The sequence below is a fragment of the Crocodylus siamensis genome, chromosome 3, assembly GCF_052110815.1.
Source record: "Crocodylus siamensis isolate JL-2025a chromosome 3, ASM5211081v1, whole genome shotgun sequence".
Classification (NCBI taxonomy): Eukaryota; Metazoa; Chordata; order Crocodylia; family Crocodylidae; genus Crocodylus; species Crocodylus siamensis.
The window spans coordinates 120,779,477-120,923,655 of record NC_143397.1 but is presented as its reverse complement, the minus strand read 5'-3'; the positions used below and the strand labels follow the sequence as shown (position 1 = coordinate 120,923,655).

Here is a 144,179-nt window from a genome sequence, read left to right as displayed (position 1 = left end):
AGGTAGCCCTCCAGGCAGTGGTGGAGGTTGTGGGGCAGCCTAGGCTTCCCCCCCACCATGTTGTCATAGCACATGGTACCATACCAGGTGCACTGGTTCACTCGAGGTACCAGGAGAATCATCATCAGTGCATAGTGAGTTGGACACCCCTCAGCCAGTACAAACAGCTCATTGTGCACCACCCAGGGCACACACAGTAGGGGCATGCTTGGGGCTCACGGGTGGCATGGAGAAGCCCTGGGGTGCTTCCTCAGAGAAGACCCCTGCAGGATTGATGGGGGCATGGCCAGCTTCTTGTCCCAGTTGTCCAAGAGCCATGCATGCCTTGAGCCCAGGTACCACACACTAGGCAGCAGCACAGAAGGGTGGGTGCCCTGCAGGGGGAGAGAAGGGGTGCAGGGTTTGAAGCCATGGTAGCAAGTCCTGCCAGCAGCCTAGCCTGTCCCACCCTGGGAAGTGGGTAGGGCAGGAAGGCTGCCTGCAGCCTGCGGACCTGACCCAGGAGGACAAGTGGTGGATAGAGGACCTACTGTTCTGGGCTGAACTCCTGGCCCTGGAGCAGGAGTGGATCCAGGTCCTGCAGAAGAAAAATGCCATCCTGGGCTGTGCATGGATGATGACCATTGGACCCTAGACACCATTCCAGGCCTGGTGGTCTTGTGTGTGCCTCCCACTGCCTTCCCCCCATCCCTAGCCCCGCAGGCCCCCTGGCAGCCTCCTGCTGCCCCACAGCAGGTCCTCATCTGGGCCTGGAAGGTGGTCCTCCAACACCTCCCACCACCTGGAATCCCTGGGCCAGGTCTGCTGCTACCTGCCTGGCCCCAGCCCCACCCCTCACCCTGGCTCCACTGGATGCTGGCCCTGCTGGGCGGGCCTGGACTCTGCTAGCTGGATGGGGAGCTTCTCACACCACAGGACAGGGCCAGCCCATCCATGCCTGTGAAACCTGTGGCCTCAGGGGGCCCCATAGCCAAGGGGCCCCATGTGGTTTGCTTCCTCCCCAGCAGGGGAGTGAAAGTTGCAGTTTTTAAAACTCAGCACCCATTTTCAGTGCCAAGTTTAAAACTGCGACTTTCACACTTGCTTCCCTGGCTGCTGGAAGCAGGATCCTTCCTTCACCAATGGGGCTGGGGGGGGGCAGGTATGGGGTCTTGCCTGAAGAGCCCTGTCGCAGCTGCAGGCGGGTAGCACCATGCCTGCAGGGGAGGGGGCCAAGCCGGGCTGGGAGAGCCCTGCATTACCTGCTCCCCACCAACTGATTTCCCAGTTGGTTTAAAAGAAGGTATCATTTTGGACCCAAGAGTTCTATATTTTTGTATTTCTTCTACGTTTAGTCCATGATTTTTTGTATTTAGGAGGTTGATGAAGTGAAGTTCATAGGCTTGCCTGTGAAAAGTGTTTTGTGAATTCCCTTTGAGGATTAATACTGAGAAACTGGACAGAGTGGTTTTCTTGTGAGAATTGTGCCTCCACCGGTAATTGGGTATTCTGGTCTTTAACAGATTTCCGGTGTGCATTCATTCTGGTGAACAGTTGTTTGGTGTCTCCTACATATTTTCAATCAGGGCATTTGATGCACTGGATGAGATATATAATATTTCTGGAGGTACAGCTGTAAGTTGCAGGAATGGTGATGGTTCTGTTCTGGGATCTAATAATTGCGGGGGTGGTGGTATATAAGGAGAAGTGGTGGGCTCATGCCTCCAGCCCAGCAGGGGCCACCAAGCGTCCTCTGCCAGCACTAGGAGGGAAAGGAGCCCCTCCCTCCCCCCCTGAAGCCCAGCTCCCATGGGGGGAGGGGGCCTCCAATTTTGTGCTTGCCCAGGGCCCCAGTACACCTTAATCTACCTCTGCACTTGCCACTCCTCCCCTGCCCCACCGCTGATGTCTTTGCATCAGGAAGCCCTAAAGCTATGCCTTGCAGGGAGCCCCCCCAAAATTGTTGTCCATTCCTGCCACAGGAGCACTGGTCACCATCACCCTGGATGAGCCCCCCACCTGCCACAATTGCCATGGCCCCCAGACCGATGAAGGAACAGCCTGAGGTTGGGATGCTGGCTCCCTGCCTTGGGCTCTGCCTCCTAGGTGCCCCCACCCCATGGCCTCCCACTCCATGACACCAAAAAACCCACTTTGTATATAGTTTTCAAACTGGGAAAACTGTTTTTTTATTGCTGGTGGGTGGTGGAGGGGCTCTGTTTGTTGAGGGGGGAAGGGGGCTCTGTGTGTTGGGGAGGGAGGGGGGAGAGAGAGAGGGGTTGTGAACTGTGAGAGGAATAAAGATGTATTCTTTGTATCTGTGCCTGGAATGAGAGTGGTGCTGGGAGTGGGTAGGGGGTATGTGGGCAGCAGAGCAGGCAGGCTAGAGGGGGAAGTGCTCCAGAAGGTGGTCTGCTAAAGCCTCCCACACCCAGTGCCCTGGCCCCCACTGGTGGGTGCATGGCTCTTCTGGGGCCACAGTGGGGGGGACCCACCACTGCTGTTCCTCCACAAATGGTACTCCCATGGCAAAGCCACCTATGTGTGCCACACCTCCTCTCCCCAGGCATCCCGTAAGAACTGTCCCCAGGCCTCGCAAGTACTCTGCAGAACACAGGCTGCAACAATGACCTGGGGGAGGTTCTCCTTGGCAAGTTCATGTTGAACAGTGAGGGAGTGCCAGCAACCCCTGAGACAGCCAAAGGTGCACTCGACCAAGGAATGGGCCCATCCCAGGAAACAAATAATATGGGTCTGGTGGGGTTCCAGGTGGCTGGTGTAGGGCCTCATGAGCCAGAGCAGGAGCAGGTATGCAGGGTCTCTGATGAGCAGGGGTGTGATAATGATAGCACCAAGCTGCAGGTCCACCACCCTTGGCGCGTAGTGCCTGCTATCCACTAGCACAGCCAGGCTGGAGTTCCTGAAGATGTGGGCATCATGTGTGCTGCCCACACAGCCAGCACTCATGTGTGAACATCCCCTGGTGGTCTATGATGGCCTGCAGGACCATGGAATTTAACTCCCTGAAGCTGTAATAGGGACAGTCCCATCCCGGGCCCTAATACACTGGGGAATCCCAGTTCATGCAACCCTGGCACCACCACCTGGGGGTTTTGGACATGGAGAACAGTGACCACCAGCACATCCTGAGGGGTGCTGCACACCTCCAGGTCAGCCTGCCTGGCAGTGGCCTTGCCCACACCAAACAGGTGACCCACATACTGGAGGCTGGAAGGCATGGCAGCTTGAGCAGCACCAGGGCCTGACAGTTATCAGCAGGGAGGGGTGGCTGCATGCCAGTATCCTGGCACCAGGTGGGGCTGAAGTTGATGGAGCAGGTCCCCCAGGGTGGCCCATGTCAGTTAAAAGGCATCCACTGACTTCCTGCCATCCCAGGTATGTTGCACCAGGTGGTGCCACCAGTGCCAACTAGCATGGTGTGGTGGGCCCAAAAGCAGTGGGGCTGGAGGCCCAGGAGGGTGAAGGCAGCCTCAGTGGTAGCATCCTGCATACCCTTGTTGGTGTCCGTGGTGGCAGCAGCTCCATGGCAGTGATGGGGGCCCTGGGAGGGCATGTTGCAAGCAGGCAGGTAGTTGCTGCATGTGAGGGAGCTAGGCGGGGTGAGATGGCTGTGGGCCAGCCATTGGTCAATGCAGCAGGTCAGCAGGGTGACTATGGTGGCCAGCAGGATCCTGGGACCTTGTTCCTTGGTGCCAGATACTGGGGCAGCCATAGTGCAGAGAGGCACAGTGGGCACTAACAAAGTTTCTGTGTGCTTTCTCTGCATATGCTGTACTGCTCCTTTGACTACAGGGACTGGCTGCCCAGAAAGCACAAATGGGGCTGGGTTTTAAAGATGGGTGCCAGGTGCTGACACGTGAGGCTGGCTTCAAAGATAGCTGCCTAGTGCTGGCAGCTGGGAGCCAAGACTGGAATTGCCCCTGATGGCCACAGGGGCACGTAGCAGGGCAAATATACTGCCAGGTCTCTGCACGTGTAGACACCAAGCAAGAATCACTTACTGTGCAATAAATCTAGGCTTGCATAAATGCGCGTTTAGGCATGCCTAGTGTAAATAAAAGATTCATATTGATTGGATAAATCTTGGGTCAGTAACATTTTGTTATTAATTTTAAATACTAAACAAAATGTCTAAACTATGCTTCCATAGTTTCTCTGCTCTTGCTCTCTAAAAATTTGAGATTTAAACTTGGATTACTACTATTTTGGGGCACTGCATAGCTTAAAATATGTATCAGAACTGTTGTTGCAGTACCAGAAGTTGTCAAGTGAAAAACAGGGGTGGACAGAAGTAGTTGATTAAGCTATACCAAGTCACTAATAAGCAGCAGGTGACCCCGTCTAGTGTTTGCCTAGTTGTTACCATGTTCAGGGGTATTCTGCAAATTATCTGCTTTTTTAAGGTAGTAGACAGATTATTTTTACCTCCTTAGGAAGCACAGTTGTAAAAATCTTTATAGTTCCTCTCCACCCCAGTTCCTCCCCAGTCTTTCAGCACAGAGGGGATAAACATCAAATTTCACAGCTGTGCTAACACTAGACCCAGGCCATTTTTAGTACAGATTAAATGCAAATGTAAAACAGTAAAACAACACTAAAAGTCTGATTTAAATTGACAAAAAGTCAAGGCAATCACAGTGAGAGGGAATAAGGAATAAAAAGAAAGAATCCCCACCCATCCTTTAAAAAATCTGCATGAGGTCTGTGATTCTTTGGGACAGACTACTATATCACTGGAACCATTAGGACACAAATAAAAGGACCCCTTTTAGCATAATTCATTGTGATTCAGCTTCATGACTTCCATTAATATTAAATTGTGAAGCTAAATCCTAACATATCAGACCAAGAATTTACTCATTTCTATGCAAAGTTCGAACAAAATCCTTTGGAGTTTTCATAGTATACATATTAGGCATATGATATAATACAGAGCATGGAATAATATGAATAGTTAAACAACCTTATAGAAAGCACTCACTATGTATTCATAGAGGCTTCTCAAATATAAATAGATCTTGCTCATTGTTTATATTGGGAAGAGAAGTGGATGAGGAAGTTCAACTAGTTCAAGTCTATTTTTGGAAATAAAAGCTGTGCTTTTTTAGATCTTATATCTACATAACAGTGGGAGCACATGACTAGCACTGGTTGGAAAAATCTGATAAAAATTATAATCTGCTAAAACAAAAATGACAATTTTTGATAATTGTTTCTATTTTATAATCAGTGTAATTATGGTTTTTAATGACAAAATGTTGTTTCGTATATATTAGCTGTTTATGCTTTAGCATTTAGTGGGGAAACTATGTAATTCCTGGTTTGTTGTCCTCTGCATTTCTAAAGACAGATAGACAGACAGACAGACTTTTGTTTTAGACTTTCACTTTTTCGACTTTATTTTATTTTAAAAATGAAAAAGGTAAAAATGGCACATAAAGTATATATGGCCCCAAAAAGGGCTGGGCATGAAAGCATTTATTAATGAAACTTACATCATAATCAGAATATTGAAACCTTTTCCTCTCCACAACTTTCTTCACATGATCACACTTTATGGAGTAGCTGGCCATCTTCCACTATAGAGATTGCCCTCCCAATAGTCAAGCATGACACTAATTTGTCTATGTTCTGTTGTAAAGAGAACGAAAGAGATGCCTGGACCAGGAGCCCAATGAGATAGAGAGTGTCACCAGACTTGGTCTCTGTGAGTCAGTTTCTGGGAATCTTCAGTGTCACCATCTTGGCCTGGCCCAGCAGGAAATTGGTAGGCAGGTCATACTCCCCTGGCATGTAATGAAAAAGATGTACACAGTTTCTAATAAATCTAAATTGAGCAAGACTAAGAGGGTGTTAAGGGTGGCAAAGTATGGTCATAGATGAGGCAGTCCAGGAAAGCGTGGAAGACTGTTTCTTCCACCTCATCTTTGCAGACCACACTGCTAAGTCCAGGTGGCACACAGCGTGCCAGTGGCCAGAGAGCACCATGTAGTAGTCATGACTGGAGGTCACTAGGTTGCTTGATGATGGGCATCTTGTATAGGGTGGGCTAGGCGATGTTGATGTCTTTTGTCACTAGTGCTGCCAGGTGCTGCCTCAAGGTTTGTCAGGATGGGCAGTGAAGATGTGCATTTGTCCACATGTGGCACCTAGATTGCCTAGATGTACAGCACTTTTTTAGTCAGGATGCCAAAGTAGATTCCACTACTGCTCTTGCTGGGCATGGAGAGAGTCAGCAGAGTACCAGCACCTCTGCTTTTATCACTGTCTATGGTTGGGTTGACAGGCAATGATAGTGATGTTGTGTTTAGCCAACTGCCATCAGAGACAACTTATCATATATAGAGGCGGTCCCCCAGGGCAGCAACAGCATCTTCTGGGAAGGCAGCCTTTACTTCAGGTAAGAGGTATGAGGTAAACCAGACAGAGAGCAGCCCCTGGTGGGTAGATAATACCTCAGCCAGGAGACAAATGGTTAGGGCTGGTTTGAGGGGGGGTGAACCAGTTTGGTGACTGAAGCCAGTGGGAGGGCCAGGTCTGTATGGTGATGCTGCTGTGCATGGAGCAGTGGCATGATGGGTAGAGTGTGGTGTAGAGCATTTCAGAGATGGGGCAGCCCTGCTGGACACATCTGCATGCTGGGAATGCACTGCACAGTGCTTCATTCATCTTTAGAAGACTAGAGAAGTCCCGGTGCTGAAGCCAAATGGTACAGCTAAATAAGGACCTGAATCCAAAGGCCACCAGAGTCTGGAATGATAACTTGTAGTTATTTTGATTTAAGTCTTTCTCTTGATCCAGGGGGACAAAAACAGTGTTCAAGCTTAAGAGCACTGTAGTAGGGCTGTGTGGAGCTTTGGGTGGTGATTTGATTCAGGGGAGGTTTGGCCCGATTCAGTGGTTGAATCTGCCAATCTGAATCAAATCAGGGGACCAATTAAAAGGTCCAAATCGATTCAAACCTCTCTAAATCTTTGGAAAAGAATCGGAGAGCTGTGATGATTTTGGCAGTCCCCAGTGGCTGCAGCAGGGAGCTGGAGCCAAACTTGGAGCTGGTAAGCAAGGGGGTGGGGGGGGGGATGAAGGGGAGGTGGAGGGGACCATGGGGGACCCCTGTCAACCCCCATCCCCTGCCTGCTCCCGCAGCCCCTCCCAAGCTCTACCTTCTCCCCTCCGCCCCCCAGATAGCTGCCGGCCCCAGCCCCTGGCCTTTTAAAGAAAAGCCCCAGTGCTCACCAGGTGCTGCTGGGTGGGGGGTGATCCCCACTGCCTCCCACTGCCCCATACTATGTGAGGGGCTCTGCATGATCCCCCCAACACCCCACACTCCCCCAGCCCCACCATGGCTGCCCCACTCACCATGGCTCTGGCCCTTCAAGAAAAAAAAACACAGAGAAAAACCCTGGGACTCACTGCTCCTGCAGTGGCCTTGGGGATTCAGGGGCTTTTGCAGAGCCCCCCACATGGTGCGGGGCAGCTGGGATCGTCCCCTGTCAGCAGGAATGGTGAGTTTGGGGTTTTTCTTGTTTATTTTTTTTCTTAAAGGGCCGGAGCCACAGCAGGCGGGGCAGCCATGGTAGGGACTCGAGAAGCAGGTGGGGGTTGAGGGGTTCATGCAGTGCAGTGCAGTGTAGGGCTCATACTGCCCACATGCAGTGTAGGGCACTAGGGGGCAGTGGGGATCACCCCCCGCCCAGCAGCACCCAGTGGGTTGCGGCTTTTTTTTCTCTCAAGTGCTGGGAGCTGGGACTGGGTGGGGCAGCCATTGCCAGGCTGGCAGGGCTGGGCCTAGCTAATTTGGAGATTCCGCTGAATCGATTCGGGACAGTGATTCAAATCTCCAAATCGAATCATTGTCCTCCAAATCAGCCAAATCCAAATCTGAATCTGAAGTGAATACTAGACACTTTGCACAGGCCTACTGTACAGCTGTTAGCAGCTCATGCAGCAGGAACAGCATGCCCTGGGTTGTTCTGCCAGGTTTGCAGTAGCTCTGTTCTGGGTCCATGACTGAAGCCATGACCATTTTGAATTAGTTGATCAGGGTCTTGGCTAGAATTTAGTAATTGGTATACAGGGGTGATACTGGTCACTGATTTTTAATGCCCACAAGATCCCTCTTCCTAGGTAGCAGTCTGAGGACTGTTCACCAGCTGCTGTCTGATACAATCTCATCTTCAAAGTTGTCCTGGAAGAGGCACAGGAGCATCAGGATGAAAATGGAGCTTATGATATATAAAATCACCATGTCAAGTTTCATGAGTGAAGACTTTTGTTAAGGTTGTTAGCTGACTAGAGTCCCCTGTTTTATATTGTTGGGTTTCATCAGACACTTAGTATCTAGAATAGGAAGCCAGAGTCTGAAGTATGAGACTCTGTTATCATAAGAGGATTGACCTTTCTGAAGGCCTGAGAAGAAAAAGGCCCTATACTTGTCTATCAATACCAGGTGGTTTCAGAATTTTCTGACTGGGCTCAGATACTGTATCTTTGCTTAGGTATTCTATCCTTACAGCTATGGCCCTTTTCCCCAAGGCAACAAACTAATTTTGACTTTGAACCCAAAGTCAGTCCAGAAGAATTTTTCATATTGATTTTGTTAAAAGAAAAAGTGAGAAGAAAAAATAGCATTTAGCTAACTTTAAAAAACAGTCTTATGTGGCATGGTAATGTGTAATGCAACTATATACAATGGGCAGAGAATAATACATATTGAATGAAAGTTTAGGTCAATATAAAATCAATAGATAGGAATTAATAGTAGGAGATAGTTGAACACAGGTCTCCCACTTTTCAGTGAGTGATCTAACTATTAGAATATTACTGGCATGTAGAAAGTGGATGACCACAACCTTTTTCCCTCTTGGTTGCATTTGAAAAAGAAAGTAGGTACAATTGCATATTATGGCAGTTCCAATTCTGTTGGCAGGTGGTAGGAATGCTCTAGACATATCTATTAAATCAGGCCTCTCAGGGCATATAGGCACTGCTTTGCCTTCTTTCTGGATAGCAGAAAGACTTAGGTACCTAGATTGGCATTGTATTAGCTAATAAGCTACATAATTCACTCATATAAGTGACTTACATAGCTATGCAGAATTTTAGATTATGTTGCCAGTTGGCTGCTCATGACTGGGGAACAAATGCAAACGGGGACTCTTATACAGGTACCTATAACTGCATAAGTCCCCTACATGTCTGGGCAACTAGTGGTTGCTAGCTACATAAAGGCTCTAGACAGCTACAGTAATTCTAATAGGCACCGGTAGCTGTGTAGAACCCTAGATGACCAAAAAAATTAAGTAGTCATGATAGCCCCACTATCAAACTTAGCCCCAAGCACAGGTGAGGCTACTGAGTGCTGCAGCTGCCTCTCTTCCTCTGGGGCCAATATAAGGAGGGGCCAATGGTCCTGGCTAGTTATAATGAAAAGTTAGACAGGATAGAGCTGAGCCAGGCTGCAGAATCATGACTGAGGGGACCCATGAGAGAAAGTAGCTAGAATTAGGTTTAGGATACTAGGCTAGCATTAGGAATCAGAGGAAGGGGCATCAATAAAGGTATTGGGTTATAGCATGCCTTACTGTCTTACTGTGGAGAGGGAGTGGCAAGCCCCCAGCTTTTGCTTCCAGCTTCACTAGCAGAGTGTGTCTATGTTTCCCCAGTCCTACCTGAGGTTATCTTGGGATGGTTCAGGCTGTAAGAGGCACCCATAGATATTACTGTGGACAAAGCACCCCCAAGGTTCAGAGGGTCTGTGTGTCCTGTGGTGCACAGAGCCCAAACAGAGACTAGTGCCTGGGTGATGACAGTATGACCCTAGGCTTACTGGTGTTCTCCAGGTAAAAGGACAGCCGGCTGTAGGCACCCCATGGGAGACACTTGAAGTAAGATTTTTGGGCCTGGCACAGTGAGGTGGGTGGCTCTGCATAGTAGCACCCCCTACTGTACTGCTAGTTCTTAAAGGGATTGAATACCCACACCTGTATACAGTGATACCAACCTAATGTCACCACCCTGTGGTACGTCTGCAACCTGCTCCATCCCTGCTAGCCCACTCCCTCACAGTCCTGGATATGGTTAACACCCCCTGGTCATCCTCACCTTGGAGTCCTTCTAGTGGGTGGCCAGTCAGGCCATTGGGATGGGCCCAGGCATGGTTACTACAATATCTAAGTTTGGTCTCAGTCCAGCTTCTTTGAATTTCAGGGTCTTCTCTTCCAATGGGCTCCTGAGTAAGTCTCTCCAGGCCAGGGCTTGTGTTCTGTGATCTCTGCCACAGAAGTGGTGATGTGGCCAGCTTGCATCAGGAGGTGGATAGTAATTGGTTGCCTGCCCCCCCAGCACATCCTCTGCATTGGTTGGGGACAACAACTGAAACTGATGCATGTATACCAGAGGCAACCAAGCAACCAGTCCCAAATTCATACTCTGCAGCAAAACTGGCAGTCCCTAAACAATGCTAGATATGAGTTTGGGGTTTTTCTGCAAAGGTGGTGGCACATTCATCACAGTAGACTTTACATGACTCAGTTTCCAAGTGGAGACAACCTGGATTTACCATATTGATGCCTTTAAACAAAATGACAGCTAATATTGAAAGCTACTTCAACTGATTATAAGACTAGGAATATGCTATCTGGCTACAATGTGCTAATAGCCCTAATTAGCTGCTTCTGGGCCTCATCCTCAGCAGGAGATCTGACAATCAAGTTAATCTGAAACTGCAGAGATTGTTTTAGATCAAAATGATATGTACAGTCTCTTACTCTGGAATTTTCCAATTTATTTTTGCCAAATGTTGTGGAAAATGCATGCGCAGCCACCAATTCTCTCCCAGGTTTGTACTCAGTTGGCAAATGTACATTTGTCACTGAAAAAAAATTCTCTGTATTCTAGGGAAAGGGATTGTTTTAGGAATGACAATTAGCAACAACAAGAGTCAGTTTCAGCCAATGCAGGCTTTACCTAAATAACATGATTTTTTTTTTACACCTAGAGACAAAGATCAAATTTGTCATTCAATTGTTGTTAGCACCAATGATACCTAAGTCACTGGCCTCTAGTTTTGACTATCAATTTGTCTAGACAATGTATTTTTATAATTCCTGACATAGGACCATAGGAGTGGCATCTCTATAAGGACTTTGTCACATATTATACTTGTGATGTGTTAACTGCGCTTAAAACAAGTGTCCCGTGTATTCAAACAGTAAAATGTGATAAGTGAAATTGTATGATAGCAAAGTTAAGACTTTTCAGGATAGGATTATCTCCAGATTATATTGAAAAATACATGTTCACGGTCATCTGACCACTCCACAGAGATAATTCCAGCACAGCTTGCTGGTTGTTGGTCCCAGCTTCCACACTGCATTGGAGTCTTGAACCAGCTCTGGTGTGGCATTGGGGATGGGACTGACAATGAGATAATTTTTCAGACCTAGCCCCAACACCCTACTCGAGAACCAGCTCTGTGTGGTTCAGCACTGTGGCACATGTTACACTTAGGGCATGTCTACACATCACCATATGGCGACACTGCTGTGGCGCCATGCTTTAGTGCTTCCTTTTGGAAGTACTAAAACATGGTGTAGTAACTGCCCGTACTGCGCTATACGCACAGCGTACAGTTAGATTTTGCCACTACTTTGCTGTTACAATGCACTAGAATGGGGGAGTGTGCCACTACAGTGAAGTAGCTGCCAATCATGTGATCACTACGTCACCGTAGAGCATTGTGTGTTGTACAGTAGTGTAATGCATCAATATAGCGACATAGGGCAATATGTAGATGTGCCCTTAGAGATCACAGTAAACATTACAGTGTGACTGCTCAGAACACATTTTAACTTTTAATATATCATGGTAATGCTTACTATGATCTAAACAAAACATGTGAAGTTTACAGTGCAACAAGGTGCCCCTTTAAAAGGTTTCTTAAACTCATTTTTCAGATTTGCATTTATTGCCCATTGGATGTTGTTTGTCAGTAGCTTTCCAAGGTCAAAGTTTGGGTAGCTAGATCTGGCATAAGTTTTCCTACATAGTTCACCATTCTAAGAAAGCTTTGTACCCCTCACCACTTATGAGGGTGGTGAGTGATGGCTTCAAGTTTACTATGACTTTCCTAAGTATTTTACTTTCTTAGCTTCTCTCCCAGGGATGACATTTTCATTATATGAGATTTGGCTTTGGTTTTGGTGTATCTTAGCATCTGTGGTTCTTTCCAAATCTGTCTAGAGCCTCTAGGCTTTTTCCAGATCAAAGCATCACCCACTAAACCTTAACAATCATCTACCTAGACCTCCATAGAATAAAAGCTGTGTTGTGTTTTTTAGTAACATAAATCCACTCCTGAACACAATTCAGATAGCAATCTGAGGAATAGTGTCCCCAATATGGAGTTTTGACTGTGTGCAAATGGGTGCTCTTATCTTCTAAAGACCCATCTGCTAACCCTGTTGATGATTAAACTTAGGAAAGTACTTGGTATCAGACATCTCTTCCAGCAATACTACCCTTATAGGTGGTGGGAAGTGTTCTTTTTATTTTTTGATTTAATTCATTTGGAACTACTGCTGTTTTTGCAGTGACCCTTGAGTGTACTTGCTCTGTCATTTCTAGTTGCTGTGTGATCCCTAGAGCAATGAGCTTCTAGCTCCTCTGACTTTGGACAAAAGAAATTTTCCTGGGGACATGAATCATGGCATGGTCAGGATCTTTCAGATGTATTCTGAGCTGTGACATTCTTTATTCACTAGTATATTTTTGCAATTGATTTGGGTCCCAGCCTTCCATGAAGAACATCATCTGGATGTGACCAAGGACTTGAATGCTTTTAACTCAACAATGGGCATCTATCCTCCATTCTATTTTGTATCTTTCCCTTTGTGTTATTTATCTATATATTTCATTTGTATATGCCTTTAGCGGGGATAAGATTACATCTGTAGGTATTACCTGCTTAAATTCTATTGCCTGTGGCTTTTCTCTCACTACTGATATCACAGTTTCTGGCACCACTTTTGCAAAGTGTGCAGATGAAAATTAATAAATCTTCCATTTGATTTCATGCTGACAAACCAACCATCTTCTGCTGTGACTTCATCCATTTGCCTGTGATGAATTCTTCTCAGCAGTTGTCAACTTTGTCTGTTCTGTGCATGCTCTAGTGACAAAGTCACATAATGTATTGCAGTTCTTGTATTTCTCCTCCCCACCTCTGCCCTCCAAAAAACAATGCTAGTCATTGTTTTGGACTCTGTCACGGACTGTACAGCTCCATGTGCTGTTCATTTGTGGACTCCAGCTCTGAGCTCCAGGTGCCTTTTTTGCCATAAACCCTTTTTTCTTTTCTTTTGGATTCTCTCTAATACCCAGTATCAGAGCACAGTCCACCATCTATAAACTTCAGTCTAGATTGGGTGACTTCTTTTGCTTGGAAAATTCAAATTTGTTTGTCAGGAATCAATTCTGGGTCCTTCAGTAGTGTCTCAACATGTATCTAAATGTCTCAATATAGTGACACGAGAAGATACCCTGATCTGGCTGTGAACATGGTATCTTACATATCAGAGAGCATGTCTATAAGTGTATTAATGCACCATAATTACAGCGCATTACGTTTAGGACTCAGGGGGACTGCAGCTGTGGAGGGAAGCACTGGGCCCCTGTGTAGCTTGTGGTAGCCAGAACCAGAGGGGTTACTATTATGAGCAATAAATATATGCTCTTGGAGACATCCAGACAATTGTCTAGCAGTTAAGATTAGCTAATGCAAAGCTTGCAAATTTGCAACCTGCAAGTAGAATTTGTCTGTCACAATTTAACCAAAGTGTTGAATCTAACTGTTTGCACTGATCATGGGACTGACTAGGCCCCCAAAATAAGCAGAACTACAAGATTAGGTGATCCAGTGGATTTTTTAAAGGTCAGCCATAACAAGATCTGACCACCTAATATAATTAGCACATTCCAAGGAATAAGAAACCAAGGGGTTGAGCTTGGGCAAAGTAATGCTAATTTCAGACCTCATAGTAATGTGGTGTAATTTGTTTATTGGGTGAACCCAAGTTCTGGCTGTAACCTTTCATAATAATTGCTAATGCCTTTTAATCCCATAGGGTAACAGCTATAGAGCAAGATTGTGAGTGGCTCTAAAGCCAACAGATTAGCATAAGATAAGGCATAAAGGAATGCACATGTCAAGTGACCATTTTGTAGGACAGGACAGAACAGCTATCACTGTACCACGCCCGGATCCCGGATTCCCAATGTGAGTGAGGACCAGGTCCTGACCAAGGGACCTTCCCAGTGACCCCTTGGACAGTGTTGATTGGGGACGTCTGACTTCACTGGAACAACTTGGCGTGCACCTGGCATAGAGGGACTGCCAATAAGTTGCCAACCCCATGTGGGAACTCTTTGTCATTCTATCTGTTATCATTCACTATTAACTCTTTATTACTGTACTATCTGTTTATCACATTAACCTTTCTGTTAACTGTAGTATGCTAAGCTATAAGGAAATTTGTCTTTACTTCACTCCTGACTTCCCTCCTCGATCCCAAACCCAGCAGCCTAACGGCTGATACACTCACAGCGCCTAGCTGGCCTGTGATAGTAGCTCAGGCAGGTAGGCAGGCTCCAGGGGGAAAAAAAAAAGATCAGACTCAACACTTTTCTTGGGCAGAGCAGCTTTCCTGGGCTGCTGTCAGGTTGCCTGCAGGGCTTCCTGCAGAGCTGTGGAGCTGTGTGGAGCCTGGTGCTTTTCTCTGTGGCTGTAAGGGCAGCAAACTGCACTCAAAGTCATTTAAGGTGTATTATGCTGCTGAATTTCCTACAGTGGCTGAAATTAATGTGCAATACACTGCTAAGGTGTACAAACACTGACACAATTAAAGCAGTGCAAAAGCATTTAGCCCACTTTAAAGTGTTGTGCACATGCGCCTCTTGTTTCATCTACACAGCCTGTAATAACAGATAGTAATTCTACTGTACATTAGCACAGCTTTTGCCATGACATGCTAATTCACAGTAGAATTAGTCTATTATGCTTTTAGTGCCTTGTGTAGACGTGCCCAGAAACAACATTCAGGGAACCAGTGCTGTGCCAAAATATCTGAGCAAGCCCTGCATGTGTTACTGTAGAACCAGGAGCAGAATGGTTATGTTAGTGTGGCACTTTGCAGAGTTACTATATTTCCTTATATGCCACATACCCTCAGATAACACATAAGCCTTGTTTTGGGAAGCCAGAACAAAGATTCATGCCCCTACCCCATACCCCACAGAGTCTTCCATGTCATAGCATGGGGTCATTATGGCTTAATTCTTCTGGGTCCATGCAAGAAAGACAGAGTTCAGTTCTCAGTGTCACTCACCCTCTCCTTCCGGCTCTAAAGCTCAAGCTTAACCTTGTTATAGGTGCTGCTGAATTGGCAGCAGCTTTTGGCAGAGCATTCCTTGTAACAAAGGTCCTGACTAATGCCTAACCTGTAGCTGGTTTTTTGGAGCACTATGCTGTGAAGAAGCATTAATGCAGATTCAAAATCACTCTGGGTAAGAGGGACTGAGAATCTGCATTTCCAGCTTCTGGGATAAGTAACCTAACCACTAAGATACTGGGCAAAAGAATGGGTGGAGCCTTCTTCTTTGACATCACACATTCATCATAGATTTTTGGCCAGTTACAATTCTGTGAGTTAGGCTCAAGTATGTACAGAACTGTATACCTGTCCAGCCGAAGTACAGCCTCCTTTCCATGCTCAGTAGTTATGTGTGTGCTTCTGTGGCAGTTGTGCAGCTGGTAAAGTACTGTTTGGATGTGCAAAATGAAATAGGATACTACCCTCAATGCTTGAGAAGCAGCTATTGTCAGACACAAAGTTACTTCAAGACTGCCTTCCTTGTTGTTAGCGCCCATTATTGGAGAAACAGACTGAAGCATTAATTAGTCCATCTTCTGTCATCCTTTGTATTTCCAAAGAGTTTCAAATCTGGTTTGGCTTTTAGCTAGTCTCTTCTTTCACTCTAGGTATTTTCTTAGTTCATTTTATTCCTGGTGCCATATGTTATTCACTCACATCTCAAAAGTCTGACACAGGTGCACTTCATTTTAAATTCTGTCACATCAGTGTTGTGTCATGAGCCTAGGCACAACACAACAACTAGCTTCAATTGGCTCTTGTGAGAAACTCTTAAAGGTAGAACATCAGCCATCTACTAGTTCACATTATATTGACACATAGATGGTCAATAATCATACTGACATAGGTATTTTTATATTCTCTTGTGTTCTTTCAGTTCAGATATCTGCATATAATTTGTAGTTTTAAACTGGATAATTTTACTACAGAAAGCTTAATTAAAATAGCATCTTTAGCATTTTTACTAAACATTTTTCAAAGGCACCATCAACTATCAGCTTTCTGCAAGTTTTTTTTTTTCTCCCAGGGAACAGAGAGACTATGAAGCAAGAATATACCATACTGTCTACAGTTATTATCAACTCAAAGATAAAGAGCTCACTGGCCAAGTTTGCAGACAACACTAAGTTATGGGGAAGTGTGGTTACACTTGAAGATAGGCCACAAATAAAGGTAGACCTAGACAGGCTGGCTAGTTGGACAAACTGGAACCAGATGAAGTTCAACATTGAGACATGTAAAGTGCTCCACCTGGGGACAAACAATCTCCTACACACCTCTAGGCTTGGTGGCACCAAACTGTCCAGCACCACAAATGAAAGGGACCTGGGGTAAACATAGACCACAGTATGAATATGAGCCATCAGTGTGATGCTGTAGCCAGAAGGGCAAACAATACTCTGACATGCATCAATCGATGCATCTCAAGGAAAATGAAGGAAGTGATTCTTTGCTTTACTCAGTATTGGTGAGATAGCAGCTGGAGTACTGCATCCAGTTCTGGGCACTGCACTTTCACAAGGATGTGAAAAAGCTTGAGAGTCCAAAGGGCAACCCGTATGATCAGAGACAGCAAGCCATACAAGGAAAGGCTGAGGGACCTGGGACTCTTCAATCTAAAAGAGAGGAGGCTGACAGGGGACTTGGTAGGAGCTTACATCAAAGGAGTACATCAAGGGCTTGGTGAACAAGTGTTCACCAGAGCACCCATGGGGAAAACCAGGAGTAATGGCCATAAACTCCTGGAGGACCGTTTCAGGCTCAACATTAGGGGAAAAAAAACTTCTTCACAGTTAGGGTGTCCAGACTGTGAAATAATCTCCCTCCAGAGGTGGTGCAATCACCTACCCTGGAAATCTTCAAAAGGAGGCTGGACAATTACCTTCCTGGGGTCACCTGACCCCAGTTGTCTTTCCTACCTAGTGTGTGTGTGTGGTGGGGGGGCTGGACCCAATGATCTTCCCAGGTCCCTTTCAGCCTTACAATATATTAATCTATGAATCTATGAAAAAACTCTAATATGTGTAAGGGTGCTATAAAATCCCATTAGGATGTCATTCTGTTTAAGGTAGCACATCCAGACCCATTACAGTTTCCCAAGGAATTATATTAGAATCTAATCCAGTATGAGGTATTGCTTCTAAATTTGTTAGTAATCAGAGGCATGCTAGGAGGAAGTCTATGGGTACACTGAAATAGCTTTTCTCCCAATGTTCTTTTTTACATATGACAACTTGAAAAGCAGCATTAAAGGTTAATGTTCAAATTTGTCATGCACTCCATGGCTTCTGTTGACATAGAATAAATCAAGGCAGTTGCTTTAGAGAAGGATCTTAGTGAACACCAGATGTTCTATGGTTTGGATATTTTCTTCCTAGTCCCATATGGTCTGTCCTGCATTTTACATTTGTGCAGTCAGTCACTGCAATGACCAGGAGATACTATAAAGTGGTTTGCTGTGGTTCATAACTGTAATTCAGAGGTATCAAGCATATCACCTGTGGGCCAGATCTGGTCTGCAAAGTCCTGTCATCTGGCCTGCAAGTGCTGCCCGTAGGTCAGAGAAGGCCTACACATGGTATGGTATGGGCCAGACCAGCACAAGAGGCAGAGTCAGAGACACATGTAACATGAAGGGTCCACTCCACCCACTCCAGGAATAGATCATATATGTAGGCACGTGTGGCACAGATCCAAGAGCAACTGGAATGGGTATTATGTGAAGTGCAACCTGGCCAGGACATCCCAGATTGGCTGGAGTGGTGCTGTGCTACATGCGGTGCCTACTCTTGGACACATGCCACTCCCCACAGAGTCAGATGAGGTTGACCCCCCTGCTTGTAACAACATAGCAAAGTCCAGGGGTTGATTTGTAGAGTTCCTGATCAGGTCTTGAATTTTGACTTTGCTGTCTTTTCATAACCTCCACTCTGTCTTGTGGTGACAGTCTTAAGGTTTGGGGAGCTTTACTAACCAGAAAGGGTTAAAGGTACACTTAAGGCAGCACATGCAGAAGTTTTGGAGCTCTTTCTAGATAGTAGGGTGTGTGTGAAATGGGCTGTATTTGAGTCAGATTTGGATTTGGCCTGAAGTGGAGACAGAGATTTGATTCATTGATTTGGATCACTGTCCCAATTTGATTTGGCTGAATCCAAATCTGAAGACTCAATGCTGATTCAGAGAATCAGCGATTCAGCCATAGACACAGCTTTAAATGCTTTTTCTACATACCTCGAGGTACCAGGTGTGACTCGTGAATGTTGTGATGGTGGGGCAGATGGAGCATCCCACAGGAGTGTGGGGGCCCCCTCTGCATGTTTGGCGGTGAACCCAGAAGTCAACTGGAAGCACTTCCGGTTCACCGCCAAGTGCGCAGGGGCCTTCCCCGCTACCCCTTGGCTCAGCGATTAACCATGGGGAGACCCCAGGTGCCCCCCCCCAGATCCAGGATGCACCAGTCACCAAGCTGGGTGGGCATGGGGGGCCCACAGGGCACTTTCCAGTGGACCCAGAAGTGGACCAGAAGTGCTTTTGGTCTACTTCCAGGTCCGGTGACGAGCGCACGGGGGAGCCCCCCACACTTCTGGGGGACACTCCATCCGCTCCAGCATTGCAGTATTCATGAGCTGCCTGCTACCTAGAGGTATGTAGAAGAGTTATGTAGAAAAAACTTTTAAAGCTGTGGCTATGTGCAAATCACCAAATCTTTCTGAACCTCTCCAAGCTGATTTGGAGGTTTTCTGATTCAATTCCGAGAGATTAAAGGGTGTTCTGATTCAATTTGGATTCAGAGATTCAGCCACTGAAAAGAGCTGAATCTCTGCCAAACTGAATCAGCAACCGAATCTTCGCACAGCCCTGCTAGATAGACAAATATGGATTCATTATTATATGATGACCCTATTTTGTTATTATTACTTCTCTTTAGTGTGATGATGGTAAGATATATGGCAGAATGAGATACTAGATTATCAGTAATGATTTCAGCTTCCCAGGGATTCTCCTAGTAGTATTCAACTTCACATCAACAGGTTTCATATATGTGCTACCTGCCCATGCAGACATGCAATATTCAGTTCCTGAGAGGAAAGGAGCCCCCAGGGCAAGGGAGGTGGGATGGATGTCGATATAAGATAAGTGGTTTCTCTTCAGTTGGTCCTGGTTTAATTGTGGATTGTTGTTCTGATCTATTTTCTTGGCAGGACTCTGTCTGATGTTAGTATCAGAAGCCACAATTCAGAATCATTTTGAGAGAGTTTGGGAAGTCTTGGTTGGATTTGCAGAACAGTGACAGACAGTCAGGTACTGTTTTTCTTCCCAATGGAAAAAAAGAACAAAGTAAGCAAGCTCTTGAGAGAATTAATAGAAAATATTTTAATTACATTAAGCCATTTAAAAGATAAAGAAGTAGACAATTGAGGAGAAAGTTAATTTCTGTTCTCCAATAAATAGGCACAAAGATGTAACATTTTAATGGCTCTCTTACTGCAGATCTCAGACCCCCCTGCTATTTCTCCTCCCTCGCCCCGCCAGTGTATCCAGGGTGCCAACTCTGCTTGTTACACCACTGTTCCTGTGATCAGATTCTAGGGATCTATGACACTTATTGCACTTCGTTAGGATTGGAAGGATATTTAGAAACATGATCAAAAAATAACTATATGTAAGGGAACATAATGAAGCAACTGAATTGTTTCTGCTGTCCATAGAAACACACCTATGATATCAGCTGAGATTTTATATGGGTGCAATTTTCAAAAGCATCTAGATGACCAGTATTGCTCAAGAGGAGCACAGCCATGCATACACAGTCCCAACTCAGGACTATCCAACTAGGAGGAGTTTCTGTTAGCAATGCTCAGGGCACTGTGCAGGAGTTGCTCTCTTCTGGAGCACATCACCATTAGGTAATCATATAACTCCATTCTATAGTGCATACTCACTTAATAGGCTTTGCCAGCCATGCCCCTCTTACATATTGTAATCTTCATTTTTCAGGGTCAGATTCTGGCCCTGTTACTCCCACATTCTGTTGCCCTGTGAAGTCTCATTGATTTCAAAGGAATCATTTGTAGTGTAGGTGCTACCCTGTATGAATACAAGTATTGGAGCTTGATCTTCAGAGTTTCATTTTCCTAGGGCTTAGGTCTGCATAACTTTCTGTGAGTTTTTCTTCACTGACATTTTGTGTCATCCTCTCTTCCTTTCCTTCATGCTTACAACCGCTTGTGGAGAGTGTAACAGGGCCCCTACCCCACTACTAAAGAGGGTGGGGATCTCCCCTTTTCCTTGAGCCAAACTGACAGGTGGAGAAACATGAAACAAAATGGCCACCCAGCTCAGGAGAAACAGTGCCTGATGAACCTGGAATGGAAGTGGTGGGTCAGCTGACCCAGGAAGAGCTTTATAAGCCCAAGCCCCAAGACAGAGAAAGGTAATCTGGCTGTAGGAGCCACAGGGAAGAGAGCTCCTGACAGAAGAGCCCAGGGGCAGAATCTGGGGACTGTAAAGGGAGGACTTGGAGTGGTAGCCAGGGTGGAGAAAACCTTGGAGTCCACACTGCGAGCAAGATGAGTACCCCAAACATTTTGTTTTCTGTTTTGCAAACACCATTATAGGGTAAAGCTGACCCCAGAGGAAGCATAATAATTTTTTTTGAAGTTGAAGCAGGCATGCATGGTTTTGATTCCTTTCTTTTTGTTTCTGGTGGACCAAACTGTGGCTATAGGGGAAGTGGAGGCCATTGATAGGGATGCCTGGGAAGGCCCCAGATTCGAGGTGCAGGTTGCTTGTAAGACAGAGACTAAAGGCATAAGCCCAGAACCCTAGATGGGGAGTAAACTCAAAACTTTGGAAGATGATACCCATGGCTGCAGAGGCCTTCATAGAGGCTGCATCAGGGCCAAGAGACCCGAGGTGACAAGAACACAACTAAACCGAGCCAAGTGCTTGTAGTCTTGGGCAGTGGGCCCCAACATGAAAGGCTCAGTCAAAGTGGTGGGACGAGGCAAGAGGGGCTGTGGCCCAGACTAGGGTCCACTTCCCAAAGCCCTATTTGTCTTTAAAGGAGCCTCTCTTGTCTATTCATTACATCAAGGAGTGGCAAGTAGGATTGCAAGGCAGGGAAGACCCTAGAGGACCAAGAATGGCTATCAGGGAGAGGCCCAGAAAGATAAAAGTGTCATTCTGGTACCCATAGGTGCCATACACACCCGTGGGTGCATTACAGAGATCCAAAAGGCTTTTGCACCTTTTTTGCTATGTAATAGGCCTGAATAGAAAAAGGCACAACTGAGCTTAGAATCAATGTATGCTGAATTTATTATAAAAACATCTACACATTTATGGTCCAGTACAATCTTCAGATTAAAACTTGTCTATTTCATCGCTTTCCAAAAGCTTCAACCACCAGTCAGCAGATTTAGGTTTTAGATAAAAGTCACCTAATTGCATTCCTCAGTTTGAGAAAAATAAACTTGTACAAAAAAAATCATCTGTCCTGACTACAAAGTGAGTTTACAACAGAACTTTAGGATAGAAAAAATACTGGGCAGCATCCTGAATAGTTTTGTTATTATAATATTTATATAAACTCCATTTTAAGAGAATAAGGACTGTTTGCCTGTTTCATACACTTTTAACACAAATTCCATAGATGATAAGAGAGACTGCACATGTATGGTGGAAGCAATCTTTTAAAGGCCGTGACTCAAAACTACAAGAGCAAAAAGAAAAAAAGACCCTTTAAAAGGGAACTAGCTCATTAATGAATACTGATAATGAAATAATAAGCAATTACAAGTGAAAGGTGTCAAGATGGATTAGGCGTATTGATAATAAGATATATGGCTTTTCATTAGTAGGAGGTTGGTTCACTTTCCCATAGGTCAGCAGAGGCTGACCTCTTGATGACTAAGCAACATGCTTGTATCATCTTTTAATTTCACAAAAAGTAAACAAATTGATAAACAATAAACATTGCACAATTAGCTGCCTCAGGAGACAGGTCAAGGGCTGAACAGGCAAGGAGTCTGGTTCATTTATGGCACCAAGGGTGGTGAAGTGACTTCTGTGCCTGATTAAATGGCATTATAGTTCTTCTGAGATACTCAGGCTGCTTGCATATATTTTAAAAAATTGCTTTACCAGAAGAAGTACTGTGTTACTTTGATCCGGCTGCACATCAGCTGTATAGATGGATTTTTGGCACTTATATCTAAAACTGATTCCATCTGATATTACTATATTTCACAGTGTACAAGCTGAGTTTTGAAGCCCAATTTTTGAGACCTAAAAATCTAACTCAACTTATACACTGTGCCACATCAAAAAATTAGGGACAGGGTTGGGCTCAGCTGGGTGTGGCACTCAGCTGGAGCAGCCTCATCCCCTGCAAGTGTGGCTGCACCAGCTGAGCACTGAGTCTGGCCCTGTCTGTTGTGAGCAGTCTTGCCAAATGCCTAGCACTGCTTGTAGGGGACAGGGCTGGGTTTGGTGCTTGGCTGGCACACCCTCATCCCCTGCAAATGGCACTGGCGGTGATGCTTACAGGGGATGGGGCTACACCAGCCAAGCACCAAGCCCAGTCCCATCCCCATCCCTGTTCCCGTCCCTGTCTTGTGTGCAGTGCTGGGCTCGATGCCACTTGCAGGGGCCAGGGCCAAAGCTAGAGCTGGGGCTTGGCTGGTGTGGCCCCACCCCCAGTGAGTAGCTCTGGCAGTGCTGCTCACAGGGGGTGGGGTCTGGTTTGAACACTATGGCTATAAAAATCCTTCTCTTTCAGACTGGAAAGTCAGGAGTGTGCTGACTTTAAAGTAAAGTGCCATTTTGTTTTGTTGGGTTTTTTTAATGTTTGCAAGCAACAACCTTGAATAGACTTTTCTGATGCAATTTACCATGAACAGCTATCATCTCTCTATATGGAAGGCAACATATTTCAATTAAAATGTTGAAAAGATATAAAAATATTTGGTTCCTTTGATACAGAGATAAATACCTTTATAGCTTAACACTTCCTACATGCTTAAATGTACTGAAGACAAAAGGAATTTGCTATGGAAAGTTCAAGATTAAACAACAGCTGGCTAAATTACCTTATTGGAACACAGTACTCCATAACTATAACTATATAACTATTACAGCTTAGCTGCTGCATGTCCTCTGTTTTTTTTTAAAAAAAAAGAAAGTTAAAAAAAATCTCAAAACCACATTGCTGAATCATAAGTGCTGATGAAATAAGTAAATTTGCTATGTTTAGTTTATGGACTGCTCTAGAACTAATATTGGCATATCCTCCAAGTTGCACATGAAAAGAGTATACAGTCCAAACCTGTGCAGTAATCAGTTACTAGAGACCACAGGGGTATGAGTAAGAGTTGAATGGGGTGATCAGAGCTGGACCCTCGGTATAGTGACTGGAGAACTAATTCCAATTAGGAAAACTGCATATAATCTATCATATTGGCTGTAGAAAATCCATGGATTATTTTATAGTAACTTTACTCTGTATGACATCTAAGTTTTAGCCTTTTAGTTGTGCTCTTAGCTATTGAACTCCAGATCTTTCAGTCACGTGTCAAAATAAATACTGTCTGACAGTTAAATAATACCTTTATCATCCCTGTTGCTCACTGACTTCATAGAAGCATACCTTTAGTCTTCACAAGAAAAAAGAAGGCTGTGATCTCAATATTTCAACACTTTTATTTACCTTATCTGTAATATAATTAATAGATGACTGCATAAAGATCAAGGTGCCTATCAAAGAAAATGAGACAGCTTCATATGAAACTTGCTCTTTTGAATCAGTCTAGGGCTCTATCAAAGTATGTGTGATAATTTCATGTAAATCCTGGTGTTCTGAATCTGTATCTTTTAACCTGTACATACCATTTTTAACACACTACATTTCAAAGACATTCAAAGCTGATCTAATTTGTATTACAGAATTACATTATAATCTGCAAGCGGCACATCATACTGATTTCTTAAAATTAATGTGGAAGCTCATTATAAAGACATCTACAAAGGTCTCATGTAGTCATTCTCAAAAATACTGTGACTTAAAACAACCACATTTTGTATTTAAAGCATACCTTTTCAGGCAGTCAGATCCTGTCTCTGAAGTCTATGTTTTGAAATTGTGTACTTTAAGCACAAAATCAAGATCAAAATATCCTGTGGCACTCAGGGTTGCAATCTGTAAAATCTGCAACCTTACACTTTTGAAATATTAAAAAAAACAAACCCAAAACTTTTTGCTGTTTAATTTTTGAAATGGTAACTGGCAATATTGATAACATAATGGAAATCATTACAGTAGCAGTGGGTGTGAGAAATAGACAAGCTATTTATAATGATTATAAGGCTAGAACTTTAAGAAATAGAGTGTGGGGGAGAAGCAAATAGCACAAATAGGCATTGCCATGCCATGTTAACCTACAATTATTTAAGGCATGTGAGCAGCATGTGAGCAGATACAAAGTCAGAATAGGTTACCAGAAAATAACAGCTTTTATTGGTCTGCAGACACTTCCCAGAACATCATGAGGTGAGCTGGGTATGTAGTCCTCCAAGACTTGACTGAATATTGCTATGAACAGCTAAGTCATAGAGAACAATCTTGCTCTACATCTGCCGTTGATGAGACAGCTCAAATCAGGTGCTTTTACTTTTTACCTGGGTAATAGCAATGCTTATCCCCCTTTCTCTCTATATGGCCTCCCAGGGGAGGAGAACTCTGCCTGTCCAGCTGTGAGTACTGATCACATCTTCTTTATGAAGATTTCTCATTTGAGTATGAGGAGACACAACCATGCATCTGTGTGGCTTCCATTAGTCCAAACTGTGTCCCCAGATGCGTACTCAGCTCTAATCAATCCAAAATTGGATGGCTATATTGTTAATTTGCTTCCATGTGGATTTAAGAGGTTGAACAGGGGTAAGTCCCTTCACCAAGGATAACTAAAGAAAAAAGAAATAGTATTCTGAGCTAACGCAGAACCTACCATATTTATTCAGATATAAGATGACCCCCCCCAATACTTAGATTCTATATATGGAAAATGTATAAATTTGTTATAATTGTCCAGGTAGAGGTTTGCCTTGAATTTGTCCCCCTCCCACTACTACAGCAGAGAAAATAAATCTGGGGGATTTAGGTGGCCCCCTTGCCCTCTGCCCCCCACCCCCCAAACTTCTTCCCCTTGTAATTCCTTCCCCCAGCCCCCCTTACTGTCAGACCCTGCTCTCCCTGAGCACATGGAAGTGACGGAGACGGAAAAGGATCTTGGAGTCGTCATTGACTCCACGATGAACATGGGCCGACAGTGTGGGGAGGCAGTCAAGAAGGCCAATCGTACCCTGTCATGCATCCACAGATGCATCTCGAGCAGGTCCAGGGAGGTGATCCTCCCCCTCTATGCGGCACTGGTCAGGCCGCAGCTGGAGTACTGCGTCCAGTTCTGGGCGCCACACTTCAAGAGGGACGTGGACAATATGGAAAGAGTTCAGAGGAGGGCCACTCGTATGATCAGGGGTCAGCAGGGCAGGCCTTATGAGGAGAGGCTACGGGACCTGAACCTGTTTAGCCTCCACAAGAGAAGGCTAAGGGGGGACCTTGTGGCCTGCTACAAACTGGTCAGGGGGGATCAGCAGGTATTGGGGGAGTCCCTGTTCCCCCGTGCGCTGCCAGGAGTGACCAGGAATAACGGTCACAAACTGGCGGAGGGTAAGTTTAGATTAGATATTAGGAGGCGCTACTTCACAGTCAGGGTGGCTAGGGCCTGGAACCAGCTTCCAGGGGAAGTGGTGCAGGCTCCTAGCCTGGGGATTTTTAAAAGGAAGTTAGATGAGCACCTTGCCGGGGTCATCTGACCCCGGTGCTCTTTCCTGCTAAGGCAGGGGGTCGGACTAGATGATCTACCTAGGTCCCTTCCGACTCTAGCTACTATGAAACTATGAAACTATGAAGGGCAATTTAAAAAAACAACAACTTTGAAATAAACATACCATAGAGGCAAAATATTATAGATACACATAGACTTAGTTCATTTAGAATTGATGTGTCTTACCATTTTTGAAGCTGCTAAAAGTTTTAGCACACTGTAAACACATTTTTAAGCAATACCTTTGTGCTTACTTATTTACAGTACAAACCAAGCATGATATTAATGCAAAGCCAAAGGCTCATGATTTACTTTATAGGTCATTGGGATGGGCCCCACCAGAGTCAACAGCATTTCAAGCCATGGTAACCCCACAGCTCAGCACTGTTCAGTGTGTGCACGTACTCCAGATACTGCCCCCCCATAAATAATCCATATGCTAATTAGCTCCCGTTCACGACTGGGACTGGATATTTTTGTCAGAAGTCTTGGGATGTTTCAAAATGTAAATGTAGATGAGGCACAGGGCAACCAGGCCCACTTTACCTCATAGAGGGTAGACCACACTAATCGTGTGCCAGGCTGCAGTGGGGAAAGGGGGGGACAACAGAGGGTTTCTGGGTAAACTCTTTGGGGCCTTGTTTAGTGATGTTTGCCAGACACTTAATGCAGGTGAAGAAACAGGAATAATTGGAAATGGGAAAGAAAGGCACAACTCAGCTGTGGGGGTGAAGAAGTAAAAATATATTCAGTGCAGTGGCTCACCATGACTAGAAAAAGATTTGGCACAGAAGGGGACTGAGAGCAATGGACACTCTCATATATCTCATTCAAATGGGCTGCATTAATTTATCCTTGTAGTAGTTCTTGTTAATATGTTTGTGTAATACAAGCCATGTGTTGTACATTGGTTGCATTTAATTAGCTTTAGGTTTGGTTTCTATGGTGCTTTTGGAAGTAGTTTAATGACACAAAAAATATTGCACATACACAAAAGTCTTAAGTCTTAATTGCTGCAAGGCCACTCACCTCTTTAATAGTCAGCAAATTATACCCCTGTAATTCTGTAACTCCAGAATCTCCAAGATATTCCCTAACTCATGACCAAGATATGTGTTCTGAAATTGGTCCTGTCTATGGACAAAGAGAATTCTTCAGTCTTTAAGAATCATTACATCAAGCAGTTACTGCTGTATTTGGGAAACTGGGGCAGTAGAGAAGTTACCAATGATCTTCAAATGTGAGTCCACAGAGAAGATGTGCATTGTTTTTCAGGAGAAAGGCAACAGCAACACAAATGCCATTGCTTCTGCTCATTATGATTGACCCAAGACAAGTTTTCCGCATTCTGTACAAGTTGATGGCCAATACAGCATTCCCAACATGTGTTCATTATGGCACATTAAATCCTCTGGAGGAGCTGGAGCAGGGGTTGAGTTGCCCCTGAGATGTGGGGAGTTCTGGTCCTTCCCTCTGCAGCAGTGGTGTTCCCTGGGGCTGCCTGGGTGGGCTGCTAGCAGGTTGGGTCCTTCCCCATCTTGGAGGCAGTGCCTGGCCTAATCCAATTCTTCCCTGACCCTGAGCTGAAGCAGCACCTGATCCGCTAGCAGCCCACATGGATGGCCCTGGGGGGTGCTGCCAACATGGAGGGAAGGACCAGGGTCCCCTGCAGCCCAAGGACTGCTCAGCCTGTTGGCGGCTTACCCCTGGCCGCAAAAGAGGTGGGCACTGGGCAGGCTCCATGGAAAAAAAGAAAACGGATCATGTCCCTTACAGCTTATGCCTTCAGCAGGTACCTGCTGAAGGGAAAAGCGGTGAGCAGCCTGATCTTTTTTTCTGCAGAGCCTGCCCACCTCTACTGCAGGCAGGGAGCAAGCTGACATCTTCATCATTGCAATTTGCCAAGTTGCAAACTAAACTACATCCAGATATAGTTCAGTTTGCAATGATGCAAAGTCATTTAAAACCCCCCAAAGTCTTGCATGTGTACACTGTGATGCCATGAAACCACACAAAGTGATATTTTTGTTACATGTAGATGTTAATAGCATCACCTGTGCAAGCACCCTTACTTTGTAGTTTGCTGTGCCTATGCCTTCCCTGGCTAGAATCCTGGAATCCAGAAACATTCCTTTCATGGATATGCATGTGGCTATAACAAACCTTTGAGCATGCCATAGATAACACTTGCACTTGCCTTACAAATGTAAACTGTCCCTATGGATTACAGTAGGGGTACTCACCCTCTGGCCCATGGACCAGATCTCGCCTGTAGCCCCATGTCATTTGGATTGTGGGGATCCCTACAGGTCTGGAAATTTGGCAGCAGGAGAGCAGTTCTATCATTCTCCTCCTGACAAATCTCCAGACCCATGGAGAGCCCAGGACCCTGCATGCTGGATCTTGTTCCTGATCCTAGTGTGCAGGGCTGAGTAGGGGCAGTGCTGGGCCCATGGGGCCCAATTCCAGTGTGCAGGGGAGGCAGAAGGGCACACCAGGCTCCTGGGACCCAATTCTAGTGCACAGGAAGGGGATGTGGTGGCACTGGGGCCCTGGGAACCAATACCAGCATGCAGAGGACAGGACAGGGTGGTGCTGGGACCCCAGGGCTCAATCCCAGCATGTACGACAGAGAGGTGATGGTGCCAGAACCCCAGGCAATCCTAGCATGTGGGGCAGGGAGGGGGTGGTGCTGGCCCGAAGGCTGGATCTGGCCTGCAGACAGGTCCCTCACCACTCAGCTGTTCCTCAAGGCCAAAAAGTTGAGAGAAAAGTCTGTTGATCAGCACAAAGAGGCTAGTTGTCCTGCTACTCAATAATAGCTTATTTTTTCCTAAGCCCAGGTGTTCTGATTCTTACTTATTCTGGGTAGAAAGACATTAGGTATAGAGCATCCATTAGTAGGGGATCAGGGATGAGGCCTGCATAGAGTACGAAACTAGGACCATGCTTTCATATATCTTTTGTTCTGCATATTGTGGCAGATACGAGATACGTTATTTCTTCATTGACTTTGGGTGCATTTTAAACCTCTTTTCATATGTTTTTCTCTTCTAATGTAATGTTCAAATGCTAACTTAAAGTCAGTTCAAGCTTAGCTCAGATAACAGGGGGTAGAATCTGGCTCATTTATTTTAATAGGACCTGTCTACATGCTGAGGCCAAAGTTTGGCCTTAAATTTTTAAGAAGGCATTACTAACAATGGAGAATGTAAAACATGAAAATTAAAAACCATAAAAGCTCTTCTTTAATGGAAAGAGCCTGTTAATAGCTCATTTTCTTTGCACTAAAACATAATAATACCAATAAATATATTAACTATGCATTAAAAGTAGAGTAAGTTAACCTGTTAAAGAAACAAACTTGTTAAAAAGAAACCATTTTCTGTGCTCCATGCCAAAACCCATTTAATAATACCATTGAGACCTTTTAGCCGAATGTGAGTTAAGAGAATGATTCCACTAAATGAATGCATTTCTGAATGTTATGAATTTTGTTGACTTCTTTTAAAAGCTGTGAAAAAAACCCCTCAGAGCAACAACCTCTACTCAACCAGGAACAAAAGCAAAAGACACCCCCCCCCAAAATCACATACACACACACACACACACACACACACACACACACACACACACACAATACATGACATGATTCCTGCTAAAAACAACTACTAATATTGAAGCTACTATTAATTTTTGAGTGCAAACTTAGTTTTCTCCAGGAAATAACATAAAGCCAATATGGATTATGGCTATATTAAAATAAAAAGCAGAGCTACATCTGGCTGTCACATCCCAGGAAACCAAAGCCTACTTTATTTGGTCAGTCTGAGTTTTAGGAATTTTTAAAAAACATACTGCATCTTTTATGATTGCCATAATGCACAAACATGTTTTGTACCACATCACTTTAAAAAATGGAATAATTAGGGAATATCTGAAATGAAAGATGGATTTCACATAAAGTATATACTGTACTTGTTTTATATTAAAATACAACAACACAGTTAAAATAACAGGAAATTAATATTGCAAGTAACACACAAATTGAGACTGATTCTTAAAATTACTAGTAATTGTTTCCTATAAAAGAATAAGTATCTTAAAAAGAATTAATTCAGAGGAACAGTAACAGGAATATAAAAAGGCAGCCATCAAAACATTCCATTTTTTATCCTGATGTCATCTTAGCTCTTTTCCGGTAAGCTGTTGGAGAAGAATAAAGGAAAACATATTTAATATGTTGTGACATTCTTTACAGAACACTTTTAATACAAGTTTGTATTGCATTTGTAGTATTGTATCATATGTATGGTATTAAAAAAGGAATATATAGTCAGCATGACTTTCATGTAAGCTCATGTGTGACTGTCTTTTCGTTTATTTAAAATGGCTATCCAAGACAAAAATTAGTATTAAGGGCAAAATTGTTCATCCTGTTTATAGCATCAAGCTTGAAAGTGCACGCTGGACTCTCAAACACTGAAATCAGTCACACTGTTAACTTAAAAAACTGAAATTCAAAGAAAAGGTGGGGGGGAGAAACATTAGGTAATGTTTCAGAATTTATTTTTAAAAAATCTTCCAATTTTTTAATTTCTTCCTCCCTTCCAATTTTTTATTTATTTATATTTTTGCTACTGAGTGTATTGAAATTCATTTTATTAAAAGATATCACTTTCCCCTTTTCCTTGTTCTACTCTGTTTAGAAATATTCTTGGTGTGTAAGAGTTAAAGGGAAAGGAAAGAAAGAAAGAAAAGAAGAAAACAAAGAAAAGGAATCAGTTCTCCAGGTGAAGAAGAAAGGGAGAGGGGTCAGATCGCCTCTACTTTTTTCCACCATAGACTCAGCCCCTGACCTCAGCAGCCTATCTTCTCCTGGATCCACCAGATAGGGGAGGATCTCCCTCAGCTTAGTGATCATGCAGAAGAAAGAATGTGTGGCACAGAAAGAAACCATGACTACTCTTCTAATGCAATGCTTGGTTCCAGGAAAACTTTTGGGGGTACCAGCCTTTTACTACTACCAGCTAACACTGGGGATTTTCTAGAGTAAGTGTTTAAGTTTTACTGTAGCGGTAAAAGTTCAGTGTTCAATCCTTGTTCAGAACTGTTGATGGGGAGAGTTGAGGTTATCACAACTGTGTATAATAAAATGTTTTTTATCTTTGTCCCTCTCTCTTTTTTAAAAGCAGAGGTGTTGCATTAGAAGATCATGGTAAAAGAATGTTATTTAGTTTGAGCAATTAAAAGTCAAGTGCTCTAAGAATTACAAGTTTCCAGATTTATGGCTGCTTGTTCAGTGTTAATTTGCCCAGCTCCCCTTGTGCAAATTAATTATGACAACCTTTAATTACATAATTGTATATTATTTTGCCACTGCACCCCTATCTCATTCTGTGCACAGAATGATGCAGTACTGTAGTACTGAGCCAGAGGGCTCAACAGAAACACCTACAAGATTTCCATATGATACACATGGTGTTGCTTTCTTTTGAGTCTTGTCTGGCCCTATAACTGTGTTGTTGTACAAGTCCCTGTCCCAGTATGTGATTGCTCTGGATTGGCTACAATAAACAGTACATTCAGATAATCTGGCTGATGTTTCTTCTCTCATCCCTAAACACAACAGATGGACCCACATGAAGGCAGAATTAGCATTATGTGGGGAACCATAAGTCTGGCATTTCCTAAATTTGAGTGCTGGGCTTGCAAAACTAAATAATATTTTTTTAAAGAGCTTGCACATAATATAGAAACATCCTGATAATCATCATTAAGCTATGTAAATAATTCTGATGCTAGTTATGTGAATTTTTACAGAAATATCAGCGTTTTAAGAATGATTCCCTTCTGCAATTTTAGGGTTAGGGTCTGACACAATTTTGAATAATAAAATTGAAAAGCCCCTAAGATTAAACATTCCTGCATTGATATTTTATAATCTCTTAAAAAAAACCCCTAGAACAATAAAAACCTAAAGAAAATGGGTTAAAGTACAAGGCAGTCGAGGGGAAAGAGACTAAATGGTGGGGGTCTACTACAGACCTCCCAACCAAGGGGGAAGAGCTTGACCAGGAATTCTTAGGTCAGCTCACTGAGGTAGTGAAGTCTAAGGATGTGGCAGTCATGGGGGACATGAACTTCCCCGACATCTGCTGGGAAGAGCAGTCAGCCAGGTCTGAATGCTCATGTAGGTTCTTGGCCAGTGTGCAGGACCTCCATCTAACCCAGGAGGTGCACACCCCCACCAGGGGAGATGCTTTGTTGGACCTAGTGCTGGCCACGGGTGATGACCTGGTGAAGGGGCTGTGGGTGCTTGACCACCTGGGCAACAGTGATCATTGCCTGCTGGAATTCACCATCCAGTGCAAGGTGGCAAAGGCCTGCAGTAAGGCAGCAGCCCTAGATTTCAGGAGGGGCAAACTTCAATGAACTAAGGAGGATAGTTGGGGAAGCGCTGAGGTCCCAGAGGGGAGGGGAGCCAGGTGTCCAAGGAGAGTGGTCTCTCCTTAAGGAGACGATCCTCCAAGCCCAAAGGAAGGTAATCCCAATGAGGATCAAAGGGAGCAGGAGGGCACACAAGCCTCCGTGGCTCACCAAGAGCATCCCGGAATGTCTCCTTGCTAAAAGGGTGGTGTATACCCAATGGAAAGAAGGGAACATCACCAGGGACGACTATACTACAGTTGCTCGGAGATGTAGGGGCGCAGTCAGGAAGGCCAAGGCAGAGATGGAATTAGGGCTAGCTTCCCAGATTAAGGACAATAAGAAGTCCTTCTTTAAATACATAGGGGGTAAAAAGAAAGTTCCAGGTAATGTGGGGCCCCTGCAGAACACGTTGGGAAATTTGGTCGTCACATCAGATGACAAAGCTAACATGTTTAACGTTTTCTTTGCCTCCATCTTCCTAAGTAGAGACTAGAACAGTCACCTCCCTGCTGGGCCCCCATTGGGCCCCAGGGGAGGCACACCTGGGCCAAAGGTTAGTGAGGAACTAGTTAGGGAACTTCTGGAGTGACTGGACATATTCAAGTCAGCTGGTCCGGACGATCTCCACCCTAGAGTTCTAAAGGAATTGGCCGAGGTCATTGCAGGACCCTTGCCACAGCTTTACGAGCACTCGTGGTGCTCTGGTGTGGTGCTGGAGGACTGGAAGAGGGCCAATGTGATTCCCATCTTCAAGAAGGGGAAGAAGGAGGACCTGGGAAATTATAGGCCAGTTAGTCTTACCTCAATCCTAGGCAAGCTGTTTGAGAAAATTATGCTGGCACACATCCGCAAGGGGCCAGCTGGGGACTGCATGTTAGGGGCAACCAACACGGGTTCATCAGTGGCAGGTCCTGTCAGACCAACCTGGTGGCCTTTTACGATCAGATCACCAAATCATTAGATGCAGGGGTAGCAGTGGACATAGTCTTCCTGGACTTCTGGAAGGCTTTCGACACTGTCTTTCATCCCGTTCTCATTAAGAAACTCGGGGGCTGTGGTGTCGACACCACACAGTCTAATGGGTCGCCAACTGGCTGGAGGGCCGCATCCAGAGGGTGGTAGTGGATGGATCCTTCTCAACCTGGAAGGACGTGGGCAGTGGGGTTCCGCAGGGCTCAGTCCTCGGGCCTGCACTGTTCAACATCTTCATCAGTGATTTGGACGAGGGGGTAAAAAGCACCCTGTTCAAATTGGCTGATGACACTAAGATGTGGGGGGATGTGGGCATGCTAGAAGGCAGAAATAGGCTACAATTGGACCTAGACAGGTTGCAAGGGTGGGCGGATGAGAATAGGATGGGATTCAACACAGACAAGTGCAAAGTGATGCACCTGGGGAGGAACAACCGGCACTATACCTACAGGTTGGGGAGCTCCCCTCTTGTCAGCATAGAGGTGGAAAAGGATCTTGGAGTCATCATTGAGTCCAAGATGAATATGGGCTGGCAGTGTGGGGAGGCAGTCAGGAAGGCCAACCGTACCTTGTCATGCATGCACAGATGCATCTCGAGCAGGTCCAAGGAGGTGATCCTCCCCCTCTATGCAGCACTGGTCAGGCCACAGCTGGAGTACTGCATCCAGTTCTGGGTGCCACACTTCAAGAGGGATGTGGACAGCATGGAGAGGGTCCAGAGGAGGGCCACTCGCATGATCAGGGGACAGCAGGGCAGGCCCTATGAGGAGAGGCTGAGGGACCTGAACCTGTTCAGTCTCCACAAGAGAAGGCTGAGGGGGGATCTAGTGGCCTGTTATAAACTAGTCAGGGGGGACCAGCAGGCATTGGGGGAGTCACTGTTCCCCCGAGCACTGCCAGGAGTGACCAGGAATAACGGTCACAAGCTGGCAGAGGGTAGATTCAGGCTAGATATCAGGAGGCGCTACTTCACAGTCAGGGCGGCTAGGGTCTGGAAGCAACTTCCAAGAGAAGTGGTGCAGGCTCCTACCCTGGGGGTCTTTAAGAGGAGGCTAGATGAACACCTTGCTGGGGTCGTTTGACCCCAGTACTCTTTCCTGCCATGGCAGGGGGTCAGACTAGATGATCTACTCAGGTCCCTTCTGACCCTAGTAACTATGAAACTATGAAATGTTATTTAGAGTAATTATCATTATTTTTATGATAATAAGTATTTTTAATTTATTTTTAACAACTTAAATCCATGCCAGGAAAGATCTCCAAAAAAACCCCTGTCATGGCTAGAAATATCACTTAGTAATTCTAAGTACAGTTAGTTTTGACTTTATGAATGATTTCAATGGAAACATTTTTTGTGTAAAAGAAAATTATTTGAAAACATTAAAATCAAAAGACCATGAGATTTCTAAATTAGAATGTTAAAAAAGAGTTTTCTCTGAGTATTCAGCTGAAAATTTGTGATTTTTTAAAATGATTTTGGCTTTTGTTTTCCAGTGAAGTCATTTTCAATTACTTTTTATACACAAAAGAAATCAACATATTTTACTTCTCTCAGAATTAATATATATTTTTGTGGTGGGCTTGCCAGGCTTCACCTAGCTTTCTGGGCTTAAGAGACTGCAAATACGGTTGGTAGGGTTAAACCCACCAGTCAGAGAACAGCAGAGAAAGAGCCAGGAGAAGAGTCCGCTCCCCTCTACTCCAGAGTGGGGTGGGGGGCAGGAGTGGACCTAATTGGGAACTGCAGCTCTAGCCTCCTGATTGGTTCATTTTCAATCTGGCGGTGGAGCCCAGAAGGGGATATAAGCAGCTGCATGCCAAGCATGCATCACAGTCAGTGACGAATGAAGAGGGAAGGGGTCCCAGGGCCAAGAAGATCTGGAAGAACTCCCCAGTGGGTGTATCTGGGTGCCCAGAAGACCCCAAAAGATTCTGCTGCTGAATAGAAGTGGTGGATGGTGCAGGCATCGCTGCTCAAAGTGTCTGCAAGGGACCGGGACCCTGGGAGCTACAGCTTGGCAGCTCGGGTCTCCAACCCCAGCACAAGGTCAGGCTGCGGTGCAGGCATCACTGTAGAGAGGATCCGTGAGGGACCAGGATGCCGGGAGCTGCAGCACGGTGGCTCAAGGCCAGGCTGTGGAACAGGTGTTGCGGTATGGAGGGACCGTGAGGGACTTAAGAACTTAGGCTGTATGCTGTATACACCCATTCAAATGACTTGGGAGAATTCTCCTGGATTTGTTCTCCTGGTACAAAAACTTACGTAGGAACTCCCAAATGGCCATTTGAATACTGAGCCCCTGAAGACTAGAGAGTTTGCAGTGCTAATGCTGAGCAGCCAGTAGAGGGAGAGCAAAGCACCCTGGGATGCTAGAGGATTGTGCTGTAGCTTCAGTCAAAACAATAAGTTGTATCAACATTTGCTTTCCCAGGAGAAAGTCTGGCAGTGACTTAACCCTGATTGTTCCCAGGTTATATTTCTCCTGGACTGACCATTTTTTGCTCTGGGATTAGAGTTTTGAACATCTGTATATTCATGGTTTCTCCTGGGACAGCAATGACTATCCCTGGAGAAACTGAATGTCTGTATGTGGCCTTAGATACCTAAATGTGAATGCAAGTGAAAAAAAAATGACCCCCTGTTACTTCAACGTATAACCAGAGCAGCATACATAGAAAAACCTTTAATATGGTATATACCATTCAGCATTCAAACAAAAAATGTTAAAACAATAGATCACACAAGCAATAGAAATACTTTTTACTTTATATTTTTTCCTAGAGATAATAGTAGTGTTTAATGAATTTATGCTTATTATGTTAAAAAAATGTTATTTGCAGACAATGATACATAATAAATTAGCATATTTTACATATTTGTTGTTTTATATATTGAATTTTATATTGTTACAGCTTGCTTTTTTTCTGCTTTCCTTGGTGAATAAAGAGGTTCTTATTTACAGAACAGACTAGTAAATATTATAATTTCATAATAACTATTACTAAAGAAGTAAATATAGCTTGCTAAAAGAAATATTAGTATGTTTAACCTAACTTTAAGTGCAGTATGTATTTTCTATTCCCACGTTAATTGTATATTAACATCTTATATAGTTCATGCTACTGCATATATGTGCTATTCCTACTATTACCATAATCAAGGAAGGGAAAAGATCTCATGGTAGAATTTATCTCTACCTACCATATGCCCTGATACAAGCTTCTCATAGATTTTGGGGTCTATCTGTGGATACTCTGGAAAACTGTAAGGTTGGATCCTGAAAACATTCATACATGTTTTTAACTTTGTACATGTGGTCTGATTCAATAAAACACTGAAACACCTTGTTAACTTTAAACAAATCATCCATGCATTCTTATTCAACAAAGCATTTGAAACAGGATAAATTGTAAGTGCCTTTCTGAAATGGGGACACAAGTAGTTGTACTAAAGCTAAAAGTTAAGCAAGTAAATGTTTGTGGTATCTATGCCTAAAATAGATAGCTACATCAATTAGTCTTTATTACAGGGAGAAGGAAAAGTCAAGAAAGAAAGTATTAGTGAATAGAAATGATGATTATTAGGAAAAAGTCTAAAGCAAAGTTTGTGTGTGCGTGTGTGTATGTCTGTGTGTGTATGTATTTATACACAAGCATGTGAGCATGAAATTAAGAGAACAACAATACAAACAGGACATAAGTGCATAGTTCAATACTGTATAAAATGCAGCTATAACAGATTGTAATAAATAGGCAAAGGAAGAATTTTATGATGTCATGGCCTTCACTTAAAATTGTAAAAATAAGTTATTCATATTTTTTTACATAAAAGTTTACACAAAATGATTTTTTAAATAGTGAAATCTGGGTATTAAATCAGCAATGACTTTTAGATTTCAGCAGTCATTGTTATATTTCTTAAAGATTATGGCTGCATATCAAATTCAAAGAACTAGGAAGAAACAGGAATATTACATCATATAGTTACACAGACAGAAAAGACATGCAATATAATATGCAGGCATGGATAACAGCAGTGCAGTGCCCTAGCAATCATTTCCTTGTTTAAAAAAATTAAATACAATAAAAGATGACTAAAAGCAATAAGTTGATACTAATTTTAGATCTATACCCTAGAAAGAACACATTTTTTATGTTTAGTTTTATTAATTTTACAAGTGTATTCTAATACTTGAGATTAATTTCCTCTGTCTCCCTCTATTAACATCAAAAAAGTTATTTATACTGTTAAAACATTACTTTAGCTCTTTCATTCTATTGCAAAATGTTACTGGAATAATATATACTGAAATGTTAAAATATGAATAGCAGACATTCAAAAACAGGTCAGTCTATTAATTATGATAACACAAGCACGTTTTTTGGAAAAAAAAATCTAGATAAAACGATAAAGTTTGAGGAAGCCAAACCCCCAAGCTTAGTTTGATTACAATAAGTTTTTCATGTGAATGGCTGTTCTATTTTGTTCAAAATAGAGATATGGAATATATGACAATACAGATGAAGGACATTTGGATCAGATTAAGACTATATTGGCTTGCAAAATGGGATTTGGCCTGAAAGACAATAAAGACTGTGTGATTCAAAATTAGCAGAAAGCACCCTTTTAGCATTATGTAACTGTTACAGATAATACTCCTTTTTTGTCTTGGGAGGAATGAATAGCTCTTTCCATATTCCTTGTTTAAATATTGGTAACCTCTCTGAAGCAGTTAGGATCTTTTCAGTGCACATCTTCTCTATATAGAGATTAGCCAGAAAAATCCCTTCAGGGCATGGGAAATCTGGGTTCTAGACCCTCCTCAACCTGAGGGGATTTAAACTGACATCTCCTCCTTCCCAAGAAAAGCTCTCTTACTCAGCAAGCTATGGGTTAAGTGGGCTGAGAACTACTCTCTTATAGAAGCTTGGCCACTGTGTGAGAAGGAATACAAAATTTATGGAGCCAGAAAGAGGGAGCCTGACTTTGCACTGTCCTAGAAGGCAAAGGTTTCTTGCCTTTTTTGTTCCCGGTTCAAGGGAGGGAAAGCTATCTTATTGCTAACCATCCTTTTTATCCAGTGACTATTAAATGTAGAAAGAACACTGGTGTCGCGTCTGAGGACCGGTGCACCCTTGACCTGCGAGCCTGGGTCGGCACGACCGGCTGGACGCAGGTGGGGTAAGGTAATTAGGTAGATGGGTAAGCGAGAGGAGTCAGGAAGTTTAACGCATCTTGGTTATACAGAAAGTTTATTTTTACTTACACTACAGGAGATTGTAGCGTAGGGAGGAAGTTGTGGTTGCGCAGTGTAGAAAGAGAAGTTGAGCTGTTCAGTTCAGCTTGCAGATGTTTTCACTGCACAGATTACAAACTGCGTGGTGCAGATTTTAAGGAAAGCATACAGGTAACTTTGATCTGAAGATTTCCATGAGCTCTTGGTGAGAACGAACGAGCCGGCAGAACAGATACACCTGAAAACTTTTACCGTAGGTGGGAAGAGGTCAGCGGCTGGCCAAATCACTGACTATGTCACTTGAGCATGCGTGAAGGTCTCCGCAGAAGGCGGAAATCTTTCCAAAGTTATAGTTTACTGGGTAGCCTATTACAACACACCAGGCTTGAATAATTATAGGACTGCCAATCATGACTGTGAACAGACTCTGTGTGTTCTTAAGTTTCATGCGAGATTGACTGTGCATGTGTTTTACATTCAAGCGGGGGGTGGGGGGTGGATACGGAACTATAATGACGAAATATGTTATGTTAGCCTTTTGACCTTTTTGCCATTGGCATCTGAAACCAAAGACTTTTCTTTGACAGCTGGGAGCAAAAGAAGGGCCCTGGGCTTGGTTCCCCTCCCTTCCAGGGCAATACTCATCTGGTTGAGCTAGGCTTCCTCTCCTGGCCCTGCATGTCTTCTCTTTTTGGCTGCCCACTGGGACTGGAGGATTCTCTGGGCAGCACTTAGTCCATAATATGGTAGGTAGGACACATTACTAGGAGGTAGATATAAATAGAAATTTGCTCCAGCTGATATGTGCCTAGAACTTGGGTCTCCCTCTTCCTGGGTGAGTGCCCTAACTAGTACATTATTGAGTAAAAGGTGAGAGTGTCATTTGCCTCCATTTTTAGTGATTTATACAGGACTATATGCCTTTGCAATGGAAGATGGCTCTATACCCCATCCAAAGTGCCCAAAAATGCATCTTACCCAACTGAAAGTAGAGTTGTATTTGGACCTTTATGTTTAAAGGTGCATTAAACAGAATCATAACATCTAATAAACAGTAACTTTTCTCCTGGAATTTCAGTAAAAAGAAACTGTCTCTATAGGATGTCTGTAGCCAAAAATGTCCATCAGGAACTTCCTGTCAGTTTCTTTTCCTCCAGTATCTCATCTATATTTTGATTTTCACCTTCTTTAGGACCTTACCTTCAGTTAAGTATTAGGAGCAATGTCTAAGATCTCTAAGGTGCCCAAGAGAGAAGCTACAACCAACCACTGGACATTAGGAAGACCAGGTTCTTTGGGTGAATCTGATACATTTTATTAGACTGACTTAAACAGTTGGAAAACAAGCTTCAAGCAAGCCTTTGAGTTCAAAGCCCCTTCGTCAGGCTAAGGAAGTTTCTGCAGTTGGTGTGTGCTCTTCCTGGATGGGATGAAAAGCAAAGACCCCAGAGGCTGGGCTGGTATGCATACAAGACAGGTAGTAAGGGAAAATGTAGACTGAGGAGTCAATGGGTGAGAGACAGGCTGGGGGTGGGAAGAAGGGGGATGAATAGTGGAGATGCCTGGGTAGTCAGATGTCAGGCAGGTTATAATGTGTCATAAATCCAGTGTCTATATTTAGTCCATGATTTTTAGTGTCCAGGAGGTTGATGAAGTGCAGTGCATAGGTTTGTCTTTGGGAGGTGTTTTGTAAGTTTCCTCTGAGGATCAGGACTGAGAGACTGGAGAGAGAGTGGTTTTCTTGTGAGAAATGTGCCCCCACAGGTAACTGGGCATTCCTGTCTTGGATAGATTTCCGGTGTGTATTCGCTCTGGTGCGCAGTTGTTGTTTGGCTTCTCCTACGTATTTTCCATCAGGGCGTTTGGTGCATTGGATGAGATATATTACATTTCCGGAGGTGCAGCTGTAAGATCTGGGGATGCTGATCGCTCTGTTGTGGAGTGTAGTGATTGTAGGGGTGGTGGAGATGTGTTGGCAGGTTTTGCATTTCTTGTCATGGCACGGTCTGAATCCATTTGGTGTGTTCATTAGGAACTTGAAAATAAAGGAGGCTCATCAAAAATGGTGCAAAAAGCAGCATGTTAGTTGCAAGCTGAAAACTTGCACTTATAAAAGGGAAGGAGAGTGCATGTTCATAACTACCATGGTTATCAAACTACCCCAATTATTATCAGTTCATTTGGCACATCTCTCCATATAACATTACTTTGGAAAAGGTTTCTATATTTTTGCATAGGCATCATGTAAAAGAAACCATTTTATAGCTCCAGGAGGTGCAGAGGGGGTCAAAGGAAAATAATCTGTTTTTATTTTGCTGTAGAAATTAATTCTAATTTCTGTAGCAATTTATAACAAATTCCTGGACATTAAAAATGCCAAAGTCAAAGTTAAAACTCTGTGCATTAGTAGTTTTGGAATGAAAATTAAAATGTGCTGCCACATTTTCAGTCCAAGTCATTATGTTTTATGACTTAGGTTAACATTGCGCTATAAAATATAGTAAATAACTGTTAAAAGCAGTCATTTGCTCAGGAATATTATGAGTTTAATTTTTGGATTGGTTGAACCTTCCATTAATATTTTTCCCCTGAATACATGGAAACTTTCTGCATTTTACTGCTTTACTTTTAACAGGGGTTCCACCATACTGACCGTGGAGAGTCAGCATTAAAAGTTTGTGCATAAGCTTTAGACCTCAAATGAGCCAACAACTACTGTGTTCAATACAGCTGCTTCTGTTGAAGAAAGCTGCAGGAAATAAGTACATTTTTCTGTTTTGAACTATTGGCTCATAGAAATATCTCTGCTTGTCCAAAAATTGCTCCATGATAGAGGTCTGCCTCATTCAGTGTCTGAATTCTAGCTCATCAGTGTAATGCAAAATCAACCTCTGCACAATACAACTAGTTTAAGCAGGCTAAGTCTAATGTCTCTTAAATGCAGAGCTCCCCACATCTTCCTTAGCAAACAAACATAACAGTAATCATAATTAACAAACAATATTAACATAATGAAGAATTTCAAATATTTATAACTAAATATATCAGCTAGACCATTGCTAGCTGGTTAATACATTTCAGAAGTGCTATGTGCTGCTGTGTGGACTTGCAGATCTCTTGAAACATCACTGTGTTGTCAAGGGGTAGAAAATCCATTCATTCTGGTTTTGCCAGGCCCTCCTTAGAAGTATCTGTGGATAATTTCATTTTGCTCTTGCTGTCATAGATCTAAGGACGGCAGTATCATTAACTAGCTCCTTTGGTTTCTTGCATTCTTTCTTCTTGGATTTGGCAGACATGTCCATGGGACACCTTTGCACAGATTCCTTTCAGGTAGCTGGTTTTGGCAGCTACATTAGACAAAAAATTCCCTATGCAATTCACCATCCCAAAGAATCTTTGAACTCCATCCTTTCCTTTCAGGGCAGACAACTCTGTGTTGGTGATGGCCCCAGCCCTATCATGGCCTCTTTGTACCCTTCATGGCATCACCTTCTTGGCCACACATGTTATTTCAATTACAAAGATATTTTACCTGTTTTGTTCCAGCTTTTTCCAAAGCTGATCTCAGCCTTTCATCCTTCTCTTCTACTTTTTTACCCAGAGAAAATCTCTTGTGCATGAACCTTACTATCCTTTGTATCATCAACAGTTTCTTGAACTTCCTTGTGAAACATTGTAAGTGTAGAACTCTAATGTCTCTTAAATGTAGAGCTCCCCACATCTTCCTTAGCCTAAGGTAGAGCAGTATGTCTCAAAGTGGAAATTAATAAGTACAAATATGGGCTGTTTTCATAAAGGCATATGCCAGAACTCTACTGATCCATCAAGAGTTGGATGATATATGGCAAAAGCCATGTCTCCCAGAGTGTCTCCCTTTGAGGACAGTGGAAGATGTTTCCTTTTTACACATTCATTTAGTTCTTTTGTGTCTGTTCATAAGAGTAGGATATCCCCCCCCTTTTTTTTTACAGTGACTAGTGGATGTACCCACCCTGTTTGTTTTTCTACATACTGTAAAATTCTCAGAGCAACAAGTTTCTCTAGACTCAACCTTACAGTGACATGAGCTTGCCAAACCATACAAATAGCAGGATGGGTGGTATTTTTCAGCTCGTAGAAGCACAAGAAATTATGATTGGAAGGAACTGCAAGAGGTCATCTAGTCCAACCCCCTGTGCAAAGCAGGATCATCCCACCCAAGCTTTGCCTAGCCAGGTATTAAAAACCTCCAAGGATGGAGATTTCACAACCTGTCTGGGTAACTTGTTCCAGTGTTTTACTACCCTCCTAGCGTGAAAATTTATCATAACATCTAACCTAAACTTCCCTTGCTACAATTTGAAACCATTGCTCCTTATTTTGTCATTTGCCAGCACTAAGCTCCATCCTCTTTGGAACCACCTTTCAGGTAGCTGAAGGCTTCTTTTAAATCCTGCCTCAGTCTTCTCTTCTCTAGACTAAATAAGCCCAGTTCTCTAAGCCTTTCCTCAAAAGTCATGGGCCCCAGCCATCTCACCACTTTCATTGTCCTCTGCTGGACTCCCTCCAATTTTTTCACATCCTTTCAGTAGTGGGGGGCCCAAAACTGGACACAGTACTTGAGTTGTGGCCTCACCAGTGCTGAATAGAGGGGAATCATCACTTCCCTTGACCTACTGGTAACATACTTACCAATGCAGTCCAGTATGCCATTAATCTTCTTCAGCAACAAGGGCACACTGTTGGCTCATATTCAGCTTATTGTCCACTGTTGCCCCTAGGCTCTTTTAGGCAGAGTGGCTGCCCAGCCAGTCTGCCCTCCACCTGTACTGGGGCATGGGATTGTTCCGTCCTAAGTGCAGGACTTTGCACTTGTCCTTACTGAACCTCATGAGATTCCTTTTGGTCTAATCCTCCAATCTGTCTAGGTCTCTTTGAATCTTAGCCCTACCCTCCAGTGTATCTGTTATTCCCCACAGCTTGGTGCCATCTGCAAACTTGCTGAGGGTGCAGTCTCTGCCATCTTCTAGGTCATTGATGAAAATGTTGAAGAAAACTGGCCCCAGGACTGACCCCCTGGGGCACTCCACTTGATACTGGCTGCCAACTAGACATTGAGCCATTGAGGACTACACTCTGACCCCAATGACCATCCAGTTTTCTATTCACTTTACAGTCCATTCATCCAACCTGTACTTCCTTAGCTTGCCTGCAAGCATGTTGTAGGAGACCATATCAAAAGCCTTGATAAATTCAAAGTATACCACATCTTCTAGTTGCTCCACATCCACAAAGCCAGTCACCTCACCACAGAAGGCATTCAGTTGGGTCAGACATGGCTTGCCCTTGGTGAATCCATGTTGATTGTTCCTAATCACCACAGATCCTAGTTTTCTCTGATGAGAAATCCAAAATTCTCTGATTTAGAAAACAAACCCCAATACACATAATATATAGTGTTGTTTTGTTTTAATCATGGAAAAATGTGGATTTGGAGGGGTCTTTAAATCAGAGAATTTTAGATTACTTTTTTTATTCAGAGAAAACTAGGATCCCTTCTAATCACCTTCTTTTCCACCAAGTGCTTAGAAATGGATTCCCCGAGGACCTGCTCCGTGATTTTTCCAGGAACTGAGGTGAAGCTACCAGTCTGTAGTTCCTTGGATCCTCCTTTTTACCTTTCTTAAATATGGGCACTATATTTGCTCTTTCCTAATCATCCAGGACCTCTCCCACTCATCATGAGTTTTCAAAGATGATGGCCAGTGGTTCTGCAATCACATCAGCCAACTCCCTCAGGTGCATTCTGTCTGGCCGCATGGACATCCAGCTTTTCTAAATAGTCCTTAACCTGTTCTTTCACCACTGTTGGCTGCTTATCTGCTCCCCAGACTGTGGTGCCAGGTGCAGTAGTCTGGGAGCTGACCTTGCCTGAGAATACTGAAGTTAAAAAAGCATTGAGCAATTCAACCTTTTTCTGCATCCTCTGTCACTAGGTTGCCTTCCATATTCAGTAATGGACCCACATTTTCCCTGATACTCCTCTTGTTACTGACATACATGTAGACACCCTTCTTGTTTCCCTTCATGTCCCTTGGTAGCTGCAACTCCAATTGCATTTTTGCCTTTCTGACTTCATCCCTGCATACCCAGGCACTAGTCTTATACTTCTCCCTAGTTGTTTCTCCAAGTTTTCACTTCTTATAAGCTTTCTTTTTGTGATTTAGTTTATTGAAGAGTTCCCTGATTAGGTAAGCTGGTCATCTGCCATACTTGCTAGTCTTCTTGTACATCGGGATGGTTCGTTCCCAAAGTCTTAGTAAAGTTTCTTTAAAGTACAGCCAGCTATTTTGGACTCCTCAGACTGGCTTCCCAGGGGATCCTGCCCACGAGTTCCCTGAGTCAGTTGAAATCTACTTTTCTGAAGTCCAGGGTCCTTACTCTGCTGCTCTCCTTCCTTTCTTTCCTCAGGATTTCACACTCAATCATCTTGTGATTGTCACTGCCCAAGTTGCCATTTACTATTATATCCCCCACCAATTCTTCCCTGTTTGTGAGCAGCAGGTCAAGAAGAACATGGCCCCTAGCTGGCCACTACAGCACTTGGACCAGGGAGTTGTCCTCAACAAGCTCCAAAAACTTTCCGGCTTGTCTGCAAACTGCTCTATTGTCCTCCCAGCAGATAGCAGGGTGATCGGGAAAAGGTAGCCAGGGTCTGTGGTTGGGAAACTTCTGCTGGCTGTTTGAAGAAAGCTTCTTCCACAACATCCCCACAACAGCACCCTTGTCGCTGTCCCCTCTGACCCTAACAGAGACTTTTACCAGGCCTATCTCCAATTTCATACTAGAGCTCTGAGCAATCATATGCTTCTTTTACATAAAGTGCACCTCCTCCTCATTGCAGTACTCTGTCAAAATCTTTCTCTATCACCAGAATTTTAGTGTTCAAAATCTTCCTTAGCTGTTGTGGTCCCCTGTTCTTCTCTTGAGTAAACCCTTTTAATGAGACCCAGGGCTTGACTTGTTTTTAACACCAGAATGGGTGCAAAGATTTGTGCTCCCCCTGTGATGTAATAGGAAGCCAGAGGCTCTTGTTACTTAAGGAGATGCTACAACAGGCTTAGCTAGCTGGGTTGAACTGGCAGCTGAGTGAGGGCTAGCTTCTGAGAAGCAAGCAGGCCAGTAATAGTCAGGATAGAATCTACTCCCAGGGGAGAGACTATCCTGGGAGCTTACTGTGTAGGGCCAGTAGCTGGGCAAAGACCAGCTAGTTGCTAGAAGATAAGCAGCTAAGGGGTAGACATTTAGTCAACCCAAAAAAAGCAGATATGATCAGCTGAGCTAACCTATAGCAGAGAAAGTAATGTTGGGTCACCAGGCCAAAATGGAAACCACTGTGGGTGGCTGGAGAGTAATCTAATGGGAAGAGGTTGGAGGCACCATGAAACCATTGGAGGCAAGTGCCTGAAACCAGGCAGTCATTCTGGCTCTGTAGGCTGCATAGAAGGGAGCTCCTGAACAAGATGGATATAGGATACTGACTGATGGACCCAAGTCATCCTAGAGAGCTACAAGGGACAGGCTAAGGGGGAGCTTATAGGTTGCAGGGAAATAGTGATCTAATGTGAGGAGGATTTTGTTGTACAGTCATTGTACTTATGTTTGTTATGATTGTTTCCTGGAGGACTGGGTTGTGGCTACAGGTTAGGTGTGGAGGACACAGAGACATGCTTGGTAGGGCATTAAGTAGCAGGCAACCTAGCTAGGCATCTGGGATGCAGAGGGCTGAGAGGCAGGTGTGAAGTGCTGGGCAAGATTGGGAGGGCTAAGGCCAGGGTCAAGCAGCCTAGCCTGGGGTCAGGGACCCAGAGGGGTGTGAGCTGGTGCATAATGAGGCTGGGAGAGAGAAGGCCAGTGGAGGCAGTATGTCCTGGAGTCAGAAGACTGGTGTAGCAAAAACAGTCCAGCCTAGGGCCAGGAACCCAGAAGGCTGGAGGCTGGGATATGGTTACAGTAGCCATGTGAGGGCCACAGGCCCAGAGAGGAGAAGGCTGAGGTCAGAGCAGGCTTAAGCCAAGGGAGCCTAAGCCTGAGGAGGGATTAGGGCCAGGGGCCCAGAGAAAACAGAGCCTTGTCAGGACCAGAGGCTTGGCAAGGTGACTGGAGTGTGATGGATGGGCCGAAGGGCCCCGTGGACAACTTAACCTGGGCATTTTCTAGGGCTGCCTTATTTGGCATAGCACGTGCAGCTCCATGTTCTTTTCCTTTATGGACTCCAAATTTGAGCTCTAAAATGCCTTTCTGATGTGGACCTGCTGTTTTGTATGGATTTTTTGTATAGATTTTTTTTTCTTCTCATGCATGCAGTGTCAGCACAGTTTCTACCATTTATAAACTTCAGGATGGCCAGATAACTTCTTGGCAAATTCAAGTTGTTTTGGAGTAATCCAGTAATCTCTGGGCCTGCCTCCACTATGGCAATAATGTGTCTGGCCACAGTGTTCCCAAGCATATCCCAGTAATACATGCCTGAAACTGAGAAGATGCTCAGTAAAATCTCTTGATCTTTGGCTTGGTCAAGAGCTGGGGATGGCCTCACTGGCATATTTCTGGTGTAGAAAAGCTTTCTGAGGATCATGATCCCAGTCATGACCTGGTATATTACCAGGAAGACAGTTGGCCTACAAGCTGGACACTGCAGTTGTCTAGTGAAATCCACCCTCTTGACAGTTTCACTGCTAATGCCAATCTTGCAGAGTAGCTGCTGGGGGCTTCTGTCACGCCAAAGTCTGGAGAGCAGTATCTTCCCAAAGGGGATATGGTTCCAGTGTACACCAGCTAACAGACTGTGCCAAGATGGGGGACATGCAGATTGCAACATTCCCCACCCCTGAGTAGATGTGACTGAAAACCAAAGAAGGCACCATTAGAACTCTGTTGGATCCCTTGAAAATGCTTCAGAACCAAGGTGTCTGAAACAAACATTTTAGGCTTAATGAATTAATGTTTTTTTTATAAAACTTTATTTTGCAGGGCAATTTCTAGCTGACTGACAGTAATGTTTAGCCAATTGTAAAATCAGGGCTGTTCATTTTGTTCTTGGGCACACAGGACCACTGGAGTTTATTTGTCCACATAGGCCATGTCCACCCTGCAATTAGAAGTAGGATAGCATCACTTGTAGATATATCTGATGTGGCTTGATTACAGTTAACTTGGGTGTCAAGAGCCATGAAGCTGCAGCAACACAGGTTTCAGTGTGGGCTTAAGTAGCCTGACCAGGACCCAAGTATGCCTGACCAGGACTCAAGTGTCTGTGCTATGATACATAGGTAAGAACACCCCATTCACACAAGTGAAATTTAACGTTCTGCAGAGGGCCTGGACGTAGACTATGGATCACTTAAATTCCACTCACATTCTCAAAATAAGGCCTGAATGGGTGTTAAATACTACATGTAATCGTAGCATGATTATAAAGTGATTATTTGTTACATAAGCTCTTGTGTTACAGAAGACAACAGGTCAACCTGCACATCAGCTCTGTCTATTTATTGGCCTATTTACAATTTCAATAAAAGTTCTTATCCTTTAAGAATATTTCTTCTTTTATGTGTATAAATTGCCTTTTAAAACATGACATGTATTTGTACTACCTTTGCTCTCTCCTCCGTACTTTCAGGCCAGTGCCTACAGTGCTGCATTTGATGCTCTTTGAACCAACCTATAACATGCTGGCGTGATTTAAACTCAGCTTCAGCTCTTCTATGTTCAAAGTGAATAAGTGCTTCCCTTTCTACCCAGAAGACAAATGAATCCTTGCAAACTATATTTGCCTTTGATGTTTGACCTCTATAACTTAGTTACAGTATCTCTTATAAGAAATATAAACATACACAGATCATCACAATTTCTATATAGCTGATATGTAAACCTTAAACTGACAACATAACTGTTACAAGAAATTAAGGGCCCTGCTACATATTCAAATTAAAGCTGGATAGAAACTTGGAATTACAGTTGTTACACATCTTCAAATACTAACTTCAAGCACTAATTCAATTCGGATTCATCCCGAATCAGGGACAGTGATTTGATTTGTCGATTCATATCACTGTCTCTGATTTGACCTGGCCAAATCCAAATCTGAAGATTTGATGCTAATTCAGAGAATCAGCGATTTGCCCATAGACACAGCTTTAAAAGTTTTTTTTCTACATATCTTGAGGTAGCAGACACAGCTTGTGATTGCTGTGATGCTGGGGCAGATGAAGCATCACACAGGAGCAGGGGGAGAGGGGTGCGTGCTCGGCAGTGAACCCAGAAGTGGACCAAAAGTACTTCTGGTTCACTTCTGGGTCCTCTGAGAAATGCAGTGGGGGGATTCCCATGCCATCCTGGCTTGGTAATCAGCCATGAGAGGACCCTGGGTGCCCCCCACAGACCCAGGAGGCACTAGTTGCTGAGCCTGGGGGGTGATGGGAGGCCCTCCAGCATGTTCCCTGGTGGACCCAGAAGTGGACCGGAAATACTTCTGGCCCACTTCCAGGTCTGCTGCCAAGCATGCTGGGGAGCCCCCTGTGCTTCTGTGGGACAATCCATGTGCCCCAGCATCGCAACATTCATGAGCCACCTGCTACCTAGAGGTACGTAGAAAAAACATTTAAAGCTATGTCTATGTCCAAATCACCAAATCTTTCCAGTCTCTCTGAATCTCTCTCAGAGGGTTCTTATTCAATTTGGAGAGATTAATGGGTCCTCTAATTTCATATGGATTTGGAGACTTAACCACCGAATTGGCCGAATCTCCACTGAATCAAATTGGGGACCGAAGCTTCACACAGCCCTAATAATTACTGTGCACATGTGGCTAGTCTAAATTTATTGTATGATTAACCAGTTAATTGCATAATATATGTAATGTGTGGCAAGAGCCTAAGTGTATGTAATTGACTGATCTGGGTTAAAGTGATACTATGTTAATATTGTAGGGCCAATACAACTATGAAGCTTGAGATCAGGGTTCTGATCCAACCAAAAGGTATCAGGGAAAGGTAAGGAATGGAGTTTCCTGCTCTAGCTTGGAAATCATAATCTATTCCATTAAACAGATATCTAGGTGGACTCAGGCACTTACATGTAATCCTAGGCTATCCTGCTCAAGTCCCTGAAAAATGGATGTTTGCATTACAAAAGTAGGTGTATTAACATTTTTTCAGGGACAGAAGCAGGGTGGAATGTGATCCTTACTTAGGCACCAAAATTCACTTAGGCATGTGGCCCCACATGTTCTTGATGTCAGCAACTTGGACAGACCAACTGCAGAATGTTGAGATTAGTGTTCTGGATGCAAAGTAAAGGAGATGATTTCCAATAATTTAGTTTAAAATAGATTAATTTCTCATTCTTTTTATGTAATCAGTTAATAAATTAGTTCAGCTAAGGTTAAGATTGCTTTGACTACAGGATATACTAACACAGAGGAACTCAAGGCATTACAGTTGTATCCCTGCCTGCTTTGGGATTGGACTGGAATGATTTCTTATAGCTTATTTTTGATTGTGACAAACTTGCACTCCCCTTGCACAAATTAGGGGTTGCTGGCCAGCTGGGATGGCAGGAATAGAGTCAAAACTTTGCTCACCACTTACCTACTTATTCAGGACTGTTTGAAGGGATAGGCAGACTAACCCTACTTTTCCCCCCTGTCCCTGACACAGGATGTGGAGACTGGGAGAGGTCATCCCCTTACAGTGACATAGAGAAGACATGTTCACTGATATAGTGAATTAGAAGTGAATATTGTAGAATAATAATGGAATGTGAATTTCAAATTCATAATAATTAATATTCAGAAACTTTATCTGGACAGTTGCATTCATTTAGTCATAGAACAGAAATATACCTTGTGACCTATGTGAAAAGCTCAGTTTTCCATTATTGTAGGCTTTCAGCTAATTTCTTGTGATCAAGCTATAGATATAAATAAATCCCATACAGTATTCATTGATTAATTTCAAATAAATACATTTGGGGAAAATAAGGACCTATTCACAGGCAATTTGCAAATAGAAAAAGAGGCAAAAACTATTTGAGAATGTATTCCTTATTAATAATTTTCCCAGTTATACATGAGGTCCTATTGTTAGGAGTATCAATAAGTTATATGCTTTCTCCGAAAACCTTAGAGAAGCTTTCTCATAAAAATTAGGGAAACTTGGAGCCAGGAGTGCAATTCACCAGCTTTAACTGTGATTGAGTAACCTTCTTCAGGATCCACTCTCTTCATGTGGGATGAGGAGAGGGGGAGGAGTGATCTGCTTTCTTCAGCAAGTTGAAGAAGACTAGGAGGGAGGCCATGACCAGCTTGGTGAACAGAACTGGGGGAAAGCCACTGGTTGAATAAAGGGATGCTGAAGAAAGCAACAGTTTTCTACTGAGAGCTCTACATGGGCATGTCCAGAGGACCCAGGCACCATGAAGGACTGCCTGTAGGAACAAACCTAGACCCTCAGGAGTGATGAGGGCCAGAAGCTGATGGAGGAGTGGACCCAGACCTGCTGAAGGTGTATAGGAAGTAGCTGCAGGAGGGCCACCTAGGGGTTGGGATGGATCAGGGTCTCCTAGCCCTTCTTTACAGGAAGGTAAGGGAGGAGCTAAAGAACAAGAGGCGCATAACACTGCTGAACTTTGACTATAAATTAATGGCCAAAGTCTTGGCCTAGCATTTTAAGTCTGTTATAGGTGCAGTGATCCACAAGGACCAGTTGTGCACCATGCTGGGGCAGCAGGTCCATGAAGCCCTGCTGCAACTGTGAGATATGCTGTAGTACTGTTGGAAGATGGGGCTGGATGTTGCTGTAGTGAACCCTGACTTGGAGATGGTCTTTGACTGAATGTTTCACTAATTCCTGTTTGAGATGCTGAAAAGATGGCCTCCCTGCCAACTTCTGTCACCTGGATAAAGACACTATACATGAAAGTCAGCAGCAGGGTTCTAGTGAAAAGTTTCCTGACTGCACCTATTGCAGTGGAGTCAAGTATCTGGCAATGCTGCTCACTCTCCCCAATCCTCTTCAACCACATACACGATGGGACTGCTAGCCCAGTGGCTCAGGTGAGATCCTGGGATCAAAGGTGGGATCAAAGTCCTGGAGCAGCTCTGGACCAGATTCGGACTTCTTTTTGTAGTTCATATGACTCTGAAAAACCACTGTAAGATGCAGAAAGTGGTTACAAATGCCAGGCCATGTGGCAATATATTTTCTAGAAGGACCTGCAGAAGGAACACAAGCACTTGAATTGGCAGATAAGCCACTGGGCACTCCCCATGTGGGTGCTGAAGCAGAGAGGGACAGAGATGCTCTCTGACCTGCCCCAGGCAAACCTACTGGTGGAAGGAGGAGACAATTAACCACCTCCTTTGGAACTGTCTGTATACCAGGGAGGTGTGGAGGAGAGTAATCATACTCTCTTTATGATGGTGACACTGGTCAAGACCCTGACCAGAGAGGTGGTGCTGTTCAGACACCTGACCAAGCAGCAAGTGACCCCAACAACCTACTTTGACTAATTAATGTCCTGCTTCAGAAATGTCCTGTGGAAGACCAGAAACTTACTCATGTACAGGCACATGAACCTTCCAGTGGAGGACTGTTAGAACTGGAGTGAGTGAGCTGCAGGTGTATTACATGAAAATAAGAGAAGATGATGAGAAAACATTGTAGGACACATGGAAGAGAAGAGCCAAACCACAGATACACAAAATAATATAATTCCAAATAACTGATTAAATCATAATCATGATTATATTATTGGTGATCCAATTAATTGAGCCCAGTAATAATTGTAAGTCTTTTTTCTCAGTTTGCAAGAGTTACTAACGTGACTCTTAAATATTTAAAATGAAGAATGAGTTGAAAATATTTAAAACATTTTTGGCAAGTGATTTTTGTATTGTTGCCTTTCTAACTGAGATGTCTGGATTTGTGCATTTTTCATGGTCTTCATCTGAATCCAGATTCCAAATGCTCTGTCAAGATTTAAAACCCAGGAAATAAGTCCATTACTGTTCTCAGTAGGTGCCACTTATGTGCCTCTGCATTGCATCTGTCAGAATGAAATGGCAATCATAAAAATGTTTGGTCTCATCTGTGTGATGCTTCTGCATGGTGAAGAAAGTAAAACGTTAAACCAAAGCAGCTACCAATATGTTCATTATACTGAAAACCCAAAATCACGTTTTCTAAATGAGATGTGGTACATTTGCACATTGCTATGCACATTGCTGTAGTGACAAAAATACTGTGTGGGTGTTGGCAAAAGTGAAATTTCTACTGCTAAGCAAAGGTTAGAATAAAGAATGATGAAAAGTGCAGAACCCAAGTGATATGCTTTCCATTTGACCCTTTATGTTCCTATTATTCTGAATCTGAGTTGCAAAACCATTCAATTTCTTTTTTAATCCTGAAATATTGTGTCCAGATAGGAGTTCACCAACCAAAAATAATAATAAAGATTTCTGAAATTAATTTTAAAGCCCTCAGTTACTCCCTAAGTATTACAATATCTAAGTAAAGCTACCTCTTGCTTCCTGTGTTTAATTGTGAACTTTATAGGCTTTGTATATTCAGCCTTGTCTGATCTTTAGTTATGGTGTTGTAGCCAGAAAGCATAGAAGAAGCAAGAAGTAGTAGTAATAGTAGAAGTAGTAGTTAAGATGCTTTTAACTCTTTGTAAAGAAAAGATACTAGCTCCTAATACCAAGTTATACATGGTAGCAGCCTGTTATGGTTATTAGACACTTCTTATTGTAAGACCCTATTTCATTTGTTTATAATTATCATGTGCTTAAAAGTTCAATTTTATATGCTAGATGTCTGCCTCAGGTTGAACTTCTCTGGGAAACCTTCAAGAAGAACAATTCAGCTCTTTCTGAGATGGATTTTAGAGAACAATTCTGGAGACTAGGAATTGGGGTGTTGGTAGAGAAAAGGACCATAAATACAAGGAGACTGGAGCTGATCCAGTAGGGAAAATGGAGGGGTACTTGGAGATTTGACAAGGAACAGAGGGAAGGAAAACTGGGACTGGGAGTCATGGAAATGGAGAATATGGATCGGGAGACAATTTGAGCCTGGGGAAAGAAGGAGAGAGATCATCAAAGAACTTGGGTTGGGGATGTTTAGGGAATGACTGGACAAAGAGACTGGGAAAGGAAGTGGGCAAGAGAATATAGGGTTGAAGAAAGGTGAAAATAAGATTAAGACTGGCTAGACAAGGAGACTCAGAGTGGTATGAGATGACTTTAGTATTACAGACCATGCATGGTAGATACTTTCTAGACTGACAAGAAGAGACAACACAAAGACAGAAACATGTTGGAGAAGACGGGGTAGAATGAGGCAAACTTCTTAAGAAAAGGTAATTAGATAATGTCTATTGGAGCACATTCTTCTTCAGAGCCTGGTATTGGGGCAAATCCTCAGCATTCCTCCACTATCAGACAATATCTGTGACACCCAATAGCAAAATGTCTCATTCCATCCAGTATTGGAGGATGAAAACTTTCCAGTGCTGTCAGTTACTTTATTTCAAGTGACGCATCTCATCCACAAGGTTGGCAAAATGTGGATGTTGACATGATTTCACATCATAGGCTTTCCCCCTCTATTTGTTTTTTGTTGTTTTTTGTTTATTTAAAAAAAAAAACAATTATGTATAAAACAACTAGAGAAAAAGAAGTAATGAAGGTTGCTAAATTAAGCCCTCAACAGTTAGGAAATGAATGCCAGATTAAGGTTTTCAAGAACCTAGAACATGTTCCCCTATGCATATGCATCACGACACAAGGTCAAATATAATAACAACTTAGGAGCAGATCCAAAAAGGTCTTAGGCATTTAATTTCCACTTGAGGTACAGTTTAGGTGTTTAAGCCCAAGTGGGTGATCTATAAAACTCTGGGTAGTCCACAGTAGCCCATAGGTGTCTATGTCTATGATGATGATGATCTTCATCCAAAGATGCTGCAGGAATAGGCCAGTGTCATAGCGGAGCCATTGGCATGGCTGTTAGAACACTCATAGCGCTTGGGTCAGGTCCCACAGGACTGGAAATGGATCAATGTGGTCCCTATTTTCAAGAAAGAGAGGAAGGAGGATCTGGCTCCTTTAGACTGGTTAGTCTCACCTCTATCTTTGGGAAAACCTTTGAAAAAATTATAAGGATCGTATTTGTGGGAGTCCAGCAGGAAAAACAATGCTGGAGGGCAACCAGCATGGATTCATAGGTGGTAGTTCCTGCCTGACTAACCTGATTTCTTTTTACAATCAGGTGACAAAATGCTTAGATGCAGGAGTCGAAGTAGATGTAATTTACTTGGATTTTAAGAAGGCCTTTGATACACTATGTTGGGGGTCTTTAAGAGGAGGCTAGACATGCATCTGGCTGAGTTCATCTGACCCCAGCGCTCTTTCCTGCCCAAGGCAGGGGGTCAGATGATGATCTACTGAGGTCCCTTCTGACCCAAACATCTATGAATCTATGTTTTCTCATGAAAACAGACATCAGCACGTAAAGTTCAGCTATTGTACATGCTTAGAACTGCCACCATCTTGACTGAGCCCAATGTTAAGGCATCAAAATCCTGACCAAGCAGTAAGCTACTGGTTAGAGCATAAGATTTTACCCTTTTCTCTGGTACAGAGCTCCTGTCTGTTGCTGAGCAAGTCATATAAATGCAACATTAAACAGGTTACCACTAATATTTTTTCCTCATTTTCTGAGTATCTGACCTGACAATCTGGGATCTGATTAGTAGAATGGCTGAATGAATAACTGAAGTTAGTGGGAGATGTGCTTTGCACATTTAAAATGCTATATAACAGGGGTGCTCAACCTTTGGCCTGCAGGCCAAATGCAGTCCACAGAGCAATGGTATTTGGCCTGTGGGGCTCCCCACAGGTCAGGAAATTTGGTGGTAGGGGAACGATGACAATCGTTACTGCCACCCTCCCATGCTACCAAATTCCCCAGCCCACTTGGCTTGACCAGGGCTGGGCCATGCCCTCTTTCATCCCCTTCCTCCCTGCACAGCAGATTCGGGTCCAGGCCATGCCCTACTTTAGGCTGGACCAAGCCACACTCGCTTCACCCTCTGTGCTTGATCAGATCTACTGGCTCTGGCCCACAGAGGATCTAAGTACTGACCATCCAACCTAAGGGCAAAAAGGTTGAGCACCTCTGCTATATAACAGTACTTATTTCCTGAAGATTCAGGGGCTAAGAACCTCAAATTGGGCGGAGTTGATGGATGTTTCTGATATTAACCTCATTGTGCCTCAGTTCCTTATCAGTAAAATTAGGTTTTATTGGCAATTATTTAAGGTGGCTGCATTACCTGTGATGGTGAAAGTATGAGTACACAAGTATTTCCTTTATAATAAAATATGTAGAATACCACAGTGCTTTAGATGATGTATATACCACATATATGGCATAAAACAATCTTAGAAGTGCTATGACAGATTTTGAATACAGGTGTCAGGACTACAATGGTTTTATGTATTCTTTCTAAGTGAAAAGCAACCATTCTTTATTTCCTAGAATATCCTAAATAAGTTACTAACGTTCTTTTCTTTACTTGAGAATTCACAGCTTTTTTTCATGTGAAAAATGTTGCCAAACTTTCCATGGGTAAAAGCAAGTATGGTGGGCCTTACTGGAAAGTTGACAGCCCACAGATGTCTTTTCTGTGGGTAAAGACATCATGAGAACTGCACCTAGGAGAACTTCACTGTTATGACTACCTGCAGGTGTGCCCTTTTTCTCTTGCTTGGAAGCTCTTTGCCAAAGAAACAGTGTTTCTTTTCTGCTTTGCCTCAGGTAGCTGGCCTGGGTTCAGCTGCCTGAGCTCTGTCAGCTGCAGTTTCTCTCCTTTAAAGTAACAGGGAACCCCAAGCTTTTTGTTACCCTGTGTCACCGCACCCACTCTGGACCTACCCTTGGAGATGTCTCACAGGATGTGAATACCAAATAAATAAGACTGTGAATGTTAAACAAGTAGAATAATGAATTAGTTAAAATCATAAAGTTATAGTATCTTATAGCAGTAGAACTGGATGGGACCTTGAGAAGTCACTTAAACCAAACCCCTGCCTGAGACAGGATCATTCCTATCCAAATCTATTGTCTAACCTGTTAGCAAAACTATATAGTCAACCCTGACACAACTACAAGACATAATGCCCTAATCTGTCACAGATAAAGCAGGGGGACAATGGCAGTCAACATTTTGCTGCTACCAAGTTTATGGAAAAAAAGCCTGAGAGATCCAAGGAAGAGGAACATGCTTCTCCCTCTTCTACTGCAACCATTATAGAGGAAGGCAGAAACTGCCCCCAGTCTGTACCAATGTGAACATGAGGTTAAAAAAAATCACTCTTCACCTAAAGGTATCAAACACATGGCCAAGGAGAATATATCACAGTATATAGATGTCACTCAGTTAGTTACATTTCTGAATGAGATTGTAGTTAAAAATGTTAAGTGTTTGTCAACGAAAGAGAAGCAGCCATCCTCTGTTATTGGCTTTTGAGAGATGATGTCAAGGAAAGTTTCTTGATTAACTCAATTCCAAGTTTATACACTTTCTAGATTATTTTTACATTTTTGTTAAGAATATAAAATAAATGAAATGCAAGCATAATATAAAATGTTAATGGATCTGCAATATATCTGACAGCTCTATAAGGATTAATAGAGAAAAGGAAGCATTCACATGCTGCTAGAAACAGTATCCGGGGCTCAGGCTGTATGCAGACAATGGGAATTTGTCCTGATGATTTCATGATGCTAAGCTGGTGTGTCTTGGCTGTGTGTGATACCTCTTGGAGAATTGTGGAAGCAAAATCTGTAGAAGTTAACTGACCTTTCCATTGTGTCCCCCTCTTATTATATTCAGTTTCTAATTTTCTAATTCATATTTAGATTCTATATTATTGTTGCAAACACGACCCAGCTGATAGCTATAAAACAAGACTATTAAGCAAAAAATTCCATATGTATCTCATTTTCTTGTGCCTATGCACTGCAGCACATATGATATAAAAGCAGATCCCTCATTATTTCAAGCTCTTGAAGTAGTTAAGCATGAGGAGAGGAGTGGAGTGAAGTCATGTTTTTACTTTTAAGTGCATTTGCAGCTTTAACGTAGACCATGGACATTAGTTCAATATATGATTATAGTAAATAAAAGCGTATTTCTGTAGTCAGATAAGTCACTATTTATAAATTTAATTTTCTTCAGTTATAATGTTTTCCAGTTGACAGAATGAAGCACATTTTCGAAGAGAAAATTAAAAGAATAACAGACTATTTTTTGGTGAGGTATTACAAGCCCTTTGGGAGAAAGAAGATATTTAAAATACTTGTGGTTCATGCACAGTTAATCTGATGATTGATTTTGGGACTTATATTTTGTTTACATATCAGGTGTATGAAACAAACTGAAAACAATCAGTGGAAGATTCGAAAGACTGTTGTTATTACTTAGAGCTGATCTTAACAAGAGCTTTTGTGATGGTTATTGAGAGCATCAAGAAGGCCTAAGTGCTGTGAGATGTGTCATATAGCACGTTATCTGGTGCGGTTGCAATTGCAGTTTTTCTTCTGCAGTAGCAAATAATTGTCATGATCATCCATTTATTTGTTTATCATGCTGAGGGGGCAGCATTGCACTTAGCCTTCTAAGGGGCCTGAAAGTATAACATTCATAAAAACAGCTGGCCATAAACATGTCACATACAGTATTTCACAGAGTTTATGTGAAAGGAAATTGAAGTCTCTTGAAAATGGAACTGAATCTTGTGCAAACAACCTTAGATACACTAATCCACTTTTATTGTTATTATATATAACTGGTTTCTTTATCCATGCACACTACCATTAACCCTACTGTATGTCTTAATAAATATTGCACTTCATAGTTGCTTCCACGGTGTTTGACCATTGTCTCAGCTGTTCTTTTCTAATGATATTTCATTTAATTATAAACTATGTGGAACAAAATACTTTTTTTGACATGAAAAAGTAAGATCTCTAAGCTATTATTTTGCTAATAAAATACGATTCGCTAATTAAGCAATAATAAACATAGACAATAATATTCTGCGTTTCTGGAGCACCAGTTATTTTTTATTATAAACATGCACTTGCTAAAGATTACCTGTATTGTTTGGGTTTACCCTTTATATCCTATTGATACCCTAAACACAATCATTGAAATAAATTAGATGAGCAATGCATGGGTTTGTTTTTTTTTAATGAAGGATGGAAGATCAACAAAGAGTTAGTCAATCACAGCTCTTAATATGGGCCCCGGACTAGTTACATACCTCCAAGGTTGCTCATTATTTTTCTTATTGTAGGACCAACTTAAGTACCCTACAGTGCACCTCACAGCCTCTCCTTATAGAAGTGAGATCACCCTCTGGAGATGCTCAGACATCTCCCAGTGATGACAGTGTGAAAAAAATCACTTCTCTTGACTTGCATACAAAACTTCTGTTAACACAGAAGTATGCTATTTGCAACAAAAGCACATTGTTGACTTTCATTCATCTTGTGGTCCATCGTTGCCCCAGGCCCTTTTCTGAAGCATTGCAGCCTTGCCAGCTGTTCTCCCTGGATAACCAATCCTTAGCAAGAGGTGTCACAGAAGTGGTGTAGTTTCCAGAAAGATGTGACATGAAGCAACTATGACAACGGGCTAGTGACAACAGGCTGGAGAAGGCTGAGTAGTATTTTCTGAAAGACTAAGTGCAGACCTTGAGGTTTCCCTTGACCAATCCACCAGACTTTCTTTACCTCTCTTCAGATGCAGGCACACTCCTCTTTCTTAGGGAACCTGGGCTACATCTACCAACAGGCCTGGCTTATGTGAAAAGGTCCACTTAAAGGATTGCTACTTAAAGGCTTTCCAAGTAGTGTGGTCTGGTCTTTCAGCCCTACAGGGAGGACGTTTCAAGCAGGGAGAGCACCGTGTGAAGAAGCCTTCTTTCTGTTCAAAAGTTGTTTGTGCAGTTTTCCCAATGTTTTTATAATGAAAAATGTGCAAACAACATTAGAAACAAGGGCTCACTCTTCTGTCACCCCAAGGGATCTTCCACTTCCCTGAGCCACAGAGTCAGGCTCCTCCTTGTTTATTCTTTTTTTCTGTCCCCAGGACACTTTCGTTCTTAGCTGCCCGGCGACTTAGCCTCTGAAGTATTCTTAGGACATTGCTTTGTGATGTGAGAGGTCTGGATCAAAAGCCCCTCAGTGGGGGGGGGGGGGGGGGGGGTAAACCTAGAACCTGGGTCTCCTCTGCCCTGGGCAAGGGCTTTTACAATGGGACAACTCAGCAAAACTAAGCTGACAGCCCCAGATTTGGAACCTGTTTGGTGCTGAGGCAGCCTTGGGGTTAGGGGCAGCTCAGCAGTAGCATGATTAGGATTGAAGGAATTTTATGCTCCATCCCAAACATTGTACATCCTACCAGCAATTACACCATCATTTTAACATCTGTCAGGGGCCTAACACATCTTTCCAGTGAAACAGAATTCTGCCACTGTGATGTCGGAAAGAAACTCTTTGTGGAAGATGGCCATGAAGTATACTAGACAGCTCCAGTGGTACTCTTTGGATCCTGCATTATCTATCAATCCAGTCAGCAGATCTCTTTCATGGATATAGTGACCCAAACTTAGTCCTTTGGATTCAAACCACAGAAAGTTATGTTGCAGCATGAGGAAACATCAGCTCTGTTCATCATCTGTGCCAAGTGTCTGCAGTGCTCAACCTTGCCTACTGGACCTCACCTCGATAGCACTCACTAAATGATGTTCTTGAATGTTTGAAAGTTGGTGCATCTTTCAAACATTCAAGAACATCATTTTGTGAGTGCTATAGAGGTGAGGCCCAGTAGACAAGGATAAGCAGTGCAGCTTCTAACATGCTTTAAGAAGAACCCCTGAGAGAGAGGGAAGAAGACACTACCAATATATATTTGGGTTTTATATTTTCATGACCCCGCACCCCAAAATCTCTACCATGGTTAACTTGGTATGGGAAATTTTCATTTTAGGGGGAAAAAAACCCCTAATTATGTTGAAAAATGTTGACCAGGTAAACTCCCACCATGTAATAAAATTTATATTTAGGATACTGTTTTAAGGCTACAGAATGTCTTGCTCAATTAACTCTTTAAGATTTACTATACATGCCCTTAGGTCTGGAGCTAAAATAAAAAGAGGGTAGCAGGTCTTTGGTAAATATAATTCCCGCCCCATTATGGAAAATTGTGTTAAAAATTAAAGAATCATTTTTCATCAACACTTTATGCAAAAGGTTTTTACTTCAGTGAAAACTCCAAAATTTCCTTCAAACAGTTTTCTATTTTTTTTCCTATGAAAAGCTGACATTTTTCATGAAAGGCAGGTTCTTTTATAAAAAAAAAAGTCTGATGAAAAAACTCAGTTTTTTAAAATGGCTATAGTTAGAAGTTTTCCTGAATTGTTTGCCCAGAAATGTGTGTTTGTTCAACTGCTATTTTCACAACTCTTATTACCTTGGTTCCTACAGGTTGCCTGAATTTCTGGTAGTGGGAACAGCTGTGAGTCTCAGATGGGTTTTATATTTGATATGAGACAATTTTTGGAAGGCTCTTGCTTTCAGCTTTAACATTTGAAATTTTATGAAAACGAAAACAATGCTTTATCCCTTGTAACAGTTGCCAGGAAGGTTTTGTACAAGGCTGGGGCATAAGAGTGAGAAAATGAAGCGGCGTTTGGGATGAGTGGAATGCAACTGAATGTGGTTTTCACTTTTCATTGTGTGCTCTCTTTCACCTGTTTGAAGGTTTCTCTGTCTGTGTCACTTCTATGCTGTTAGAAGTTAAGTCTTTTGTTAAATTATTTAGAGCTTTCCAGCCTGCCAATCAGGTTAGGATTAAAGCTGGGTTTCTTTTTCTTTTCTTCTTTCTTTTTCTCTCTCTTTTTTTTCTCCTATTGGTCTGCTGCTATCTGCTTTTCTTTTCTTTACAGAACAGCAAATGAGACACCAAAATGAAAAAAAAAATTAACATCCATCACAGATGCGCTATAGCTGTGTTTCATTGTCTCTGAAAGGAGAGAGGCAGGGATCACACTAGGAATACTTTCTTTCTTTCTTTTTCACATTTTGCTTTGTGGAAGCCAATTGTCTATCAAGCCACATCAAGGGTTGTTAACTTTTTTTTTAAATCTTACTTGTTTTTCAACTTTTGTTTCATAATTGTTTAGGCAAAATGCTAATCTCATCAGCTTTGGAATACAAAATTTACTTGGAGCTGAAAATTACATACACAATGAGGAGTCAATTTTTAAAGCAAGGTGTACTCATGGAGGCAGAGCTTTTCTTTCCTTTTTAAATTTCAGGTTTGGTTCACAAAGATGAAAATGCAAAAATTACTTCAGGCATATTGCTTTTGATCTGGCATTTATTGATGTTTTGTACACTCCTTCCTTGTGTTTGGCAAGAAAATACCTAGGCATATAAGGAACACCTGTTTTACTGAAGTCAGAGCTTCTCTATTTTTTTCTTAAATATTTCATTTCTTCAAACAGTACGAAACAGGCGATATTGCAGTAAGTACTAAAAACAAAAAGAGTCGGCCTTTAACTCTACCACCAGCTACTCCTTGTCTCTTTGCATCCTTTTGTAGAGAAAGATTTTGAGAAAACAGTAGCAACCTCTTGTAGCTCTGATCACTAAAAACATACTGGACTTTCCCAGTCTAGCTTAGGATCTGGATAGGGCACTAGCTGCACTTGTTTGTGAATGACAAATACATGATGATGGACAAAGAGTGTTGCTAGATTTCTGAGCTGCTTTAGACACAGTGCACTATAGCTTTCTACTGGCCCAACTTCATGATACAGCAAGGGTTCCCAGAGACTCTGCCAGCTGCACACATTCTTATCCACTACGTCTCTGTGGGCTGTGATAGGCAGATGCATGCCCCCAAAGAGACCTTTTATATTTAAGGTCCCCTACAGCTCCAGCCAATTCAAAATGTTGTCTCCCATAAGACTGTTTTATTCAGTTTCATTTTCTAGTCCACATCTACATCAGACCACTTAGGAAACTGCAAGACATTATGGGTTCAAATGCTATTAATACGCTGGTAATATCCACCTAGTCATTTTCTTCCCTCTCAACAGTTGCCAAAAATATGATCACCTGGCTGGTCTAGCATCTGGATGAAATAAAGACTTGGATGAAAAGCAGGTGGCTCCCACCTAACCTAGGCATGACTGATCTAAAGAATGGGGAAATGCTTTACAGAATGGACAGTAATAACAAACACTCTGTATACGAAGAAGGCATTGGCTCATTGATCGTGAAGCTGGGCATGTTCTGAGGTGCTGTCTTACCCCTATGTGAACCTTTGCTAGTCAATAAGCAGCAGTAGCCAAAAAGGTCTTTCTTTAGCTGTGGAAACATCAGCTGTGATAGTTGAGTGGTGCACTTGGCTTTACAATGCCAGCATGGTTAAAAAAGACTCTGTTTTCATATCAACATTAAGCTATCTGACAAGTTATAAGCTTTTCTAATTCACTTGAGAATGTCAGAATGAATATGGATTACTATAATGGCTTTAGATGAGTTTCTTTTAATTTGGAAAATAAGCTTGTGCAGTATTTATACAGGACAGCTGCACTGTGGCTTCACAAGTGCCTTCTGGCTAGATGTTTTTAGAGCATAAGAGCTTGGCAGCTGGCATAAAAATCACTTCACTAGGTGACTTCTGCATTAACACCAGTCTTTTTCCTCCCAAATACTGAGTGTAAATAATTTTATGTTTAGAGGAGTTAAACATCAGTTGATATCCCTCTCACAGCATTCAGCTTTTCAGGGACTTTAACAGCTTTCAGATGATCACGTATGTCTTGAGCTTTCCCATTGACTAATTGCATTTCATCGCTGATGAAGTTGTGCTAAACTACTCATGTGAAATTCATCTTCTTTAAGTGCTTTTGATTTTCAATAAGAAAAGTGAAGTGTATTGGATGGATATTGTTTTGTATGTGGTGAAAATAATTTGTACATAAAATGTTGAATTCAACAGGATTCTTTTTTTTTTTTTAATAAAGGTGGCCTCTCACGCTATCCAAACCAAGGCTGTTTGTCATAAGTCCTTTGTGCAGAGACTTTCCCCCCATATAAGTAGGGACTTCATAAGTTTTTCTGAGAGTGCAGTGATGGTGGGTGGGAGGAAGCACTAAGCCCCTCTAAATAGGTTGGGCTTCTCTTCTCACCTGCCTAACACTCCCTGTCTTCTGGTGCGCTGAGATCCGTCCTTAGAGAGGGATAATTCAACAACTTGAGCTTGGTGGGGCCTCCATCCACATCATTACAGCACTACTGTGAAGGGGCAGTACTAGACAGTTACCTGCCACAGAGTCCTCGCTGGTGTGTTGTTAGCAGCACCTTCCTCACAATGATTAGTTTCAGAGCTCACTACTTATTAAGTTCACTCTTTCCAGAACTGTTGTTTGAGGCTGTCTGTAGGCAGTCTTTGCTTCTGTTTACATTTTCAAGTAAGGACCAGAAATATATGCACGTGAAAGGACACTATTGTATCATCATTTGATCACAGGAGCTGGGCTTTCATATACCTTCACTGAGTTTCATGCCATGAACCTAGGTTACTGTAAGCTTGCCACTCCAGTGTAAGAGATATATTATTTCTTGAAACAGGAAACAACACAAGTCAAACAGGAACTTCTAACCCACAGTTAATTTTGTACTCTATGGTTTTCCAGTAAGAGTGCAAACTTCATTCATCTATATAGAATTCATTTTGTCTTTTAGTTTGCCAACCTAAGTCAGATTTTGGATGTGGATAAGTACAACCACAATACATGTTGTCTCTTAAAATAGTCTGTTTAATTTGTATTTACACTCACAACTGAACACTTCACTTGGTCTGTGTATTACCATAGTCACTCAAGTCTAAGATGACCTTGAATTTAAGATCGTCCCCCAATAATTAGTTTTTATACATGGAAAATGTATACATTTGTTATAATTTTACCTATATAGAATCTAATTATTGGAAGGTTGTCTTTAATTCATCCCTCCCACTACTGCAGCAGGGCAAGCAGTGGGGAGGCAGGTGGTATTGGAAGGACAAGCAGCTTGTCCCCTGCTTGTGCCTGCTCCCTTGCCACCTCTGCCCCCTGCCTGACCCCCCTCAGCTTCTGCTCTCTGCATATCCCCAGCCTTTGCTCCCCCAGTCTCTGTTCCTCCCTTCCCCCAACCTCTGTCCCCTGCTTCCTACCCCAGCCTCTACCTCCTTGATCTCCCCAGTCTCTGTTCCCCCTTTTCCCCCAGCCTCTTCTTCTCACTTCCCCCCCAGCATCTGTCTTCCTCCAGCCTCCACTCCCTGGCTCCCCCTGCAGCCTCTGCTCCCAGCTTCTAACCCTTGCCCTTCTTCCCCAGCCCATGCTGGCAGGATCCATCTCTATTCTAGCTTGGGGCACTGAGCACAGCCTCGCCCTGCAGCAGCTGTGTGGGCTGTGTGCCATTGCTAGAGCAGGCTGGGGCCATATTCACTGCACCAGGCTGCAGTATACATGGAGCCTGCTAGCATGGAGCAAGGGTCAGGGGGGAAGGAAAGGGGAAAGCAGAGGAGCAGAGCTACATGGGGTGGGGAGATGGGGAAAAGAGGCTGCAGCAGGAAGATATGGGGTGCAGATGTAGCTGGAATGTGGGGGAGGCAGAAGCTTCACCTATGGCCCCAACCCTAGGTAGAGGTTAGAGCCTGAGTCATAGCAATTGCCAGCTCCCCCACCACCCTCACACTCAATTCTAAAATGAGGGGCTCCCCCTCCCATCTTAAGTAGGAGGGACCTCATCTTAGAATTGAGTAAATAAAGTACTTATTGCAGTTTCTTTATTTTCATCTTTCCAGTATTTATCACGTACAGTTCTATAATCTGAACTGATGGCAAAAAAGGATGGTGAATGGTATCTAAAGAACATAATTAGAAGGTTTGTTGTTTTATTTTCTAACCATAAATAATATACAGGTATGGATCTGATACAAAATTGTTCAATTGCCTAACAGTGGAAAATCACCACTGAAAATAGGAAGATTCACATAATCTGATATCCATCTTAACTGTACTTATTCCAGTAGTGTTTATTGGCAATTATATCCACTATGATTTGATGAATATTTACCTATGCTTTTATCAATAATACACTTGTAAATAAACTTTCCTTCTGAGTCGTATTCTCTTACGTCCTTGCAACTTCATCCTCTCCTTATTCTCCCTGTACCTGTCTCCTTCTTGCTGTGGCTCTTTCTGTGGGACTTCATTCGTTTTTCTTCTGCTATATCCTTCTTTAGGTGATTTCATCCCAGTTTTAGGCATTGTCATTGTGTTGTCACAAATGTCCCCCCAACTAATGATCCATCTCACTCCAATCTTGCATCTCCACTTGTTTCTCAAAAGTCTCCAGAACATCTTGGTTTCAGCTTAACGTGGCTAAATACGATCTCCATGGTTTTCTTGTCTAACTCACTCTGCCCAGTTTTTTTTCTCTGTCATTCAGCACTGTAATGCAGATGCAATCTTTGGCTCTTCTTTCTTCCCCCACATATGCAGGCCATGTGGAAACCACTTCATGTTTCATAACAATCCAGACTTTTCTCTTTCTATACAACTAGAACTTTTGTCCTCATTGGACTTAAGCCACTGGCAGACATTACATTTAAGATGTGATTAATCTTTTAATAGCATTTTAAATAGTAACCCAGACACATGTTCAGGGAATGAATTGTGTGACAAAACACAAAACTAGCCACAAAAATATTGCACAAAATATTCCATAGTCACCAGCCAAAAGAAAGTCTAAAAGACATGGAATCACCTCTTGGGACCAACAAGCTGAGGAAAGGTCATATTGGGAGCACATTTTTAATTACAAATGTGTTTATTAATGCTAATTTGTGCAATAATAATTATACCACACTTGTGCCCCAATTTACAATCTATTTTACTAGTCTCCCATAATATACAGGAGGGCAGTAGCCAAGTTATCTCTATAGCAGAAAAATTAAGACTACTTTTGATGCAGACTGGCAGCTTGTATGTCTTTTATTTATGTGAGATACTATTTACATTCAACACACTACTGTGACTTTGAGGATGGGTTCAGAGTGGCACCTGTCTTAGCAACAGAACCATAGGAACACTGGACAGTTTACAAAGATATTAAAATGCTACAAATAACTATTAGTTCTGTAGAAAGAATAAATGATAATAAATATAACCAATATAGAAAAAAAGACTAGCCAAAATGTTAGTCTTTTTCTGCTATGCATCCCATTGGCTATGCTTCATAACTTAGATCTCAGTCCTGAGCATCAGTAGTAACTGACAAGCAAAACCATTTAAATGAATGGAGGGTGTATTCCCAAAAGCCTCCAAGGTTCTGGAGTGACAGAGAGCAGAGGGAGCTCAGAGGCAATGTACTCTGTTGATTACTCAGTGATGGAGTTAAGAAATAACTACCGCCAAAAACGTTTGGAACTAGAATTTTTTCCCCCTTTTATGTTCTAATTGTTTTAGAGTATACCAAATATAGGGCTTGAGAACCAAGTGTGTTATATAACTAGGTATATCCTACAAGGTGGCATTTCCCAAAATCTAGCTTAATACATGAAAACATCTTTACAGTAAAGCATGGGGGGAATTCTGGCCCCATTAAAGCCAGTGGGAGTTTTCCCATTGACTTGAGTGGGCTGAGGATTTCACCCTCATGCTGGGACTTAAGGCTACAAACAGTTAAACACAAGTTTTAATAAGAACAGGACTTTTTTTTTGGTGGAATTTTCAACGAAGAAGCTGCCTTAAGTGGCCCATGCTGAAGAGTTTGTGGTTTTATTTCATCCCACCAAACAAGTGTCTTGGCATTATTTTCTCTTTTCTGCCACCCTGAAATTAGATGCTTTCACAATCTGATGGGCACTACTGCTCACTTTTAAATGACAAGCCAAGGGGAGAAATTGAGTCTACAATCACAAAACATAACTGGTCAGATTGTATTCTACCTTTTGGGTATCTAAGTGTCCTCAGGTGCATACATGTGATTCTGTTCCATACTGTTCAAGTGTCTGAAAATCCCTTTTGTATCTCTTTTTGTAATGCACTATCATTTGACCCTTGAGACCGAGTCATGATGTAGTAGCAAGGAGGAGGAGAACCCACCCATTTTTTGTATTAACTGTTTTTTAGGGATCAAGCTGGGTGGAACAACTTTTTACCCAAGCACCAATACCCATTTTTGCACCTAACAGGTCGGACAGAATCTGTCCCAGTGTTACCTTTTCTGACACATTTATCTTGGAGGCAAATGCCATAAACAATTTATGTCTTGTCCATGAAAAACTCCACCCTCCTCCATTAATACATGAGATGTCAAGCAAAGCGCACGAGAAACTTAAATCACATTTTATGCAATACTAAATTTTAAAAAATGAGATACTTTCAAAAAATTGATCAACAGTTACTTCAAATGAAATTGTAGGTCCTCTCTGTCAAAGTCCATGTCTATTTGGCAAGTAGATAAAGTCAAGGATCATTGCTAACCCTCCTAACCATTTGTATCCACTCATTACATATACACATCCAGACCCACAAATTAAGCAATGTAAATGCCTTTGGAATGTGCCTAAGTGATTTGGAGTAGCTCTGCAGATAGACAGCATGGAGATTCATGCTTGTGGCCTATCTACATCAGTGGTATTCTACCTTTTGGCTCCACGGCCTAGACGAATAATGTGGGGCTGCTCTGTGGGCCAGATTTGGCCCCAGGCACCAGAATCAGGCCCCATACTACCTCACCAGGATCAAGCTCTGCACTTCCTCCCCTGTCCCCATGCACCTGGATTGGGCCATGTGCCACTTCTGCAGGGCCTGAGCACCCAAATCAGGCCCATGCTGCCTCCTCTTGGCCCAGTCTTCCAGGATCAGGCCCTGAACTACCTCTACTGGACCCTGAGTGCCTTATTTAGTACTCGGGGCCATGTATATCTGGCCTTCAGGGCTCCCTATGGGTTTGGAAATTTGGCAGTAGGCGAATAGCAATTGCTGCAACTGTTTCACTGTTGCCAAATTTTTGGATGTATGGCAGCCTGTGGGCTGGATAAGGCATCTCTGTGGACCACATCTGGGTAGGGTTGAGCATTTCATAGATTGCATAGATTTCATAGACATTAGGGCTGGACGGGACCTCGGGAGATCATCGAGTCCAGCCCCCTGCCCAAAGGGCAGGAAGTCAGCTGGGCTCATTGGATCCCGGCAAGATAAGCATCCAATTTACTCTTGAAGGTGTTCAATGTAGGTGCTTGAACCACCTCTGCTGGCAGACTGTTCCAGACCTTGGGGGCTCGGACAGTAAAGAAATTCTTCCTTATGTCCAGCCTGAAACGGTCTTGCAGGAGTTTGTGACCGTTCGACCTCGTCATCCCTTGGGGCGCTCTGGTGAACAGATGTTCCCCCAGATCCTGGTGGTCACCCCTGATAAACTTATAGGTGGCCATCAGATCACCCCTGAGCCTACGCTTTTCCAGGATAAAGAGTCCCATGGCTCTCAGCCTGTCATCGTAAGATCTGTTTTCCTGACTTCTGATCATGCGCGTGGCTCTCCTCTGGACTCTCTCAAGCTTCTCCACATCCTTTTTGAATTGTGGAGCCCAAAACTGGACGCAGTACTCCAGCTGCGGCCTCACCAAGGCCGACTACAAGGGGAGAATGACGTCCCGGGATTTGCTCGAGAAGCATCTATGGATGCACGCCAGCATTTTGGTCGCTTTACTAGCCGCAGCATTGCATTGGAGGCTCATGTTCATCTTGTGGTCAATGATGACCCCCAAGTCTTTTTCTTCTGTAGTGCTAACCAACATAGCACTGCCGAGCCTATAAGGGTGCTGCAGGTTTTTCCTCCCAAGGTGGAGAACCTTGCATTTTTCGGTGTTAAACACCATGAGGTTCTCATCTGCCCATTTGCTGAGCTTGTCCAGGTCAGCCTGGATCACCCGCCTATCTTCTGGCGTGGATGCTTTGCCCCAAAGTTTGGTGTCATCGGCGAACTTGGCCAGTCCACTCCTGACTCCAATGTCCACATCGTTAATGAAGATGTTGAACAGTATGGGTCCCAGGACAGAGCCTTGAGGGACCCCACTGGTTACAGGGCACCATGATGATTGACTGCCATCAATCACAACCCTCTGGGTCCGACCACGAAGCCAATTTCCCAGCCAGCGGATAGTGGTGGAGCCAAGGCCACAACTGGCCAGTTTTGCCAAGAGGTGATCATGGGATACCAGATCAAAAGCTTTTTTGAAGTCAAGATATATGACATCAATCTCTTCTCCCTTGTCCAGGTGATAGGTCACCTGGTCATAGAAGGAAATGAGATTGGTCAAACAAGACCTACCCGCAACAAACCCATGCTGGCTGTCCCTTAGAATGTTAGCCTGGGCCAGTCCCTCAAGGATGGCCTCCTTAATAAACTTTTCTAAGATCTTCCCCAGGATAGAAGTCAGGCTAATGGGCCTGTAGTTAGCCGGATCCACTCTCCTCCCTTTCTTGAAGATCGGCACCACATTGGCCTTCTTCCAGTCTTCGGGCACTACACCAGAGCGCCAGGAGTTTTCAAAGACCCGTGGCAGGGGCTGGGCTATGACGCTCGCCAGCTCCTTGAGTACCCTGGGGTGCAGATTGTCAGGGCCAGCTGACTTGAAGGTATCCAGCTTCTCAAGGTGTTCCTTCACGAGGTCAGCATTGATGGAGGGTAGGGGATCCCCCTCACCCAGATTTCCCTGTCCCATAGCAGGCATGGGCATCCTGTGTGACTGATGAAAGACTGACGCAAAGTACCTATTTAATAGGTTGGCTTTTTCCTGGGCGTCAGTTGTCAGTTGCCCCATCTGGTTTAGCAGGGGTCCAACATCGCCCTTGCTTTTCCTCTGGCTCCCCACATACCTGAAAAAGGACTTTTTGTTGTCCTTGATGCCTGAAGCTAGTTGGAGTTCAGTTGCAGCCTTGGCTTTCCTGGTTTGCTCCCTGCAGGACCAGACCAGCGCGGAGTAATCCTCCTTGGAGGTGAATCCCATCCTCCGTCCTTTGTAGGCTTTCCTTTTTAGCCACAGTAGGTCCGCTAGGTCTCTGGAGAGCCAGGGGGGCTGCTGTGTCTTCTTGCTGCCTTTCCTCCGTGTTGGAATAGATTTAGCTTGTGCACTGAGGATCGCTTCCTTGAGAAGCAACCACTCTTCTTGAACTCCCATCTCCCTGGGGTCATGGTGCCTGAGGGCCTGACCGACTAGCCTCTTGAGCTTGTCAAAGTCGGCTTTTCTGAAGTCAAGGACTTCTGTGTTGCTGAATGACTTGACAGCTTTACGGCGGATGGTGAAGGTGATCAGCTCGTGGTCGCTGTCACCCAACTTCCCATCGATCACTAGGTCGCCGATTAGGTCATCCCCCATAGGCAGTACCAGGTCAAGCAGCGCTTTGCCTCTCGTTGGCCCATAGACCTCTTGGGTCAGGTAGAGGTCATCCACGCATGAGAGAAAGCTTTGCGACCGCTCAGATTTAGCTGAGTGATCTTCCCACGAGATGTCCGGGTAATTGAAGTCACCTATGACAACCAAGGTCCTGGAGCAAGCGGCCTCAGTCAGTTCCTGGGCAAACTCCTGGTCAAGCTCAGGACTTTGAGTGGGAGGTCTGTAGTAGACTCCCACCGTTGTGTCCCCTGTGCCATATTCCCCATGAATTTTTAGCCAGATGGTCTCTAGCTGTCAATGCTGGTCACCAACATCAGCTTGCAGGGACATGTAGCTTTCCTTCACATAGAGAGCTACACCCCCGCCCCTTTTGTCAACATGATCCCTCCTGTACAGGGTATAGCCCTCTATACCCGTGGTCCAGTCATGGGTGGAGTCCCACCAGGTCTCCGTTATCCCAGTGACATCATATTTCTTTGCACTGAGCAGGAGGACGAGCTCGTCCTGCTTGTTGCCCAGGCTCCTGGCATTAGTGTAGAGGCAGGCAAGTGTGCCCTTGGGGGCTCTTGCCTTGCCCACAGATTGTGCCAGGGCTGGGGCAGGGGTGAGCTCCCTGAAGTGCCCCCTTAAGTGCCTTGGTCCGCTGGCTTTGCAAGGGCCGTTCAGCGGGCCAGCAGGGGCAGTAGTCCCCCCATCCCCCAGCGGGCTTAGTTTAAAGCCCGGTGGAGCAGGTCAGCCAGCCTGGCTGAGAAGAGCCTCCTCCCCAGGGGAGAGAGGTGGAGGCCATCTCTTCCCAGCAGCTCTCTGCCTCTCTCTCCAAAGAGCAGGCTGTGGTCATGGAAGCCAAAGCCTTCCTGATAACACCAGCTCCGCAGTCTTTGGTTCACCGCGTGGATCCTCCTCTCCCTCCTCAGCCCATAGCCCGAGACTGGGAGGATCGAGGAAAACACCACCTGAGCTCCCAGACCCCTAAGCCCTGCTCCCAACTCCCTGTAGCACCTCATGACCTGGCTGGGGGTGCTCCGAGCTGTGTCATTGGTGCCCACGTGAATAAGGAGCATGGGGTAGTGGTCTGTGGGCCGGAGGAGCTGCGGGATCCTCTCCTCAATGTCTCAGATGCGGGCCCCCGGGAAGCAGCAGACTTCCCGGGCTAAGGGGTCGGGGTGCCAGATTGCCCCCTCAGTGCCCCGCAGGATGGAGTCTCCCACAACAAACACGTTATGCTTTGTCTTGGGGAGAGCGGGGCCAATAGCTGCGGTCGAGCCTGGGTTGCCTGCGGGAGCTGGCAACTGAGCAGGCTCTGCTGGGCCTGCAAGAGGTGCGAACCTGTTGCTAAGGTCCGGCGGGGCAGGGGCCTTGGTGCGGCGGGCCTTGGGGCCCTTGACCACCTTGGTCTATGCCCCTGCCTGGGCAGAGTGGGAGGTCCCAGAGTCCTCCTTAGTCGCGGAGGGAGACGGAGCTCTCCCCTGCAGCTCCCAGGGGAGAAGGGCCTGGCAGTAGGAGTCTATCTCCTGCTCACAGTCCCTGATGGCACGCAGTCTCTGGACTGTGGCCTGGAGCTCCTCCAGCTGGCGCGCCAGAGACCCCAGCAGGGAGCAGACCCCGCAAGGGGAGGGGGCCATGCTCCTGGGCCCCAGAGCCTGAAAAAGGGACATTTGGATTTCTACAGAGCTGGCTTATTTCTTATGGTCACCCAAGGCTAGCATTGGAGGCCATATAGCTCCTTCACGGTGGTTTTGGAAACCAACCAGGTTTTGAAAAAGAATATTTGCTTTACCCTCTTGAAAGATGCTTATTTTTCCTCTTGCTCTTTGTCATTATTCAAACTTTACATGTCCAACACATAAAAATGTATAGAAGCAATCTATACTGCTTTGAATCAACTTTATGCATGCTCCAAAGGAAAGCTTCATTGTCTTAATGGTTTGTAAGTACATGTGTACATGTACCTTTAAGAAATACACAGTTAGTAAGAATCATATGTTTAAAAAATAAGACAAAAGGAAGGTTTTATATTCAGAATCATCCCACCTGCTCCTGAAGAACTTGGATCCTGATGATGATTCACCTAAAAAGACTGGAGGTTAATAAACATTGCTCAGGTTTCATATTGCTCTTAAAATAATACAGGCACTAATTGAGCTACTAGTACAGGCTAGCAGGCATTGGAAAACATAGAATCATAGAAAATTAGGGTTGGAAGGGACCTCATGAGGTCATCTAGTCCAACCTCTTCCTCAAAGCAGGAGCATTCTCAACTAGATCATCCCAGCCAAGGTTTTGTCTAGTTGGGTCTTAAAACCTCCAAGGATGGAGAGTCCACAACCTCTTTAGGTAACTTGTTCCAGTGTTTTACTACCCTCCTAGTGAGAAATTTCTTCTTAACATCTAACCCAAACTTCCCTTGCTGCAACTTGAAACCATTGCTCCTTGTTCTGTCATCTGTCAGCACTGAGAACAGTCAAGTTCCATCTTCTTTTGAACCCTTCTTTAGGTAGTTGAAGGCTGCTATTAAATCCTGTGTGGTGGGCCAGTAGGGGGCACTCCTGCATTGAGCTACCCACCTCCCTGCGCCTGACCACCTTCCAGACTCCGAATGCCTCCCTAGGGGCGCCTTATGCTTGGCCGACCCCTCTCCCGGAGCACACTCGCTAGTCTGGGGGTAACGTGCCGCCACCACCCCGAGAAGGGACTCTCTTGGCCCTGTGTCCTCAGGGAAACACAGGCCTAATAGTCCGACGGGTACTCGACCCGGTACAGGCACTTGGGGCACTTCCCCAAGTCAAGGGGGCAAAAAGCAAAGTCTCCCTTAGTCCACAGACCTAAGGGGTCTCTCTGGCGTAATTTAGACCCACCCCTCAATAAGTCTCCCACACCAGTCAAAAAGGAGAACTTTATTGATTACAGGGGTAGGGTAAACTAGGGTACAGGATTGAGTAATATCTTAGAAATCCTAAAGAGCAAACAGTGTGGCTGTGGTAGCCTTTTGATCGCGCATCTGTGTTACTGCCAGCTAGATATCTAATCCGATTGAGTAGCTTACTCACAAGCATCTTCCAGAGTTCTTCCGTTTCCCCTCTACAGTCTTGGGGTGAGAGAGAGCTAGGTCCCGATGGCAAGGCTCCTCTGTCTCCCCTGCTTTGCTGCTGCTTCACCTCATGGCTGAAGAGAGAAGAGCGAGCCTCCTCCCCCTCACAACCTATATAGCCCCTGTGACCTCATTCACCTGGTCCAGTGGAGGTCAGCCCCGGTTGGCTGTCAGCCAACCAATTCGAAATACATCACCTGTTACCAGGCAGATTCCAGCTCCCCAGGTAGAGCCCCCCCACCCAGGTAATTGATGCAAGTCCCGTAGGCAGAGGGAGCAGGTTCCCCCCTCCCTCAGGAATGCAGCCAGCTCAAGTTACCTAAAGAGACAGACCGAGGGTGTGGTCCCCTGTGTGCTGGGCCCACCTTCATCAAATGGTTGCAGCTCAGAGATTTTAGTCACAGTGTCACAGGGCAGAGATTTTGGGGAGAAACAAGGTGGCTTTCTGCCACACCTGTCTCAGTCTTTTCTTCTCTAGAATAAATAAGCCCAGTTTCCTCAGCCTCTCTGCATAAGTCATGTTCCCCATCCCCCAAACCATTTTTTGTTGCCCTCTGCTGGACTCTCTCCAACTTGTCCACATCCTTTCTGTAGTGAGGGGCCCAAAACTAGACACAGTACTCCAAATGTGGCCTTGCCACTGCAGAATAGAGAAGAATAATCATTTCTTTGACCTGCTGGCAACACACCTACCAATGCAGTCCATTATGTCATTAGCCTTCTTGACAACAAGGGCACACTGTTGGATCATATTCAGCCTATTGTTCACTGTAACCCCCAGGTCCTTTTCTGCAGAGCTGCTGCCCAGCCAGTCAGCCCCCAGCCTGTATTGGTGCATGGAATTGCTCCATCCTAAATACAAGGCTATATACTTTTTCTTGTTCAACTTCATGAGATTTCTTTTGGCCAATCCTCTGATTTGTCTACATCACTCTCTGAATCGTAGCCCTACCCTGCAGTGTATCCCCCCAGCTTGGTGTCAACTACAACCTTGCTGAGGGTGTCCTCTTCCAGGTCATTGATAAAGATATTGGACAAAAATGGCCCTAAGACTGACCTCTGGGTCACACTGCTTGATGCTGGCTGACAACTAGGCATTGAGCCATTGATTACTATTCTCTGAGCCCAATACTCCAGCCAGTTTTCTATCCACCTCACAATCCATTCATCGTGCCCGTAATTCCTTAGCTTGCGTGCAAGAATGTTGGAGAGACCATATTAAAAGCCTTGCTAAAGTCAGGGTACACTACATCCACTGGTGTCTCCACATCCACAGAGCCAGTCATCTCATCATAAAAGGCAATCAGGTTGGTCAGGCATGACTGGCCCTTTGTAAATCTATGCTGACTGTTCCTAATCACCTTCTTCTCCTCCAAGTGCTTAGAAATGGATTCCTTTAGGACCTGCTCCATGATTTTTCCAGGGACTGAGGTGACACTGACCAATCTGTAGTTCCCTGGATCCTCCTTTTTCCATTTCTTAAATATGGGCACTATATTTGCCATTTTCCAATCACTTGGGGCCTCTTCTGATCACCACGGGTTTTCAGACATGATAGGCAGCAGCTCTGCAATCACATCAGCCGGGTGCATCCCATCCAGCCCCATGGACTTTTACACATCCAGCTTTTCTAAACAGTCCCTGACCTGTTCTTTCACCAGTGTTGGCTGCTCATCTGCTCCCCAGACTGTGGTGCCAGGTGCGGTAATCTGGTAGCTGACCTTGTTTGTGAAGACTGAGATAAAAAGGCATTGAGTACTTCTGCCTTTTCTGCTTCCTCTGTCACTAGGTTGCCTACCCCATTCTGTAGGACCCCCACTTTCTGTGATCTTCCTCTTGTTGCTGACATACTTGCAGAAATCCTTGTTACCCTTCACATCCCTTGATGCCTGCAACTCCAGTTTCACCTTGGCCTTCCTGACTTCATCTGTGCTTGCCCGAGCAATGTTTTTATACTCCTCCCTAATTGTTTGTCCCAATTTTCACTTTTTATAAGCTTCCTTATTGCGACTTAGTTTACTGAAGAGTTCCTGGCTAAGCCAAGTTGGTCTTCTGCCATACTTGCTAGTCGTCCTACACATCAGGATGGTTTGTTCCTGCAGTCTTAGTAAGGTTTCTTTAAACTACAGCCAGCTCCCCTAGACTCCTCTCCCTCTCATATGCTGGTTTCCCAGGGGATCCTGCCCATGAGTTCCCTAAGTGAGTCCAACTCTGCTTTTCTGACATCCCAGGTCCTTACTTTGCTGCTCTCAATCTTTCCTTTCCTTAAGACCCTGAACTCAATCATTTCATAGTTACTGCTGCCCAAGTTGTCATCCAGTACTACATTCCCCACCAATTCTCCAGGGATCTAGCAGACTTCCTGAGGCTAAAAAGAAAGGCCTGCAAAGGATGGAGGTTGGCATTCAACTCCAAGAAGAATTATTGTGTGCTGGTCCAGTCCTGCAGGGAGCAAACCAGGAAAGCTAAGGCTGCAACTGAACTCCAACTGGCTTCGAGCATTAAGGACAATAAAAGGTCTTTTTTCAGATATGTGGAGAGCCGGAGGAAAAGCAAGGGCAGCACTGGACCCCTGCTGAACCAGATGGGGCAACTGACAACTGACGCCTAGGAAAAAGCCAATCTATTAAATGGGTACTTTGTGTCGGTCTTTCATCAGTCCCCTGCCCACTATGGGACAGGGAGGTCCAGGTGAGGGTGATTCCCTGCCCTCCATAAATGCCAACCTCATGAAGGAACACCTTGAGAGGCTGGATACCTTCAAGTCAGCCAGTCCTGACAGTCTACACCCCAGGGTACTCAAGGAGATGGCAAGTATCATAGTCCAACCCCTGGCACAGATCTTTGAGAACTCCTGGTGCTCTGGTGTAGTGCCCAAAGACTGGAAGAAGGCCAATGTGGTGCCTGTCTTCAAGAAAAGGAGGAAAGTGGATCCGGCTAACTATAGGCCCATCAGCCTGACTTCTATCCTGGGGAAGATCTTAGAAAAGTTTATTAAAGAAGCCATCCTTAATGGACTGGCTGACACCAACATCCTAATGGATAGCCAGCATGGGTTTGTTGTGGGTAGGTCTTACTTGACCAATCTCGTTTCCTTTTATGACCAGGTGACCTATCACCTGGACAAGGGAGAAGAGATTGATGTCATATATCTTGACTTCAAAAAAGCCTTTCATCTGGTATCCCATGATCACCTCTTGCCAAAACTGGCCAATTGTGGCCTTAGGTTCACCACAATCCACTGTTGGGAAATTGGCTCTGTGGTTGGACTCAGAGGGTAGTAATTGATGGAAGTCAATCATCATGGTGCACTGTGACAAGTGGGGTCCCCCAAGGCTCTGTCCTTGGACCCATATTGTTCAACATCTTCATTAACGATGTGGACACTGGAGTCAGAAGTGGACTGGCCAAGTTTGCCAATGACACCAAACTTTGGGGCAAAGCATCCACACCAGAAGACAGGAGGATGATCCAGGCTGACTTGGACAGGCTCAGCAAATGGGCAGATGAGAACCTGATGGTGTTTAACACCGAAAAATGCAAGGTTCTCCACCTTGGGAAGAAAAACCTGCAGTATCCTTATAGGCTTGGTAGTGCTATGCTGGTTAGCACTACAGATGAAAGGTACTTGGGGGTCATCACTGGCCACAAGATGAACATGAGCCTGGAATGTGATACTGCAGCTAGTAAAGTGAGCAAAATGCTGGCTTGCATCTATAGATTCTTCTCAAGCAAATCCCAGGTTATTATTCTCCCCTTGTAGTTGGCCTTGGTGAGGCCGCAGCTGGAGTACTGCTTCCAGTTTTGGGCCCCTCAATTCAAAAAGGATGTGGACAAGCTTGAGAGAGTTCAGGGAAGAGCCACATGCATGATCAGAAGTCAGGAAAACAGACCTTACGATGACAGGCTGAGAGCCATGGGGCTCTTTAGCCTGGAAAAGCGCAGGCTCAGGGGTGATCTGATGGCCACCTACAAGTTTATCAGGGGTGACCACCAGTATCTGGGGCAATGTTTGTTCACCAGAGCACCCCAAGGGATGACGAGATAGAACGGTCACAAACTCCTGCAAGACCGTTTCAGGCTGGACATAAGGAAGAATTTGTTTACTGTCCCCAAGGTCTAAATTAGCCTGCCATTGGAGGTGGTTCAAGCACCTACATTGAACACGTTCAAGAGTAAATTGGATGCTTATCTTGCTGGGATCCTATGACCCCAGCTGACTTTCTGCCCTTTGGGCGGGGGACTGGACTTGATGATCTTCCGAGGTTCCTTCCAGCCCTAATGTCTATGAAATCTATGAAATCTTCCCTGTTTGTGAGCAGCAGGTCAAGAAGAGCATGGCCTCTAGTTGGCCACTCCAACACTTGTGCAAGGAAGTTGTTCTCAACACTTCACAAAATCTTTCTGGATTGCCTGTCAACTGCTCTATTGTCCTCCCAGCAGATGTCAGGGAGATGGAAGTCATCCATGATAACCAGGGCCTGTGACCGGGAAACTTCCTCTAGCTGTTTGAAGAAAGCCATATCTACCACTCCTTCCTGGTCTGGTTGTCTATAGCAGACTCACACCATGACATCATCCTTTTTGCTCTCCCCTCTGACTCTAATCCAGAGACTTTCAACAGCCCTATCTCCAGTTTCATACTGGAGCTCTGATCAATCATATGGCTCATTTATATAAAGTACAACTCCTTTGCTTCTCTCCTGCCTGTCCTTTCTGAACACATTATACTCATCCACGACATTGCTTCCATCATGTGGGCTCCCACCAAGTCTCTGTTATTCCCAATTGTGTCATATTTCTGTGACTGTGCAAGGACTTCCAATTCTTCTTGCTTGTTTCCCAGGCTCTGTGCATTCATGTATAGGGACCTGAGGTAACTAATCAATTACCCTGGTTTCTCAGGAAGTATGAGAACATTTCCCCTGCTACCCCTCCTGCTTGCTCTTCCTCCAAGTCACCAACTTCTCCACTTACCTCAGGGCTTTGGTTTCCATGTCCCAGTGAACCAAGTTAAAACCCTCCTCACTAGCTTAGTGAGCCTGTTTGCAAAGATGCTCTTTCCTCTCTTCTTTAAATGGATCCCATGGTCAAAGAAACCAAAGCCCTACTGGTTACACCACCTGTGCAGCCAGACATTGATTTGCAGGATGCAAGTGTTCTTGCTTTGTTCCTTTCCTTGACTGGAAGGATTGAAGAGAATACCATTTGAGCCCCTGTCCCCTTCACCCTTGCACCCAGAGCCCTGCACTCACTTTTGATCTGCTCAGGGTCCCCCCTGGCAGTATCATTGGTGCCCACATAGCTCAGCAGTATGGAGTAGTAGGGCCAGATGAGTCTCAGTAATCCCTCCATGACACCTTGGATTCAGGCTCCAGGCAAGCAGCAGACTTCCTGAGACAACAGGTTAGGTCAGCAGATGGATCCCTCTGTCCCCCACACGAGGGACTCTCAAATCACCACCATCCATCACTTCTTCTTGGTGGCAGTGGTCTCAATCTTCCCACTTTGGAGATGCTTGTCCTGTCTTCCTCCACTGATGGAATGTGCTCCTCACCTTCTGTTGCTACAGCTCCATATCTGTTCTCTGGATGAACTGCTTCAGCTGAAAATGAAGATTTTTGGGTGCTGGCAGAGGACACAAGCTTTCAGCTTCCACCTTCCTGTAAGTCCATATCCTTTCCCTTCTTTAGTGTTGCCTCTGGGAGTTCTTCCTCCACAGTACTGGAGGTCTCCTTCAGCACCAAATCAATGAACTCCTCATGGCAGAGGATGCTTTGTAGCCTTGCCACCTCCTCCTGTTGCTCTCTTGCCTTTTCCCTGAGAAACAACACCAGGAGTCACCACTCACACCACAGGTACTCCCCTATCTGGCCATCACTGGAAGGAAGCTGCAAGCTGCAGTCCCCACAGTGCCAAAACTAGACCTGGGTGGAAGCCTTGATGGTGAGTTGTACTTCTTGGACAGAAACCTCACAGGTGCAAGCAGAGGCAGTAGCAGTGGCTCTGGCATTCCAACATACTCCAGCCATTTCCCTGGGTCTCTTAATCTGCCTCTTCTATCTTACTGCCCTTCTTCCAAGCACACCTTCCCTAGCTGGCCTGTTTACTGTCCCTTGGCCCCAAAGTGTTCCTTTTCCCCTGCTTCCTCACACCAAACTGAAAGGCTCTCCCCTCATAATGGGGTGGGGGGCAAACTGGCTTGCAAACTGACCAGTGAACTGCCTGCAAACTGTTTGCCCTGTTGGCTGCCCCTGTTTTCAGGCTCCCTGGTTACTTGGGTTGTCTCTTTTTGTACACTGCTGGGCCTAAATTGCCTCTGCCCACTTGTTAGAGACAAGACAGGAGAGGATGGTTTTGTCAGGCACAGGCGACAATCACTCAGCCATCACTCAGGAATCAACAATCACTCAGGTAGCAACACTCCAAGCTTCTCAGAGCCCACACCCCAAACACACACAGCCCACCAAACAAACATTCAGCAAGTCAAAAGCACAAAAAGCTCTGGATCACTTTACCTCCCCTGGGCAGGATCTGGTGCCTGGCTTCTCTTCTCCTTCCCCTTCCTCCTCTTGGTCTCAGCAAACTTCCTGAAAAATCCTTGCCCTGTTTCCTGCCTCTGTTCACTGGCTCCATCAACAAAAATAAATCCTTACACCACATCCAGACATGAAGAGGCATACATTTGCAGTGGCACAGATTGCTTCAGTACTTGTCCCTGCACATGTGCTTCATTGAGGGACAAGTTGTCCTGCAACAGGTAAACTGCCCTTGCCCAGATCCTCCCAGTTCTTCAGCCAGGGAGAGCTGGAAACTGGGGCCAGCACCAGTGCTGATCCCAGAAGTCTTACCTGGTGGCCTGGAGCAACAGGGTTACAGGTCCAGCAGCACAGAGGCCTGGCTTGGCTTTCAAGGAAGCGTCCTCATGAGCGGGAATGTGCATTCTCTGGGGACAACTAGCAGCGGCACGTATTTGTATCACTGCTAGTTTTCCCCAGGGAATGCTTCTGCATGCGTGCTCTGGTGAACAACAAGTTGTACGAGGTGGGGTAGGGGAAGCTGGGGTTAGCACCTTGGCTGGCCCTATCACCCTTACCTGAGGTCCTGGGGGCCTCCTGGGGCTCCAGTGATGGCAACCTGGGTGCACAGATCCTGACTGGCATCTGGAGCATGGCGCTGGCTGGCCAGGCTCAGTTTTTGGGCAGTGCATGCTGCTGCCATGTGGGCCACCCACTTTTTTCTGGCATGGGTATTTTGACACCAGGATCTCCTGAATATCAAAAAAACCTGCTGTGCTGCAAATTAGCAGCACAATGTATGCCTGCATGTGGATCATGTGTAGTTTGCAGCACCACAGGCAATGTGCACTTATCTGGATGGTTGTTGTGCATGCATTGTGTTGTTTTTTAATTGGTTTTTATTGTTGTTGGTTTTTTGTTTTTTTTTTGATACCGAGAAATCTCAGTAGCAAATTTTGGCCCCATGCTTCAAATTTGCAGTTCAGGGCATGTTTTAATGTTCACCATGTGTGGTTCATGGTACCACAAAGAGGTCTGCAGTGCCACAAACCACGCATCCGTGCATGTCTGGATGCAGCCCTGGAGGATACATTCATATTTTCATTATAAAAGTTTATTTAGCAAACTTTTCCTCTATTTCTCCTCCACTTTTATTTGTGACGAGTGGGAAGTGGTGAGTGGAGAGATTATTAATTCCTGGTTCCTTATTTATATCCTTTTAAATTTCTTTCTTCCAAAAATTGCAGCTCATATGTAGACAGTTGTAAACTCACAGATCTGCTTCCTGACACCAGGCCTTACTGGTGAACTTTTAAATCATTTTCGGTGCATAGCCACAATACAAGTTATTTATTGCCTTTTTATAATCTAAGTATTTACGGAGAAACTTGGCTCACTGAGCCCTATTTGGTCATGGATCAAGCTTTCCATTTTTGATTTCAGAGAAGCAAAGAACCTGGTAAAAAAACCAACCTAAAATAGCTCAAGGCCTTGTTATAACTTATGCTGTGATATGCACAAATGTTGATCAGTGTCAGTGCTAGTCTGGAGTTTAGAGCAGTCACACCCCCTAGTCTAGAAACTTTCTCTCACTGTCCCCCACCTGCCCAGCTGTGACTTACCACTAGAGGCCTGGTCAGCAGGGGCAGGACTAGGAGTTGTAGCCACTAGAGAGCTGGTGAGCTAGGACAGGCTTCTATCCTTGCTCTTCCAGTGGACATATAAAAGATCTTGGGATACTGGAGGACTTCAACTTGGGCAGCATATCTGTGGGGAGTGGCCATGCCTTAATGGACTAGGAGCTGGGTAGTGTGGATCAGGGATAATCCTGCCCTGGAGTAGCATAACTTTGAGCCACATAATTAGTGCTTAAAACCACTTTGAGGTGTTAATGTGTAGACAATCCAGGGGTTAAGGGCTCCAGGACCTTCCCAAAATTACTGTGTAACAAGGCCCTGAGAAACAACAGGCCTCTTGCACAAGACACCTCCAAATGTCTACCCCATCAGAAAAGTATGATTTTTGGTGATAGACTTTATTGGACAATATGTATAGATGGGAAAGATGCTAGACACAAAGAGTCCTTCTTCAAGTCCCTGTTAGGAACAATATATTCTTTTGTCCTTTTCCCTCTTCTTTCTCTGAAATTCTGTGGGGGAAAATCTCCAGGTAGTATCAAACAGTTTTTGTACATGGATATGAATATGGCCAGGTTTAGTCTAATCTTCAGTATGGTGTCCTAGAATCGAGGTCCTGTAACTAGGAATATTCTGCTCTGATATTGACAGGAGAGGATGGTTAAAAGCTGAGTCCAGGGAGATTTGATATACCTAAGGAATATAGTTTTAATTAGCAGGGGTGACGCATAGGAAGTGCATAGAGGTGCATGTGCACCCCCTGAAAGAACAGGTGCACCCCCTGTCAGGCACTGCTTCCTGTTTAGCTGGTGGGAAGTGGGGCAGGTGAGAGCACCAGTGCCCGCCCCCATGAGTGCTGGCCAGGGAGTGGGGCCACCAGCAAAAGCAGCTGAGCTGCTTCTGGAAGTGGCCATGGGAGTTCCGGAAGCAGTGCAGCTGCTTTTACGGTGAGTGAGATTGGCCACAGGGGACCCCCCCACCCCAGTCAGCAGGATCGGGCACCGGGGACCCCCCCCGACCCAGTCACTGACTGGTGTTGGGGGGGGCACATGCCCCTCTGACTCAAGAGCCACCAGACACCCCATTAATTAGCTGCAACATCCCATGTAGATATCTTGCCAAGTTGTAGATGGATAAGCTGTCTCAGGTATAGCTCAGTCCTACCTCATCCAGGTCCTTGTAAGAGTAGAGACAGACCTAATTGCATCAATATCAAAGGACACTGATACAAGCTGCTATTATGCAGCAGCTAGGTCTACATATGTAGCAGCAGAAGAACTGCAAAATCACTTCAACTTTAATCCTGCTTGTGTTGGGGCGAGTTTGGGTGGTTTAAGTCGCTTGTATCACTACAGGGTCATGCAGATATAACAGATCAGAACAGCTGCTGAACACTCCCAGGCAACAATTTCCTCTTCCCTTTTGAAATCATTAAAATGTACATTTATCTGTACCCAAAGTCCTGCTGGGAGCAGAATGACACTTTTATTATGGGAGATGAAGCAGATATCCAGGTTGTATGACATCCTCCACTGCGCTGATCCAAATGTTCCAGGCTGCTTGGCATCTTGTAGCAGGTGGCACTCTTCTGCAGATGCCCAGTATGGCAGGTCTTCTCCATTTTTGTCCAATTTTTCATTCATGGTATGTTGCTATCAAAATCTCTAATATGCACTAATGGGTGTTTAGGTGCTGGCGACACATTATGTAGCCAACATGCACATAGAAGCATATACACATTTACCGCATACATTTTACCAATCTTGATGATGATAGATCATTGTCTTTATCATTGATCAACATTATCACCTCATCCTGTATGCCATTACAAACATACAATGTGAGGCCACATTAAGGATGGTAGTTTCATAGTTTGTAGGGTCGGAAGGGACCTGTGCAGATCATCAAGTCTGACCCCCTGCCATGGCAGGAAAGAGTACTGGTGTCAAATGACCCCAGCAAGGTGATTGTCTAGCCTTGTCTTAAAGACCCCCAGGGTAGGAGCCAGCACCACTTTGCTTGGAAGTTGGTTTCCGGTCCTAGCCACCCTGACAGTGAAGTAGTGCCTCCTGATGTCTAGTCTGAATCTTCCCTCTGCCAGCTTGTGACCATTATTTCTAGTAACTCCTGGTCATGCTTGGGGGAACAGGGACTCCCCCAATGCCTGCTGGACCCCTCTGACTAGTTTGTAATAGGCCACTAGATCCCCCCCTCAGCCTTCTCTTGTGGAGGCTGAACAGGTTCGGATCCTGTAGCCTCTCCTCATAGGGCCTGCCCTGCTGTCCCCTGATCATGCAAGTGGCCCTCCTTTGGACCCTCTCCATGTTGTCCATATCCCTCTTGAATTGTGGTGCCCAGAACTGGACGCGGTACTCCAGCTGCGGCCTGACCAGTGTCACATAGAGGGGGAGTATCACCTCCTTGGACCTGCTCAAGATGCATCTGTGGCTGCATGACAAGATACGATTGGCATTCCTGACTGCATCCCCACACTGCCGGCCCATGTTCATCTTGGCATCAATGATGACTCCAAGATCCTTTTCTGCCTCTGTACTGATGAGAAGGGAGTTCCCCAGCCTGTAGGTATGGTGCTGGTTCTTCCTCCCCAGGTGCATCACCTTGCACTTGTCAGTGTTGAATCCCATCCTAGCCTGTCTAGGTCCAATTGTAGACTATTTCTTCCTTCTAGCGTGCCCACATCCCCCCACATCTTAGTGTCATCAGCAAATTTGAACAGGGTGCTTTTTACCCCCTCGTCCAAGTCACTGATGAAGATGTTGAACAGTGCGGGCCTGAGGACCAAGCCCTGGGGGACCCCACTGCCCACATCCCTCCAGGTCGAAAATGACCCATCCACTACCACTCTCTGGGTGCAGCCCTCTAGCCAGTTGGCGACCCATTTGACTGTGTAGGTGTTGATGCCACAGTCCCGCAGTTTTTTAATGAGAATGGGTGAGAGACAGTGTCAAAGGCCTTCCAAAAGTCCAGAAAGACTATGTCCACTGCTACCCCTGCATTTAAGGATTTGGTGACCTGGTCATAGAAGGCTACCAGGTTGGTCTGACAGGACCTGCCTCTAATGAACCCGTTTTGATTGCCCCTAAGCATAACTCCTCTGCTGGCCCCTCATGGACATGTGCCAGAATAATTTTCTCAAAAAGCCTACCCAGGATCGAGGTAAGACTGACTGGCCTATAGTTTCCTGGGTCTTCCTTCCTCCCTTTTTTGAAGATGGGAACCACATTGGCCCTCTTCCAGTCCTCTGGCACCACACCAGAGCACCACAAGTGCTCATAAAGCCGTGCCAGGGGTCCTGCAATGAGCTCAGCTAATTCCCTCAGCACTCTGGGGTGGAGATCATCTGGACCAGCTAATCAAAATACATCCAGTCCCTCCAGAAGTTCCCTGACTAGATCCTCACTGACCCTTGGCCTAGGTGCGCCTCCCCAGGGGCCTGAGGGGGTCCAGTGGGGGAGGGGGGGCTGGTCTGGTCCCTGCTCAGGAAAATGGAGGCAAAGAAGTCATGAAATAGGCTAGCTTTGTCGTCTGGTGTGATGACCAAATTTCCCAACATGTCTTGCAGGGGCCTCACATTACCCAGTACCTTCTTTTTGCCCCCTATGTATTTAAAAAAGGACTTCTTGTTGTCCTTGATCTGGGAAGCTAGTCCCAGTTCCATGGGCCTTGGCCTTCTTGACTGCCCCCCTGCATCCCCAAGCAACTGTAGTATAGTCCTCCCTGGTGATGGCCCTTCCCTTCCATTGGGTGTATGCCTCCCTTTTAGCTAGAAGACATTTCTGGATGCTTTTGGTGAGCCATGGGGGCTTTTGTGCCCTCTTGTTCCCTTTGATCCATGTTGGGATTACCTCACTTTGGGTTTGGAGGATCGTCTCCTTAAGGAGCGACCACTCTTCTTGGATAACTGGGTTCCCTCCTCTCTGGGACCTCAGTGCTTCCCTGACTATTCTCCTTAGCTCACTGAAGTCCACCCTCTTGAAATCTAGGGCTGCTGCTTTGCCGCAGGCCTTTGCCACCTTGAGCTGGATGGTGAATTCCAGCAGGCGATGATCACTGTCACCCAGGTGGTCGAGCACCCGCAGCCCCCTCACCGGGTCATCACCCATGTCCAGCACCAGGTCCAACAAGGCCTCTCCCCTGGTGGGGCTGTGCACCTCCTGGGTTAGCTGGTGGTCCTGCATTTGGCTAGGAACCTATGTGAGCAGTCAGACCTGGCTGACTGCTCTTCTCAGCAGATGTCTGGAAAGTTCAGGTCACCCATCCTTTGACCTAACTACCTCTGTGAGCTGACTTAAGAATTCCTGGTCTAGCTCTTCCCTTGGTTGGGAGGTCTGTAGTAGACCCCCACAGTGAAGTCTCTATCCCCTTGACTGCCCTGTATTCTAACCCAGAGCACTTCAGTGTGCCCATCCTCTGACTGTGTGCTACTTGATGATGATGTGTATTCCTCCCGATATTGTGACACAACTAATGTAACACCAAAGATCTTAGTACAGGGTCTGGGAGCTGCTACATGGGTTTCCTGTAGTGTCAAGGCATTGATGTCACTTGTTTTAAACAATTTACACTTTACTTCATTCTTTGCAGTAGGTTGTCCCTTGCTGTTGAGTTGCATAATCCACATTGAGTCCAATGTAATGATTTATTTAGCCTTGAAAGGGTCCTTTACTTTGCCATTTGAAGATTGAAGTTTGGCTGCCAGAGTGATGACATTTGTTATGGTTTCTCACTTAGCAGGGAAGATTGTAAACAGGTGGTCATCTTCTTCCCCTTACTTGAAGTCACATTAGGACTTTTGTCTTTATGAACCATATTACAGCTGCTTTTTATCAGTAGACAAGAAATGAAAGAATAGCATGTTGTATGAGAGTATGGTCACCACTTTGGAATCCTACTGAGAGTGCGGCCTTGAGAAAAAAGGGTGTCTACTCAAAAGAATTATGAACTGTCTATAAAATTTGGAAAGCAATCTATAAAAGCCTCTTTCTGAGAATCTGAAATTGTTTGTTGTGGCCTTTTTTCCCCTCCTGAAAATAATTGGATATACTCATTGTCATTAACCTAGGATTCAGGGGGTGAGGTTAAGGAAGGAACACAGGTTGAAGATTCAGTGATGCCAGCAACATTCCAAATCAGGGTCACAGGTAAGTAGGGCTGGAAGGTACCTCACAAGGTAACCTAGTCAAGACTCTTGTTCAAGGCAGGAGTATCCCTGACTAAACTATCCCAGCCAAGTGTCTGTCTAACCTGCTCTTGAAAGTTTCTGGGAGTGGAGGGTCCACAACTTCTTTAGATAGCCTATTCTAGTGCTTGACTACCCTTATAGTAAGAAAGGTCACCCTAATATTGAAACTAAATTTCCTATGCTACAGCTTGAGTCCATTGCTCCTAGTCCTTTCCCCTGAAGCCATAGAAAAAAGCCCATCTCCATCCTAAAATTACCCTTTCTTCATAAGCCATACATCCCAGGGCTTCAATTCAATTTTGTCACTCTCTGCTGGACTTCTTCTAATCTGTCCACATCCTTCTTAAAGTATGAGGCCCAAAAATAGACACAGTATTCTGGGTGAAAACACAGTATTCTGGGTGAGGTCTTCCCAGTGCTGAATAGCGGAGAAGAATCACTTCCCTTGAATTTCAGGTGACACTCCTGTTCATACAATCCAGTATGCTGTACGCTTTTTTTTTTTTTTTGCAACAAGACCACATTGTTAGCTTATATCCAGCTTATGGTCTGCTGTAACTCACTGGCCTTTTTCTGCAGTGCTGAATCCTAGCCAGTTATTCTGCAGTCTGTATTTTACATGGAATTATTCCATCCCAAGGGAAGGACTTTGTACTTGTCCTTGTTGAATTTCATCTGATTGACTGAAGACCATTTCTCCAGTCTATGCAGGTCATTATGGATCCTAGGCCTACCCTCCTGAGAGTCAGTAACTCGATTAATTGAGTCTGCTGGATTTACAGTGCATCAGAGCAGCTTCCCTGCATATAAGTGCTCTAAATGATTAGCACATTTGTCAGCAAAGATAGGGAAGGAGTCAAGCAGCCTAGAGAAGTGGCAGAACAAGTTAGGGATTACTTTGGGGAAGTTAGATTCTTTCAAGTTAGCACAGCCAAATGGGGTGCAGCCTAAGGTACTGAAGGAATTACCTGAGGTAATTTTGGAACCACTAGCTATCCTCTTAGAGAACTTGTGGAGGTCAGGGTATATACAGTCTATATCTTTAAGAAGGATAAGAAGGGACTTACAATTTCTTTGGCCTTCCTCTTACTACTCGTGTGTGGGGGGGTAAAATTTTCATTGACTTTAGAGAGTATGATTCAACTTATTTTACAACAATAACCATATCTGAAAATAGGTTCAAATATTGTCACAAGTCTGAATATAGACAGGGCCTTAGTTTTCTTGTTAATTATAGTTGAACTTACTTTGGAATAAAAGGATTTATTACCTTGTAACATACAATTTCTACATCTTATTATAGTGCTTTAGTGTATAATACTGAAATAATCAGATAATAATTAGCCTCTGAGCACATGGTACTTATATTATTATTACAGAATTAATTGATCTCATTTAAATACAGACTTATTTCGTTGTGTTATGTGTGCTCTGAGAGATAAAGTGATACCCATTGTGTTTATGTGTCTCTTTTGATTGACATCACTTGCCACTAACTACTTTCTTTTTTTAAATTCAACTTAAAGGGACTACATTTATCATGCACTGAATGAAACTTAAGAATAACTGTTTCGATAATTGGGCATCAGGGATTCTTAGAAGTCTTTAGTATATGAAAATGCCTAAATAACATCTGTTCCTACATTCCTGTTATTCAGGGTTGCTTTGTAGTTATCATGTCTTTGGGGACCTCAAAAGCAAGAAACAAAGATAGATATTCAGTATAAAATCCACTTCATGTAAAGCCCTTTATACCCATCTAGTGAGCGTGGCCTGGTTTGGGGTCAGTGGATATTAATGAAGAAAGACATGTGACTGGTTTTCTATATCAGGCAACATCCAGTTATAGATATACATATATATATGTGTGTGTGTGTGTGTGTGTGTGTACATGTGTGTGTATATATATATATATATATATATATATCATAGTGTCATAGTGCCTAGGGCCAGAAGGGACCTAAACAGATCATCAGGTCCGACCACCTCCCCCAGGCAGGAACGGGTGCTGGGGTCATATCACCCCAGCCAAATATCTGTCCAGCTTCCTCTTGAAGACCCCCAAAGTAGAAGAGAGTACCACCTTACTTGGGAGTCCATTTCAGAGCCTGGCAGCCCTAACTTGTAAAGTAATGTCTCCTGATGTCCAGCCTGAACCTTCTCTCTAACAATCTGTGGCCATTATTCCTGGTAACCCTGGGTGGTGCCCAGGGGAACAAAGCCTCCCTCAATTCTTGCTGGTCCCCCCTAGTGAGTTTCTAAATAGCCACCAGATCCCATCTCAGTTTTCCCTTGTGAAGGCTAAATAGGTTCAGGCCCTTTAGCCTCTCTTCGTAGGGCCTGTCCCACTGCCCCTTCACCATACGAGTGGTCCTCCTCTGGACCCTCTCAATGCTAGCCACATCCCTCTTGAAGTGCGACGCCCAGAACTGTATGTGTGTATATATATGTGTGTGTGTGTGTATGTGTGTGTGTGTGTGTGTGTGTATGTATATATGTGTGTGTGTATCTATATATCTGAATGATCCTAAATTATGTGTTAAATAGCAGCCCAAAATATACTGGCAACAAAAAGAAATCTACCTTTTGAAGACATATTTACCCACAGTAATTTTCACGATATCCTGAATTTTTCCAGCAGTTTCTCTAGAGAAGAATTTATTACAGGTACAAAGAAATAAGATGGGAGTGGAAAAAAATAAACAGTTCAGTTCAGGAGCAAAGCAAAGAATGGGTATGGATGAAGGGACAGCTTTCTTCAAAGATGAGAAACCATGCTCAAAGTAAACAGAAATCAGCTTGTTTTACTAATACTTTCTAACTCAGACATTATCGCTTTGTATCATACCTCAGTTCACCTCTCTAACTGAATACAATGGCAATCCACTGTGGAAATAGAGGGCACCTATACACGCGAATGGAGGCTGTTCCAATGCGCTGGAATTCCAGCACATTGGAGCAGACTTGATTAATCGAGTCTGCTGCAGCGTGGCAATTACCATGCTCCAGCAGCTTCCTGCGTCTTGTGTATCAGTGTCCCTGCACTTAAAAATGGCAGCAGGGATGCTTGAACTAAAACTCATCAAACAAGCTTTAGTTCAAGCGCCCCCACTGCCATTTTTAAGTGTGGGGATGCTGATACATGAGACATGGTGTTGCTTTAATTAGAGTGGCCCTTGGAACCACTCTATTTCACCTTGCTCAATCCCTCAAAAAATACCATGTTATCATGGCCCTTTTAAGCAAGCACTCCCTTACAGTTATATTAGTCTCACAATTAAAGCCACATCTATAATGATATTAAAATACACTCTTCTCCTGTTGGGGATTTGCTTTCCTTTTATGACCAAGACAGTATTCCTTTTGCCACAAAAGTGATAAAAAAATTGAAACATTGATATTCATTTTCCTCTTTCACTTCAGGATTCAACAGTGTTGTTGACAACAACATTGTTCAACAATTCAACATTGTTCAATGTTGTTCAACAACATAATTGTGGAATTGCACAGTATTTCCTGCCTGACTAGCATTTTCAATTTATCTCTGATTCATTGCTAAAAGGTCTGGATGAGTGAACAGTCCTATCACATAGAAAACAAATTCTGTCAAACCCCAACACCATTGGCAGAATATAGGTGCATCTTATGCACTAACCAAATCTTATGCATCTTATGAAAATCAGAAATGCATATGTTTTTTCTAAGCCACAGCTCACTTTGCCAGATACTAACTACCTCTCTCTGCCCAACACCACTGCTAGATCAATGTTTCAGCACCAGGTGCAATTAAATTATATTTTTAAGCCCTCTTTCTTATGGGTAAGATTATATTGAGAGACAGAAAGTAGATCTTGACTAAATATATCATCTATGACTGACTGTCTCTCTCCTTATTGGTCGCTACAATTACAGCATTAATTATATTGTTTTGTGCAACACAGGCAGAGGGAACCTGCAACAAGCTGGTATGAGCAATATTGCTCATCTCTTTGTAATATAATTTGTAGAAGTGTTGCTTTTTGAAGCCAGGGATTTTAAAAACGGTACAGAATAATTTGTCAGGTGATATTTTGTGGTATATTTTAACTCTGACATTGGGATTCTGACACACTACAACTTGACAGACATCTGACTCCCCTGGTACCTCTCCACTTTTACCTGCGCTGTTACATCCCACTCCTCCCCTCCTCCCCCCAGCCTGTCCCTCACCCCCTGATGTCTCCATTTCCATTTTCACTGACTGGCTTTCTTGCCTGCATTGCATGCCAGGCTCTGGCTTCTTTACTATTCCTTCCATCCAGGAACAGCACAGACACGCACCAACTGCAGGTGCTTCCTCAGCCTAACAAAGAGCTTTTCAACCTGAAAGCTGGCATCCCAGGCAGATAAGACGGGCTCACCTGGAACCTCACAACTCCATTGCAACCAGAAAGCCTCATGTCTGTCAAATATGTGACAGGTCTGGGCTTTCCCCAGCCAGGACTGTGTGTGTGTGTGTGTGGTGGCTGGAGGTTATTGCACCTCCTACCCGCCTTTCACCAGGGGGATCCTTGGTCCTGATATTTCTTGGGGATGCTGCACTGCCAGCAGTCCCACCAGGCCTCCCCAACCCTGGCAGACTGTAGTTTTAGTGGTCATACCTAGGACCTGGGGTCTTTTTCTTCCCATAGCTCCAGCCCATACCTCCAAGTTCATCCTGGCATGAAAGCTCAGCAGGGACTTGTTCTTCCCCTGCTGCCTGGTGATGTAGTGAGTGTCCACTCTAGCTGTGAGAGCCCCCATGATCTCTGGTGCTGTGAGGGACTTATCCAGCACCTCGACTTGAAGGAGAGCTCACTGATGGTCTGACTGGTCGTGCTAGCATCCTGTGAGGGAGAAGTATGCATGATCTCCACCCCAGCTGCTTCAGATGTCTGAGGTGAAGTGTAAGGCCACCTGGGGACTTGCCTTGTGCATCTCTCCCCTCAAGTACTCCCTGCATGCCTCATACAGGGAGGGCACCATCATCTTGTTGAAGGTGGTATATGTAGGCACTTGGTATGATGGGGCCATGAGTGCCATGAGCTGACTGGACCCTGGCTGCTCAACTAAGGAGAAGGGCTGGCCATCAACAGCAAGCATCTTCCCAATGCTCTGAGTGATCTCCCTTGCCCTGGCAATGTGCCCCCCTTTCTGTCCATCTTTCCCCCACTGTTCCAGGGTGACCTGCCTCTGTTTTGGGGGAACAGGGGTTTTGGAATGAGAGGGGGACTTCCCTTTGGGCATGTTCCCACAGGTGACAGGCTGAGGAAGAGCAAGGGCAAGGGGTGGTGCCTGCAGAGATGCATCAGCATCTCTGTAGTGCTCATGTGTTTTGTTCTCTTGCTTCAGCTGGTTTTGGCTTGGCAGTGAAGGCAGATAGTGTATATGGGATCATCTGCCTGCTCAAAATGATCCCAGACCACACTAACCACTTGCTTCTGGGGTGCAGGTGCATGTGTGGATGCTGTAATTTCCCCCTCCTCAGCAGGCAGAGACACAGCAACAGGAGGAGCAGACTTATCTGAGCTGCTTGCCTCTGTGAACTCTACCTCAGCCTCCTCTGAAGTGCCTTCTGAGGAAGGAGACCTGGCTCTAGGGGAAACTTGAGAAGTGTGGAGCACAAACCCAGATGATTCCCCCTCCTTCTCCAGAATTTCCCTTGCTAGAGCACTCAGATCCAGCTCCAGCTCTTCCTCTGGCACTGGATAGCTCAGCATGGTAAGTGAAATGGGGGTGGAGGAGACTGTCATGATGGTGCTAGTGCTGCTGCTTATTGTCATGGTGGGGAGGGGTTCTGGCTGATACTCTTGGTGGGGATTCAGATTCAGGCACAGGTAATGGCACGGGGACTGCTCCCCTCTCCTTGCTGCCTATACTAATGGATACCTCATGCCTGCTTGTTGTAGCAAAGAGGCTGTCTCTAAGTTTGGCCGGGGGGGGCAGGGAACTTACACCTTTCCCTCTATCCCTCTTCTGTCCCTCCCTGAAGGCTTGCCAGCTGCCTTTCCAGCACACTTCATGGTGTGTTTCATAGTCTCTTGTCTTTATAAAAATATATAAATGTATATGTGTGTCTTCCTATATAAATTCTATATTATAATATGCAATATAATTATGTAATTGAAAATAATCAATCAATGAATATAATAATAAAATAAAGGGGTCTAGAAAGAAAGCAAAAGGTATTGCAGAATCCCACTTGCTAGGCTAGCAAGTAATAAATCAATGGTAGTAGTAGCCTTTGTTGTCTAGCACTCCTGAGTTTCCTTCAGTAACTGACCCCAAAGCAGAAAGCAGGGCAGTTCAAACAGTGCTGCCGTTTATGCTGTTTTTCCATCCTTCCCCCAGATCACTGGGATTGGAAGGGACCTCAGGGAAGGATCGCAATCACTGGGAAGCTACACAGCCAATATCAGAGCAGTCCTTCCCTCCTCTTCCTCCCCCTCCTCCTCAATTTCTGTTTTCAAGTAGGCAAGCCAAACTTCAATTTCAAAACTTGAAACATTTAGAAACTTTCAAAACATTTTGACTGCCCTTGTTTCATTTTGAGGCTGTTTCAAAGCCCTTCATTTCATTTCAATTTCACTGTTTCAAGTTTGAAATGAGTCAAATCAGCATTGAAAAGAAGCAGCTGGTGAAATCTTGCACAGCTCTAATAAATATATCTAAATACTGATACATTGAACAAAGTTTATTTTTATTGTAACAATAATCAAGCTTAAAAAGGAATTCTGATGCAAAAATATATATTAATTTAGTTTTTTGATTTGTAACACTATGGGCACATCTACACGTTGCCCTCCGGTGACGTTGTTACTGCACCCATACTGCAGTATGGGTGTAGTAACCACCCATATTGTGCCACATGAATGGCACATGGTTATTTTTAGCAGCTGCTTTGTCATAGAGGCACACTATAATGGCAGGGCACAACACTACAGTGAAGTAGCTGTCAGTTATATGTCGACATCTGTGGATGCTACGTCACCATAGTGCATTGCTACAGCGATATAGTGTCATGTGTTTATGCATCCTGTAAGCAGAGGGTTTTTTTAACAAATTAATTAACTTCTGAAAACTAAATTCTTCTATTTGTTTATATTTAAAATCTATATTTTTCAGTTTTGTTGTTTCTAAATTAGGATTTTGGAAAACTTGAGAAAATATTTTTGCTTGGAATTTTTTCTTCTTTTGCTTCCAAGATAGCTTTTAAGCAAGGTTTTTTTCCCCCTCATTTGTCAACTAGAACATATTATGATTCAGGATAAGCATAGTTTCTGACCATCATAGAATTCCCTGCCATAATCCACTGTTTTACTCTAACAGTCATTTACATTTTGCTTTGTTTCCCCATGTAATTTATACACATGAAGAAGGTGGATGGGGGTAAGCCCCCCTAGACAAAGTGGAGGAAAGCTGTGATGTTATTAAATAACGAATAAAAACAATTCATCTGTGGTGCATTTTTAAAAATGTAATCAGAATCCTCCCACATTTAGATAAAGATAGAGCACATTCCAACCTTCAGTAGAGGTGATGATATAGATAAACACCAAGAACTGAATGAATAGTATTGAATTTATTGTTTTCAGCCTATCTAATCTGCTTCCTTCCTTTTGATATAAAGGTATTTGATTTGAGGCTGTATTTGCAAACATTTCTGAAATTCTGATTGCCTTGACCTGCAATTTATTGCATATTTTTAAAATGATATTTACGTTGTAGAATTTCATTTGTATTATCTTCCAATAAATATGATGCAATTAATGCAAAGGGACTAATCCAGTGGGTATCACTTGGAGTAAGTGATACCCACTTGCAACCTGTGAAGTCAATGATTTTACTTATATCTACAAGTTTAAGAATGCTTAGCAATAAATTCAAGCATTCTGTTGTAAATATTCATCCTTAATCCCGAATGCTGTACTTAGGTATTACAGCACTCAGGATGCATATTATCTCCCAGTCTATAGAATGTCATAACATTTAGGGAATATTAAAATACCTAATAAGCATAATCTTAGATGTAATCTGTCTAGTTTGGATGAGATTTTTTACTGGGATAATATAAGCATATGCCAACGACAGAAACTATTAAGCATGGGGCTCTATCAAGCCCACTATGTCAAAATATACATTCAAATTATACACGTTCTGGACACCATTCTTCATTTGTGGTGGAGTTGAGTTTTACTGTAAAAATAAGGATTCCATCCCTTTGGAATAGGAAGATTATAGTAGATTTTCCTCAGAATTACTCCTTGAGGACAAAATAATTTTTCAGAGAATATACCAGTAAAGCATAGTTTTATAGTTAAAATGATTAGTTAATGGATTCTTTGGGTGGATCTACACATGCAATTAGTCATGATTAAATTTACTGTGCATTAACCTAATGCACAGTAACTGATTTTTGGCAGGTGTCTACATGTGCAGGGAACTAGCACTAAAGTTAGTGCCAGTTCCCTCCAGTCCTGTCTTGTCCCCCTGTGGCCACTGGGGGGAGCTCTAGTCTCCGGCGCCAGCTGCCAGCACTTGGCAGCCATCTTTAAAACAGAGCTCTGCTTTGTGCAGTCAGGACAGACACTTCCTCTGTGAGAGAAGCAGTGTGGCATGGGCACAGGAAGCATGTGGCCACTCTGCTCCTGCCCCAGGTCTACTTGTCAGCCATGGCTGACCCAGCCTCTGGCCCTGGCATCCAGGAACAGGGTTGCCAGATCCTCCTGGCTGCCTTGGTTGTCCTGTTGGCTTGCCCTTGTTATCCCACTTCTCCTCATCAGGAACCCAGCCTACCCGCTACTCCTATGGCTGATGACTCCACCTGGACCCCCACTAGGCCCATTTAAACTGGTGCCTTGGGTGAATCTGCACCCTCATCGAGTGCACCTTTGACCACCTCAAAGGCTGCTGGTGGTCCCTCACGGTCTGTCTTGAGGTGGCCAAGAGAACCCCCCGTCCCCAGATCATAGTCTCAGTGTATGTGCTGCACAGTGTTTGTGAGGCCTGGGGAGAGGCATTCAGGGAAGCCTGAGCAGCAGAGGTGCACCAGGCAGAGGTGGCCTAGCAGTGGGAACATGAGCTACAAAGACAACACCAGCTGTGTGTCCTTTCTGGCAAGGCCCCAGGCAAGCTGTGCACCTGACAGAGGGGGCAGGGCACTGGGTGTGGGAGGCCCTGGCAGATCACCTTTTACAACATTCTCCCCTCTAGCCCACATGCCTCTCTGCCCACATGCCCCCTGCTCCTTGCCCACCCCCAGCACCACTCTCAGGTCATGAATATGGTTGAAAGAAAAAACTTCATTCCTCTCACAACCCCCTCACCCCGTACCTCCTTCCCCTTTCTCCCTCAACAAATAGAGGCCTCTTGCCCCTCTTCCTAACCCACAGAGCCCCCTCCCCAACAAACAGAGCTCCTCTATCACCCTCCCCACCATCCAACAATAAGAAATCCACTTCCCAATGTGCAAACTATATACAAAAGTCTCAGCCTTTTTTTGCTCCAGGGTGGGGGGCCATGGGGTGGGGATAGCTAAAGGGCAGAACCTGGGGGCAGGCAGCCAGCACCCCAGCCTTGGGCCATTACCCCATGGGCCACAGCAACCATGATGGATGGTACGCTCATCCATGGGTGATGGCAGCCAATGCTGCTCCAGGGTAGGCGGCTCTCCTTCTGGCTGCCTGAGGGCAGGGCCAGCATGCATTTGTGGTGCTGTACCTGGTACCTCTGTATTCTTAGGCATGTGGCCTTAGGGTGAGCAGTGGGGCTGGGCCCAGGAGGGTGGCAAGGGACCAAGGGTGGTGGTCGGCTGCTAGGAGGTCTGAAGTGCCAGGAATGGGGGCCAGGAAGTGAGGGGCATGCACACAACTGCCAGGCCCAGGAGGGTGTCCAAGACCCAATGGTCATCATCCACAGCCTCTGCTGCATGGTGCTCAATGGCAATCTGCTTGCAAAGAATCCCCAGGTGTTCCCGCTTCAGGGCCAGAAGCCTGGCCCAGCACACCTCCCAAGCAACATCCTCCACCTGCCAGGCCTATGCCTGCACGTCTTGCTCCTTGGCCACCTCCACCAGCCACCAGAGCAGGAAGATCCAATTGTACCCTTTACAAGACTCACCTACCCTGACCCAGAGGCATCTCTGTCCAGGTGACAGAACTGGCAGAGGCTGCCTGTGTCATGTCCAGGGGGCACATAGGGCTTGCAGTGTTCCTGGTCAGACAACAGACTCTCAGGGCACACAATGGCTGTGGGCTTTTATAGCCTGCAACTAAGGGCTGCCAGAAAGCCATCCCAGCCCCAGGGCAGGAGAAGTTCCCAGCCAGGAGCTCTGGGGCTGCATACAGGTCAGTCCCCTAGTAGCAGGGCAGACCCAGGATTAAGTTAGTGCCAGGCTGTGTCTACATGTATGTTACTGCACATTAACTTAGTTACTGCACATTAACCTAGATTATCCTAGTTTACTGTGCAGTAAGGGCACGCAGGTGTAGACCCGCTTCTGTACTGTGCAATACACTAAGCTAAGACACATTAATGCATCTCACATAGACGCGCCCTTTAAGAAATTAATGCTCATTAGCACACCATTGTAACTGCGTATTACGTTTAATGCCTGTAATAAGTGTTAACTAAATGCACAGTAACCGGTGCTATTGCACAGTAGCACAAGCACATGCCTTTTATATGATGCTACTATGCAATAGACTAATTCTACTGTGCTTTAGCACAGCATCATGGCTTTTGCTGTGATGTGCAAAAGGACAGCAGAATTAATTTACTGGGCATTTAGTGTCTCATATAGATACCCCCTGTGTGAGATTATCCCCACCCCCTCATAGAATAATACAGACTCTTCTATTTGTACAGTTAGATGATAAATGTGAGCACCATAGCTCAATTAAGAACTTTAAATTACTGGATAAAAAATAGAACTTTTATACCTACCAGACACCATAAGAAGTACATTCTAGAAGACTCTCCTTTAACAAATAAGCTTTTGTTTGGATGGTTAAATAATCTCTATATTCTCCTCCAAACAAATGGCTTGGGAAATGTACTGAGAGTCATGGAGCCAGTGTTTCCCCTATATTTAAAACAAGACATAAATTTAAGAATTAAAACTGTGAGCATGCAGATAGCTTTGCTGGCAATGAGACTGTCTTGAATTTCCCCTTTTTTAAAGATTAATAAAATATTCCTTTGGTCTAGAAACCTTCCTGTTTGTGGTATAAAACTGCAAACAATGAGATGTCATCACTAGATTGAGATTCACTATAATGAGATTTGAAGTTGTCATGGGCAGGTGGTGTCAGACCCCATATTCAGACAGAATATACTATTGTGGGAAAAAGAATGAAATAAATTACTTAAAACAAACAAGATTAGAAATAATGATTTTTGAAGAAATAAAATGAAAATAGATGCTTCAATTAATAGGAATATTAAATACTGGGCTAATGAAGAAAAAGCTATCCATCTTTTTTCTAATACTTCAGAGCCTGTCTTACAGTTCTTAGTAGGGCTGTGTGAAATTTTGCCAGCTGTTTTGTTTTGACTCTGTTTTGACTCTTTTGAGCTTGAAACAGTCAAATTGAAATGAAACGAAAGGCTTTGAAACAACCTCAAAACAAAATGAGGGCAGTAGAGATGTTTTGCAAGTTTCAAAACGTTTCGAGTTTTGAAGCTGAAGCTGGGCTTGCCTGCAGGGAAACAGAAAGTAAGGAGAGGGAGGGGGAAAAGAGGGGAAGGACTGGTCCAGTATTGACTATGACTGTTTGGCTGCCTGAGATGCTGCTGGTTCTACTGTGCTGCTCACTAAGTTGTTACTACCTGTTGTCATTTAAAGTGGTGGACTGGACTGAGGCTGTAGGGGAGAAGACCTCATTGGGGCACACTACTGTACTGTGTAGAGGCCCCAGCCCCAGTAAGTGTGCACCTTAACACACACACAGTCACCCATCACAGGTTTTGCTTGTCAGAAGCTTGAGGTGTAGTTTCCCAGAAAACCTTGCACCTCTCTCCTTGAAGGCTGGCAGCTTCATGGCTTCAGAAGGGGCTACCATGTCTGCAGTTTTCACCCTCCTGTGCCTTAACACACACGTGTGACATAGTTTTGCTTGTCAGCAACTTGAGGTACAGTTTCCCAGAAACCCCTGTACCTATCTCCTTGAACTCTGACAGGCTTTGTGCCCTCAGAGTTTGTGCCATCTTTGCTGTTTTCATCCAAATCTGCCAAAAAATGACAAAGTTATAGGCAGTCATTTTGTGCTTCCCCATTATGGGCACAACAGAGAAACAGCGTTGAAACAGTGTCAGAACAGCGAAAGAGTTTTGACGTAGCAAAATGGAACAATGCTTTGAAACAAAATCAAACTAGATATCAACTGTCCCATCTAAATGGTGAAACAGGAATCAAAATGAAATGGTGCTGTTTCACACAGCCCTAGTTCTTTGATATATTTGTGTTACTTGTACAAAGTATAAGGTTCAAAATCAAATAAACATTCTTCTTTGGTTTCATTGTTCACTGCTTCATTTTACCTTTTCTTTCATATCATAGACATGGATTTCATAGACATTATGGGCTGGAAGGGACCTCAAAAGATCATCGAGTCCAGCCCCCCTGCCATAGGCAGGAAGTCTGCTGGGGTCAAATGATCCCAGAAAGATAAGCATCCAAACGCCTTTTGAAAGAGTTCAGAGTAGGTGCTTGCACCACCTCAGGGGTACTGGACACTCAGTCTGTAAAAAAGTTTTTCCTTATGCCCAGTTTAAATTGGTCTTCCAGAAGTTTGCGGCCAGTAGACCCTGTTATCCCTTGGGGTCCCTATTGAACAACTGTTCTCCCAGATCCTGGTGCATATCCCTTATATATACTTATAGGCTGCCACCAACTCCCCCCTGAGCCTTCTCTTCTCTCCACATAAGGCTTGCTCTCTTGGCCTTTGATTATGTGGGTGGCTCTCCTTCGGACTCTCTCAAGCTTATTCATGTCCCTCCTGAAGTGTGGGGCTGAAAACTGGATGCAGTACTACAACTGCAGCCTCAGTAATGCTGAGTAAAGTGGATGGATGGAGTCCCTGGTTTGCTTGAGATGCATCGGTGGATGCATGCCAGAGTTTGGTTTGCTTTGCAGGCTATGGCATCACATTGGTGGCTCATGTTAATCTTGTGGTCAGTCAAGACCCCCAAGTCTCTTTCAGTTGTGGTGCTATTGAGTATAGCACCGCTAAGCCTGTGAGTATGATGCTGGTTTTTTCCTCCCAATGTGGAGCACCCTGCACTTCTCTACACTGAATGCCATCAAGTTTTGGTCTGACCACCTTGTGAGCCTGTCCATGTAAGCCTATATTCCCAGCCTGTCCTCCAGTGTGACTTCCTTCCCCCATAGCAGGGCTTAAGGGGTTGGGGGCACAGGTGGTGTTCTCTTCAATCTTCCCAGTCTCGGGCTATGGGCTGTGGAGGGAGAGGAGTATCAAGGTAGTGAACCAAAGACTGTGGTGCTGGTGTCATCGGGAAAGCTTGGCTTCCATGACTACAGTCTGCTCTTTGGTGAGAGAGGCAGTGAGCTGCTGGGAAGGGATGGCCTCCACCTCTCTTCACTGGGGAGGAGGCTCTTCTCAGTCAGCCTGGCTGACCTGCTCCACTGGGCTTTAAACTAATCCTGCCAGGGGATGGAGGCACTACTGCCACTGCTGGCCCACTGAGCAACCCTTGCAAATCCAGCAGGCCAAGGCACTCTAGGGATCCCACCCCTGCCCCAGCCTTGGAACACTCTGAGGGCAAGGCAGGTGCTCCCAAAAGGACACTTGCCTGCCTGTACATGAATGCCAGGAGCTTGGGGATTAAACAGGAGGAACTTGTCCTCCTGCTTAACACAAATAAATACGATGTCATAGGGATATCTGGTGGGACTCCACCCATGACTCGGCCACAGGTATAGATGACTATACCTTGTACAGGAGAGATCAACTGTACAAAAGGGGTGGGGGTTTAGCTCTCTATGTCAAGGAAAGCTACATGTCCCTGCAAGCTGACATTGGCACCCATGGTGGATGACTGGAGACCCCCTAGGTGAAAATCTGTGGGGAACATGGCACAGGGGAAACAATGGTGGGAGCCTATTACAGACCTCCTACCCAGGATCAAGAGCTTGACCAGGAGTTTGCCTGGGAACTGGCCGAGGCCTCATGCTCCTGGTCCTTGGTTGTCATGGGAGACTTCAACTACCCGGACATCTCATGGGAAGAGCACTCAGCCAAATCAGAATGGTCACAAAGTTTTCTCATGTGTGGATGACCTCTATCTGATGCAAGAAGTCTACAGGTCGATGAGAGGTAAAGGACTGCTCAACCTTGTACTGCCAATGGGGGATGACCTTATTAGCGACCTAATGATAGAAGGGAAGCTGGGTGACAGTGACCATAAACTGATCACCTTTGCCATCCACCATAAAGCTGGCAAGTCAGTCAGCAATACCGAAGTCCTTGACTTCAGGAAAGCTGACTTTGAAAAGCTCAGGAAGCTTGTAAGTGAGGCCCTAAGGGACCATGACCCGAAGGGGAGGGGAGTTCAGGAAAAGTGGTTGCTCCTCAAGGGAGCGATCTTGGATGCACAAGCAAAGTCTACCCCATCTCAGAGGAAAGGCAGCAAAAAGGCACAGCAGCCCCCATGGTGCTGCAGGGAACTAGCGGACTTCCTGCATCTAAAAAGAAATACCTAAAAAGGATGAAGGATGGGATCCACCTTCAAGGAAGAATATTCTGCACTGGTCTTGACCTGCAGAGAGCAAACCAGGAAACCCAAGGCTGCAACTGAACTCCAACCAGCTACAAGTATCAAGGACAATAAAAAGTCCTTTTTAAGATATGTGGGGAGCTGGAGGAAAAGCAAAAGCAACATTGGAACCCTGCTAAACCAGATGGGACAACTGACAACCAAAGCCCAGGAAAAAGCCAACTTCCTAAATGGGTTCTTTGCGTCAGTCTTTCACCAGTCCCAAGGGATGCCCCTGCCCATTACAGGACAGGAAGTCCTGGGTGAGGGAGATCCCTTACCCTCCATCAGTGCTGACCTTGTGAAGGAATACCTTGAGATGGTGGACACCTTCAAGTCAGCTGACCATGAAAGCTTACACCCCAAGGTACTGAAGGAGCTGGTGAGCATCATAGCCCAGCCCCTGGCATGGATCTTTGAGAACTCCTGGTGCTCTGGTGAAGTGCCCAATGATTGGAAGAAGGCCAATGTGGTGCCTGTCTTCAAGAAAAGGAGGAAAGTGGATCCAGCAAACTATAGGCCCATCATCCTGATCGCTATCCCAGGGAAGATCCTAGAAAAGATTATCAAAGAACCCATTCTCAACAGACTGGCCGATGGCAAAATCGTGAGGGATAGCCAGCACAGGTTTGTCACGGGTAGGGCTTGCTTGACCAATGTTATTTCCTTTTACAAACAGGTGACCTATCACCTAGACAAGGGGGAAGAGATTGATATCATATATCTTGACTTTAAAAAAGTTTCCATCTGGTATCCCATGATTACCTTTTAGCAAAACTGACCAACTGTGGCTTCGACTTCTCCACGATCCACTGGCTGAGGAATTGGCTACATGGTTGGACCTAGAGAATGGTGGTTAACAAAAGTCAATCGTTATGGTGCCCTGTCCCTCAAGGCTCTGTCCTTGGGCCTGTATTGTTCAATATCTTCATTAATAATGTGGATATTGGCATCAGAAGCAGACTGGCCAAGTTCACCGATGACACCAAACTTTGGGGTAAAGTGTCCACACCTGAGGACAGGAGGGCAACCTAGGCTGACCTTGAAAGGCTCAGGAAATGGGCAGATGAGAACCTTATGGCATTTAACACTGAAAAATGCAAGGTTCTCCACCTTGGGAGGAAAAACCTGCACCATGCTTATAGGCTTGGCAGTGCTACACTGGCTAGCACTTCAGATGAAAGGGACTTGGGGGTCACGATTGACAACAAGATGAACATGAGCCTTCAATGTGATGCTGTGGCTAGTAAACAAGCAAAGCATTGGCTTGCATCCATAGATGCTTCTCAAGCAAATTCCAGGACATCATTCTCCCATTGTACTTGGCCATGTTGAGGCTGCAGCTGGAGTACTGTGTCCAGTTTTGGGATCCACAATTCAAAGAGGATGTGGACAAGCTTGAGAGAGTCCAGAGGAGAGCCACATGCATGGTCATAGGTCAGGAAAACAGACCTTATGGTGACAGGCTGAGAGCTATTTGACTCTTCAGCCTGGAAAAGCGCAGGCTCGGGGGTGATCTGGTGGCCACCTATAAGGTTATCGGGGTGCTCATCAGGATCTGTGGGAATGTCTGTTCACCAAAGTGCCCCAAGGGATGACAAGATCAAATGGTTATGAATTCCACTATGACCCTTTCAGGCTGGACGTAAGGAAGAACTTCTTTACTGTCCGAGCCCTCAAGGTTTGGAATAGACTGCTGCTGGAGGTGGTTCAAGCACCTACTTTGAAAGCCTTTAAGAGACATTTGGATGTCTATCTTGCTGGGATCCTATGACCCCTGATGACTTTCTGCCCCTGGTGCAGGGGACTGGACTTAATGATCTTCCGAGGTCCCTTCCAGCCCTGATGTCTATGAATCTATGAATAGCTTATTGTCACAAACTTTGCCAGTCTGCATCTGACATCTGAATCCCGATCATTAATGAAGATGTTGAAGAGTACTGGCCTGAGTACTGTGTCCTAAGGGACACCACTGGTTGCCTTACACCATTTTGATTTGCTCCCATCAACTAATACTCTTTGGGTCCAATTCTGGAGCCGGTTCCCCAGCCATTGGACCATGAAATGGTCAAGGCTCCAGTTCTCCAGCTTAACCATGAGGACATTATGTTAGACCAGGTCAAAGGCTTTTTTGAAATCCAGATATATGACATTAACCTTGTCTCCCTTGTCCAGGCAATGAGTCACTTTGTCATAGAAAGAGATGAGTTTGGTTGGGCAAGACCATCCAGCAACAAAGCCATGTTGGCTGGCACTCAGAAAGTTGACTTCTGTTAGCCTGTTGCTAATGGAACACTTGATGATTTTCTCTAGGCTCTTTCCAGGGATGGATGCCAGACTGATTGGCCTGTAATTTCCTGGATCTTCCTTTTCCTTTATTGAAGACTGGAACCATGTACAAGACTGGCTCTTTTCCAGTCTTCCAGTACCTCTCCCAAGCACCACAAGTTCTCAAATATCTTCACCATAGGGCATGCTATGATGTCCACCAGCTGCTTCAGGAGTCTGAAGTGCATTCCATCTGGGCCCACTGACTTATGGATGTTGAGCCTCTCAAAGTATTCGCTCACTTGATCTACATCAAGAAGACTGATGCAAAGTAGTCATTTAGGAGTTTGGCCTTTTTCTGAGCATCAGACGTCAGCTGCCCCATTTGGTTTAGCAGGGGTTCAGTGTTGCCTTTGCTCTTGCTCCGACTTCCCACATATCTGAAGAAGGACTTTTTGTTTTCCTTGATTCCCATGGCTAGCTTGAGTTTGGTTTATTCCTTGGCTTTTTTGGTCCACTCTCTACAGGTGTGAACTAGTGCTGTGTAGTCCTGCTCGGTGATTATTCCCATTTTCTATCTGATGTAGGCTTCTCTTTTTAGTTTCAGGAGGTCCAAAAGTTCCCTATTGAGCCAAGGGGGTTCCCCAACCTACTTACTGCATTTCCTGTGGGACAGAATGGACTTTCCTTGTGCTTTACCATTCCTCATGGACTCCCCTTTCTAAGGGGTCATGGTCTCTCAGTGCCTGACTGACCAGTCTCCTGAGTTTGGGAAAGTCAGCCTTCCCAAAGTTGAGGATTTCTGTTTGACTGAGGGATTTGTCTGCCCCGTGTTGGACACAGAAAGTGATCAGTTTATGATAGCTGTCACCAAGCTTCCCTTTGATCCCCAGGCCACTCACCAGATCATCCTTTTTGGCCAGAATCAGATCCAACAGTGGCTCTCCCCTAGTTGGCTTGTAGACCTCTTGTGTTAGGTAGAGCTCATCAATGCAAATAAGGAAGTTACTGGACTGGTCAGATTTGGCCATGTGCTCTTCTCACAAGATGTTGGGGGAGTTGAAGTGCCCCATGATGACCATGCACTGGGAGCATGCAACCTTAGCCAGTTCCCTACTGAATTCAAAATCCAGCTCTTCCTCTTGGTTGGTAAGTCTATAATAGACTCCTGCAGCTATATCCGCTTCCCCATGCTCTCCCCATATTTTAACCCAGAGAGTCTCAAGATGCCCTTCTTAGTTGCTGAACTCTCTTTGAAGGGAAGTGTACTGCTCCTTCACATAAAGAGCTACACCCCCCACCCCTCTTCCCAATGCGTTCTCTCCTGTACAATGTATAGCCTCCTATATATATGAACCAGTTATAGGTAGAGTCCCAAAAGGTCTCTGTTATCCTTACAAAAACATCATCTTTGTCACTTAGGAGAAGGGCCACTTCCTCTTGCTTGTTTCCCGAACTCCTGGAGTTTGTGTACAGGCAGCTAAGCCTGGCATGGGAAGCCCTGGGCTTCCGTATGCACTGGGATGTGATCTTTCCTTGGGCTGTAGTCGGAGTAGGTTCCCTTGGGTTACCTAACCTGTTAATACTGTAGTTGACATGACCTGGGCTAGAACTGTTAATTGACTGCCTGTCCCCCAGCAATCCTAGTTTAAAGCACTGTCAAGTAGGTCAGTCATTCTGGCTGAGAAGAGCTTCTTCCCTTTCAGAGTGAGGTGGAGGCCATCACTTCCCAACAAGCTGCTGCCTCTGTCCTTGAAGTGCAGACCATGGTCGAAGAAACCAAACCCATCACACTGGCGCCATTGCTGGAGTCTTCTGTTAACCTCTCCAATGCACCTTTCTCTCCAAGGCCTGTGACCCATGGCCATGAGTACTCTGCATCTTCTCCTGGGTGTGGTTGCTGGTGGCCCTCCATCCTCAAATGCTGGAGCAGCTCAGCTGACTTTGCTGACGTAAGGAGTTTGAATTGGTTGAATTGGTTGTGCAGTTACAGGGGGTGGTCACCTTACTGTAGTGATTCTCTGGGCCAAAGAGTACCTTCATCCAGGCAACCCCTGGCTGGACTTCATGGTGGTTCTTCATTTCCTCCCTGACATCGCCAGCCATCTTTACTCTTTCCCTTTCATTCTTCAGGTGGAGAGCCTGGAAATAGGCAGCCAATTTCTGTTCTACATCTCTAATGGTGTACAGCCTTTGCACTCTTGCCTAGAGCTCTCTAATCTGGCACTGCAGGGCCTCCACTGTAAAGCACACACCGCAAGGGGTGGTGTCAGTGCTTCTACACCCAGCTGCCTGCATCCATGCCAGGCAGCCTCCACAGGAAGCCAGGGGCTCTGTCTTGGAAGAGGCTGGGGCCATGGGTTTTGCCTTGGTGTGGGCAGTGACCACAGGCTCTGTTTGGGTAGAGGCAGGAATCATAGGCTTTGTTTGGGTGGAGGCCTCAAAGGTACCAGAGGGGAGGGGTTCAGTTGCAGAGGGGATCTTTGGGGTGCAACGTGTCTCCACCATGTTCCATGTAGTACTCTGGGCTACTACTATGCAGACCCTTCCCTTCAGCCTTGCCACCTAGAGCCTCATGCTGCTCCTGCTTACCCTCCTGTGCCAACTCCCACACTAACTCATGCACTGGGCCCAGAGTGCACCTGTTTGTGTGCTCTGTTTATGCGGCTCTGGTCACGTGGTTCCCTGGGGAGCTTGGCCGAGTAGGAGCCGGGGCGGGGGCATGACTCTCCTCAGCTCCTCTCACCTGTCTTCCGCAAGTGGCTACTCTCCTCCCACCATGGGCCCCACTTGCCTCCCAGCTACGCTGGGGGTCAAGTTGGGGGTCTGCTGTTTGAGTTGGGGGTCACTGGGTGGTCTTGGGCTTGCAGGGGTGCAACGGGCTTCCACCCATGCATCTCTTACCACTGCCAGACCCAAACTATCATTATACACTATGTTCCTTTTTAATTTTATGTAAATGGATAGAACAGATAATCTTACTGTATGCTCTTAGTAAAAATTATGATTTATATAAATGCTGTTATTTTATTTTTATATAATTTGTAATTCTCATTTTATTGTGCTGTTTTGGTCAAAGCTGTAAACAAACTACTATCACTATCATACAGTTAGAACTCACTGAAAAATGCAATGACTACAGTTTGCCAAGGCTTATTTGCAATCCTTAATATACACTAGGGCCTACATTCATAAATGCTTTGTAAGATGTAACCTGAAAAGTGGTTATATGGAGGATGGAGATAGGGAACTAGTTCAGGGGATTGCAGTAAAGGAAATTTAGGTCGGATATTAGGGAAACTTTCTCACTAAAGGGTTGATTAAGCATCAGAACATACTACCTAGAGAAGTGGTGGAATATCCATCCTTGAAAACTTTTAAGAGCAGGTTAGAAAAACATTTGTGTAGGACTATTTAGGAAGGGATAATTCTTCCTTGAGCTGGGGGCTGGATTAGCAGCCCTACTTTCCTATGAGGCTATTATTAAGGATTAACATTCAAATCATCTCTTTCCTTTGGGGCATAGAGGGCCTAGATATAATGCAGAGCAATAAAGCAGCAAAGACACTGCATAGAGACCTGACTAAAGCCAACAGTGTCAATGGGACTTGTTCCACAGAGTTCAGTGGGCAGTGGATCAAGCTTTCAGTGGGGGAAAGATAACAGGTTCTCACATACAATACTTATGTATCACAAAATCTAGCAACAGGCATTCTTTATAGTGTGGATGGAAATGGACTTGGCCTCCCTGTAAAGGTACTGCTGGGGTCACAAAGGCCACTGTACCTTGGATGCTGTTGCAATGGCTGTGGAGTGACTCTTGATTGGGATGGGGCATTAGGATGACATTTTTTCTCTCTTGGCCTTGCCAGGCTTAGCAGAATACGGATAAGGTATTTAGGTACTATGGATAGTACTTAGGCTTTGGGACATAAAACAATTTATCATTTTACTTTCATATTAATTCATAGGATATGTCTGCACTAGCTCCTTGTTAAACACACATGATGTTCTACCAATCAGTATCATGGGTCCATAGTAAATAATGCAAAGTAAAAATATGTATTACAGTTCTCTAATTCATATGCTAACCTTTTAGAATTAATATCAAGCTCCAAATTTAAATTTTCCAAATGGGCATTCTTAAAGTATAGCAGACAGAAAAGGATTCTTACTTCTTAAAAACAGTTTCCCACTTTTATTAAATGAAGGAAAAAAATGCAAAAAAATTCAACCCACAAATAGTTTCAAAGCCAATATAAATCACTTGTATTTGATACAAAAGAACTTTACTATATCAGTGCTAGCACAGTTGGCCTTTCTGATCTATAGTAGTTTAAAGTTCTCAATGTTATTGTGAGAAGCCAACAAGAACTGTAAGTTTTTTTATCATCTTGTATTTCTAGAAAAATGTTTTGTGCACCAACTTTAATTTAGCAGCATGTAGGCATTTACTTAGTGCTTTTTGTGGTTTTCTTCCCCAAATTATTTTGAAAAGTAGGCCAACTTTTGTTTTTGACATCATCTCAACAGGATAGGGTTGATATTCCAGTAAAGACTTTTCACTAAGGCTCTGCTTTTGACTTTATTCCTTTGTGACTCCAAAACAAGATTTGTGACTAGCACTTACTCTGAGATTTCAGGCTCTGGTTAGCTTTGGATAGATGCAAATAGCTTAAAATACTGAAATATTCAAATAATACAGCAGAAGCATAACTATATTTCATTGGCTGTGTTCCCTATGATATCTGAGATCTGCAAACCTTACATTTTGAAAACTGTCATTAAACACTGGAATATTTTCTGACAGCTAGCATAGCTTTCATATTACATATTTATAGCATGCAGTAAACTTCTCCTTTGCTCTCAGAAATGGTGGGAGGAATGAAAAATACATATAAATAGAGGAAGTCCTGCCAAAGCAGTGGGTCAGGCAGAACTAATCTTATATAATCCAAAAGGTGTGATGCTTCTGATCTTATCAACTAGATCTCTCCTTCATTCTTTTCAAATGTCCACAGAGAGATGCTGACGGTAGATCGGCATGACATTAAGTGAACTTTACTCTTGTATGCAGCTGTAAACTTACTGCTAATTTATTGTTAGTAAGGTAAGCAACAATCTCCTAGGCAGGCTTTTAAACTAGATTTGAAGCACTGTAAGCTAATGATATGATGGATTTGTTCTTGTTAGTTTGATTAATTTTTCTTATTATTTTTAAGTGAATTTACCGTGTGCGAATAGTGCCAGGCTGTCAACACCGGAACTGTTCTTAACACATGAAGCAGATACAGCAGGAAGTAGTAGCACAGCTTTGCTCACATTGTTTTATAGATGAATCAAAGCCCTGCTGATTTGCAGCCTTCATTCAACATATTTTTGTTGGCCTTACTAATCTTCATCTCTTTACTGAGACTACTAGTAAAGGAGCCAAAACTACCAGTTGGAATGGAGCTTGTTTTGGATCACAGTCTTTCTTATCTGGGCTTATCTTAGACACTCACAGGCACGGTGCTGCTGTTAAATGTTAACCATCACTTGTTACCCTATACCAGTGCTGCTCATAGTTTTAGCCCCATGGGCAAGATGAATGGTGTGGGGCTGGTCCAAAAGTTGGATCAGATGCCGTGCCACATCTTCCTGCTGAGATTGGGCTCTGGATGCCCTGTTCCACTTCCATCCATCCGTGGTACAGCTCTGAGGGCCCATGCTGCCCCCACCCAGCCCCTGTACCTCCCTACGTGCTTGGTCTAGCACACAGAGACATATCTCATTGGGCTCCCCACAACTCCATGGGGTCCCCACAGACCGGATGACAGATTGTCAGGGGCTGTATCTGGCCTGGAGATCTGTTATATGGACCTATATTACATTGCACCCCACTCCAGTCACTGAAAAACAGTTAATTCAAAAGGTGAGTGGGTTCTTTTACACATCATTGTTTTTACATGAGTGAATCTTAAAAGTAAGGTGATGGTGTTACATAAAAATAGTTGCATTAATGGATTTTCAGGGACTTGAACAGGCCAAACTAGAATTGCGTTTAGATACAGTGGCCACGTCTACACAAGATGCTGAGTGAGCAATAGCTCATTACTACTGCACAGTAGTAATGTCTGGCGTGAAGTGTGATGTGATACTACTGTGCAGTAGTAATGAGTTACTGCACAGTCAGTATCACTAAAAAGCCATTCAGGGATGCTACTGCACAGTAACTCTAGTTACTGCACAGTCAGCGCCTTGTGTAGACATAGCTAGTATCCACCAAAGTGCTTAATAGGTGGAATCTAGTCTGGCCTTTGGTTACTGTTGTAACCTCTTCTTCTTTTCCACTTTCTTCCCATCTTATCCCAGCATCCTAAGATTATCATTCTTTCTAGCTGCTATAAATAGCTTCTTTTCTTTTTTTTCATGCAGAGTGCAATCACACAGTCCTCTGTTATGAGCCTATACAACTTTACCATTAATTAAATCACTGATGTATGCAACGACAATTTCCTTACAAGAAGAGGCCTTATTTTTTAAATGTTCGTGAAAGACTATCCATTTGCAATTCTATTTAAAATATAACAAAAAAAGAGACCTTTATTAAACTTTATGTAAAAGACACAGGCAAAATTCTGTTCTTTGATATTCATGGCAAATCTCCACCCCTATCTTATGCTCTTCACATGCATGGAACTCCCAGGGTTGCCACATAAATATTAATAACATTTCTATGCATAAAAGGAAAGCAAAGCATCAGAACTGAAATCTGTTATTTGGACCAAGAAACAGATTTTATTTGTATGGCTGTAAAGAGATATTGCAGACTTCGGAAGGCAGCATCGTCTGCTGGGATAGGGCAGTAGTCTGGGAGGCACAAGATTGAATTCCAGTCTTATTTCTGCCATTCACTTAGTGTACTTGGGCAAGCGCCTCTGCCATTCCTCCCATGCATTGTCTATCTTGCCTGTTTAGACTAACCAATTCCGGGCACAAACTCTCTCTCGTTCTGTGTTTGTGCAGTGTTTGTCTGACTCAATGATTCTCAGGGCATCACAGCATTATGAGATATTTAAGGTGTTTGTTATTAATCCTTTATGGGAGTAAATTTTTATTTATTTTATAGATTTATATTCTGTCTTATATGAAAACTTCACAGCAATTTATAAAAAGCAAACAGTTCAAAGACAGGATTTCCCAAATAACAACCTGCAACCTGAGAACTTCAACTCCTTCCACCCTCAACAACTGAAACCTTGCCCAAACCCCACACAAGTAAGCCATCCTGCTAATCCAGGGCTGGGCAATTATTTTGGGTGGAGGACTGCTTAATGAGTTTTAGTGAGGCATTGAGGGCCACAAGAGTAGCCCTGCCCTTTGACAGATGCCCCTCCCCCTGGTCACCATCTTGGAACCAGAAGTCCCACCCCTACCCCCTGACCTTTGCCACCAGAAGTCTCTCACTTTGCCCAGGGAATGCTCCTTTTAAGGGGTGTTGTTTGTATATTGTGTGTGATGGGGTAAGGGTGTGTATGTGTGGGATGTGTGTGTGGTTGAGGGAGTATGTGGGTGTGTAGGGGTGTGTGGGAGGAGTCTGTGTGTTTGTTTTTGAGGTGTGGGTGTAAGTGTGGGATGTGTGTGTGAGTGTGTGTGGGTGTGGTTGAGGTGTGGGGTATGTGGGACTGTTGGGTATATGTATAGTACAGTGTGGTATGTGAGGGTATGTGTATGGTAGGGTAGGGTGTATGGGTGTGTGTGCATGTAGGGGTGTGTGTAGACATGTGGTTGGGGTGTGGCACAGTGTTGGATGTGTGTGTGGGTATGGTGGTAAGGTGAGGTGTGTGGGTATATGTTTGAATGTGTGCAGTATATGTGTGGGTACTGTGGGGTGTGGGGTGTGTGGGTGGTTGAGGTTGGGGGATGGGTATGGTGGGGGTGTATGTATATGTACAGATATCTGTGGAGGTGTAAGTACTGTGTGTGGGTATGGTGGGGTGTGTGGTTGGGGTGTGTGGGACATTGTTGGGTGTGTGTGTGGGTATGGTGGGGTGTGTCAGGGATGGGGTTCATGTGTGGGGTGTGATTGGGGTGTGGGTGGGTTGGGTGTGTGCATGTGGGGGGCTTCCCCCCACCCTGTTTCTCTGCAGCAAGCTTGTGCTGGCTTCTGCTGCTGCTCCCACCCTACCTGCCTGTCCCGTGCCTGCTCAGTGGGGCTGAACCAAGCCCAAACTGGTTCCTGCTGTTGCTGCCACTGCTCCACCTCATGTGCCTGGCTCATGCCTGCCTGGCGGGGCTTTGCAAGCAGCTGAGCTCTTTCATGCCTCCTTTACCTGAGGCCTGGAGTACTGCAGCAGGAACGGGACAGGGAGTTGCTGGAGGCCAGGGGAGCCCAGCAGTTCCCTGGGCAGTGGCAACCCTGCCTCAAAGTTGTGCCTACTGGTCAAGGCTGGCACCTTCTGGGAGTGGAGGCTGGGAGTGCAGCAGGTGCTGCCCCTGGCAGGAGTGGGTGGCCCAAGCCAGGGAGTGCCCCCCAGTGGGGGTGCTCAGGGGGCGGGATCATTGACAGGCACTTCTGGTGACACCGGAGTGCCTGATTGGTGGGTAAGGCAGCGGCGGGTAATTCAAACCGCCTCCTTTATAAACGGCGGTTTGACGTAGCTTCCACCACTTGGAGGTCAGGAGCAGGGGGGAGAAGAGGGACACAGGCGCACGTGTGTCCTTCCCACACGTGTGCCTCCTTTCTGGACCCGGAGCGGAGGAGAGTGCAGCAGTAGCAGCGGCGGCGGCGAGCGGAGCAGCTGAGGGGGCAGCAGCAGCTGATCCCCCTAAGGTAAGTGGGGCTGAGGGACTGAGGGGCCGGCGCAGCTGAGCCGGATCCAGAGGGGAAGCCCCCCGGGTCCCTCTTAGCCGAGCCGGTAGGGAGCCGCGCTCCTGAGCCGCGCGAACAGAGCGCGCAAACAGGCGCGGTCTGTAAGAGCGCGCCGGCATTTGCGGCGGCGTTCGCACCGGCGGGCGAGCAGGCGGGGCCCAGAGGCTGACCCCTGCTCTGCTAGTAAGGGCAGCAACTCCTGCGATGGTGTCGACACGGAGTTCTGCCAGGGCCCCTGCCCGGGGGGCGTGGCCTTCCCGGGGCTTGTCCGAGGCCTCCACCCAGACAGAGCCCTCGGGGGGGCTGCCGTCCTCCAACCCCCTGGCCTGCGGGAACTGCCCGGCAAGGTCTGGGGGGGCAGGGACTGGGGACTCCTGCACCTGTCCTGTAGGTATCCGCCTTAGGACCCTGGAGGAGCGGGTGCAGGAGCTCCTGGAGGAGGTTAGCAGGCTGAGGGGAATCCGTGAGGCAGAGGAGGAAATTGATAGGTATTTTCTTTCTCTGCAGGGTGGTACGACCGAGGAGAGGGCAGCCCGGGATGAGCCCTCCACTGCTGAGTGGCAGACGGTCTCCCGCGCCAGGGCTATTAACCATGTTGCGGCACCAGTTCCTCCTGTCCATCTGGAGAACAGATATGAGGTCCTGGCAGCCCTGGAGGAGGAGGGAGCAGTGGAAGATTCCAGGGAGGAGACTTTGTGCACACAATGTCCTGTGCGGGCGGCGGGAGTCAAGAGGCCTAAGAGGAGGAAGCGTCGCGTCATCGTGATTGGTGACTCCATCCTGAGAGGTACGGAGGGCCCCATCTGTCGCCAGGATCCCTCAGCACGTGAGGTCTACTGCCTGCCCGGAGCGAAGATTCAGGATGTGAAGGGGATGCTCCAGTCCATCAGTCCAGCCCACCGATTATTACCCCATGGTCCTTGTCCATGTGGGTACTAACGATGCGGCCAGGAGAGCCCCTGATCGCCTGATGGAGGACTACCATGCTCTGGGAGGCGTGCTGAGGGAGATGGGCGCACAGACGGTCTTCTCTTTCATCCTGCCAGTGAGCGGTCGAGGCAGACGTCACGAGATGTGCATAGCGGAGACCAACTGGAGGCTACAGGAATGGTGCTTCGAGGCGGGCTTTGGCTTCCTCAGCCATGACCGGCACATCGTGATGAGAGACATGCTGGGATGGGATGGGCTCCACCTTTCCCCTAAAGGTAAGCATGTGTTCTCTTCCAGGTTGGTGAACCTCCTTCGGCGGGCTTTAAACTAGGCTCGTCGGGGGAGGGGGAAGATGAGGGCGGAGGAGACGATGAACTACCAGGCCCAGCAACAGCCAGCAAGCCCAGACCAATGGTCAAAAGGGAGAAACAGGTAAGCGATGGGGGACGGGGCATTGCTGAGACTAAGGGGTCAGTGAGCACAACCGTTGGAGGCCTCAAATGCCTCTACACGAATGCTCGAAGTATGGGGAAGAAGCAGGAGGAACTCGCCCTCCTCCTAGCTGTCACCAGCCCTGACATAGTAGGGATCACAGAAACGTGGTGGGACTCATCGCATGACTGGGCGGTGAGTGTCAAGGGCTATAGGCTATACAGGAAGGACAGGATAGGAAGGAAAGGTGGAGGAGTAGCACTCTACATCAAGGAGGAATATACTTCCTCGTTAATTAGCAAGGGGGTAGAGGGGGGGCACTCTGAGGTGCTCTGGGTTAGAGTAAAAGGCAGTCCAGGGGAGAGAGACTTAACGGTGGGAGTCTACTATAGACCTCCCAACCAGGGAGAAGAGCTCGACCAGGAATTCTTAGGTCAGCTTACAGAGGCAGTGAGGGCTAAGGATGTGGTTATCATGGGGGACCTGAACTTCCCAGACATCTGCTGGGAGGAGCAGTCAGCCAAGTCTGATCGCTCACGTCGGTTCTTAGCCAGAGTGCAGGACCTCCATCTAACCCAGGAGGTGCACAGTCCCACCAGGGGAGACGCCTTGTTGGACCTAGTGCTGGCCACGGGTGATGACCTGGTGAGGGGGCTGCGGGTGATGGGCCACCTGGGAGACAGTGATCATCGCTTGCTGGAATTCACCATCCAGCGTAAGGTGGCAAAGGGCTGCAGCAAGGCAACAGCCCTAGACTTTAGGAGGGCTGACTTCAACAAGCTAAGGAGGATCGTTGGGGAAGCACTGAGGACCCAGAGGGGAAGGGAATCAGATGTCGAAGGGGAGTGGTTGCTCCTTAAGGAGACGATCCTCCATGCCCAAAGGGAGGTAATCCCAACAAGGGTCAAAGGGAGCAGGAGGGCACATAAACCCCCATGGCTCACTAAGAGCATCCGGGAATGTCTCCTTGCTAAAAGGGAGGCATATACCCAATGGAGAGATGGGGTCATCACCAAGAAGGACTATGTTACAGTCGCCCGAGGATGTAGGGGGGCAGTCAGGAGGGCCAAGGCAGAGTTGGAGATAGGACTAGCTTCCTGGATTAAGGACAATAAGAAGTCCTTCTTCAAATACATAGGGGGTAAAAAGAGGGTCCCGGGTAATGTGGGGCCCCTGCAGGACACAATGGGCAACTTAGTCATCACGCCAGATGACAAAGCTAACATATTTAACGATTTCTTTGCCTCTGTCTTCCTAAGTAGGGACCAGTTCAGCCACCTCCCTGCTGGGCCCCCCTCGGGCCCCGGGAGAGACACGCCTGGGCCAGGGGTTAGCGAGGAGTTAGTTAGGGTACTTCTGGAGAGGCTGGACGTGTTCAAGTCCGCTGGTCCGGACGATCTTCACCCTAGGGTTCTACAGGAACTGGCCGAGGTCATTGCGGGACCCCTGGCGCAGCTCTATGAGCACTCGTGGTGCTCTGGCGAGGTGCCGGAGGACTGGAAGAGGGCCAATGTGGTCCCTATCTTCAAAAAGGGAAAAAAAGAGGACCCGGGAAATTACAGGCCAGTTAGTCTTACCTCAATCCCGGGTAAGCTCTTTGAAAAAATTATCCTGGCACACATCCAGGAGGGCCTTGCGGGGGAATGCATGCTCAGGGGCAACCAACATGGGTTCATCAGTGGCAGGTCTTGTCAGACCAACCTGGTGGCCTTTTACGATCAGGTCACCAAATCATTAGACGCAGGGGTTGCTGTGGATGTAGTCTTTCTGGACTTCCGGAAGGCTTTCGACACTGTCTCTCACCCTGTCCTCATCAAAAAGCTGGGAGACTGTGGTGTCGATGCCCACACGGTCAAATGGGTCGCCAACTGGTTGGAGGGCCGCACCCAGAGGGTGGTAGTGGATGGGTTCTTCTCGACCTGGAAGGACGTGGGCAGTGGGGTTCCGCAGGGCTCGGTCCTCGGGCCCGCACGGTTCAACATCTTCATCAGTGACTTGGATGACGGGGTAGAAAGCACCCTGTTCAAGTTTGCTGATGACACTAAGATGTGGGGGGATGTGGGTGCACTAGAAGGGTGCAATAGGCTACAAGCTGACCTTGACAGGTTGCAACGGTGGGCGGATGAGAATAGGATGGGGTTTAACACTGATAAGTGCAAGGTGTTGCACATGGGGAGGAAGAACCGGCACCACACTTACAGGTTGGGGAACTCCCCTCTTGCCAGCACGGAGACGGAAAAGGATCTTGGAGTCGTCATTGACTCCACGATGAACATGGGCCGGCAGTGTGGGGAGGCAGTCAAGAAGGCCAACCGTACCCTGTCATGCATCCACAGATGCATCTCGAGCAGGTCCAGGGAGGTGATCCTCCCCCTCTATGCGGCACTGGTCAGGCCGCAGCTGGAGTACTGCGTCCAGTTCTGGGCGCCACACTTCAAGAGGGACGTGGACAATATGGAAAGAGTTCAGAGGAGGGCCACTCGTATGATCAGGGGTCAGCAGGGCAGGCCTTATGAGGAGAGGCTACGGGACCTGAACCTGTTTAGCCTCCACAAGAGAAGGCTAAGGGGGGACCTTGTGGCCTGCTACAAACTGGTCAGGGGGGATCAGCAGGTATTGGGGGAGTCCCTGTTCCCCCGTGCGCTGCCAGGAGTGACCAGGAATAACGGTCACAAACTGGCGGAGGGTAAGTTTAGATTAGATATTAGGAGGCGCTACTTCACAGTCAGGGCGGCTAGGGCCTGGAACCAGCTTCCAGGGGAAGTGGTGCAGGCTCCTAGCCTGGGGATTTTTAAAAGGAAGTTAGATGAGCACCTTGCCGGGGTCATCTGACCCCGGTGCTCTTTCCTGCTAAGGCAGGGGGTCGGACTAGATGATCTACCTAGGTCCCTTCCGACTCTAGCTACTATGAAACTATGAAACTATAATGCAGAGCACAGCAGGGGCAGCTTCTGGCAGCGCCAAATTAGTGGGTGCCAGCCTGCAGGTCAAATTAAGTGAGCTGGCAGTCCGGATTTGACTCATGGGCCATATTTTGCTCACCCCTGTGCTAATCCCAACAAGGCCTCCCAACAACCCGACTCAATCTCACAAGGTCCCTTCCAGCCCCTAAGGTCTATGAAATCTAATGTCTATGAAAACCACTCACAGTCAGACATCAAAAAACTCTTTGCCCCCTGCACTCTCCAAACACCCATTCCTACTGCCCTGCCTCACCCCGATGGGATATCCCCTACCCTCTTTCAGCATCCCCTCCACGTCCATATCCCCATCCTACAGAGGGGCTGAGGCTATAACTCTGCCTCATCCTGCAAAAGAAAGCTAATTGTTCCGTCTCTTCCCAACAAACACAGTACTGAATTCCAAAGTATCCCAACAAAAAACTAAAAGAAAGATCCTCCATTCGCACTACATGGTCACCACCAAATTGCAAAGGTTGTCCTTATTTGTTGCCCTTTGGTAGCATCCCAGTGTGGTACCTGCCCTGCAAGGCCTGTCAACTTTATAGGGTCTGCAAGTTGGCCTGGTCCTTTTCCCCACTTTTCAGTGGCCAAAACATTAGCCACTGTGTTCAGGAAAAAGGTGTAATGAAGGTTAGGATTTGAAGTCACAAAGGTTGCACATGTTCACTGCGACTAATTTAACCTACCACATCATTTTTACTAATGATAATGTAACCCTTCTTCCAGGCACCAGTTGGCAGAAACAAGGGTTGGGTTCAATTTTGGGGTCTAAATATATTTTACCTTAGCTCAAGCCCCAACCTAAACCACTTGGAAAACACTAAATTACTAGGTGTCCCACATACAAACTCCTCCTAGCAAGCAGTGTAAACACAGAGAACAAATTTATTACTGAAAACAAATGCAAAAAAACCCGGAAATACTAAATACAAATTAAAACACTACCAACTACAAGGCATAGTTCATAAATTGTTTTAGGGCTGTGTAAAGCTTTGGTAGCTGATTCAATTCAGAGAAGATTCTGCCTATTTGGCAACTGAATCTCTGAATCCAGATCAAATCAGGAGACCAGTTAAAAGCTCCAAATTGAATCAAAAGCCTCTGAGTGGATTCAGAAAAGATTCGGAGATTCATAGATTCGGCCATAAACTATACAGGCAGCAGTCCTCACCATGCTGGACACAGCTGCCTTCAGCTAGTAAGTCTTTTATGGTGGGTGGAGGGGAGGATTGAGGCTGGGGCTGGGACAAGCAGCCAGGGCAGGGGGGAACACAAGTTGAGAAGCAGGGTGGGGGGGCACAGGATGTGGGTGTGGCAACACTCGGAGTGGGGGCTATGTCGTGCTGCCACTTGCCCAACAAGGGGGGTAGTGGGGCAGGATGTGGATGCAGTGGAAGGGGGCAAGTGGCAGCCAGGCATAGCCCCCACTCCCAGCACTGCTGCACCTGTATCATGTGCCCCCCCCACTACCCTCCCCAACTGCTGCACCCCCTGCCCCAGCTAGGCGGCTTGTCCCAGCCCCAGCCCCAGCCCCAGCCCCAAATGCTCCCTCCCACACGCCCCTTCCCTTCCCTGTCTCCCAACCCCAATAGAATTAACAGCTGAAGGCAGCTGTGTTCTGCATGGTATGAACTGCTGCCTGTTTAGTCTATGACCAAATCTCTGAAGTAGCACTGAATTTTCAGATCTGATTCAGCCAGATTGAATCAGGACAGGAATGTCTGAATCAAATCACTGTCCCTCCGAATTGGCCAAATCCAAATCCAAATCCAAATCCAAATCCAAATCCAAAGAGAATACTTGTCGTTTTGCACATGCCTAGATTGCATCCTTTTGGGGAGGCTTTACTAATGTCCAGGCAGTCTGGGATTTGGGGCTTACCCAACAGGCAGTTCCAGGGGCTTGCACTAATACCTAATACCTTCCCTTCAGCAATGGGCTGGAGAGGGGGCTTCACTGGAGAGTCCTTTGAACTGCTTCTTGGGTTCTCTGAGCTGTGGGAAGCTGCTAGAGAGTGTGGGTCCTTCTGTGTTGCAAGAGGCCCCTCACTGCTCCCTGTAACACTGTAAGGTGATCCCTACTTCCATGTGATGGCCTTGAGGGGTGGCCTTGTGGCTCCAACACCATGCCAAACCCCTAAATTCCTAGTCCCAATCCCAGCTCTGTTGGGCAGAAACTGCAAAAAGAAAACGTTGAAGGAGAGGTCAGGCCTACTGAACTGGGCCTAAACTGGGCAGAAAGTTGGCCAGGCCTATACTGCACTGAAGCCTGAACATATAGCTGGGGTTCAGCAATGCAGCTAGGCTGAAACACCATAGCTGTAGAAATAGCAGAAAAAAAAGGTCCAGGCCTATGGCTGCAGCCTGGACATCTCATCTCAGCTATACCCCATGCTGAGAAGATACAATTATAAAACAGAGAGGGCCAGAGCCCTGTAGCCAGTAATGGCCAGGACCCATTCCTGGGCAGTTTTCTCAGTGATTAACACCCCCATGGCATTAACCCACTAAAGAAAAAAAAGAAAAGAGGGAGGAAATAGGAGTCTCAAACTCCAAACCTGAGGCACTCTCCCTCTACCTGAGGTTTTCCCTTCAAATAGTGTTTGCTTGCCTCTCCAGCGAAGGGGTGGGGTGAAATCCCCCATGGGAAGCAGATTTTTCTGGCCCTCAACATAGATGCGCACCTCTCAGCAGCCCCAGGAGAAAGAGGACGAGAATCTTAGTGCATTGTTCTTATATACCTGGTGTGACACCACCCAAGCCTTGTCCAATCAAGGATGGCCACATTTCAGTCTTTCTCCCAACCAATCTGTCTGAAGAATTCCTTGCTTCTTCTTGCCAGTGAGGCCAGAGGGTTTTATATATTTTCCCCATATACAGGCCCCAGCTTGCCATGTGCTGAGCACATGGTCAGAACAACAGAGGACATCTTGCCCATATAAAAACGTACAAACTAAAAAAAACCCCATAATACACAACCTAGTACTTGTGGGAGTGTTACAATAATAATGAACAGATCAGTTTGGCTTTCACATACTAGGCCTCATTTTAATATGCAGCAAGCCAAAAAAAAGTAGTGTCTTTTTTAGTCTGGCTGATGATTTGGGGAATGTGCCTTTGTACAACTTATAAATTCTGTTTCATATTAATGACTCTTCATATGTATCTTCTCAGACTGCCAACTGCATTGGAATATGGGAGTAGTTCGCCTTTTCCCTAGTCTTTTTAGCTCCACATTCAACTAGAAGTCCAAGAAGAAGCAACACAGGGATAATGTAGAGATTTTTACACTTTAGTGATTCTTTATTCATGTGGAAACATCTAGGACAAAGACCCAGGTGTTGTTCAGAAGAACCACTCTGCCTAAGTGAACTGTTAACTAAGAGCCTTATTACACATTAATTTTAGGCAGCTCCTGGAACTCTTAATCCATGCATTGTCCACATAAAACACCTGGAACTAGTTTTAACCATACTTTAGGCAGCTTAAAGTTACACCACTCCAGGGCTTTATCTCTCATCTATGTTACCCAGCTTGTGTTCCCTTACTATATGGCCACTCTCCATAGATGAGTGGCCCACGTTGCAGCCCTCCAGCATCTCAGGTTTAGCGTCTCCTCCCCAACCCTCCTGAGCTGTGTGGACAAATATTCCACCGCATGAACTCTACTGCCCCGGGGATGGTTCTAGAGGCAAGCAAACTCCCTCTCCCACCCCAAGGTTGTGATCTCCCTGTCCTCAGGGGTGCAACATGTAACAAGGCTTTAAGAAATGAATTGCCATGACTAGGGACTTGATCACCTAAGAAACCTTATTAAAGTGTCACCTTAGTCAGGTTATCAGAAAAAGTCCCTTTACTACTTATTTTAGGGAGGAAGAAGAGACCATAGAGAGTCCCAGCTTAAAAGAACAAGCCATGTGCAGAATGGCAGAGGCAGAAGAAGGATTATGGACTCCTTAAAAAACACTGATCTAAATACTAAAGAAGACTACAATGGTAAGGAAACTCACTCAGCAACGGGTGTATAGATGTTTTGTTGTTTTTACTTACAAGTGCCGTTGTGGAACTGTGATATATTTGCAAATGTTTACTACACTCCTTACATTTGGGCAAATCTAATATTATTATGATGTGGGAAAAGGATTCCATCTTGTAATTTATGGTTAGATTTGCATAATTAATAATTTATGGCTATGCATATATTATAAATGTTGAAGAAATTATGTCTTTTAAGTAAACCTGTCCTGTCTTCATACTTCTCTGTATTCATTTCTGTGAATAATATACTATAAAAATGGCAAACTATGAATAGTTAAGTTCTTTAAATCAACTGGCAATGCTGTTCTGAGTCTTTTTAACCTGTAAGGATATACGGTCTTTCCTAATTATCCCTACCATGGATCCCAGGTGCTTATTCTGCCCTTGTTCTGTATGCAGAACTCACATTTACATCATAGAAATTCTGCAGGTGGCACAAGTGCAACAGACGTCTTCACTAGGGATTACAGATTGCAGTGCAGATTGAGGAGAACTGTGCTCTTAATGAGAGTTGCTTGTTTTTGGAAATACACCTCTTTCTAAGAACAAAACTGTGTTATGTGAACTGAAATACCCAGAGACAAAATGTCAGAATACAAAAGACATGGGTGTTGCAACTGCTGTTTTCTTCAACATTTACATAACATTATAGCTAACTATTTTCTTCTTTCTGATTTCAGATAGTGTTGTATGACTTTTGTCTAAACTTCTTTCAGTATGGTAACCAAGTTATGGTCTTGGCTACATTAGCTAGATATTCATATTCCTATTAGAAAGAAGGAGTGGTTAACTTTGCAACAATTTAGTGGACATCAGTTGTATCCTTTTCCCTGTTACCTGTTAATTAGTGCTTAAGGACCCAGAAATTGTCAACTTTCATGAAAGCATTAGACTTTGGATAAAACCCTCTCCCCTCCCCCCAGCCCGAAAAAAAAAAAAGAAAAAGAAAATGTAAAAAGTAAATATCTGTATCAGATTACTGGGTGAAGAGTATTTAATAATTACTTCTTCAAATTGGCCTCAAACATGTTGCCTCCCCCTTTTTAGTTTTACTTTCTACATTTACTCCGATGCATATTTTTACTGACAGGAAAACATATTGCTTGGATTGTGAATCTAAAAAAAATAAGATGAATTTTGAAGTTAAATGTTCAAAACAAGCTGCTAATCAGAAAACTTATATACAAATTATTCACTGATACTTTATTTGAATAGTTAATCATTTTGAATACAGATATATTCAAAAATAATATGATCGGTTCACAGCCAATTTATGAACAGAAAAGGGTGAAATAAGTCAAATCAATTATTCTTTCTGAATTATTTCCCTATCTCTATTAAAGATTTATTAGATCTCAAATATGAATTTCAGAGAATTAGTATGAGTATTTGAACTGTCTTAGGGGTCATCTTCCTTTTTATAAATGCTTAGTATTTAAGGCATATGCTTTGTCATTTTTAAATATAACTAGTGCCATCTATATTTTTATACTTACAATTTACTAGATTCTGCCCTAACTTTATGATGTATAAATCCTAGAAAGCATGAAGTAGAAAGGAAAAAAATTAAAAGACCAATAACTGGCAGAAAACTGACAAGAATCCTGTTTTACTAAATAGATGAGCGAAGTGTTGTTTATGATTTGCTCTCTCTTACCCAACCAGGTTTTTGGATCGAGTCTGTTTCCTGTTTTCTTACCGGAGGCATAAATACCCTTGTTGTGAGAACAGAGAGTCATTTCTGAGAGAGATTATTGAGGACAGCTGCTCACTACTATAATAGTCTGCATGAAGTCCAGAGGCACATTTCAGTACCTGGACCAAGCAGCATTCCTGAGAAATAGATGCTCTTGCAAAAGTTATGATGTATCCCATAGGAGGAGATGGCATAGACATCACCAGCACTCTTGCATGGGACACAAAGGGTTACTTTGAACAATTCACAGAACCAGACAGCTGATTCTGACTGTCCTGTACTGTTCCTTTACATGCTGCTGCATGCCTTTCTCCACTATATCTTCCTGATTTGCCTCAGTGGCACAGCACCTTTTTTCCTGCCTCTTTATCCATCTCTTACCAGTCTTTCCAGACCCACGACTCTGTGAGCCCCTAGGTTGAGACTGTTCCTTTTGTCCATGTCTAGCCCCTCAGGCAGGGGAGTTCCATGCTCTAGGTCTATGTTGCAAGAACTGTTTGTCCATGGCAGGGGACAGTTAGGTGTTAGACCTTCTTCCATAGAAACTACTCATAGAAACTACTGCTTGTGACAACACCTGAGGAAGGGCAACTGGGATCACTTGGAATCAGGAATCTGGGCACAGTGTTGGTGAATGTGAAGTGGACACTGCTGAACACTGTCATATTCATGGAGTAGATGCGATGCCTGTTCATGAACATTTAAGAGACTGCAAGGGCTCCTTGATGTTACTATATCCCATGTCCATGAGGCCCAGCACTTGTGGGATGCTAGCTATTTGCAGGAAAGCCTGCATAGTCTGTCTCCAGGAAAGAAGATATAATCTAGGGTATGTGTGAGATGGACTGACTGATGCCCATCATCTGGGCAGCAACCCTCTGGAAGGAATGCCAGGCCAGTAGAAGTATGGCAGTACTAATCTTCTCAAGCAGCAAAAAGGTGAAACTTGTGGTGTAGGACACGTCTAGGCTCCCTTACAGCAGACAACAGAGATGATATGTAGTGTCTGCAATGAGGCAGTAGTGTTTTATGCAGATCAGTCACTAAGCCCCTTGATAGTCTAGTGCAGCTGGTACACACAGACCTCAGGCAGCTGCTGGGACCTGGCCTGGGCTTGCAGCATAACTGTTGCTGCATCCCTCCCAGTCCTACCATTCATTTTAACTTATTAAATTGTTCTGGATATAGGTTAATTTTCTTATTTTAATGTGGGCTAATATTTATTTTGTATTCCTTTGAAAATGGACCTAATCGTATTTGAATACTTGGGTGGAAGTGCCAAGTTTTACTGCATTTTCAAAATAATCATTGAAAACACTGTTGAGATGTTGTGGTAATCCTTTTTATATTAACCACAAAGGAGCTTAATCATTACAGTTTGATACTTGAAAATTCATGTATATATTGAAAATGCTATAAAACTGTATGAAATGCAATGGTTTTGTTATACAGATATTCAAATAATTATTTTTTAATTTCTATTTGGGTCTATTTAGATTAATGAACCCTATGGACTAAAAATCTCAGAGAGAAAGATGATACTTCATTCTATAGTATTGCAGTAAAGCTATCTCTGAATTGGAAAGGTCACATGCCGTTTCACTTAAAAGTTTCAGGAACTAAGGTTCTTGAGTAAAACCTGTTGATGAACTTCATGTTTCAGATGTGTGAGTTTTATGTAGCTTTGTTGTCTGACTATCATCACATTTCACAATGCTAGTTGCGGATTTAATTCTGAGAGCTAAGGTGGACACCAGATTTTTAGCTGTAGAATCAGCATTTGTACCAGAGTAAGTAAGGAATTAGCAGGTGGTTTTTAGTCTTATGCTGAAGTAACTCACTTGAATCTGGTGCAGAATTACCCCAAGAAAAAGTAGGGGGTATGTTACATCAGTGTAGGTGTCATTTGTCCAATTCCATCTGTAGTAGCTGTTATTTCAAAAAAACTACTTGTTCCTCCATCAGCTAGTGGGAAGGTGCTATAATAACACTTGCAACATGCAGCTATTTCTGAATTTTGACATGTATGTTTAGTTCAGAACCTGGTTCAATGGATAGTAGTGAACAGGATCAATACACCTTCACCTATGTAATCATGTAATCTATCCCAGCCCTCAAGTGACATATTTTCAGTGAAACTCAGGCAACTGGACAGTCCAGACTTTTACTTTCTTTGCATCTATTCATAATACCCCTATGCTTCAGTCTATCTCATGCTACGTTCTACTCTATCGGCACAGCCATGCATCCTTCAAGCAGCACTCCATCGCCCAAAGAGAACATTTGATCATCAGCTTCTGTAAAATTTCTTTTGAAGCTAAAGAAAATGTGACTCAGTTTATACCAGTGAAATCATATAGCACCAGACCAAAGAGCAACCAATAGTCTTTCTATGGATTTACACAGAATTACTGCACAAGAGCCTGAGAATAAGAATTTTTCCATTATGAGTATTAGTGAGTCTTTTAATATCAGTTTGTTAAAGTGCAAGCTCACTTCAACATTTGAGGATGGAGGACTAGAAGATCTGTGCATACTCAGAGGCCCCTGACACATTACATTTAAGACATGATTAATTGTTAATCATGTCTTAAGCAGTGATCTGGTCACATGTTCATTCAATTAATGGAATGATAAAACCAGGAATAAGCAACAAGGTTATTACACAATACACGTGCAATAACTTTGTCGCTCTTTCCCACCACACTTTTAATTGCTTGTGTGACCAGTGCACTGGTCAGCTGATCAAGGGTTCCATCTGGAGGAGTGCATGAGCTCCCTTGGCTGGGAGCCCCAATCAGCTGATGGAGCTCCCAGCCATTAGAGTCCAGGGTGCCACCCCATGGCTGGGAGTTCAGATCACTGACAGAGCTCCCAGCCATGGAGATGCATCAGATCACTTTTGGAGATTGCTGGTACAGGGGGCACCCATGACTGGGCTCCTTTTGCACTGGCAACATAGCATGATGGGATCTGAAGCCTGATCCCACAATCATGCCTCCTTCTATGAATGTGTTGGGATGATGCATCAGATCCCATCACACCTTCTTTTTAATGTCTGTCAGTGGTCACATGCACACACACACAGACGCACGCAACTGAGAAAGAAAAACATGCATTCATACCAAATAATCTTGAGATAAGAATTATGCATTGGCACTTTCCAACATTAATATATTACTGTTTTAAGACTCATTAGAACAAAATCTTCTTATGTTCAATTTCTGTAACAGAAGTGCCAAAAGTGCTTTATTCTTAGACAGGCTATGACTATTTAATCACAATTTCAATGAGTGAATAATATTTTATTTCATGACTCTGGCAATTAGGAAGTTTAACTACACTAGTATATTAAACAGACACTTTGCACACTATCTAGCCCGTAGACATATTGAGAAGGGTGTCATAGTTAATTGCTCTTCTCACTGTTCTGAGGAAAATACAGAATCTCAGGGTTGAAGAAACTGTAAATTTTTGGAGACGGTGGTGATGACTAAGGCATTTGTTGTATAAATTGCTAAATATATTTCAAAAGCCTGGTGCAAGAAAAAGTGTGAGGATTTAAATAACTTGACAAAATGATAAATAGTCCCTTTTATCAAGGGGAAAATGCTGTAAATATGTCTTTCTAATGCTGCTATTTTGTGAGATTGGATTAATTTTTTAGTGTTTTATTGTATAGTATGTCTTTAACTAGGACACTGGGAATTTCATACAGCTGATATACTGCTTGTTCAAATCAGTGCTTTTTAAAGCAGCAGACACCCGTCTCATGTCAACATACAGTTCTGGGCCAAAATCTGTGTTTATTACAACAGTGGCAAACCAGAGTAATTTGACTAAAGCCCATGAAGTTACTCCGGATTTACACCTATGTAAATGAGAATGGATTTTGGCTCTTAACATTTTCAGTCAGCCTTATGCCCTCCAATCCTCTCCTAGATTAGGAATGCATTGGTCAAACAGTTATTAGTTCATTATATGTTTCAGAGAAGAAAAAGGAAGAATGTCCTTTAATTTACTACTTTCACATGATACATTTGCCACTGCAGACCACCAAGACTGTGAGCTGAAGAATTTCACTGTGCCTGTGTGAACTAAACAATTATTATCTTCAGGCTTGACTTGCTGTCTCATAATTTTGGTTGTGCCTGGTGTCATTTTCTCATAAGACTATCTACATATAAACAGAGGGATGCGTGATGGAGGACCATGAGATTTGAATATGAATTATCTCTTTGTTGTGTATTGTATCTTATGCATAAATTCATGGCTTTACCGTTTGTGAGTTATCAGAAGATAAAAAACATTTCATGGATTAAAATTGTTCTCGTTATTCCACATCTTAAATTATTTTTTTCTTCATTGTGGTTTTTAATTCACTATGTTTTGTTTCTAATTTATTTCTAAATAGACTTTTTCATTGAATACATTATATCAGGATTTTAATAGCGAACATCCCCTGGCTGGTATTATGTGCTTGTACATATGGGGGAAGATCTCTGCCCTGCTATGATCGAGAGGTAGTTTCAAGGGAGCACACAGTAGTCTAACTCTGATTCTTCACTGATGTTACCTCTGAGAAACTCCTTGTTTTGATTCCCTGATTCTGAGTTCACATGAAAGTCAAATCTGTATAATTGAGGTCAGGTTGCAGGACTCTGCAATAAATAGGGTGGTGGATGTAAGTGCTGCATAAGAGGTTTTGTCTACTTATTGCAAGGTGACTAAGCAGCTAAACCTCATAGAACTGCCATGTACAATAGTATTGAAACTGACCTCTTGGCTAAGATCAAGTGTAGTGTATCACTTCAATATCTTATACACCACGTCTCTGGGGACTATATCTTACCCTTGTGAGGAAATGGACTAAAAAAGCTGATAGGTCTTTTCCATTACTGACTAATTCTAGGCAGAACTGTACCAAGAGAAGCTGCAGAGGGTAGCTCCTAGAAGAAACTGGCTGGTCTTCACTTGGAAATCCCTTCCTTTTTTAATAGAAGGCAAGTATTTTGTTAAAGAAATACAAGTTGTGCTTTCTAAGTCCTCTGTGACGAGGTCACTGATTACATTGTGATATATAGACCAAGGGGAAATTTGCTGAAGGATGTAGAAATGACAGGTAGAGGTGTGGATTGGATTTTCTGTCTTGGCTAACTCCACCTGCATAAATAGTTACAGTCAAAATGTAAACAAAATATCAGGAGGAAACTATATTAATCCAGCAATATCCTTTTTAGCTTCCATTTCAGAACGTTCATTATTAGGTAAGTTAAAATATAGGTGAAACCAAAGGATGTTACACCTATAAAACAAACCCTAAGCCATTAAAAGTATAGAAATTAATAGAAAATAAAAAATATGGCTAAGGATGAAAGTACTTTAGCTACTTTTATTATATTCACTTGAATATATGATGGCCTTGAATATAAGATGATCTCCCCAATACTTAGATTCTATACACAGAAAATGTATAAATTTGTAATAATTTTCCAAGTATCAAATATAATTATTGGAGGTTTTCCTTGAATTTGCCCCCCCCCCGCCACTACTATAGCAGGGAAAATAAATCTGGGGGGGGGTCAAAACCCTTGACCTCTGACTGCACAACTTCTTCCCCCTTCAACTCCTTCCCCACCCTACTGACTATCATACCCTGGTCTCCCTGAGCACATGGAAGGGAAGACCATGTGAAACTTGAAAACATTGGGCACATTTACATGAGCAAATTAATAAACTGTGGAACTTCTTGATCTGCAGTTTATTGCTCCTGGACATGCTGTTTGAACATGCACCCAGGAGCAATAAATTCTGAAGCAATAAGATCTGCAGTTTATTTGTGTACAGCACATTGAACCAAGGTGGAGTAGCCCTGGCTGGCAGGCAACTGGGGAATGAGCCTGCCAGCCTGGGGCTTCTCCCCCACACCTCAGTGTGCTGCAGAGGGGCTGGACGGGTTACATGGGTGCTTCAGCATGGGGCTAGCTGGCAGGTAGCCCACTCTCTGAAGCACCCTCATGGCCCAGCAAGCCTCTTCAGTGTCTACATATGCACTGCTGCAGAATTTTTTTTACTCTGCAATAGGGTCGTGCTTGTATTTGTAAGTATTAGCCTGCTGTGGAGTAAATTAGTTTACTTCAGTCTAATAGGAGTGCACATGTAGACACCAAGTCTTTTATTGCACAGTAAATGTCTCATATAGATGCATCCATTGTCTTTGAAATAAACATGCCTGTAATTAATTTGCATATAGGCAAAATACTATGGGTTCCCATTAGGGCTGTGTGAAATTTCACTGGCTGTTTTGATTTGATCCTGTTTCAACTCATTTTGAGCTCAAAACAGTGAAATTGAATTGAAACAAAGGGCTTCAAAACAGCTGTGAAACAAAATGAGGCTAGTCGAAATGTTTCAAAAGTTATGAAATGTTTCAAGCTTCAAAGCAGCCAGCAGCGAGGTGGTGGAAGACAGGAGAGAATGAGGGCTCCCACCGCCAGGCTGTGGCAAATCACAACACAGGGGAAGGGAACTGAACCCAGGCTCAGTTCCCTTCTCAAATGCTGTGATGGGGCTCGGGAAAGGAAATGAGCCTCATCACTCAGTTCCCCTCCCCAGCTGGGCTGACTTACCAACCCCAGGATGACCATCGCACTGGGAAAAGGAACTCAGCCCAGCTGGGCTGAGTTCCCAACCCCAGCCTCACGTGGGGTGACTTCCCAACCCCGGCTGGGCTGAGTTTCTTTCCCCACCATGATAGTCATGCTGGAGTTGGAAACTCAGCCCAGCTGGGCTGAGTTCCTTTCCCCAGCCTGATGGTCTGGCATAATGTCTAAACAGCATCAAAACAGCCTCACCGTTTCGATGAAGCAAAACTGTGAGGCTGTTTTGACTTGAAATGGAATTAGAAACAAAACACTGTTCTGTCCAAACCTTGAAACTGAAGTCAAAACAGAACAGTGCTATTTTGCACAGCCCTAGTGCTCACAGGCTTAGTTCATCAAGAATTGATGCATTTTATCTTTTTTCAAACTGCTGAAAGTTTTAGCACAGGCACTCCATAAACACTTTTAAACAGCACTTCTGTATTTATTTACATATAGCACAAACTATGCATGATATTAGCTTAAAGCCAAAAGGCTTATCATTTACCATATTGATCATTGGACTGGGTCCCAGCACAGTCAACAGCATTTTAAGCTATGGTGACCCCATAGCTCAGCACTGTTCAGTATGTATCCAGATATCCTCTGTGACAGGGTGCTTCTCCAGGGATGGCCAGGAAGTCCCTGGATTCCTTTCAGCCTTCACTCTCTGTGGGCAATCACCCTTTCTATTACCCATCATACCATGATATATTTTACATGTGTAATGAGGGAGGCCGCCCCAGGTTTTCCCAAATTGCTCGCTCTCTCTAATGACCACTAGGTATCTGTGGTCATAGCCTTAAGAGCTGACTGTGTGGCTCCACTTTGCCCCTATACCATACCCCATGCCTTGTAGATCTCATCAGTCATTGATGTTATCTTCCACTTAGCCCCTTCTCTGAGCTCCTGGACCCTCTCTGGTCCCACACACTCAGCCCCTCAATATGGGCTCCAGATCCCTCCATGGGTCTCTAGGAATCTCTTCCTTCCCTTAGTTTCTCTCCAGACTGCTGCAGGTTGTAGTCTCCTTGCTGGCCTTTCAGAGCTGGAGCCATCCTGCTCATTAGTTTCCTCAGGAGCCTCCAAGAAGTTATTGTTGGTTATATTCAGGTCTGGGTTTGTATCCCACCTAAGACCAGCCTAACTCCAGGTCAGATGACTCCATAATCTGTCCTAGCTGCACATTCAGGTTGCTTCAGCACTAGCCTTCCTGTTTCTTAAAGTGACAAGAGCACCAAGCCTCCTGCCACAACCCCACAAAGGATCCATGTACTAATTAGCACCCTCTACTGGAACTAAATGTTCTGGTTATGAGTCCTAGGATCCTCCAAAAATGTGTATGCAGGTGAGGCACAGGACAACCTTCTCTGGCTCCAGCTGATGGATGGTGGGGTCACACTAATCATATCAGGGATTCTAGCTGAATTGTTTGGGCCCCTGTTTGGTGATGTTTGCCAGGCATTTAAGTCTGGTAAAAGAAACAGGAATAATTGGAAATGGGAAACAATGCACAGCTCAGCTGTTCAAATGATGAGGAAGTAAAAATATACTAAATGTAGTGGCTCACTATGACTTGAAAAAAAGTCAACACTGTGAGGAACTGAGCAAAATGGACATTACCATATATTTTGTTCAGAGGGGTTACACTAACCTATCCTTGTGGTAGTGTCTCATTAGTATATTTGCCCAATATGGGCCATATGTTCTATGGTTATGCTCAGTGTCAGTTGCATTTAATCAACTTTATGGTTGGTTTCCATTACCAAGCATGTGGTGCTTTTCACAGCAGTTTAATGATAGACAATGTTGTATACAATGAAGGTTCCTTGCATATGAAAGAAAGACTAGAAGCTTTTGTCCCCACGCTGTCTGGGGAGAAAAACCTTGTCTTGGATTTGAGCAAATACGGTAATCAGTCTAGTGCCACACAGTTTAACCTATCCCCCTTCCTTCCTCCTCCAAAAAAACCCCCAAAACCTTTGTTCTAATGCTTTAGTCAGTAAATCTCTGTAGGTCCTTGCTATCAGGACTTCTCAGAGGCACTAATAGGTACATGTGAACATGCTCTTCCTCCTGTTATGTGCCAGGTGGTCAGTAAATGGAGTGGGTCTCTTGAAGGTCTGCAGGAAGAAGGGTACATATCTGGAGGAAATATTACTGCTGGAGGAAATCTGATGTGGTGGAATTCTAGTATTGGATCAGCCTCCATGTTCATGTATAGGTACTAAATGTAATGTGCATTACCTAAAGTACATTAATAAATATGAAGATGTGCCTTACGTGTAGTAATCCTGATACTGGGGGATTACTTGATGGGCCATAGCAAACACAGAGTTGATTTGGGAATACATGGTAGAATAAAGCTGGGCCTTTTTCCCTTCCGTGCTGAGAATTGCTGTTTTGCTGTTTTTCCTGAAATAGTGCTGTTCCACAGAGGGGAAAACACTATACTCCCTGACCCTCCTTCCCCCTTCCCCCCCAAAAAAACCCCCCCATGGTACTTTACCATTGCTACATCTGCTGCCTCCTGCCATGCCAGAGGTCTATACACTGGCTTCAGGGAACTAAAGAGCCCCCTGTTGCATACTCCCTAAGGGCAAGACAGAGGCTATATTCCATCAGCAGGGGAAGATTCTTAAAGAGGAATTATTCTTCTTTGGAATGCCGTCTCCTCAAGTATGCTCTTTAGTGGGGTGAATTAGTGGGGCCTTCAAAATGGACCAGTGACTAGTAAGTCTGCTAGCTAGTAACATTGCTCACCTAGAGCCAAGCCTGAGAAAAAAAAATGCACATTATCTTCCTGCTTAATATTTGGTTTGTGTGCCAATGGTGTGAAATTATGCTTGTCATCAGCCAATCATTACATAATATCATATGTAGTGGTTTTGTAAATTATTCCAAATGAAAATGCCTCCAGCTGATTAACCTGCTGGCTAGCTGAACATTATTTACTGTTAAAATAGCAACAAGCAAAGCTAGTTCAGTCAGAAATACCTTTACTCCTAAAAGTGCAGCATACTTTCATAAACTTGTACTTTTGTTGATATGCTTTGCCTTGGCATACACATAGTAGCAGGATCCAATGATCCTGTGACTTTTTTTCCATTGGCACTCTTTCTTAAACAAGACTTATACCAGTTAATGTTTTTCTTTAATAATTCGTGGTCAGGCACAGTGCCTGTCATATCAATGAACCAACTATGCATGGAAGTAATTAAATGCTATAGTTTCTATTTTCAGCATCAGGATTTAGCACTACTTTGTAGCCTCAAAAGATCAGTGTGTTACTTTGTAACCTTGTATGAGCATTGTGTGAGACCCCTTTTGAACCGCCTCCTTTCACTTGCTGAAGAGCTCCTCCCAGAATCTCAGTGTAGGTTTAGGGCAAGAAGAGGCACAACTGACATGATCTTCACTGCTAGCCAGATGCAGAAAAAAAGCTGGGAACAACATAAATCTCTCTATATGGCCTTCTTTGACTTCATTAAAGCCTTTGATTCTGTCAACTAAGAAGCACTGTGCAGGATCTTTCTGAGAAACAGATGCCCATCGAAAGTCATCACCATTCTTTTCCTGCTTCATGACAGTATGTGACTTATCACAGATCCCTTTGAGGTTAAGACTGGAGTTAAGCAAGACTGTATCATCACTCCAAACACTCTTCTCAATATTCCTTACTGCTATGCTACATCTGACTACCAAAACGTTTCTAAACAGAGTGGAGATAACCTATCAAATAGATGGGAAACTGTTTAATCTCAGTCAACTCTGACCCAAGACCAAGACTATCCTGACCTCAAATCATTAAGTTTCAGTACGTTGATGATACTGTAGTGTGTACTCACTTGGAAGCAGATCTTAAGGCAATCATTGACATCTTTACTGAGGCATACAATAAAATAGTACTCATGCTTAATACTCAGAAGATTAAGGTCCTCCATGAGCAAGCTCTTAATGAGCAGTCCCCCACTCCAGTAATTTAGATCTACTGTGAGACAGTGGAGAATACTGAGAATTTCCCATACCTCAAAAACTATTTCTCACAGAAGGCTGACAACAACAAAGAAATCCAACATCACCTCAAATATGCAAGTGCAGCCTCCAGACATCTACCTCACTGTATGAAGCTTAGACATGGACAATGTACAGGAGACATCTCAAGTCACAGGAGAAGTACCATCAATGCCACCTGAGGAAGATCCTTCAAATCCAGTGAAGACAGGAACACCAAAGTTAGCATCCTCTCACAAGAAAGCACCATAAACATCCAGGTAATGATCATCCAACATCAATTTCATTTGGTTTATCTTCAGATACACAGGATGTCTATATACGAGTAGCAAGTCTGCTCCTCTGCACTGTAATAACAGATTAATCTAGTCTGCTGGACTGTGAGAATTACTGTGCTCCAGCAGACTCCAGTGTCTCATGTATCAGTGTCCCCATGCTGAAGAAAGGCAGTTGGGGGGGTTGTCATTTTTCAGTGCAAGGACACCGATACACAAGATGTGCTGGGCATTTTAATTAGAGTGGCTCTTGAAGCCACTCTAATTAAAATACCCCCCTGCCACCATCCCCAGAGCATGTGTATAAATGGAGGTGGTGGAATCTCCACCCTTGGAGGTTTTTAAGACCCAGACAGAGCTTTGGCTGGGATGATCTAGTTGGGGATGGTCCTACCTTGAGCAGGAGGTTGGACTAGATGCTATCCTGAGGTCCCTTCTAACCCTCATTTTCTATGATTCTATGACTGGAAGATTTATAGCACTGAGCTTCTAAGGAAGTCATGAGCAGGGATCCTGGTTTTCCATGATTAATCAAAAAACAAACAAACCCCGGATTCTCTGATAGAATCCCAAAATCTGTGGTGGGGCCAGCTCCCTGTGGCACCATGCACTCCTGGGGGGCAGGGAGGACCCATGCCCCCCCCAGATGTGTGGGGGGTGAAGGCAGGGTGGGGCAGCATGGAGCTTGCAGCAGCAGGCAGCTTTCATGCATGGTTCTGCTGTGCCCTGCCATGCCAGTCGCACAACTCTGGAGAGCCTAGGGGAGGGCAGCAGGGCAGGGAGCACAGCATTTGCATCTCAGGGTTTGCAGCTGGCCAGGCACTCTGGCCAGGAGGGAATTTGCAGTCTGCCTGCTCCTGGCTAGAGCACTCAGATGGCTGCAAACCCCTGCTGCTCCTGGCCAGCTGCAAACCCTGCCTCCCAGCCAGAGTGTGCTCAAGCTGGTTGAGGGTTGAGAGTTAAGGGAGTGGGGAGGTTTGCAGCTGGTCGAGAGCAGCGGGGGTTTCCAGCCCGCCTGGCACACTGTCCCGGAGTGGGGAGGCTGCAAACCCCGTCCCAGCCAGAGTGCCTGGCTGGCTGCAAACCTCTCCACTCCCTCAGCCCCTAGCCAGGTTCCCCCCACAGCCCTGCTCCACAACCCTCAAACCCCACTTACCTGCAGCAAGAAGAGTGATCCTGAAGCAGCCTCCAGTAAGTGCACATGTTGGGCTTTGCTCTTCCCCCCTCTCTTCCCTTCTGGGCAGGATTGAGGGTTTGCCCGCACCTTTTGCAAACTATGGGTTTCTCTTCTAAAAGGGAAAATCCATGCTTTCTCTGATAAAAACGGGAAATCTGTAGTTTTCTCTGTTTTTCCACAGGAAACAGAAAGCCAGGATTCCTGGTCATGAGGAAGGAGACCAGGGCACACTGCAGTTTGTCAATATCCTTGTATTCTTCAGTAAAAATCTGCTCATTCAGAGTTCCCAAACATCCATTCTTGGGTTAACAGCCTTTGCCAGTATTCCACTGTGGTATATAATACTGTCAGTTACAAACTCCTGGTAAAGAAGGAGTAGATTGGCCACTCAGTATGGACTTTATATAGAATTTCACCCAATTTAGTTTTTCCAGATGCTGCAAGAGTTGCATTTGGAGGGAGAGAAGCTGTCTTTCAAGTTTGAAGGACAGAATTCATTATAACTGGTCAAAAATAGGAAAAAAGGAAAGCCACAAAGGAATATATAACCCTTTTAATGAGATTAAAAATGAAAGTATTTTATGTTTTTCATGATTAAACATTCCTTTCAAATTCTTTTCTGAAATTTATAAAACGTATTTTGGAAAACCTTATGGAAAATTTCTGATGAACAAGAATTGTTTTTTTCTAGTAAAATGGATTTTTGTATGTAAAAAAAGACTGGTAATTTTTTTTTTAACGTAATAACTGTTGTTAAAATAGAGTAACATTTTCAAAAAAGGAGAACACAATTTTTGTTTTAATAATATGTGTTCTTTGGGAAGAGGTAATTTTTCAGTGAGAAACATTACTGGAAAAGATGTTTCAGTTAACAATCTTAAAAATGTTGGAATTTTGTAGATTAAAGGAGAAATAATTTACTAACTTGTATACATCAAGGCATTTGTAGACATTTTGGATTACATTGTTTTTCACTTTGAGGCAATAACTGAAGGTTTTGGCATTTACATGCATGCACCCATCAAAAATAAAATGGAAGCATAGCCTCCATGGAGGCTGTCTTACCACCCTTAAATTAATTGCTTAAGTAGCAGTAGAGAATGTTCTGATTCACTGGGAACAGGGTCCTAAATTGAACTGTTGCCACCCAATAACCATCTCATTGTACTATACACCATTTGCCTTTTTCACTTGTTCCTGGGCTTATATCTCCTTCTCTTGGCTGCCCAGTGAGCCAGCATCAAGAGGCAGGTTGGATTCAATTAACCTGTGGCCTGGCAGTCAGGTCACTTTGCTGGTAAGTAGGAGATACAAGTTCAAACATCTGAATGAAGTGGCAAGTGCCCTAACCACTAGCTATTGGCTAAAACATGGGCTGGTCCTCCTCTTTCAGCACCTAACACCAGATAGTGATGTTTTTCTGGAACTTCTATGCCCTTATGCACATACCTGGGAGATCCTATTTCACTGTGCAGCTGTTTGGCCACAGCACAATCCTATTGAGTATGTTCAGTGGGAGAGCATGGGCTTGAGTGCACAAAACTGAATTGCAACTTGTGTGTTGGTGCAGCTGTGTATATGCCAGTTAAGCTTATAAAAAAAAAAAAATTAACCCTTTTGGTACTCATTTTGAACTTCTGATTCAGCCAGCTCCCATCAATGCGATATTTATGGACATTGACACCTGCTGAAGCCTAATAAAGCTAGTACAAATGAAAGAGGTCAGTTTGCCACAGATAAGAGCCAGAAGTATGCTATTAATTACAACCTCATACATGCATATTAGCAGCAGCATAAAGACATACATGGCTGGGAGCACCATGCATGGGGCAGGGGCAACATCCAGTTGCCTCTGCAACTGAAATCAGTGGTGCCCCCCCAAGCTGGTGCCCAGGGTGGTGGGAGAGTGCCTGATGTTGGTGCATCACTGGCCCTGGCATTGCTATGGTACTGCATATTGCAGTGTTGTCTTATGGGAAACAAGGGAGACCGTCATTAAAAAAGGGTGAAGATCAATTTAAGTCCATACAGGCCATTCAGCCAAGGTGATTAAAGCATGTCAGTCTCTTGCCTATGGAAGGGAATGATGCAGCTAAGGTAATGGACATGGACATTTGGAGCCATTTCTAAAAGGGAGCATTTCAAAAGGGCTATTGCTTAATAACTGTTATGTGCAGATAAGCTGAGAATGAAACAAATGCAGCAAAACTGTTACAACTTTAAACACAGGATGAATTAGTGGTAAAGACAGAGCATTTTTGCTGTACTTTTACCATTCCTGGCTTGTTTGCACTTCATTAGACTGTAACAGTTTCTGCCCACTTGGAAAGTTCGCCTTTTGAAATGGCTCCAAATGTATGAATATCTATTACCAATTATCACATCTGGTAGCCTTTGCTTTCCTACGCTGAATGACCAGGAGCCAGACTCCATTCCATTTATTAGACACACACATAGACTTAGATGACTAAGTGTGATCCTGTTGCACTCTGGTAGAATCTCTGAAAAACAATTAAGACAAAAGATAGGCGAGCCCTCCTCATTGCCACTTTTTTGTGAGTCACTCTTATGTATCAGATGATGGTATACTATAAAAGTAAATGCATTATTGCATTTTCGGGACTTGAATAGGGGGAAATAGAATTATATACCTAATTCCACTAAAATGGAAGGTGGAGTAGGATCCAGTCCCTAAAAGATGACACTGTTGGTTGTGTCACCTGGGACAGTCTTGAACGTGCATCCTGAGCAATGCTCAAACCCATGCTTCTGAAACTGCAGCGAGACACTTTAATTGCTCTGCAACTGCATCCCTACAAGACCTCAGGCAAATGTGTATATTATAGGCAGAAGTTATGTTCTATATTTCCTTTTCCTTTATGTTTACATTACAGCCTAAAACTCAATAAAAACATATTCACAAAAACATGTTATAGCACTGCCCACTCATTTTGCACTCACAGTTTACAAGAGTTACTTTTTGAACAAACTCCAATCGTTAAACAACTAGTTTATTGGCTCTAAAAAAGGCATTGTTTACCTTAATCCATGCTGTATGTCCTGGATGATCCTGGTTTTTTTAATAGCTGCAAAAATAAACAGAGAATACAAGGGAATAATAATAATTATAAAAAGCCATTGGCTAGAGCCAATAATAATACAGTAATAATAATACAGCATGCGAACAAAGGCTTTTTACATCACAGCTCACTTTGTGGTCTTTTATTTTTATTAAATATAATTTGAAAAAAGACTAAGTTGTTAGAAGCATAACATTTTCTGTTTACATTATTGAAAGTTAGGAGAAGCGTAGGAGTATAACCAACGTATTAGGCACCACTTACTTTAATGAGACTACTCGTGTTTGAAATTGAACACATGCATAAGGCACTGCAAGATTGTGGCCTTAGCAGATATTGTTACTTCAAATCAAGTTGCAGTGGTTGTGAGTATTCTGAAGAATATTAATGACAAGTAGGAAAGGGTCCTATTAACTTCAAAGGGTTTTGGAACAAGCCCTAGTGAAAGTGTTAGGAAGACTCACTGTTTTTTTAAGAGAGATTGTTATTTATATCCTACACATTGTGTGCCAAAAATATGACCAAACAAAAAAGTGCAGATGCACAATTATGAGCAGCAGTTCCTTAAAAAACAAACAAAAATGTAGGAATGCACAATTATGTTATTAAGTCATTTCTATGGTTCTTCTGAAATTACTACTACCATGTGGGCTAAGTCAGGATACAGCTCCCATTCTCAGCACCCACTCTGTGATAACATCACAACTGTTTTCAGCTCCCTGAGCTAATTGGAAACATCAAATCTGCTTTGCTAGAATTTAGTCATGCTTCATTTAAAAGTTAAAAGCAGCTCCTGGGAGGAGGGAGCTTCATTATTCAAAACCCCTTTTATAAGCAGCATGGTTAGAGCTGGAATACTTAAATGCTCATTCCTAAGCTTTGCTTTAGGCCTTGCCATCCCTTTTACTTTAAGGGGGGAAGAACAGTCATGCACCACTTTAGGAAGAATTAGAGTTTTTGTTGCCCAAGCTGCACAATGACATTAGTGAACACAAAAAAATCATTGCCATTATCATTTGAAATGTCTTAATCAGGAGAATAGATTATTTAAATGCTTTATTTATTTATTGTTTTCCCACACCCCGAAATAGGATCCTTTGGCACAGTACTGATAATGATAATACTAGCTTGTTCAAAAATCCACATTTCTTCCAATAAACCTGAGTATTTGTGGGTGAGGCACATACTTTTGCAGAGGCTATTCTGGTTGCAATAAGTATATGTTACTAAAGAAAATCTCTCAGTTGTATGATAGAATGATACAGTGAAAAATCATCTTTCACTGTTTTAGCTAGAATGAAAACCAAAAGGAAAATTGCAGTTGGACCTTATTGTCTGACTGTTGCCAGCACTTAACATGCACATATTTAAAGGTAGTGTAAGAATGAGTTTGTAGCTGTGATAGTTCAGAAATTAAGAAATGCTTGCCACTTGCATAGGGTGATATCTTTTATTGGACCAACCATGTAGTTAGACAAGCCTTCAAATGCAACACATTCTTTCATAGATTTCATAGAAATTAGGGCTGGAAGGGACCTCAAAAATAGTTTCCTAGTTTCATCGATAGTAGGGTTGGAAGGAATCTGAGCGGATCATTAAGTCTGACCCCCTGCCTTGGCAGGAAAAAGTACTGGGGTCAAATGACCCCAGCAAGGTGTTCATTCAGCCTTGTCTTAAAGACCCCCAGGGAAGGAGCCAGCACCACTTCTCTTGGAAGTAGGTTCCAGATCCTAGCTGCCCTGACCGTGAAGTAGCGCCTCCTGATATCTAGCCTGAATCTACCCACTGCCAGCTTGTGACCATTATTTCTAGTAACTCCTGGTGGTGCTCGGGGGAACAGGAACTCCCCCAGTGCCTGCTGGTCCCCTCTGACTAGTTTGTAAACAGCCATTAGATCTCCCCTCAGCCTTTTCTTGTGAAGGCTAAACAGATTCAGGTCCCGTAGCCTGTCTTCATAGGGCCTGCCCTGCTGCCCCCTGATCATGTGAGTGGCCCTCCTCTGGACCCTCTCCATGTTGTCCACATCCCTCCTGAAGTGTGGCACCCAGAACTGGATGCAGTACTCCAGCTGTGGCCTGACCAGTGCTGCATAGAGGGGGAATATCACCTCCCTGGACCTGCTTGAGATGCATCTGTGGGTGCAAGACAAGGTGCAGTTGGCCTTCCTGACCACGTCCCCACACTGCCGGCCCATGTCCATCTTGGCATCAGTGATGACTCCAAGATGCTTTTTTACTTCTGCACTCATGGAGTCCAGCCCCCTGCCCACAGGGCAGGAAGTCAGGTGGGGTCATAGGATCCCAGCAAGATAAGCATCCAATTTACTCTTAAAGGTGCTCAATGTAGGTGCTTGGACCACCTCTGGTGGCAGGCTATTCCAGACCTTGGGGGCTCGGACAGTAAAGAAATTCTTCCATATGTCCAGCCTGAAACTGTCTTGCAGTAGTTTCTAACTGTTCGACCTCATCATCCCTCGGGGTGCTCTGGTGAACAAACATCCCCCCAGAAACTGGTGGTCACCCCTGATTAACTTACAGGTGGCCATCAGGTCACACCTGAGCCTGTGCTTTTCCAGGCTAAAGAGCCCCATGGCTCTCAGCCTGTCATTGTAAGGTCTGTTTTCCTGACCTCTGATCATGTGTGTGGCTCTTCTCTGGACTCAAACTTCTCCACGTACTTTTTGAATAGTGGAGCCCAAAACTGGAAGCAGTACTCCAGCTACGGCTTCACCAAGGCTGAGTACAATGGGAGAATGACATCCCGGGATTTGCTTGAGAAGCATCTATGGATGCAAGTCAGCGTTTTGGTCGCTTTGCTAGCTGCAGCATCGCACTGCAGGCTCATGTTCATCTTGTGGTCAATGATGACCCCCAAGTCTTTTTCTTCCATAGTGCTAGCCAGTGTAGCACTGCTGAGCCTATAAGGGTGCTGCAGGTTTTTCCTCCCAAGGTGGAGAACCTTGCATTTTTCGGTGTTAAACACCATCAGGTTCTCATTCACCCATTAGCTGAGCCTGTCCAGGTCAGCCTGGATCACCCACCTGTGTTCTGGTGTGGATGCTTTGCCCCAAAGTTTGGTGTCATCGGCAAACTTGGCCAGTCTGCTTCTGACTCCAATGCCCACATCATTAAGGAAGATGTTGGACAATATGGGTCGAAGGACAGAGCCTTGCAGGATCCCACTTGTCACAGGGCACCATGATGATTGACTTCCATCAATTACTACCCTCTGCATCTGACCACGGAGCCAATTTCCCAGCCAGCGAATTGTGGTGGACTCAAGGCTGCAAGTGGCCAGTTTTGCCAAGAGGTGATCGTGGGATACCAGATTGAAGGCTTTTTGGAAATCAAGATATATGACATCAATCTCTTCTCCCTTGTCCAGGTGATAGGTTACCTGGTCCTAGAAGGAAATGAGATTGGTCAAGCAAGACCTACCCGCAACAAACACATGCTGGCTATCCCTCAGGATGTTGGCGTCAGCCAGTCCATTAAGGATGGCCTCTTTAATAAACTTTTCTAAGATCTTCCCCAGGATAGAAGTCAGGCTGATGGGCCTATAGTTAGCCGGATCCACTTTCCTCCCTTTCTTGAAGACAGGCACCACATTGGCCTTCTTCCAGTCTTCAGGCACTTCACCAGAGCACCAGGAGTTCTCAAAGATCCATGCGAGGGGCTGGGCTATGATGCTCACCAGCTCCTTGAATACCCTGGGGTGTAGATTGTCAGGACCATCTGACTTGCACGGATCCAGCCTCTCAGGTTGTTCCTTCATGAGGTTGGCATTTATGGAGGACAGGGAATCACTCTCACCTTAACCTTCCTGTCCCATAGTGGGCATTGGCGTCCCATGGGACTGATGAAAGACTGATGCAAAGTACCCATTTAATAGATTGGCTTTTTCCTGGGCGTCAGTTGTCAGTTGTCCCATCTGGTTCAGCAGGGGTCCAATGTTGCCCTTGCTTTTCCTCCGGCTCCCCACATATCTGAAAAAGGACTTTTTGTTGTCTTTTATGCTCAAAGCTAGGTGGAGGTCAGTTGTAGCCTTGGCTTTCCTGGTTTGCTCCCTGCAGGACCGGACCAGTGCAGAATATTCCTTCTTGGAGGTGAATCCCAACCTCCATCCTTTGTAGGCCTTTGTTTTTAGCCTCAGGAGGTCTGCTAGATCCCTGGAGAGCCAGAGGGTGTGCTGTGCCCTCTTGCTGCCTTTCCTCTGAGATGGAATAGAATTAGCTTGTGCATTGAGGATTGCTCCCTTGAGGAGCAACCACTCTTTCTGAACTCCCCTTCCCCTGTGGTCCTGGTCCCTTAGGGCCTCACTGACAAGCCTCCTGAGCTTGTCAAAGTCGGCTTTCCTGAAGTCAAGGACTGCCATTTTGCTGAATGACTTGCCAGCTTTATGGCAGATGATGAAGGTAATGAGCTCATGGTTGCTGTCACCCAGCTTCCCATGGATCACTAGGTGACTGATTAGATCATCCCCAGTAGCCAGTACCAGGTTGAGCAGCACTTCCCCTCTCATTGTCCCATAGACTTCTTGAGTCAGGTAGAGGTCATCCACGCATGACAGGAAGCTTTGCGACTGCTCAGATTTTGCTGAGTGATCCTCCCACGAGATGTCTGGGTAATTGAAGTCACCCATGACAACCATGGTCCTGGAGCATGCAGCCTCAACTAGTTCCCAGGTGAACTCCTAGTTAATCTCTTGACTTTGGGTGGGAGGTCTGTAGTAGGCTCCCACCATTGTGTCCCCTGTGCTGTGTTCCCCACAGATTTTGATCCAGAGGGTCTTGTATTTAAAAATTAAATGTTTAAAAGCAAATGCATTATGATTCTGTTTGCCTAGGGACAGAAGTGAACCAACCCCCACAAGGTCTTTTGGGGTATGAGTTTAAGGTCCCAACTTAACTGACACAATGATACCTGCCTGATGGCATGGCACCGTTCTGCATGTGAGGGCGGCATCTACAAGCTCTTAGGAGATTTTAATTATTTTTTACTTCTTGATAAACAATTGTTGAGTGTGACTACAAGGT

The 144,179-nt window shown here is 44.6% G+C and overlaps 1 long non-coding RNA gene across 1 annotated transcript; it reads right to left on the bottom strand.

Annotated features, from left to right (window-relative positions):
- Window positions 1-40,781: 40,781 nt before the first annotated feature.
- On the bottom strand, window positions 40,782-74,692 carry LOC149868747 (uncharacterized). The gene is made up of 3 exons (XR_016441022.1): window positions 74,586-74,692; window positions 73,570-73,606; window positions 40,782-40,993 (listed from the first exon to the last, which is right to left on the bottom strand). It is a non-coding gene; the product is annotated as an uncharacterized LOC149868747 (long non-coding RNA).
- Window positions 74,693-144,179: the final 69,487 nt, after the last annotated feature.